The 129,960-nt window shown below is 38.2% G+C and overlaps 2 protein-coding genes and 1 long non-coding RNA gene across 3 annotated transcripts; 2 read left to right on the forward strand and 1 right to left on the reverse strand.

The window, feature by feature from the left end:
• The first annotated feature begins 33,409 nt into the window (after positions 1 to 33,409).
• Positions 33,410 to 48,641, forward strand: TTLL2 (tubulin tyrosine ligase like 2). Its single transcript, XM_020970415.1, is given in 3 exon segments — positions 33,410 to 33,673; positions 46,684 to 47,526; positions 47,529 to 48,641. Coding segments are annotated over 2 exon segments (1,719 nt in total). The 5' UTR covers positions 33,410 to 33,673; positions 46,684 to 46,700; the 3' UTR covers positions 48,422 to 48,641.
• A 9,699-nt stretch (positions 48,642 to 58,340) lies between these two features.
• LOC110196944 (uncharacterized) lies at positions 58,341 to 101,826 on the reverse strand. The gene is given in 15 exon segments (XM_078155042.1): positions 58,341 to 59,566; positions 60,961 to 61,087; positions 67,850 to 67,934; positions 70,547 to 70,687; positions 76,797 to 76,901; positions 82,512 to 82,615; positions 82,871 to 82,982; positions 85,310 to 85,468; positions 86,591 to 86,713; positions 87,522 to 87,737; positions 89,443 to 89,608; positions 93,244 to 93,367; positions 100,466 to 100,941; positions 100,943 to 101,237; positions 101,240 to 101,826. Coding segments are annotated over 15 exon segments (2,622 nt in total). The 5' UTR covers positions 101,439 to 101,826; the 3' UTR covers positions 58,341 to 59,376.
• Positions 101,827 to 112,973: 11,147 nt separating this feature from the next.
• Positions 112,974 to 120,646, forward strand: LOC110196934 (uncharacterized). Its single transcript, XR_002321357.2, has 4 exons — positions 112,974 to 113,139; positions 114,380 to 114,481; positions 117,070 to 117,147; positions 118,046 to 120,646. It is a non-coding gene; the product is annotated as an uncharacterized LOC110196934 (long non-coding RNA).
• Positions 120,647 to 129,960: the final 9,314 nt, after the last annotated feature.

Raw genomic sequence — 129,960 nt, forward strand, 5'->3', positions numbered from 1 at the left:
AATAGAGCGAGCTCTGGACTGTAACTGCCATGCAACGTATGTAGCCAGCTTGTGTGAGAAATTAAAATTTGGAAACACAACCTAATACATTTGTCTCTTTCTTAGAACAAAGTCTGTGAGAGGTTGACACAATATAACATAAAAATTTGATGCTTAGAATACATAGAGAACTGTTAAAAATGTACAAAGGTAACTCCTGATAAACAACAAATTAATTGCCAAAGAATGGCAAAGGGTAAACCACAAGTTATTGATTGATTGAAAAATGAAAATTAAAAGAACTATGAGTTATCTAAAATGTATCAAACTCATAGAAAGAACCAAAGGCAATGAAATTCAGTCTTTGTGGGGTGGTAGAGAAACAGGAACACTCATTAATTGCTGGTGAAATTGAGAACTTGCAGAACACTTTGTGGGGCAATATGACTTTTTTAAGCCAACAGGTCTATTGTTAGGTATATACCCTGAATGCATAATCAAAAACAAAAAAGACCCATTTTTTCATAGATTGTCATGGCAACATTATTTAAAAGCACAGGCATATACGCATAACCTAAATGCACAATAATAGGGAAATTATTAAATAAATTGGGGTTCATTGATAAAGCACATATATAATTAACATCAACAAAAAATTCTGATGGAGACTTAGAAGAAATGCCTGAAAAGTTGTACTTAATGTAGCAAAATTAATTAAAAGTAAAATACTTGAGTTACACTTAATACTGAACATTATTATAGATAATTGATTTGTATCTAACTACTCCAATGTTGAAGTAATGGAATAGTTAAAAGGAAGTTTAATTAGTTGTAATGATGCTTAATATCGTTTATAATAAATCATTTGCTCAACATTCATTTGTTCAAGAAACATTACTAAGCAGCTAATGTGGTTCAGTTGTTTTTCAGTCACATTCAATTCTCTGTGACCCCATGTGGGGGTTTTCTTGGCAGACGCTGGAGTTGTTTGCCATTTCCTTCTCCAGCTCATTTGACAGATGGAGAAACTGAGGCAACTAGGGTTAAGTGATTTGCTCAGGGTCACATAGCTACTAAGTGTCTGAGGCCAGATTTGAACTCAGGAAGATGAATGAGTCTTTGTGACTTCAGGCCTAGCATTCTATCCACTGCACCACCTAGCTGTTTAGCTAATGTGTACCATGTCACTTAATTATGGACACTGAGAAAGTCACTCAACCTTACTGTAAAATGTGAGTATATAATATTTTTATTACTAGCAATTTTAATTCCTCACAGATTGTGGATGATGTAACTTACAACCAGATAATATTACCAGAGCAATTTTAACAGGGTAGGCAATTGCTAAAGGTGGAATTTAATTACCTGATATCCCCTTCAAATCACTGGAGAATAAATTTGGAGCCAAAGATCTGGGATGAAATCTTAGATCTGACACTTAGTATTTGTAAGGCGTCAGGAGAGTCTCCAACCTCTCTAGTCTTCATTTACCTCGTTTGTAAAAAGAGGATTGAGCTAGATGATGTCTGAACAGATGATGTTTGATACGTTCTATCAATCCTGATTGAGTACAGCGAATCACTGATCTGGCTCACCAGTCAGTGTGTTTTCATTGTTTCTTATAGCTGTTTACACGAAATAAACAGGAGGCTTGTATGAGCCAGGATGGATAGTTCAAATTTAGGAAGCCTATGCCTCTAATTAGGGAGAAAACTCATGCTGTGAAGTCCTAAACCAAAAATCCTAAGGAGAGAAAGGATCCAGATGGTTTAACCTCTGGAAAGACTAGAAGCTTTAATCACCATCTAAGTGTCAGGGAGTATTTTAATTTGCTGTAGTTTTGCAGGGGAGAAAATAAATACCCCTGTAATGAATTGCTGCAGGGCTTTCATTAGCAGTAGGATACAATGGGATGAGTCTATTAGAAAATCTTCATGAATATACAAACAAGGCTTAAAGTCTGAACAAACTTTTTTTTGGGCTCTATTCAGAATGTCTAATGCAATAAATGAAGACTGGCAAAAGTTCCTAAAGAAAGGCAGGATGGATTGGGGCAGAGCCAAGATGGCAGAGTAAAAGCAGTGACTTGCTTGAGCTCTCCCACAAACCCCTCCAAATACCTGTGGAAAGGGCTCTAAATAAATTCTGGAGCAGCAGAACCCCCCAAAAAGAAAGAGTGAAACAAATTTCCAGCCCAAGACAACCTGGATGGTTGATGGAAAAGGTCTGTTGCGACAGTCTGGAAGAGGAGCACAGTTTGGCGTGAGCTGAGCAGGCAAAGACCAGGCCTCAGTGAACCTGATTCAGGCCTCAGGGGACTGAATCATTAGCAGTTGTGGTTTCCAGACTTCTCAACCCATAAAGGCCAAAGACAACTTAGAACGTCAGTAGGAAAGGTCTGTTGGATTAAGGTGAGAGAATAGCATGGTCTAGTCCCAGTCCTGGCAATGCCCAGGAAGAAGGGGGGGAGGGGAGCTGCTTCTGGAGCTCTTGGCCCACAGACAGTGTGGGGATCAAGTGGCTGATCAGAGGAGAGCTGGGGAAATTGCAGGGAAATCTTTGCTGGTACTTAGGCAGGATTCTCTTGCTTTGCCTTTGGATCTGGGTTGCAGTCCTTGGTAGTGGTCCTGGGAAGAGGAGGAGTGCTGATGTGGCAGAGCTTGTGGTGGCAGTGAAGAGAGAATCCTCCTCACACTTCCAAGGCAGAAAAGAGCACTTGTGGTCACTCATAGACCAGAGCCCAGGCCAGGAAAGGAGTAAACACTTCACCCTTGATCATACCACCTTGGGAGAACTGGAAGTAGAGCCCTAACTTAACAAAGAGTTTAAAAGTTGACTAATTGGCTGGGAACATGACCAAACAGCATTTAAAAAAAAAAAACCTTGGGCTATAGATATAGAATCTTACTTCAGTGAAAAAGAAGATCAAAACATACAACCAGAAGAAGACATCAAAATCAAAGCTCCTACATCCAAAGCCTCCAAGAAAAATATGAATTGGTCCCAGGCCATGAAAGAGTTCAAAAAGGATTTTGAAAAGCAAGTAAGAGTAGATGAAAAATTGAGAAGAGAAATGAGAGTGATACAAGAAAATAATGAAAAACAAGCCAACAGCTTGCCAAAGGAGACCTCTCCAAAAAAATACTGAAGAAAATAATACCTTAAAAAATAGACTATACCAAATGGCAAAAAAGTTCCAAGAAGCCAATGAGGAGAAGATGCCTTAAAAGCAGAATTGGCCAAATGGAAAAGGAAGTCCAAAATGTCACTGAAAAAAATGATTCCTTAAAAATTAGAATGAAGCAAATGGAAGCTAATGACTTTATGATAAATCAAGAAATTATAAAAACAAAACCAAAAGAATGGAAAAAATAAAGACATTGTGAAAAATCTCATTGGAAAAACAACTGACCTGGAAAAATTGTTGGACTACCTGCAAGCCATGGTCAAAAAAAGAGCCTAGACTTCATCTTTCAAGGAAAACTGCCCTGGTATTCTAGAACCAGAGGTAAAATAGAAATTGAAAAATCCACCTGATACCTCCTGAAAGAGATCTCCAAAGGAAAACTCCCAGGAATATTATAGCCAAATTCCAGAGTTCCCAGGTCAAGGAGAGAATATTGCAAGCAGCCAGAAAGAAACAATTCCAGTATTGTGGAAACACAAGATTTAGCAGCTTCTACATTAATGGATCAGAGGGTTTGGAATATGATATTCTGGCGGTCAAAAGAGCTAGAATTAAAACTAAGAATCACCTAGCCAGCAAAACTGAGTATAATCCATTGTGGGGGGAGGGAGGGGAAATGAAAATTCAATGAAATAAAGGACTTTCAAGCATTCTTGATGAAAAGACCTGAGCTGAATAGAAAATTTGACTTTCAAATCCAACACTCAAGAGAAGCATAAAAAGGTAAACAGGAAAGAGAAATTATATGAGACTTGTTAAAGTTGAACTGCTTGCATTCCTACATGGAGAGATGATATTTGTAACTTATGAGAACTTTCTCAGGATTAAGGTAGTCGGAGGGAGTATGTATAGAGAGAGGGCACAGAGTGAGTTAAATATGAAGGGATGATACCTGAAAAAGAAAATTAAGGGGTGAGAAAGGAACGAACAGGAAGAAGGAGAAAAGGGGGAGTAGAATAGGGTAAATTATCTCACATAAAAGAAGCAAGAAAATGCTGTTACAGTGGAGGGGAAGGGTGAGGTGAGAGTGAATCTTATTCTCATCAAATTAGACTTAAGGAGAGAATAACATACACACTCAGTTGGGTATGGAAAGCTATCTTATCCTACAGGAAAATATATCTAAGGGAATAAGAGAGGGGGGGATGATAGAAGGGAGGGCAGATTGGAGGAGGGGGTAATCAGAAGCAAACACTTTTGAGGAGGGACAGGGACAAAGGAGAGAATAGAATAAATGGGGAACAGGATAGGATGAAGGAAAATATAGTTAGTTTTTCACAACATGGCTATTATGGAAGTGTTTTGCATGACTACACATGTATAACCTATATCAAGTTGCTTGCCTTCTCAATGAGGGTGGGTGGGGAGGGAGGAAGGGAGAGAATTTGGAACCCAATGTTTTAAAAACAAATGTTAAAAAAAGTTTTTACATGCAACTGGGAAATAAGATATACAGGCAATGAGGTATAGAAATCTATTCTGGAAAATGGAAGGGGAAGTAGATAAGAGAAGGGGGGTGGTGATAGAAGGGAGGGCAGATTGGGGGAAGGGGTATTCAGAATGCATGCTGTCTTGGGGTGGGAGGAGGGGAGTCATGGGGAGAGAATTTGGAACTCAAAATCTTGTGGAGGTGAATATTGAAAATTAAAAATAATTAATTAATTAAAGAAAAAGAAGGGTAGGATGTTATACTGGGGAAAACTGCTGGATCTGAAGCCAAGAAGCACTTGTGCTTGAGTCTTACTGAGTGGCCTTAGGCAAGTCATTTCACTTTCTGAGCCTTGGTTTCCTTTCTGTAAAATAAGAATCAAAATACATTGCCCCACAGAGTTATAAGAAATGCTTTGCAAAACTTAAAACGTTTTGAAAATGCCAGTTGTTATTATTGATTTCTTCCATTGGTGATTCCAGTTAATCTATGGAAATGTACTCTCGACCATAGTTTAAATTAATCAACAGAGATAGATAGATATAGACATCTGTGGAAGGAATTAAATCAAATAATAGAGAGAAGTTGTTGGAAAAGTGCAAGGAAACCCCTCTGAAATGGCAGCATCTCAGAAATCAAGCCAGAATATAGTTTCAAGAAGAAAGGGGTGAACACATATGCAAATTTTATGCAGATTTCAGAATTCTATACATAACTGAAAAAAGTCTTGGAAATCTTTATGATTAATATGGTCAAATGAATGTGTGGTTAAAGTAGGCAAAGGGTACTTTAAGTGATATTTGTTATATAATCCTCTCCTCTTGGCATTGAATTTGCTCTAATTAAGCACTCCAGGAACAAACGATGTAGCCAGGACCAATAATTATTATAGCTGCTTCTAGGTGGCCAGGGTTGGCTTTGGGGCAAGTAATGTCAACCTATTTTGAAAACACATACCCTTTAGGAAAGCCCCAATGACTTTGCAGGCTTGACAAATCTCCTCCCTTATTCAAGCAACAGGGAGCTGAGGGTAGAGGGGTGGTATACAGTAGAGAGAGCACTGGACCTAGAGGGAGGAAGATATGGAATCCAAGAGAAATGGCAAAGTCTGTTAAGGAAGCCAGGTGGCACAATGTATGGAGCGCTGGACTGCGAGTCAGGAAAACAAATTCTTCCTAGCTACATGACTGTGGGGAAACCATTGAATTTCTTTCAGCCCCAATTTTCTCATTTCATCATAAAACGTGGAGAATAATAGCATTCATGCCCAGTGTTGCTGTGAGGATCAAATAAAGATATTTATAAAGCACTCTGCAAACTTAAAGCACTATGGAAATGCTAGTGATGATGATGATGATGATGATGATGATGCCATTCTATCAGGTCCAAGGCCACATATGTCTCTGTAGTTGTCTCTCAGACCTACACCCAGATACTGAAAAGCCACCATGAACATCTATGCCAATACTCTTGCTTAAAAGAAGCCTAAACATAAGGAAGCAAAAACCCCATATCTGTCTCATCATTTCAGTATTTCCCCCAAAAAAATAATACCACATAATGGTAAAACAGGATAAGAGACTAAGAACTGGCCAATGGGAGTTCTATCCTCAGAACCTGCTGTTTATGAGGAGGTCAGTGTTGTTGCTTCTCCAAGGATATGATGACCTATACTATAGGGTTTATAACTGTTTCTTGTCTGCTTGCCACATGGTAAAGTAAAAGACTTTTAATTAGCTGCTGGGCCAGAGCTGGGTGAACATTCAAAAGGCACTAAACTGGCAAAGTGAGGCAGTCCTTTCTTTTCTGCCTGGCTGCATTTAAGTGAGGAGGCAAGGATTTCTGTCACCCTTCAGGTGGAGAGAGACAGAGACAAGAGAAGAAAGAGAGGGAGAGGAAGAGGGAGGAGGAGGGGAGGAGAGTGAGAGGGACAGTGAGAGGGAGGGGGACAGGGGAGAGAGAAGGGAAGAAGGAGAGGAGAGGGAGTTGGAGAGGTAGCTAATGTGAAAGGCCAACACTCTCCACCCCAGATGAATGTGAGTCCATGAGCAAACATGAGTAAATAATACTTTTATTGCAAGTAACTTTAATTCTTAAGAGCCTGTGGGATTACATGATTTGAAACCCTAGGACATCACCGGGACAATTTTAACTTCTTACTATATTAAATATGTAGACAGTCTTTTTGAAGACAGCTGTGCTTGAGACATGGGCGTCAGAGTTTCTCCCTATGCATATTTTTCCTGCTGTAGTCATCTGTTTCAAACTGATTTCTAACACACCTAGATATAAAGGTATGTTCTGTGATTGTTTTCATATCTATTCCCTTTTCATGTCCATGTTGATAATTTACAGAATTATAGATTTAGAACTGAAAGGGGCTTTAGAGATTATCTAATTCAATTCTCACATTTTAATTTTTTTTAATTTTGCTTTTATTTTCAATTCTAAAATCTCTCCCTCCCAGGGGCAGCTAGGTGGTGCAGTGGATAGAGCACTGACCCTGGATTCAGGATGACCTGAGTTCAAATCCGGCCTCAGACACATAACACTTACTAGCTGTGTGGCCCTGGGCAAGTCACTTAACCCCATTGCCTAGCCAAAAAAAAAAATTGCATTAAAATCTCTCCTTCCCTCCACCCCAGTCCCCTATCCATTTTAAAGGCAATAAATATGGTTCCATTATGCATATGAAGTCATACAACACATATTTCCTCATTAGCTAAGTTATGAAAAAAAAAGCAAGAAAAATAAAGAGAAAAAATAAGTTTCAATATACACTCTGAGTCCATCACTTCTCTATCTGGAGGTGGATAGCCCAATTCTCATTTTAAAGAGAAGAAAGCAGAAGATGAGAAAATAAAGTAACTTTAGGTCACACAGGCAATAAGTACTCAAATAGGTATTTGAACCTAGTTCTACCAGTCATCCAATAAGCTTTTATTACACACTTACTGTGTGTTAGGTGCTTATGATGCCGACCAAAAAAAAAAAGAAAGAAATTGTTCCTGCCTTCAGAGAACTTACATTCTATGAGAAAAAATATCCCATTATAATTTTCATTATACCCTGTGAAGGTATATAACTGGTTTACATATGGAAGATTTATAACTGGTATTTCCCATTTATGTGGGAGGGTAATTTACATGGCCCAGGGTGGTTTTAAGAATCAAATGAGGCTTTTGCTCATTTGCACCCTTTTCTGAATCTCACTAATAACTATGAAGTCAATACAGACAAAGGAAATGAAGTTGGAACATTTTTAACACAACAAATTTGAAGATACAGAGTAGCTAGTTATTTCAGAAGATATACATTCTACAGAGTATGTGATAGGATGAGGTTGTCTTTAGGTTGGAAGGCTTACTGCTAGATTATCATTATTGTATTATATATTATATTACATTATATTATATTACATTACATTATATTATATTATATTATATTATATTATATTATATTATATTTATATATATATTATATTTATTATTTATATTATATTATATTATATTATGTTGTGTTGTGTTGTGTTGTGTTGTGTTGTGTTGTGTTGTGTTGTGTTATGTTATGTTATGTTATGTTATATTATATTATATTATATTATATTATATTATATTATATTATATTATATTATATTATATTATATTATATTATATTATATTATTTATATCATATAATATCATATCATATTAAGTATATTACATCACATCACATCACATCACACCATATCGGATCGGATCGGATCGGATCATATTATATAGCATTATCATATTATTATATGTAATGGCAACGGATTGCTACCAGATGTCATAGCAACAACACGAAAACTCTTAGCAAAGAGGGCAGTGAACTCACATTAGTTTAGCTATTAGTTTAGGTCAGCCTAATTTCCTTTTTTGAGTGATAGCTTCCACTTTATGAAGCAGCTGGTCCAGCAAGCCTATCTATACCTGGCCATATGAATAAATTTCAGCCTGAAATTTACTTATAAAGTCTGCTAAGCTCCTGATGCCCTGGAACAGGGCAATCTTCTTTATGCCTTCTCGCCACCAAGACAAGATTCCAAAAGTTGTAGAGTTGGCTCCTGGACTTGGCTTTCTCATAAATGAACTCTCTCATAATCCTGTCCTCCATCTTGTATATTAATATTGATTAGCTCATTAGAACATAGTTTTAGTTAATATTGATTAGCTCATTTAAATACAAGTCATAACATTGCTAGGGTTTCTTTCATTTTAAAGGAAAGCACTTAAAAACCACAATGCTTTTCATATTTGAAAAGAGAAAACTTTAGAGGTAAAATAACACTTAAGGCATCGCTGTTAGCTATAAGATCTAGACCCAGAAAAGAACTTTGAGGTGACAGGATCCTAAATCTATAGCTCAAAGAATCCTCAAAGGTCATCTAGTCCAACCCCTCATCTTATGGATGGGGAAACGGAGGCCCAGAGAAGTTACATGACTGGTTCAAGTTCAATAAAGACAAGATTTAAATTCAGATCTTCTGACTCCAGGTTTAGCCCCCTGAACTCCTCCTTTAGGTTTCTGGGGATAAGAATGGGGATGAAAATGGGGCAGTACTTAGGTGAAGATGAGGCAGATTTGCTTCAGGTTTTTCCTGACCCTCACAGGGATCAGATCTGTTACATTCATCCTTCCCTTTATTCATAAGAGTGCTATTCCAACTCCCACTCACTCAGGAGAGAGTTTGAATTAATAGTTGATATTTAGACATGCTGATTAAGACTAACACACGTTATTTCATGTAATTCTCATAACAATCCCATAAAATGGGAACTAAAAGTATTACTATACTCACTTAACACCTTAGGAAACTAAGATTCTTACAAAGCTGAAGTGACTTGTCTACACAGCTAATAAATATCTGAGGTATATTTGAACACAAAACAGTTGACTACAAGTTCAACCCTTTCTTTGCTGTATATACCACATTACTTGTTCCTGAACACTTGAGACATGAATATGTGATTTTCTCAAAATGATCTCTTCAATTTACTTGAATCTTATTTCTGTAGATATAAAAAGCAAAAATATTCATCCCTAGATTAAAAAAAAACACTCACATTTATTCCTCAGGAAGGTAGTTAATGAGACATCTACAAGGAGAAGCAAGGTGGAAAGTGTGCTAAACTTAGCATAATGAGACCTGAGTTCAAAAGCTACTGATGTTAACTTTGGACCAGTGACTTAATCTTTCTAGATTTCTATTTCCTCATCATAAAATGAGGGGATTGGACTAGATGACCTTTGAGTATTCTTCTAGTTCTAAATCAGTTGCCCTTTCCCCTCAGAGTTCCCTTTTTAAATCCTATGACTATTCAAGTCATTCTCCAATTGATGAATGGTCAAAGGATATGAACAGGCAGTTTTCAGATGAAGAAATTAAAGCCATCTACAGTCATATGAAAAAACTGCTCTAAATCACTATTGATTAGAGAAATGCAAATCAAAACAACTCTGAGGTACCACATCACACCTATCAGATTGGTCTACATGACAAAACAGGAAAATGATAAATGTTGGAGAAGATGTGGGAAAATTAGAACATTAATGCATTGTTGGTGGAGTTGTGAACTGATCCAACCATTTTGTAGAGCAATTTGGAACTGCCCAAAGGGCTATAAAAATGCACATATCCTTTGACCCAGCAATACCCCTTCTAGGGCTATATTCCAAAGATATCAGAAAATAGGAAAAGGACCTACATGTACAAAAAACTATTTATAGCAGCTCTTTCAATGGTGGCAAAGAATTGGAAATTGAGGGAATGTCCATCAATTGGGAAATGGCTGAACAACTTGTGGTATATGAATGCAACAGAATACTATTGTGCTACAAGAAATGATGAACAGGCAGACTTCGGAAAAACCTGGAAAGACTTGTATGGACTGATGCTGAGTGAAGTGAGCAGAACGAGGAGAATGTTGTACACAGTAACAACCACATTGTGCAGTGACTAACTTTGACAGACTTAGCTCTTCTCAGAAATGCAAGGATCTAAGACATCTCCAAAAGTCTCATAATGCAAAATGCTATCCACATCCAGAGAAAGAACTATGGAGTTTGAATGCAGATTGAAGCATAGTATTTGCTCTATTTTTTTTCTTTCTTCTGTTTTGTTTTGTTTCTTCTTTCTTGTGTTTCCTCCTATTGGTTCTGATTCTTCCTCACAACATGACTAATGTGAAAATATGTTTAATAGGAATGCATATGTAGAGCTTATATCAGATTGCATGCTGTCTTGAGGAGGGAGGTGGGAAAGGAGGAAAAGAAAATTTAAAACTCAAAAACTTATGGAAGTGAATGTTGAAAACTAAAAATAAAGTAATTAATTTTAAAAAAGAAGCAATTGATACGAGTTGAAAGAACAGAAAATAAATAAATAAGTAAAACCTTGGGCTAATAACTCTGAGTCTCACTTAGCTTATCTCAATTCCCTCTTTTTCAAAGTCAAGAGAGTTTTAAATTCTATTCAGCTTAGTATGCAAGTCTGAAATTACCAATAGCCCATCAGACCACCACTAAGTGATTACCACCATGATTCCCTGCATACACTATCCAGAGATTGCCCTTGATTTCGTTCCATTAGCAAGAGTATCATATGAGAGAGAGATGAGGCTGAAATGAGAATCAAGGAGATGGAATCAGCACCAGTTTATGAGAACAGTTTTTCGTAATCCAGTCAATTTATTCTGGCAAGAAGCACTTCTGTATCTCTCATTTGCTATTGGTATTTCCTAATTTTTGTCACTGCATTTCATGAACCCTATCAATAATCAAGCCTATAGAGAATGATTGGCCCCATCAATCATCATATAATTCAGTCTTTGCAAAATATATATATGTGTGTGTGTGTGTGTGTATGTGTGTGTGTGTGTATATATATATAATACACATATATGTGTACATATAGACATACATACATACACATACACACACTCCCTGTTTTTTCACAGAAAGAAAATTGGGGTGAAAATTGTGAGTAAATCTTAAATTCAGCACATTTTTCTTTATGTCCAAAAGATTCCATGTGCAAAGATTAGCATTGTCCCTAGAATTCTGGGAGCTGAAAGCTGAAACAAAATCTCAGACTAAATTAACATACCAGTAATCAAATGGCAGAATGAGCTTTGGCATAATTTAGACATCCTCATCAAAATTTTAAATCTTCAAACTGCCATTTTTTTTTCAGATTTCAGTCCTGAAGGGAAGATTATCATTGATATAGACATACATTTGCCATTCGTCTCTTTTCCCTTTAGACATATGTCACCTGTGTCTTGAGGATAAAATGTGTTGGAAGAAAAGTTGCCTTTGGAAAACTAGTTTTATTAGGTAAGGCAGCCAACCAACAAAGATTTATTAAGTTTTTTACTGTGTGTCAGACATTATGCTAAGTGTTAGGGATATAAAGAAAGGCAAAAATAGTCTCTGCCTTAAGGAGCTGATATTCAAATGAGGGAAGTAACATGTAAATAACAAGAATCATACAAGATATATGCAGGGTAGATAGAAGGTAATCTCAGAGGGGAAGAAATTAGCAGCTTTGCTCACTGGGAAAGGCCTCCTGAAGAAAAACAGCATTTGAGCTGAGACTTGAAGGAAGCCAGGAAAACTAAGGAAGAGATAAGCAAGAGGAGCATTCCAGACAGGGGAGGTCATTAGTATAAAGGCATAGAGATAGGAGATAGAACATCATTTGTGAGGAACTGAAAATACAGCCGAATCATAAAGTACAAAGAGGATTGGGGTGTAGGAAAACTGAAAAGGCGGGAAGGAGCCAGGTTGTGAAGAGCCAAACGGAGGAATTCATATTTGATCCTAAAGGTAAGAGGGAGTTATGGAGTTTATTGAGAAGAGGAGGGGGGAACATGGTAAAAAAAAAATTTCACTTTGTAGCTGATTGAAGATGGCCAGGACTGGAGAGAAACTTGAACTGGAGAGGCTAACCAGAAGGCTATTGCAATAGTCTAGGCATGAGGTTATGAGGACCTGAACTACGGTGATAACTATGCAAGCAGAGAAAAAGGGAAGTATGTGAGAGATGAGGGGGTAGGAAATGATAAAATTTTGCAATGGATTAGATATATGGGGTGAATACAAGCAAAGAGTTGATGATGACAACAAGTCTGGGAATCTGAGTGACTGGGAGGATGGTGGTGCCCTTGATAGAAACAGGGAAGTTTGGAAGAAGGGAGAATTTTGGAAGAGAAAGGTCCTGAGTTTTGTTTTGGACATGAATTTGTGAGGCTTAAAAGGTATCCAATTTGAGATGTTCGAAAGACAGTTGGTAATATGGGACTGGAGCTAAAGAAAGAGACTAGGGCTAGATACAGAGATCTGGGAATCATCTGTTTAGAGATGGTGATTGAACCCATGGGAGCTTATGAGATCACCACGTGATATTGTATAGAGCAAAAGGAGAAGGCCAAGGACCAAGAGTCTCAAAGGACACCAGTGGTTAGTGGGAGTGGCATAGAGGAACAGCAAAGGAAACTGAGAAAGAACAGGTAGGAGAACCACAAGACCGAAGTGCTGTGAAAACCCAGAGATAAGAGACTATCCAGGTAGAGAGATGATCAACAGTTTTGAATGCTATAGATAGGTCAAGAAGGAAGAGGATTTAGAAAAGACATTCAATTTGTCATAAGAGATCATATATAACTTTGGAGAGAACAGTTTCAATTGAAATCATGAGGTCAGAAGCCAGATTGCCAAGAGTTTATAAGAGAATGAGAAGAAATAGAAATTCAAAGTATGAAAGGCTTTCTCAAGGAGTTCAACAGGAAAGAGGAGAAAAGATATAGGACAGTAGGTCAAAAATTATTTTCTCTGAGTCTCCCTTTTTCTGTATTTATAAAATCTGAGATTTTCTCCATGCGTTTGGTTACTTCCTTTCATATAAGGAATATGAAGTGCACTTGTAATATTAATGTCACTCACTTCGCTGCATCAGTTCACATAAGTCTTTCCATGTTTTGTCAAAATCATCATTTTCCTCATTTCTTACAGCACAAAAATACTCCATCATATTTTCTAGATCAGCTCCAGACAGCCTTGGTTTCACTGGCTCTTAAAGGACAAAGTTGAAAATGTAGAACATAGTAGAACGTTAGGACTGAGACAGTCAGTGGGTTACTAAGGGTGAGACCCAACAAAAGAATGTCTTTATCCATTGGTATATGAAGTGCACTTCACACATCTTGGGAATAAATCCCTCAATGCTTTCAAAATTGCGTTGCTTCAAGTTTAACTCTCTTATTTTATTTCATCAGCCTTATTAGTGGTCAAGCCTATAGAGAATGAATTGGCCCCATCAATCATCATGTAATACAATTCCTATGGAAAAATAGACTATATATTCACAGAAGGAAAACTGGAGTAGAAGTTGTGAATGGACACTTCATATACCTTGGGAATAAATCCCTCGATGTCCTCAAAATTGTGCTGATTCAAGCTTATTCTTTTATGTATATAAATGCTTTTATGTATATAAATTCTCGTTAATGCCTTTTCTTCCTCTAAAAGTACTTCTGTGTCTAATGTTCAAACAGCTAAATGCCATAGCTCCATTGTCCTTGATGATAAAAATATTTGTTATAAAAAAGCTTCATAAATATTTTCCACTTTTATCTCTTTATTGTCCTTCAAGTTTCCTCCTTAGAAACCTTTAGGATGACTGCGCTACTACAGATTTATTTTCAGTTCTAAATTCTCTTCCTTCCCCCACCCATTGAGAAGGTAAGAAAAACAAGCCCATTGCAATGATATATAGTCATACAAAACAAATTCCTGTGTTAGCCACCCACTCCCCCCCCCAAAGAAGAAAAAAGAAAGAGAATGAAATGTTTCAATCTGTGCTCAGAGTGCATCGGCTCTTTATCCAGATGTGGAGAGCATGTTTTAAATTGTTTTTCTTCCTCTGTTGCTTCTCATTAGTTTAAAAGATGACAGTGCTCATCATTTTCCACCATCTTTCTCTAAATGGTTTTACAAACAAGTTTATATTCTAAATCTGTGTTGAACTGAGCTGTCATGTCTTTCTACTTGACTCACTTTTAATGTTACTATTAAAATGATAATTGTTAAGTTTTATTCACTGTATGAGCAGTTGGTTGGCTTCATGTGGAGGCAGCTAGGTATCACAGTGGATAGAGCACTGGGCTTGGAGTCAGGAAGACTTGAATTCAAATCCAGCCTCAGACACTAACTTATGGAACCCTGGGCAAGTCATTTAATATCCATTTCCTGATCTATAAAATGTGGATAATAATAGTATCTTCTTCCCAGGGTTATTATGAAGATCAGATAAAATGACATTTGTAAAGCAATTAGTAAAGTTCCTGGCCCATGGTAGGCTCCTAATAAATGCTTCTTTCCTTCATTTTAAGCAAGATCCTGTCATGCTTTATAGATGCTTTAATTGATCATTTAAGCTTAAAATTTCATAGACTTCATCTTAGCCCATAAATAGTGTGTTGTCTTGGAATATGAATGATGATAAGCAAGGACTTTAACTTTGGGGTTGGAAATAGGCATCCACTGATGTCTGAAAGAGATAAGATGAATAAGGGAATTCAAAAGTAAGATATACAGGTATTGTTACATTTTATAGAGAACTGGAAAGCATAAGTTTCTTTCACCAGCACAGATTCTGCCTTCTTAATATAACCCATTAAATGAATATTGAAGGGGGTGAACATGGTTTTAAAGTATATTTTTATTTCATTAAATATTTCTCAATTACATGGAAATAAAATTTAACATCATTTTTTTAAAAAATGAGTTCCAAATTCTCTCTCACTATCCCACCTCTCCCCCCACCTTGAGAAGGCAAGCAAGTTGGTATTGATTATACATACGAAGTAATGTAAAATGTATTTCCATATTAGCCACGTTGCAAAAGAAAACAGACAAAAAGCCCCAGGTAAAATAGTTTTAAAAGTATGCTTCATTGTGCATTCAGCGTTCATAAGTTCTCTCTCTGGAGGTGGATAGCTTTTTTCATCATGGGTCCTTTGAAATTGTGTTGGATTATTGTCTTGATCAGAGTAGCTAAGTCTTTTGCAGTTGATCATTCTTACAATATTGTTGTTACTGTATACAATGTTTTCCTGGTTCTGCTGCTTCAATTCATATCAGTTCATATACATCTTCACAGGTTTTTCTGAAATCATCCTGTTCATTTTTAATAACACAATAATATTCCGTCACAATCACATACCACCATTTGTTCAGCCATTCACCAACTGATGGGCATCCCCTTGACTTCTAGTTGTTTTCCACCACCAAAAAGCTACTATAAATATTTTTGTATAAATAGGTCCTTTTCCCTTTTATTTGATCTCTTTGGGATACAGACCAAGTAGTGGTATTGCTGGGTCAAAGGGTGTGTATGGTTTTTATAGCTCTTTGGGCACAATTCCAAATTGTCCTCCAGAATAGTTGGACTAGTTCCCAACTCCGCCAACAGTGCGTTAGTGTCCCAATTTTTCCACATCCCCTCCAGCATTTGTTATTTTCTTTTTCTGTTGTGTCTAATAGATGTGTGAGGTGGTATCTCAGAGTTGTTTTAATTTGCATTTCTCTAATTAATAGTGATTTGGAGCATTTTTGTGTGACTATTGATAGCTTTGATTTCTTCTTCTGAAAACTGCCATTTCATAACCTTTGACCATTTGTCAACTGGAGAATCGCTCTTATTTTTATAATTTTGGCTTAGCTCCCTATATATCTGAGAAATTATCAGAGAAACTTGCTATAAATTTTTCCCAATTTTTAATTTTCCTTCTAATTTTAGCTGCATTAGTTTTGTTTGTGCAAAAGCTTTTAATTTCAAGTAACCAAAATTATTTTATTTCCTGTTGTTTTTTTCTGTCTCTTATTTGGTCATAAACTCTTCCCTATCCATAGATCTGACAGATACAGTTTTCCATGCTCCCCTATTTTACTTATGATATACTTTATGCCTAAATCATTTATCAATTTTTAATTTATTTTGGTATATGATGTGAGATTTTGGTCTATACCTAGTTTCTTTCAAACTACTTTCTAATTTTCCCAGCAATTTTTGTCACATGGTGAGTTCTTACCCCCCAAGTTTGGATGTTTGGGTTTATCAGATACTAGATTACTATGGTTATTTACAAATATAAGATTTTTTAAAATCAACTTTGAAAGCTTAGAGCTAGATCAGCAGATTTTACCTTTAGACTATGAAGCTTGTAGAGATTTCCAGGAGGGAGAGCACAGTTGATAAAAATGATCTTACAATCCAGATGCCATAATACTGAAATTATGATGTTAAGGCCACAGCTATCACAAATACTGAGATGAAGTATGATGCAGTGAAAGGAGGGCTAGATTTGGAGCAGACCACTTAGGTCTGAATCCTTACTCTGCCATTTACCATATGTATGAGCTTAGATGGGGGCACTTCACCTTCATGGGCCTTAGTTTCCTTTATTTGTAAATAATACAATAGAACTAGATCATTGATGAAATTTCTTTTAACTATGAATTAATGTTGGAATTAATGTGGGGCTGCAAATGCCATAACCATCTCCACCTGACTTATGTCTCTGCTTTCTTCAACCTATATAGAACCTGCTTATTATTTAATATTAATATTAATTATTTAATAGATTAACCAGCATATATTTTGGTCACCAGATGGTACAACCCTTGGGCCTCCAGCCTATTGACTATGACAGATGACATTCAGTGTACATACACATGATTTCACAATGGCTGATTGTGAGTGACAAAGCTAGCCCTAGATTTTATAAAGATCCAGAGATATGACCTGGAAGATGTTTTTAAAAATTCTTGAAGTAGAAAAAATGTCTCATTTCCACTCTGAGCCCCTACTTTGCCTTAGGGAAAACTCCTGTAACCAAATGACTCAATCATTAGACTTAGGCAATTGACTTTTTAATGACTATGTGATTTCATGGAAGAAAAAAAAAGGTAATTGTTAACAAGACAGTGTCCTTTCTGAGCCACCTTTATGTCCCATGGCATAGGGAAAAATATAAGATAAGAGATTGCATGTTAAAAATTCATCAAGTCAGCTAGCACTTGGATAAAATGGGGGGAAACCCAGAGGTTAGGCCACCTTCCTCCCCTGGTCTCACCACAGCTGACTGGTCTCGTGGCAGCAGCTAGTTCTGTCAGTCTTCCCTGGTTCAGTTATGGCTTGCTCTGCCTATTCTTGTCCTGCAGATCCTGCTCTTTCTGTAGATACCCACCTCTGGATTGTAACTATTGTAACCACTACTCTTTAGGAATGGCCCCAGATATTTCTTTGCTCCATTTGTTGAGGTTGCAGAGAGAGCATAAAAGGGATGAGATGTAATGTCTGTTCTGTGCTCTATTCTCTGCACCCAGCCGCAAGAATGAAAAAATCTGGAATGGCAGTCCCAGAGACGGAATGAGAGGTATCATAAGCTGAAATTCCTTCCCAAAGGCAAGGACAGGAAGAAGTGAAAAAAAGAGGGGAGAAGGGACTGGTTTGTGTTCTCACATCCGAATTTTCCACTTACTTCCCCCTCACCCCCCACAATATCCTTCATATCTTTTGAGCTTGGGCACCTCCACTGCTACCCTGAGCTTGCACCCTGGCAATGGATCACATCACATTAACACAGCTACCACAGCCCAGATGTTCTCTCAGCATTCCTCCACCCATTGCCATGTTTTCACATCACTTCGGAAAGTCTTTCTGGTTCCCTGTTTGTCATTATGCCCTTTCTCGCTCATTTGCCTTACCACTACAAGACTGCCCTAAGTATTAAAACTGAAGCCTACACAAGGGATACGGAGTTCTCGTTTTCAGTTCGATCAATAGTAACCTACTGACTGTCTCAGTCCCGGGCATCCCCACATTGACCTTTTCAGCTTCGTCCTTTGAGAGCCAGTGACCCCAAGGCAACTAGAAGCTGGTCTAGAGAATGGGAAGGCTTGTTACTGAGCTGCAAACAATGATTTGGAAAAGACAGAGAGAGATTTATATGGCTTGATGTCGAGACGAGGGAGCAGAGCCAGGAGAACAATTCATACTAGTATATCAACATTATAAAAATGAGTAATTAAAAGACTTTTATAAACTGATAAAGGCCAGAACAACTTTTACGATAACAACACTGAAAAAACAAATAACCTTGAATGTTGTCTGATCAATACAATGGCCTTTCATAATTCCAGAGTATCAATGATGAAACATGCTATCCGCTACAGAGAGATGATGGATTCAGGGTGCAGAATGAAACACACACACAGAGATGTATGTACTCTGTGTGTATGTATATATATATATATATGTGTGTGTGTGTGTGTGTGTGTGTGTGTGCGTGCATGTACATATCTATATGTATACATTTATGTGTGTGCATCTATATATTTACATGTATACATTTGTGTGTGTGTGTGTGCATCTATATATTTATATGTATACATTTGTGTGGGTGGGTGGGTGGGTGGATGGATGGATGGGTGTGGGTGTGGGTGTGTCTAGCCATGGAGGGAATTTCTTTTGTTTGACTATGTGTATTTATTTCAAGAAATGTTTTTATTTTCTTTATTTTTCAATAAGGTAGAAGGTAGGAGGGAGAGAAAGTATATTTCTTAATTTTTAAAAAATAGAGATGGAAGGGCTACAAATATGAAATATTGCATGCACTTTCAGATGAGTTCACTTAGAGAGTGCAGTTATAAATTATCATAGCCCTTCACATCAGGTGTCTACAAAAAGAAATTAGATTAGGTACCCAATCTTGTTAAGGTCACCATTTGAGCCTCACAATACCCTTGGGTCACTGTTTTATTAGTTTTACTTAACTGTTTTATTTTGTTATAAGTGACCTCTTACAGAGTGGGAGTAATGTATAACTATTTGTGATGTAAAAACAAAACACATCAATAAAACTTTCTTTTTAAAAAAGAAACTGTAGGGCAGTCCTGTATTGATCAGCATTTATGCTGTTTAGAGCAGGCTTATAAAAGAACAAGTACTGATTTAGATACAGTGACATGTATACCTCAACCTGCATATTTTTGCAGAAAAATTGGACGGTGAAAACCATTTTAAGGATATGGTGTACAAGTCAATAAAGTCAAAGGATTAATTCCAACTTGTGCTCTTTCCCAGGTTTATGACGGTTGTTTATCTTCCTTTTTTCTCTCTCCAAACTCACAGGTGCAATGACCCATTACGTCTGTGTAATGGTCCTTTTGCTGTGGGAACTCAGTGTAATCAGTCAATCGTGTTCTTCATGTTTCTTGCTCTTCGCTACATGACAGACACCATTTGGCAAATGCAAACAAACAAGTCCCTTTGTACAGTACAGAATTCACTTTCTCAAGTTTGTGTAACAAACAAGACCATTTGAAAGAGTAGGTCTGCAGTGGATGATAGATAGATAGATAGATAGATAGATAGATAGATAGATAGATAGATAGATAGATGGATAAATAAATGGATAGATAGAATGAGTGGGCATTTATTAAAGGCTTACTTTGAGCTTGGATATACAAATACAAGCAAGGAAGACAGTCCCTGCCCTCAAGGAGCTCACGTTCTAATAGAGGAAGATAGTACACAAAGAGGAGCTTAAAGGGGCAGGGGGGAAATGGGGTTGGGGGATGGAGTAAAGCAGGAGCAGCCATGGTGTGGAGATATATGTGGAAACCTGGTTTCTAGCAAAATAAGATGAGAGCTAAACTACCAGAGCCAGCGGACCCTAAGGCAGAGTCCAAGGTCAATGGGGTGGGACTGATACTGATGAGGATGCTGGCCAGAACATAGGCAGCATGGTGTGCAGATGGCTGGATAATGACAAATAGGAGATTTTTTAAAAAATCAAACTGGAAAATTTAGAGGTAGATGAATAGATTTGTATCTTCATACCACAAAGCTTATAGATCTCTAGAAGTGAGAAAACAGTTCAGAAGGGAGGAAGATGGATGGAACTTCAGCTTTTGTATCACGTGGGTTTAATTTGTATTCTTTGTGCATTTAAGCTTCATATGAAAGCAGATAAAAAAGAAGAAAAAAAAGAAATGAGTGTTGGTTATAGCTTCTCTCTGGGGAAGTTTTTGCCACTTGGTGTATTTATCTGGGTCCTACCTAAGATGAGATTTATCTCTAAGTGATAAAGTTTCATTTTTGAGTAATGGAAGTTGCCTCATATCATTGAGATGCAAGGTTTGAAGTGAACATACTCTCTTTAACGTAGTGCTGGTTAAACCTACAATGTAAGAGCAACCTAAGAAAATTAATATTAATTAGGAATTGAGAAATATCAGATAGGTTGGCATCGTTGGGTGAAAATGATCTTTCACATTTCCAGAGCTTTTCCAAATTGCTACAGCTTCCACATTAAGCCTGTGCCATCAGCTGGCTGAGCTTTGGGGCTTAAAAGGAAATCTCTTTTTTGGACTTTATTTAGTCAAGTGAGATGACTTCCTTTGAAAGGAGGATTCTAAGAATACGCCACAGTGTGACCAGCAACTATTTAGTTTAACCACTTATCAAAACATTTTGTTCTTTTTTTATTATTAGCATCTGAACGAGTGAACTTTTCAGTGAAATTATAGAAAAGTGAGTCAAATTCACACCTGGTTAAATGCCATCATTCAGGATCAAGAGAGCTAACTTTAAAAAATAAAACATTAGAGAAACTTCTTGTGGTGCTTTTTTTTGTTTGATTTTCACAATATTGCTAAACTGAACCACTATATAAGTTTAGTCAAGGAGAAATAGAGACACCTTTGATTATTTTTGACATCACAGAATTATGTACTAGGAGACTGTCATGTGTAGCAATCCTAGACACACATTATAATAGCTACTGGACTGATACTTTTCCTTTCTCTAACTAGCTGTATGACCCCAGGCAAATCATTTAACCACTTTGGACCTCAGTTTCTCTCCTGCAATGTTTCATGGACTCAATTATCACCTCTTTGAAAATTATTTTCAGATCTATTTATCTAATCCTTGCCTCTCTCTTGAACTCCAGTCTTGCATCACCAATTGCCTATTGCTCACATGTCAAATTGGATATTCCATAGTCATTTCAAATTTAACATTACCAAAACATTACCTTCCTCTCAAGCCTTCCGCTTTGTCCCACTTCCCATTTACTATGAAGGGCACCAGCATCCTCTGCGTCACCCAGGCTTGCCATATTGGGGTTATCATCCATTTCTCACTTGGACTCACCTGACATATTGAACATGTTGCCGAGTCTTATCATTTCTACCTACACAATAACTTTCATATATACCGTACGACTGGACTATTGCAATAGCTTTTTGGTCAGACTCCTTTTCCAGGTGTTTCTCCATTCCAATCCATCCTCCACTCAGCTGCCAAAGTGATTTTCCAAAAGTGCTATCCCTAGGGGCAGCTAGGTGGTGCAGTGGATAGAGCACTGGCCCTGAAGTCAGGAGGACCCGAGTTCAAATCCAACCTCAGACTAAACACTTGACACTTACCAGTTGTGTGACTCTGGGCAAGTCACTTAACCCCAGTTGCCAAAAAAAAAAAAGAGGGTTATCACTTCCCCTACACGATAAACTCCAGTGGTTCCCTATTGCCACCAGTATCAAATAAAATTATTTCTAGCTTTTAAAATCCTTTACAACCTGGCCCTTTCCTTTTTTTTTTTACATTCTCACACTTTATTCCCCTTCAGTACTCTAAGATCCAGTGACACTACTGTCCTTGCTGTTTCTCTCACCTAACACTCCATCTCCTGACTCTATACCTTTTCGATGGTTTTTCCCATGCTCGTAACATTCTCCCTTTTGCCTCAACCACCTGACTTCATTGGCTTCTGTCATAACTCATTTAAACCCCACCTTCTGCAAGAGGTCCTTCTTGATGCCTTGAAGGCACTGCTAGTACCTTTCCTCTAAGATTATCTCTCGTTTACACTGTATATATCTTGTAAGTATATAGTTGTTTGCATGTTGTATTCTCCACTGGGGCAAGTAATTTTGCTTTTATGTATATCCCCAGCACTTAGCATAGTGTCTGCAATATAGTAAGCACTTAATGAATACTTGTTGATGGATTGACTGGAATCAATTACTTAGTATTACCCATGGTATTGAGAATTCCATTACCCCTCAGAACACTGGATCTATGACAACTTATATGTGTTCATTCACTCTAACAGTTAATGAAAGCTATATAAAATTTGTCATTTCAACTCTCACATGGTGATGTACAAGATGCCTTGTTCTAAAAAATATTCCTTTGTCCAACGAGTTCCTAAAAGGGATTTGTCAGGACTAGCTCCAAAAATCTGGCTTCTCTTAAATGTCCATCATATTTAGGACAGATACCCAAAGCTTACCCCCCCTAATGAACTTTTCTCAGTTTACTTTGCTGAGGGCAGGATCTGAAATCTTTCACACTTCAATTTCTTGTCCATTCAGGAGACTGAGAGACAAATTGGCTAGAGCATAATGCTATTTTAAGTACTTTCCTTCTCTTCCTATATTTCTGTCCTCCCTGCCCACAGTAACATTAACCATTGGCATTTTATTTCCATGGAAACAGCAGAATACATCAGCTGTTTTCTGGATGTTTATGTCCTAAGTGAACCAGATCTAAACTGTTTGTTAACCTAAGTATAATCCGTGCACTTATTCATTCTGTTAACATTATTGAGTTCCAGTGCATAAAATTAGACTTTCAAATAGCTGCTCACACACATTCTTAGCAGTGGGTGAATGGATTTTCTCATGGCTTTCCTCTTCCATATTTTCTTATAAATCAATGGTAGTTCCCTATTTCAGATGGAACTGGATTAGAGGCCCTCTTCTCTCTCATAAGAGAACAACCTCTTACCCAAGGGGAGGCAAGAGCCCTAGACAACATTTCTCTTCCTCTGCATGAGGAAGAAAAGGGTGCCTTTTTCTCCATTGCTAGTTGTTACACATTCTCCCATCCATACTAATTACTTTGGAGGTAAGTTCCACTTTCCTTTCTCTTAGCTAAATCTTGCATCTACAATGTCCAAGTCCTTCAAGTCTCAAGAGAGAATTTCCATTCTGTCACTTACCTTCCAATTTGTTTCCTCTTACTTTCTGGAATATGTGCCTTCATTTGAGTTTGGGGGTCCCAAGATGATTAACTCTTTAGCTCTCCCTCTCCTTCCAGAGGCCCTCCTGGGTCACTAATAGAATCCTAGAATTTTAGAGTTGTGAGGCATCTTGGAAATCAAGCCAAGGACCCTTCATTTCCCAGATAAGGAAATTGTATTTCTCAAAGATTAAGTGACTTGCCTAAGTTGTAAAGTTAGTTTTACTATACTACTTACTAAACTAACTATAACTAAAGTTAGCTTACTATAGCCACTATAAAGTGGCTATAAATAGCAAAGCCTAAACTAGAACCAAGGTCTCCTGGATGTATGTGCATGTGTGTGTGTGTGCGTGCGTGTGTATCTATGTATATGCTTTTCCCAGGACAAAGGACATCCTCTGGACGGCAGAGCACCTATGGTTTGGTGATCAGATCATGAAAGAGATAATCAGGGGAATGAGTTTCCTTGTCTTAGCCGAAGGGCTAGTTCACAAAATTTTAATTTTGGTTTAATTATGAAATCATTTTAGAAGACTAAAAAGCAAACTTTCCATAACATGTTGATAGGCACCAAGCTGAGTAGTGGTTGCATCTGGTTTGGGCTACTATAAACTACAAAGGGTAAAGAGTCCTTGAAAATAAGACCACTAAAATATGAACTAGAGATTCTTAGTGAAAATTTCCCTCCCCCTTTGTTCTTGTTCTTGGATTGAATTTTAAGGAGACAGAAATGAGAGTGCTTTAAAATGTTCCCAGAGATTTATCAAATCCTAGAACTGTGTCCTATTTGATTATTTTTACATTCTTCTCAATAGGTTTGGGCATTTATGACACCACATCGCACGGCTGCCAGATTAACAGCTACTAATAAGGTGTGTTGGCAAGTGTCCCAATGCCAGAAGCTTCTTATCCTTTGAGGAAAAACAAACCTTTTGTTCATTAAGGTATATCTGATAGTTAGAGATAGTTTCCATTCCCACTATTTCAGAACGGTAGATGTAAACAAATAAAAAGATCAAAGTTCGCTTATTTCAGCTCTTAGCCATTACTAAGAACAGATATGGGTTATACTCATTTATATAGTAACAACTTACACATTTTAAAAATTTTCTTGTGTTTTGTTTTTATATCACCTTATTTCTCAACATATTCCTCTCCACATCCTTCATCTAGGGAACTATCCCTTATAACAAAGAATAAAAAAGAAAAACAAACAAAAGCAGTGTAGCAAAACTAAATGATACATCAACGAAGCCTGAAAGTATATACAGCATTCTATCTATACTCATAGAATGCTCTCTCTAAAAAAGAAGCGAGCAAGGGAATTCTCATATCTTTTCGGGGCCAATCTGGGTCATTATAATTACACAAATTTCATTTTTAATTTTTTGTTATTGTTCTTTCCATTTATTGTCATGATCATATTGTTTTCGTTGTTATGCTTCTTCTACTTTGCATGAGCTTTTATGTCTTCATAAGATTATTGGTTATTTGTTTACCTGCTCTTCCTCTTCACTTCCTTTAATCCAAAGAAAATGGAAAGCTGACTCTATTGTACTTGAATGGAGAAGTCCTCCATCTTCCAGATGTGGAGCTGAAATACATGCGTATGTATATATACACACATACATATATGCATGTATATGTATGTGTGCGTGTATGTGTTTGTGTATATGAAGGTGCCTGCATGTATGTATATATCAACTATATAGCTCTAGTGTTGCAAACGCTCCCAAGAGACAGCTGTCTGGTCCATAATTCCATATTGTTTAAGAGAACTCCAGCCAACATGCATTCAAATGTCCTCTCTCAAAGCCCGTGGGAACTCCCAGACCTTCCATAAAGCATCTAAGAAATATGAGTGCCTTTGTTTTCAGCCATGGAAGTTGAGTTTTCCTTCCTGAATTTAATCCTTTCCCTTGGCTGCGTTACTAGTTGTTACCGACACCTAGTAGTGATACTATTGAATACCCCTGAGACACTCAAACAGTAGGTGAATTGCTGGATTTTTCAACTACCAAGAAACTTTTCCCAGGACAATGAGAGGACATTTTCATGCCAGGAGATAAGGAGCTCTAGGAACTTGGTTTCTCTGTCTCCCATTCATTTTCACTGCTAATTCTACCTTGATGATAACCTATGACCTCATCTTCACTACGGAAGCTGTTTTGTCTAATTGGAGTGGTATCATGTTGTGTTCTTATGGATTAACAAGCATTTATTGAATATCTAATGTTTCATAAAGCCCAGAATTTTAGGGCTAGAAGGGACCTCAAAAGCCCAAACCATCAATTTTACAGATGAAGAAGATGAGTATCAGGAAGGTAAAGGGACTTGCTAAAAGCCACAAGAAAATTAGTGACAGAATTATGACCAGAACCCAGGTTTCCTGATTTGCAATCCAGCATTCTTTCCACTATGCCATACTTCGTAGAACTTTGATGGGCATCATGGGAAACAAAAAAAGTGTAAGACCCAGTTCCCACCCACAAGGAAATAACAGTCTTTTCCCCCACTTTGTGGAAGAACGGTATTGTGAGAAAGTGGGTTTTGAACAATCCTAGATAGCCTCAAACATGCAAATATACTGTCCAAAGCTGGATGTGATATTAGGAATTAACCTTCAGCTTACTAGAGGAAAAGATCTTTTTAGTTATTGAAGTGTTCATTTCCCTCTTGATGTTGGCCCAATTTTCTCTTGCCAGACAAAAAATCAGGGTCTGAACCATCTGGCAAACACAGAAAGAGAACACAGACAACATAAATAAAGCTTGGTCTTTATGGGCAAGAGGAGATTAAAAACTTACCCAACCTTTCCTCCACTAACTGGGAATTAAGAGTCATAGCCTAAAGTTGATTGCTTCCAGCTGAGAGAGGAATCTTATACTTGTGAAGAGATATAATCCCTATGGGAAATCTCTACAAAGATTCTTTCTGTTGGGGGTTGGGAGTTGGGATAGATCAATATGCCAGAGCAAGAAATATCTTGATATCTAGTTTATCACACAGGCACATATGCAAGATTTAGCTCATTTTTCCCTGAGAATGAAAATCATTTTCACTATGATTGTTCTTCATTGTTAATATATTAAAGGTTATTAAAATTATAAATGTAATATGATATGAATGATAATGATAACAACAACAATTAACATTCATATAGTGTTATTATGTGCCAGGCACTGGGCTAAGAACTTTACAATTATTATCTCATTTGATCCTCACATCGACCCTGGGAAGTAGATACTATTTTTAATCCCCATTTTACAATTGAGGAAACTGAAGCAAACAGGGTTAAGTGACTTTCCCAGGGTCACGTAGTTAGTAAGTATCTGAAGTCAGATTTAAACTCTGGTTTTCCTAACTCCAGGCCAGGCACTTTATCCATTGAACCACCTGGCTAGAAATGAAATCTCTATAGGGCCTGCCTCCCTTTTTTGTTAAATTGATGCTTTTGTTTTTACATAATAGCTACTTCTTGATGACCCTCCACTCTCCCTTTGGTTTTGAATCCTCTCCTCCTATTGAAATATTTAAAAAATAATTAAGCAAGACCAGCTGATATTCTGTACCTGCAGTGCCCCACCACTTTACCGATAGGGAAATGTGTTTCATAATCTGTTCTCTGGGCCAAGATTGTTCCTTGAGGTTAGAGTTTAGCTGTCTTTCAATTTTTTCTTCATATTATTTTCATTGTAATGCCTGTTATTCTCCTTGTTCTACTTAACTGGATCAATTCCCACAATTCTTCCCATGCTCTTCTGAATTCCTCATATTCACCATTTCTTACGGCATAGTAATATTCTATTATTTTTGTATACCTCAGCTTGTCCATGCATTCTTCAACCAATAAGTATGCACGTTGTTTCAAGTTTTTGAAATTTGTTACCTTCAAAAGTGCCATTCTGAGTATTTTGTTACATATTAGAGTTCTTTTTTTTCCACAACAAAATATGAAGTTATAGTGATCTAACTTTTCATAGTACTTAGAGATAGAAGGGACTATTATGAAATAACCAAAACATGATTTGATGGTTAAGCTGAGAATCTGATGCAGGGCTTAAAGAGGTAAATGAGCGCTTTCACCAGTCCACTTCCCCAGCCCTGACCCTCATCCTCCCTTTCCCTGATATATCATCATTTTGAGTTTTGGAAAGAAAGAAAAGAGGAAGGAAAGGAGAAGAAAAAGAAGAAAAGAGAAAGGAGAGGGGCAAAGATGTTGAAGACAGAAAGGTTAGAGTTTCTACACATTCATGAGTCAGGTGCAAAATTAAAGTTTAGAGAAATTAGACACTCTTCCTGGATAATTATGGGATACTTTCAATAAAGGATTTTAAGAGCCTTGTTTCCCTTTATTTTTAAAAATAATTTTTGTTTTTCATTTTCCGAACTCAATAAATATCTATAATTATGAATAAAGAACAATAAAGGATTATCTGTAAAATTATGGATCTCTACATTGCATAGTTTGCTTTTTTATTTTAAAAAATCCACTTATCTAGCAAATTTAAAAAAGATCTATTTTGCTTGCAATATTCATATTTGGGCAGAAGGTGAGTCATCAAAATGCACCAACATTTATTTATTAAGGAAAGTGAATTGAATTTGGAAAATAAATTTAATATAATCAATTCATATGTTAATTTCAAAACCGTCCTATTACTCTGTCTTTCTCCAAATGTCCATCTCTTTTCTTATGTGCATTCTTAAATAAAGACTCCTTTCTATTTCTTCTTTTTTTATGGCATCACTATCACCTTCCTTTCTCCCCTTAAATTTCCCTCTCTCTAAAATTTCAAAAATTTTAGGGAAAAAAAGCACAGTCAAACAAAACAAATACTCCCATTGGTTACGATCAAAAATACGTATCTTATTCCATGCCTCAGGTCATCACTTCTCTGTCAACGTGCTTCTTTACTTGATTCCCCTGGGCTCGTAGATGGTCATTGAATTGATCAGAATTCTTGTTTTTCAAAATTAGAATCTTGCTTCTCTGTGATTGACTCCCTGTCATCCCTAATATTCACTTCAAAATTCATCCCCAAGTGATGGTGGTGGTGGTGGTGGTGGTGCTGCTGCTGCTGCCGCTGATGATGATGATGATGATGATAACAGCACCTGTGTTCCAGGAGAGAGGAAAAAGGGCCTGAGTTTAAAGCATCTCACCTCCATTCCAATTCAGCATGCTAATTCCATAATAAATGCAGGTATATTTTACTGATTCATCTTCTGACCAAATATGAATATTGTAAAAAACACTAAGATCCAAAAAAGTTATTTTCCTAGATAAGCAAATTGTACTATTAAAGTAATCTCAATTAAGGTACATTGAACAAGGGTATTAGTATATTTCATGCTGTGTTTGTGGAAAAAGTATTATGTTAGGAGTTAGAGACTAGAGGTAGAACCCATTTTCTAGCTATGTGACTCTGAACCTCAATTCTTTCCTCTATGGAATGGAGATAATAATACTTTCATCACCTATCTTATGGGGTTGTGGTGAGGCAAACACCTCTTTATATCATGGAAATAAGGTCTATATAGATTAATTATTATTAGAAAATAAATTTAAACTTAATCTCCCTTATTAACATTTTCTCTATCACTTCCTTAGAGTTTGACAATCAATAAAACAATAAATCTGGCCCTGATTTGAGGATTTCCAAAATATAAACACTCACACTGAAAATTTAACAATTGGCTTTCTTAAGCAGATGTGAGCTGGCTCCAGCACATTCTTACTTCCATCTAAAGCCCATCAGAGGCAGCCCAGTAACTCCTTGATTTTTTCTGAGGCTCGGAAAAACTCGTATATGTATACACTTCTCAGGATCTGGCACCTCAGCAAGATGGGAAGACCCTGACCCTATCACACACACACCAACTCCCCAGTGTAGCCATTAAGTTGGCAAGAAAGGGTCCACAGCCTCCAACCTGGAACCTCGTCACATGGACCATCATTCCTTTCATTTCAGGAAGCATGAACCCCTTGTATGTGAACAAAGAAGTGGCCTTAAATCTTGTATTTCACAAACATGCATGAAACTGAGAATTAGCCACTTTAAAAATATTTAACTTGATGTTAATGGGGCGTCAGAATTCTGATCTTCTGTATGGGCTCATTATTTACTACTGCTGTTGCTTGGCAAAACGTGCCAGACTGGCTTTGACACAAGTCAAGCCTCTCTAACAGTTAGGAGAGTTTCAAGTGATTCCCAATGCAGTTCACAGAGCCATCAACTGCAAAACAGTTGGCTTGGGCTGTGTTTGTGGTGTCTGAGAGATGGTGCTTTCCCTTCTCTTGGAAAGCCAGATAACTGTCAGGCACCATGGCACTTTCTGGAAAGGTGCCTGCAGAATCAATGCCTTCCCCCTCCCTTTTCTTTTTTAACTTTTTAATGAGGGGAATTTAATGGAGCGTGCCAAAGTACTCTGAACAGAGTCCTAGAGAGAGAAACCCTGAAAGCTTTTTCTCGCTGTTCTGTTAATAGCTCAAACTCATCCTTCAGAGTAGAGACCATCACTCAGTGGCAATACCTCAGAGCCCTTGGCCACTTCAGTACCGCCAGAGAGAGGCAGCAGGGGTCCTATGGGTCAAGCAATCATTTCAGAGCTTCAGGTTCTAATTTGGGTGCTTCTGATAGGTCAATAGGTGGCTCTCAGCAAACTTTCTTCTCTGTGTCTACCTCAAAATTCTCAGCTGTACAAATCGTAACACAAAAAAGCCAACTCCTCCTCACAAGCAGCAATGAGTACAAAGTATTATAAAGCACTTTGAGGACACATATGGCTATGCAAATTATGAGCAATCACAATAATGCTAATTTCCCAATTAAGCTAAGACCAAAATATTGTATCTGATGTAAATCACTAAACTACTGTGGCATTCTCACGAGGCCGGGCTAGATTGATCTCGTGAACCTTTCATTCTCAGTTTCTAGATAAATTATGATATGCACATGTATTAGCTGCCTAAAAAATAATTTAAGGCAAGGGAATTAGTCAATGAGGATAACATTTTTGTCCTCTCAGAATGATGTATTGGTGGCCTGGTTAATATTTTCAATTGGCATTATAGAACCAGAGGATTTAAGAATTAAACCCTAGAGACCACTATGGCCATATTATCAAAGCCATTCTAGGAAAAGACTCCCTATTATAACACATTCGGTGAGTGTTTCTTTGGCCTTTACTTAATGAGCTAGAATCCACTAACTATTTTGAGGCAGCCTACACTATTATTTTAAATTTTTAATTAATCATTCAATCAATTATTTAATTGATTGTAATTATGATTAACTTTTATTTATTTAATTAAATTATAAATCAATTATTCAATTATTAGGAAGTTTTTCTTGACATCGATCCTAAATTTGTTTCTTTGCTATTTATACCTGTTGCTTCTAATTGTGCCATTTGGTGGGGAAATTTTTCCTCCTGTGCAGTAACTTTTCAATTACCTGAAAACCACTTTTATATTCCCTGTGAGCCTTCTCTCCTCTGGGTTTCATATTCCCAATTCTTTCAATCAATCAATCAATCAATCAGCAAACACTTATTAAGCACCTACTATGCATGCCTCAGGCACTAGAGATTCAAAAAACGAAGATCATCTTCCGCCTACAGGAAACTGACTTTCTAATTGTAAAAAAAAAAAAAACCAGCATATTCGTATATAAGTATATCCAGCACACAGGCAGAACAGACTCAAGATAACTTTTACGGGGAGGACATTAGCAGCTGGGAAGACAAAAATTGGCCATATGCAGAAGATGGAACTTTAGATGAGGCTTGAAGCAGTACCTGAGGCAAGAAGACAGTCCATTCTGGACATGGGAGACAGCCTGTGCAAAGGGTACTAGACAGGAGATGGAGTGTCGCATAAGTGCACTGACAACAAACTCAAAAAGAAATAAGTCCCTGTGAGTCACATGTTGATTTAGAAAACTACAAATTAACATTATTTGTGGTATATTTTATTTTTATTTGTTTTGACCTACCACAAATTAACACTATCTATGGCATATTTTATTTTTATTTGTTTTGTCAAACTTTTCCCAATTACATCTTAATCTGGTTCCCGGCACTTGGGAGCTTTGTGGTTTGTGGCCTGCTCTCCAAGTTTGACACTCCTGATGAAGGAACAGCAAGAAGTCCAGACAGAGAGGAAGGAGGAGTTGTACATAGTAAGGTTGAACAAGTAGGATGGGACAAGATTTTAAAGGCTTGAAATGACAGCAGAATCTATATTTGATCCTAGATTTAACAGAGAACTATTGGCGTTGATTAAGTAGGAGGGTGATATAGTCAGACCCATACTTGAGGAATATCACTTTGGCAACTATATAGAGGATGCATCAGAATGAAGAGAGATGTGAGACAGAGAGATCAATTAGGAGAGTATTACAATAGTCCAGTCAAGAGATGATAAGAACCTGAATTAGGGTGGTAGCTATTCGAGGGAGAGAAGGATGCACCTAAGAAAGATGTTGTGGAAGTAGAAACAGTAAGATTTAGAAACAGTAACTGATTCGACATGTGAGTAAACTGATTAGATGACATAGTTTACAAACCTGGGTAATTGGAAGAATTATGGTACCCTCAACAAGAATAAAGAAGGTTGAGGGGAGACTATGATGAGTTCTGTTTGGGGCATATTGAGTTGGAGGTGTCTATGGGACATCCAGTTTGAAACATCCAATAGACATTAGTCACTAGAGGAGGGATTAGAACCTGGGAGAAAATTTAGGGATGGTTACTATATAGTTCTATCAAACATCAGCAGAGAGATCATAGTGAAACCCATGGGGGCTGATGACATCAAATGAGAGGGTATGAAGAGAAAAGAAGAGGGCCCCAGATAGAACCTTGAGGTACCGCCCAGGGAGGACAGAACATGAATCATTATCCAGCAAAGGAATAGAGGAGTGGTCAGAAAGAGGAGCATCAAAATAGAGTAGTATCATGAAGCCCAGAGAGGACAATACCCAGGAGGGGGTGGGAGCTTGTGGGTATGGTAGAGTCTTGTGAGCGTTCTTGTAAGGATAGGTAAGACTTTGGGCATGGTTGTAGGTAGCAAGGAAGGACCATTAGATAGGGAGAGGTTGAAGATTCAAGGAGGGAGGATGGTGGGTGCGAATGGGGGAAGGACAATAGGAGGAAGGGGAAAAGGGGGAAGGCAGCAGTGGAAGGGGATGGGAATCAAGGATACATAGAGAGGGGTAGTCTTGATGAGGAAGAGGGTCACTTCTACATCAGAGACTGTCTTAAAGGAGGAATTGGGGGGGTTAGTCAAAGGTATATGAGGTGAGGAGAAGAGGAGATGAGTGAAGGCAAGGATTGGTGTAGATTAATTAATTCATGATGTGGATTGGCTAGATTACTCTTCATATTACCACTCAATATGGAAACAGATTTTGTTTTATCATTTATATTAGTTAATTTTACTGGTCTTTATCAGCTCCAGATAGTTCCTACCAATCAAGTTCCTATGTGTGGAGGGGAGAAGGGATTTCCCCTATTACCTTCTGAATTAAGTTAGACTAGACCTAAACTAGACTCAGCCTCCAGTCTATTGCCTTCATCTCAGACATCTAAAACATTCTGGATATTCTAGCCAGAGATGTAACCAGGACAGGACAATTGGGTGCCAACATCATAGGAGCAAGCTTCTTCTCCAAGGGTACATTCTTCCCTCAAATCATCTGGGATCTGCCACCCACATGCATCATGCTTTTCCCTTCCTCACCAGCCTGTGTGACCTCACCTAGCCCCACCCCCAGGATAGCCTCTCTATGGCACCCTTCTACAATTCCCATTCTCTAGGGGAGCAAGCTGTTTCCTCTGCGCCTAGCTGAGCTGTTCTTTACACAATTGCCTTCTACTCACTTCCAAGAGAAGACTCCCCTGTGCTACTACTGCTGCTTCTCATCCCCTTCCTAACTATTCTGTGCCCCAGGTAAAAGTCTTTGTTGCTTTAATTACCACTCACTGGAAATTTAGATATAGGGAGAACAGAATAGACAAGCACAAGAAGAATTAGAAGGTTGTTAGAAGTTGATTAAGACTTCAGGGTAGCACCAATGAAGAAACCAGCTGACTGGTAATTTATTAGGGGATTGCTGGGGGAATATAATCGAAGTGAAACATGATTATCTATAAGGAATATGAACCATGTATTTGGAAAGGACCTTATCTTTCATTTGCCAGGTGAAGAAACCAAGGACTGGACTGACAAAATGACTAGAATTCACAATTATGGCTCTGATTACAGCATATCTGAACGTCTGGCTATTTTCTGATCCTCAGTGGGTTAGCTACATTGCTGCCTGGGGCTTTCTGCTTGTAGTAAATCAACAGGAAGGAAAGGAAGGACATGTCCAATGTCCACTATGTCCTTCTGACTCCTGTCACTGGCTGACTGTGCTCTCAATCAACATCAGGGCAGCCAACATGGATGTAACAAACAATTAAACCCATTCAGGCTGATGGGATTCTGCCTGACAACTCAGTCAGTCAGTGACATTAATACAATGAGGATTATGCAGTAAATTCCATTTGGGAGACAGTTGGCATAGGAGAAAACTGTTTTATTATGGACAAGTTTTTGACAACAATCTCTCAGTCACAAACAGAAATACCATGTGTATATACTTCACTATAAAATCTGTGACCTTATCTATGTAGGTACTCTTTCCAGTTGAGCAGAACACAATCCATCCTTTATCCCTCATCCTTTCAGTCAGAGACAATGAACATTAAGCATCTACCATGTACCAAGCATTATGCTAAGTGATAGAGGTACATAGATAGTCCCTGCACTTGAGGAGCTCACAATCTAATCAGAAAAGACAACACAGTTTTAAAAAAAAATTCTGAAAAAGAAGTAGGAGTATTCATCCCAGGCCATGATGAAGTTCTACAGGTGTGGAAAATGATCTAAGGAGGTGTAAATTCCAGAGCTGATTTCATCTTTCAGAAGACGAGTTTCTGAAGATTGTGAACTACAGTAGAGCAGCTGGGTGCAAAATTATAAAGTGAATGCCCTGGCCACCTTCCTTAAAAGGTAGAGGATCTGGGGAAGAGCTCTCCAATGTCCACCCTCCCTCTTCTCCAACCAGAGAGAGGGAGGGAGGGGCTTCAGAGGCAGGGAGTGCTGAGGAGGTGTGAGTTTCAGAGTTAATTTCTTCTTGCAGAATAAGTTTCCAGGGAACATAGAGTCCAGGAGAGTAGCCAAGTGGGAATTCTCGTTCATGTCCTTCCACAAATTTTCAACAGGGAGTACACCTGATATATTAAAGACCTTCAAAGAATCATAGACTTAGAATTGGGAGGGAACTCAGAAGCTACATAGTCACTTCCCCTCATTTACAGATGAATGAACAGAAGTTCAAGCAAGTTCAGTGACTTGTCCAAGGTCATGCAGGCAGCAAATATGAAAAACTAGGATTTGGACCCAGGCCAATTGTCTCCAGAGCCAGTACCATTCACCATAGTCCCTCCCATTTTCCAGTTCTTCTTGATGAGGATATCAATTATGTTTAGGGATGAATGTTATACCTTGATCTCAAGATGTGACCAATCAATCTCCTTTTCTATTCATTTGTTTCTTTGATAGTATGTCTTACTCTTGCAATTCATCATTGGTAATGTATGTTTCAGTCTATATGTGTTCACTATACACCTTTCTGTTATCCCTTAGGTAACTAAGAATTCTGATTCTTTTGACACTGGGGTATTCTGTGATTTAAAATTATGTGTAACATTATCTATAGTCCAAAATTTAATATGTAGTTGGAAGAACAACTCATTGAATGATCCAGCAGTAAATATATCCTGGACCCTATGGATGGACATTGAACCGGTCCCAGAATTGAGAAAAAATTAGTGGGGCTGGACTACATTTGGAAAATTGCACAGGACTATCAGTTATTCCCAAGCTTATCTATCCCTGAAACAAAAATTCATCTTTTTAACATTAGTAGTCTTCTGATGATGCCATGTGTCTATAAATTATGTAATATAATGTGCATATATCTTGATAATTATAAGAGATTTCAAACTTGCGTAAGAACTATGCCCATGCATTTTACATGCCCCATAACTTTTTCTGGGTCCCTATTAGTACGGTATTCCTGTATGCAACTCTGAAATAATACAGGGAGAATGAGAAGAATGGAGCACAAAAACATTTTATAGATGGTGTGATTATGATTTAGAGCACAATGATTTCTATAGAGTTTTTTGTTGGAATATTCTATCACCATTTTCTGATCTCTATACCTCCTAACATAGACACTTAAGGTACTATAGAACTTTTAGCTACTTTTAGAAGTAAATTAAAATGAATTTAATTTTGAGTATTTCCAGGATTGGGAATGACCCAGAAAGTTCAAGTCATACCTGGCATTGAAAGCCTACTGTCCCTGATGTACCACTTAACAGGTTTTTTTTTTAATTTTTTTCCTTTTTTTGTTACATAAGAGGGTTTTTAAAAATAAAATAATTGCAATAAAATGTAGCCAAAATTGCATAGCAATTTGTAAAGGACAGGAAGAAAATGGGGGCCAGAAGAGTTTTTAGGTCCAAGGAAAGCACCCAAGTTAAGACATGGCAAAAACCTTCAAATGTGCTTAAGACAACTTTTCTTCTCCCCTTTCATTCATTCCTCCCATGGAAAATTCAGTCCCATGGATTGTTCTCAGGAAGGGAGAAAGGAGAATCTAAGGGGAAAGAATGGGGAGGGGAGAGTTGGGGCTTTCCTTGGAATAGCAAGAGCAAAAAACACATGGTTTTGGAAGCAGCAAAAGACTTTTAACATGAATATCTTTTGCCCATTTTGGCTAACGGATTGTCAAAATAATGCTTCAGAGAAGTTGCAGCTGGGGGGGAAAATTAGATAAAACTCTAAGTAGGAAACTTTTTGCCTACAATAAGTACCATTAGCAGTATGTAGAGCAAATTGTTAAAAACAATTCCTCAGTTGATACGAGGGAGTAGGGTGGGTTTGGGACAAAAACGGTTTATTTTATGGTAGCTTTTGTCAGCCTAGAGGTGCCAAAATAACTTTGTGAGAGACACATCCTCCCCAGGAGTGGTCTAGTTACTATATAAATCCTCCCTTGCTCATATCTCACATTTACTCTTGAATTATGTTACAAGTGCTGTGCCTTATTTCCTTTTTCATGGTAGAACAATGAGTCTCTCAAATGCATTGATCTTCCTCCTCCTTTATAGTTTCAAACTATCATTTTCCCATTCTGCTCTTTTATTTTCTTTGCCCCTTAGTTGTTGCTTTTTTCCTAACTAGAGAATTATGCTTTTCTGCTGATTTCTGCCACTGATGGTTCTATATGGCAAGAAATCCAACTCAAGTGTGGAAGTGGTAGCAGTGACATGTCATAAGGGGAAATCCATTGGGGGACATCTTAATACCACCACTTCCTCCAGAAAGGGGGTCCATCAGTCAAAGTCTGAAACTGCCTAGTAGAAGACTGAGATGGCATGAAAGTCCAGTAGGATGGTGATACCATGAAAGCTTTTTTAACAGTTCTTAGATCATTGTGCCTACTCCATCTATGTCACTAGTTGGTTCATATCAAACAGATTCCTTTCTGTACAAGATATTTGCTACAAAAACCTTTAGGACTTGATTGGGAGCAAAACTAGAATAGCAAGAATATCTGAGTCTAGAATTATGGTGAAAATCCTTCATCTATTCTTAGAAGCTTTTAGTGTCACCAGAATTTTAGGTTTGAACTTCCAACTGTGTTCATTTTGGTTTGCCTCTTGAATAGTGTGGCTCAGGTAACAGCATAACGGAGCTATATTGGCGTGGAAAATGTATATTTCCAGATAGAACTAGAAGATGTACTGCGTTTTCTATATCATCAGTGGCATGATTCCAACTCTAATGGCGTATACTTCGGTCTGTACAGTTCACAAGGGAATTTGTCTTGGAGTGAGGAAGAAATAGGACTGGATATGGATAATGGGTATATTTCCATGGCCATAGCTCTCTAAGTGATGATAGATGCCAACCACACCTTACATTTTGCTCCTCATAGAAAAATGTGTCTATGTCATAAAGCCACAGGGCCAGTGGTGATTGAGTGGTTCTAAGTATCATCTTGGTATGATTTTTTTAAGAATATGGAAGTAAATAGCACCTTTCCTCCCTTATTCAGAAGCCATGGTAATAACATCCCCCTCAATGTCAGTAGAACCTGTTGTGAAATCCTGGGAAGTCCTATCAAGGAGACATAACATTAAATAAAAAACAAAGCATGCTGGTAATAGTGGGGGCAAATTATCGATCAATAAATAAGCATTTATTAAATGCCTACTAGTGGCAGGCATAGTATACTAGGTGCTTTGGATATAGAGAAAAAAATTAAAGACTCACTGTCCTCTAAAAGCATATATTCTATTGGTTCACTATGGTGATTATGCAACCAAGAATAAAAATTAGAGCCTCATTATAATGTTTCCTTTTGTCAACAATCTCTATGAACCCCACTAGCTTATTTTCCCTTTCTTAGCCAAATCTCAATAATAGAGAGCTAAAACACAAGCTAAGAAGGCTCATTTGAAAATCAAAAAGTGAAGGCAGAATTGCTCATTTGCCAGTAAATCTGAGGTATTTAAACAGCAAAACTGGACAGTTCAGTCCCAGAAGTATCAATATTGGTGTCTAGTTCACTGGTTCTGTCTACATCAATTGAATGAAAAAGGCAATTACCAAAACTGTATTTTGTTTCATGGTTCAGAGTGGAAAAACTTAATTACATATCACTTTACAAAATTTACCATCCCATATGGCTAGGGGATAACAATAAATAATTAACAGCAAAGGCAGATGTCAAACTGAAAAGAAAAAAATGCCTTCTGGGCTACATGTTATGAATTATTTTTATTCATGGCTTGCTAATTAGAAAATCTCTTAATGGTTCCCCTTCGCTTAGTGAGGCTCGGCCAAATTCTACTGCTGTTGCCCTGTGTGGTCTTTCTATAGTACACGAAGCAGATTGTTGCTCCTGGAAGGCTCTATAACATTGTTTATAATTAAATAGACAGCCATAAAACCATAAACATGAATCAACAGCCTTGAGAGCATACTGCAGCCTTGAGTAAGCTGAGTCTAAAGGTGAAGGGGTAAACTACTCATTCTTGGTAATAAACTACAGAAATAGTTTCCCTTGATTACTATAGTAATTTACCACAAGTTTCAACACAGCACTTAGCACATATTAAGCACTTAATAAATTCTTGTTGACTGACACAGTCAATATGTGAAATCAATCACATGAACATGGCAGGACAATGTTAGGTGGTAAGTACGGGCCAGTTTGGAGGTCTTGAGGTCAAGAAAAGAACAACAATCTTACTAAGAAGCATCCTGGACATTCTTCTAGTTGTTACACAGAAATGAAATGTTGAAAAAGCACAACAGGGAACATGAGAGGAAATTCCCAAGAAGATTAACAAGAGGAATTTGCTCCCTCATATAGTCTTTGAAAGGAGATTCACTTTAGTAACGATAGCTCACATTTATACAGTGCTTAAAAGGTTTGTAAAGAGCTTAACATGTTATCCCTTTTAGTATTCACAACAACCCGGTGATGTAGGTACCACAATGGTCCCCATTTAATAGACAAGGAAAATGAAGCCAAGTGACCTTGCCCAGAGGTCACAGAGCTCAGAAATAGCGGAGGAAGGATTTGAATCTAGGTTTTTGAGGCTCTGAGTCTAGTGCTTTTTTCCACTGTTCCGCCTATCTGTCCTAATGTACTTTGTCTTTTCTTTCTTCTCTATATAAAAATGTTTCCCAGGATATTAGCAGCCCGAGGAAAATATTTAACATAGATATGGGTATTTTTTTTAAAAGAAAAGACTTAAAAGGGACAATGGAGGGAAGGAGAAACATATTAAGGTTACAGAGGAAAGAAGATAAAAGGAGAACATTGGGATAATGGCTATGCACCTCACTGGTGATTAGTAAAGTTAAATTTAAATAGAATCTCCAAATATTCTTAGTCTACCACTCCGGGGCTATGGCCCTTGGACTTTGTTGTACAGAGGCACTCAGTATTAGGTATTGCTAAACAGTATCTTTTTTGTCTTCATAGCCTGACTCTTTTCTTTCCCAGCCTAAATATTTCATTTGGGTAGCTGACATGGTGGAACAGAGGAGTTTTCAAATCCCGTCCTTGGAAATGATGCATGACCCAAAGATATTTCTATCCATCCCTTTCTGCAGGGTCAAGTGGAAGCATGAGTGTACCTCACTGGAAGACCCATCAGGGGATCTGGAATGTGTACTGTGCTTGCACTGGTCACAATAATGATTGCCTTCATATGAGTTTCCCTGAAGGCACCTTACTATTCAGAGGGTACACTAGGATCTCATGAGGGTTCAGGGGTCCAGATCCTGTCTAACAGGAGATGTAAGAATACATTTTGATGAATGGATTCATGCCTTCCTTGTGAGGAATTCTGAGGTAATTATTTCATTCCTAGAAAGAATCCCTTGGATTTTGTGGAGAGAAGCAAGGGAAGTGGACCAGATCTATGTTTTAATTGGTTTAGGGAATTCCCAAGGAAGAAATTCCTATCGATTCATATTATTACTTGACCCAAAAGTTAAAGGACTTGCTCAGAGTCACATTGCCAGAACTTAAACCCAAGTCTTTCTGACTCCCAGGTTGGGTCTCTACTGCCCCAGACCACATCACCAGTAGGATGAATTCCCTATATGTGTACACAATTATGATTTCATCATGTAGAGAGCTCCTCTAAGAAGGAAAGAGGAAGAAGAAGCTCTCACTACCAAAGCAGATAGGCAACTGTTCTTCAACTTATATGGCCTTAGAGAGTGTCTTCGGACATTTGATCTGAGAGGTTCAGTGGCTTTGTGAGAGACACAGAAGCAGGACACGCAGAAACATGATCTGAAAGCAGACAGCCCTGATTTCAAAATTCCTTTCACATGGCTGCCTCTTAATTCTTTAAGTCAGGGAAATAATGTGCCACTCCATCCCAAACAACGTCTTCCAGGCTTAGGGGCTGAGTGATAGTAAGGAATCTAAGATTCAGGTAATCTTACTGCTGATTCATCCAGGAAAATATATGGACACTTATTAGAGGTAATAGATTTATAAAGCCCTGCACTTATAGTCTTCATTTTTCCAAGCTAAACCCTTTAAATCTGTAGGAGTTACTCACTTGTGAAACATCAAGGTGTTCAAAGAAAAAGGTAGAAAACCTCTGCTGACTCCTTCTCCATATGTCGCTGAATTAGTAGAGGTCAAGGGTCTCTGTCCCAAAATTCTCTTTTAAAATTCAAGTCATCTGGAGGTGCTTGGTACTTGAAATCCTCCCCAGCAGAATATGCACTTCTTGAGGATAGGGAACATTTCCAGTTTTTGTCTTTGAATCTCTCTCTCTAGGCACTAGGCTTCCACCAGCACTCCAGCAGGGATTTAATAAATGCCTGTCAAACTATGGTTGAATTGAAGTTTGGTATACTATTATATTTCTACTAGCTCATCCCTAGGGAGTCATACTCTGAGGTTTATTTAATCCTCATACAGTATCTTTAGAGTTCAAATGATGGTTCTGATCATCTGACATCCAGAATATTCTCGAAGTAATATGTTTGTACTTAATAAGGCAAGGCTTCCATTATTCAGCTTACTAGGGTTATACAATCTTATCATTGACATTTGGTGAAGAAATGGGGTGTGCTAGCTCAGACAACACCAATGCACAGTAAAGGAGGACGGGTTATGGCCAAGGAAATCAACAAATCAGTTAGCCCATTATCTAGTGCATCCTCCACCTTCCAGGCATGTCTGAAACCAAACCAGCCCCTGAGAGCTATCACTGCATGCCTACTGCATTCCTCCTGGGCTGCTTTAGAGAAGTATTAGAAACCCATAGCTAACATCTATGTAGTGCTTTGAATTTTACAAAGTGCTTTACATGTATTACCTCATTTGATCCTCACAACTCAGTCAGATGATTAATAACTAGCTTTTACATAGTACCTTAAGGTTTGTAAAGTGCTTTAATGGGTTATCCCATTTGTTCTTCACAACAGCCCTCCTAGATAGGTGTTATTACTATCACTGTTTTACAGATGAGGAAACTGAGGATGGGAGAGATTTTGTGACTTGCCCAGGGTTACACAACTAATGTCTGAGTCAGGATTCTAATTCAGGTCTTCCCTACTCAAGTTCAGTGTTCTATCTGCACCACCTCAATGCCTTAGAAATATAGATTTTTTTTTAGGGGCAGCTAGGTGGTGCAGTGGATAGAGCATTGGCCCTGGAGTCAAGAGGACCTGAGTTCAAATCCGGCCTCAGATGCATAATACTTCCTAGCTGTGTGACTCTGAGGTCAATTGCCTCCCAAATATATATGCATATGTATATACATAGATATATATTCCTATAATAACAACTGACAATAATTCATTCTTTCTTCCTCCTGTTTAATTTTGGGACTAACTCATTCTCCATTTGCCATAATACATAATAATATGGACTGATTAAATGATACAAATATACATATGCACAGCCTCTATGACAGCCATTTTAACGGTTCTATTTCATGACAAGTTGAAGTTCCAAGTGATTGTCATGTACTCAGAAGTCTGCTCCAGATAAATAGGCCATTATTATAAACAGGTAAGGGTCGTTTGAGCCAAGGGGTAAAGATTACAGGAATTTCGTCTCTCTGTTTCTCAACTCTCATTTGATGCTACCATCCCTGTTGGCCATTGTCGTATGTCTCTCCTCCCTTTTATATCTAAACTCCTTGAGAAAGCCATCTACAGTCTGTGTCTCCACTTACTCTTCTGTCATTTGATTCTAATCTTCTGCAATCTGGTTTTCATCATGGACTAAAGCCGCTCTTTTGTAAAGTTTCCAGTGATCTCTTAGTTGCCAAAGCTAATGGCCTTTCCTCAACCTGAATGCTTCTGTGAAGATGCAACTTTTGACACTGTTAATCGTCTTTTTCTACCTGATGCCCTGGCCTCTCTGGGTTTGTGTGGCGCTGTTCTCTCCTGATTCTTCTCCAACCCCTCTAACTGTTCCTTCTCAGTCTCTTTTAGCAGTCTCTTCTTTCGGATCATGCCCACTCATCATTAATGTCCCCAAAGGACCTATCCTTGGTTCCCTTTTCTTAAGCTCTACCTTTTCAACTACTTTCTCCTTTTCTTTTTCTTCAGTCTTTTACCTTGAAGTATTCTCTTCAGGTCATTACTTCTTAATCCTCCCTAATCTTCATCATATCTCCATGATCTTCCTTGATCTTGCTCCTCATCCTCCAATTTTATCTCACAGAACCCAGAAATAGAATCTGATTTTTGAGGTTTTTCTTGAAATTTTCCTTAATTTTCCCCAAATTTCTTCAAATTTATCCTTCCCAAGTTCAAACTCCAACCTTCTTGATGAGTCCAAACCCCTCTGAATCACCTAACATAATTTCCTTTTTCTTCTATTCATCCATCTTCCTTTTTTTGAGTCCTTTTCCCTTCTCCCACAACTTTCTCCTACAGAAGCCAGAAGCAGACACTTAGAACATAGGTTCCCAATTAGAAATGTCCTTAATATATTGTACATAAAATCAAAACATTGCCTTCTTACAAAGCAAGGTAGGGGTTGGGTAGCTAATAGGGACCATTTCCCAGTTGTTTTGTAAAATAATAGGTATTTGATATTACCTTAAGAATTCTAATATTACCTTAAGTCTGTAAGAATTAACAATTGTTCTTCAGCATTCTTCATATGAAGGCAGTGTGACAGAAGAAGAGAAAACTTTACTGAAAAGTAAACTTCCTCACCTCCCCCATCCCTAAGGTTCCCCACAGGTAGCTGTTGCTAGTTCCAGTGGAACTCCTTTCTCAACACCATCTCCCTGGCAACCAGTAAATGAATCACTCCTTCAACAACACTAGCCATAAGGCACAACCTATCTCTGAATCAACTACTAAGATGCTTTCCCACCTGCCTTCAATCTCATCTTCAAATTCAGAGATTTGGTTAGATTGGAAACAAGCCAAAAATATGGTAGCAAGGTAGTGTTGATGGTTTTAAAGACTGAAGTAGGCCTAGGAAATTCCTAGAGGAGGAGGTGGAAGATTTCAGGCTTGGGCAAATTGCATAGTATGTGGTCCCCACTCCCTCCTTCTCATTTTCATGTAGTTAAAAATCAAGTTAAGATGAATATCTGGGGCAGTCTTGAATGGGAAAGTAACAAAAGGAAGGGGACATTTTTATATGGAAAGGAGCATGGGACAGTCCCATCTCCAGTCTCATCTCTTTGCCTTGGAGATGGCAGTGGTAGTAGTGGTGGTGAGGGATATGTTAATAAATTGTATGTATATATACTCATATACATACATACACATATATGTGTGTGTATGTGTATCTATCTGTATATATAATATGCATATATGTGTGTGTATCTATCTATACACACACACACACACACACACACACATATATATATATAGATACATAAAAATTTTTTTTCACAACCGTTTGTGCAACTACTCCACCCCCTTCACTTCCAAGTTCTACCAGTCTCAGTCCACTGCAATATTACTCAGGGGCCTCAAAGCATACCTAGAACCTGAGCCAATGATTTCAATTAGTCATATCTTCTGGAGAGCCCTACTTAGAGCTTGAAGTCAGAATATATAATAACAACCAGAATTTATATAGCTCTTTAGATATATTACATAATGGCAAAATTGGAGGGGATCCCAGTGGCCATTTAGTACAACCAATACCTAAACAAATAGTCATCCACTGTTTGCTTAAATTTCTTCATTAAGGGAGGGCTCATTACTGGCCAAGGAAGCCCATTTCACTATAGGATAACTCTAAGGGTTAGGAAGTTTTTCCTTATATTAAGTCTAAATATACCTCTTTGCAATGTCTGTCCATTATTCCTTGTTATGCTCTCTAAGGTCAAACAGAAAAAAGATTAATCATCTTTCCACATGACAGTCCTTTGGATGCTTGAAGACTGTCATCATGGTCCCTGTGGGCCATTTCATCCCTAGTTCCTTCAACTTACTCTGGTATGTCATGACCTCAAAGTCTTTCACTACACTCCATCTTAACAGCCTTTCTAAAAACATGGTACCAATGATCAAACACAACTCTTCAGGTATGGTATCTGACAGGACAGATTGTAGTGTTGCTATCACTTCCCTGGTTCTGTCACTATGCCATGAAATCAACACAGATTAATATTACGTTAATATTCTTGGTCACTACATTACACCATTGATTCGTATTGAGCTTTTTTATTCCAATGAAATCACAAGTTCTTTCCACATCCCACCCATCGTAGGAGCTGCCATCTTTGATTTTTTGGATCCCAAATACAAGACTCTACATTTACCTCTATTAAATTTCATCTTATTAGATTCACCCTAATATTTCATTCTATCAAAATCTTTTTGAATTTTTAATTTAGTATCTAGTATACAAACCATTTCTTCTATTATTGTGTAATTTGCTCAGCATGCCATCCATATCTTTATCTAAGTGACTTTTTTCAGTGCCTCAGATGAAGGCCTGGATAGCAGTTGGTGACACAGTGGATAGAGCACCAGATCTGGAGTCAGGAAGACTCGAGTTCAAATCCAGCCTCAGCTACTTACTAGCTGTGTGACTAAACCAAGTCGTGTGTCCTTTGCCTCAGTTTCCTCAATTGTAAAGTGAGCCTGATGATAATACTGCTGCTTCTCAGGGCTGCTGTGAGGATTAAATGAGCTGATATTTGTAAAAGCACTTAGAGTACCTGGCTCTATATAAATCCTTATACCGTCTCCTTGCCCCTTAATTCATTTGCTTCTTGCAATAAATTGTGTAATAGATACTACAAGTATTATTATTCCCGTTTTACAGATAAGGAAACAGGCTGCAAGAGGTAAATAACTTGTCCATACATTTAGAAATATTCTTCTAAGAAGAGATCCATAGGCTTCAACTGACTGCTGTAGGGGTCCATGAAACAAAAAAAGGTTATTGACTCCCCAACAAGTGGTCAGTCAACTTTCACTATATCCATTGAAAAGGGACTTAATTTTTGGAAATATACAAAAGTATTTAGAATGATGTTTGGTTGAATAAAGTCATTGCATTATACTGTTCCAAGTCAAAAATCATCTCTGAATTGTAAAACTCTTACTACAAAGCAAAAGGAGGCCTCATACTAACTTCTTGAAGGTTGCTTCATTCCACTTTTGAATAATTTTATTAAGAATTTTTCCTGATAATGAGCCTTCTATTGAAAACAAATATATCTCTCACTTTTTCATAAATTTCTTCAGTCCTGTTGGTGGTTAGACAACTACTCATTGCATCATCTTGATCCTCTTCCCTACCTTTTTTATACCTTTTTTGCCAATTGAAAAAATGTTGCTCTTCTCATCTTGTCATCCTAAGCATCTTCTTTTTAACCACATCAGATGTCTCCCTTACTAGTTTATATCTAATCTCACATTGAATGCCATCTTAATTCTTTGCTCTGAATAATGGTCCCTCACTTTTACACCAAAGGGAAATAATATACATGGCTGGCCTTGAAAGTAACACTGCTGTAAGTCAAGAGCATGTCACCCCTCATGCCCAACAGCAAAGTTAGTCTGACCCTTTTAGCCATATTACTCATATATTCCCACTCATACCCAATAGCAAAGTTGGTCTAGCCTTTTTGGCAACTCATTTGAGTTCTAAGGAATGTTCAATTATAGGTGGACTTGTTTGGGTAAAAACTATAGAAATGGGCTCATTTGTTTCCTTTAATTTAGCTTGGAGTGGAGCAGGCATACAATATCAAAGTAAAATAGCTCAAATTACTATTATGCCTAGATATTCTGCTAGATTATGATAATGACATGCTGAATTCATTGTATTAATCCCTTTCTAATTATCCATCTTTTAGTAAAGAAAAATCATGTGATGACAGAAGATGAAAATTCAGAGATTGTGTTAAAGCCGTTAGTCTTTCGTGTAGATGAAAATACTCCTGAACTAGTAAAAAATGTTCTACTAGAACGTGGATGGAATAAATATAATGAAGATGTACAGGATGTAGCAGATTGGAACTTGTATTGGCGGACGTCAGCTTTCCGTATGATTGACCACAGCAATGTTAAGCCATGGCAACGACTTAATCATCACCCAGGGACCACCAGGCTTACCAGGAAGGACTACTTGGCAAGACATTTGAAGCACATGAAAGGGATTTATGGAGCATCTCTTTATGCATTCTCTCCACTAACATTTATCATGCCCAAAGACTATATTAAGTTTGTAGCTGAATATTCCAGGGAGAAAGAGGCCCTTGGCACCAAGCCAAGCTATTGGATATGCAAGCCAGCAGAACTGTCTCGTGGAAGGGGCATAATGATTTTCAGTGACCTTAAAGACTTGATCTTTGATTGTGCAACAATTGTACAGAAATATATCACCAACCCCTTCCTCATTGCTAGGTATAAATGTGATCTGCGTATTTATGTGTGTGTTGCTGGCTTCCAGCCCTTAACCATTTACCTCTATCAGGAAGGACTGGTACGGTTTGCCACTGAAAAGTTTGATCTCAATAACCTGAAGAACGATTGCTCCCACCTGACCAATAGCAGTGTCAATAAAACCGGGGCCTCCTACAAGAAGAATAAAGAAGGGGTTGGCCGAGGTTGTAAATGGACCCTGAGCAAGTTCTTCGCTTATCTGCGCAGCCAGGATGTGGATGACTTGCTTCTGTGGCAAAGAATCAACCACCTGGTCATCTCACAATTCTCTCCATTGCCCCCTCTGTCCCCTCAGCTTCCAATTGCTTTGAGCTCTTTGGATTTGACATTTTGATTGATGACAAGTTCAAACCATGGCTTTTAGAAGTGAACTTCAGTCCTGGCTTATCTTTAGACTGTTCCACTGATGTGTCAGTGAAGAGAAAGCTTATCCATGATATCATTGAATTAATGCATTTCAACCAAACTCGCCTGAGGAAAACCAAAAAGGAATCTCGTGAAGCTTCAGGCCACCAGCCTCACGTTTCCTGGACTGGAAGTGATAAAGATAGAGTCTGTGAAACTTCAAAGCATTGGTGTAAAATTTCCTGGGCAAAAGGTAAGAAAGATAGAGACCATGAAACTTCAGGGCAATGGATAAACATTTCTCAGTTTGGACAAAAAAGCACAGTTCATGGATCGTCTAGATACACATCTCATAACAAGGAGACTTGCATCTCTTCTAATATTTTCTCTTTATTCCAAGGAAAGGCCTATAGCAATGATTTAATTGCCTTACAGAAAAAAGTCAAAGATTTTCCTAAAGAAATATCTACTGAAAAACTAAGAGAAAAGAAGGCTTCAAAAGATTCTGTACCCCCAGCTTTTCCAAAGATAAGAAACAGACAGACTACATTCAAGTCATTCCATCTCTTCCCATCTTCTGAATCATGTAAGAAGAAGAAAAACATCACCCCATATTTCCTGTCAGACAAAGGTATGAGGCCATGCTCCCACGTAGGTGATTTTGCTCTCATTTTCCCTTTCAATGAAGCCACTCTTGAAGCTACCAAGAATGGATTGGATCTCAAAAAAGTCATCCATGAACTCCAGAAGCTTGTAAATAAAAAATCAACAACCGAGGCAGAGGATAAAACTAAGAAAACGTGACCAGGGATTTCAATGACTTAGGGACCAACTGAATGCAAATCCCTGAAATTTCCATTTATTACATGAATCATGACAATGCTAAGTTGTATTTGCTTTTTAGCTACTATCTAAAACTATCAAGATCAGATAAAAGGACAATCTCATTAGGAATGATAATGTTTAAATTTGTATGTCTTTAAATCACTTTTTATTGTCTAAGGTTTTCACTCTGGGAAAGTGGTGCCTACATGTCTTTGGACATGGCTTTCTGCAGTGAACCTATGTATTTTTTTTTTAAATAAAAATGATTGATTACTAATTAAGCTAACATGTTAAAGGATCTTAGAAGAGGGGAAGAAGACTGAAAGGTCAGGAGTAAACATTCTATACAAATCATATTTCAGCAGATCTTTTCATGGGAGTATATTAATGATCAATTTCTTCATAATAATGCTTCCTAATGAATACCCAATACTACTATTACATTGTGATGTTGGGTAAGTCATTTCTCCTTTTGTGCCCTCAATTTCCTCATCTAAAAAATGAGGGAACTGGATTCACTGACTTCAAAGGTTTCTTCCACCTCTAACATCCTATAACAGGTCAAAGTTTTTCTCTAAACAAATAATTAGTGTAAAATTAAGGAAAAGAGGACACCAAATGATTCTCTGTTGCCAGCCTTACCAAAGATAAGAAGCAGACAAATCATTTTCCATTCTATCCTATTACATCTCATTTAGGAACAAAAACCATTTATGCATTAACCTATTCAACCAATATTTATTTAAAATCTACCATTAGTAGCACTGTGCTGGGCCTTGTGGGGAAGACTAAAAGAGATAAGTCATGGCTTCTACCATTACAGAATGGACATTCTAATATGGGACATAAGACAAGCACAGAGCTATAATTCAGCAAGTTATACAAGTTGAAAATAAGAGATCATAGGATCAAGGATGATGGGTTTAGAGCTGGAAGGCACCTTGAAGATCACCTGGTTCAACCTTCTGATTTTACAAATGAAGAAATGGAAGGGGACATGGTTGACCCAAAGTCACACAAATAAATAGTAAAAGGCAGAATTTGAACCAGGGTTTTTACCAAACTATCAAGTGAATTCAAGAACACATAATCATCCTGGCCAGAAATGAAAGAAAGTGTTTGTGAAAGAGATAGCATTTGAACTGGGCCTTGAAGGATAAGCAAAAATTGAACAGGTGAAACTTCAGGATAGGAAAAGGGTTTCATGCATAGAACTGGGATGTCATGGGAAATGCTCAGGGACTAGAGAGTAGTTAGTTCGTCACAGAATTGGGTATGGGAAATGGAGAGGTGTGAAAGACTGGACATGTAAATCAAGGTGTATCTTAGAGGGTTGTGAACACCAAGCTTTGTTCAATAGGTAATGAAGAACCATTGAAAAGGATTTATGTAAGGGTGACATGGTTATAACTATTTTGTAGGAAGATAAATGAGGCAGCAGGAGGTGAAATGGATTTGTGATGACAGGCAATAAATGGCTGAAATAGAATGGTGGCACTTGGAATGGGAAGGATGAGGTGGTTGTTTTTCCTTCGTTCTTGAAAAGAACTGATGGCATGAGGAGGATATCTTGACTTGCAAGTGAATTGGATTTAAGTGAGGCAGGGCTGTGCAAAGTCATCAGCCTCACCCTGTCCTCCAGAGTCATCAGAATCCAGTAGCAAGACATAGGTTGGACAACTGGAAATGGCCCCAGACATAGTGGGAGACCTTGGCCTTTTTAAGATAAGGTCTTTCCCAGGTCTCTGTTTGTCTGAGGCAACACCCAATCAGTAATTGAAGGCTAGGTAACAATTGAAGCAAAAGGAGGCCTAGTTTGCCTTTACAAAAGAACCACTCTGGGAAGGGAAGACCCTCAGAGTTTCTGGCCAGATAGGCTGGAACAGGGAAGGAGGAGATAATTTTACTGAAGGCTAAAATGTCAGGATTGATAGGATTTAAGTGCAGGGTGAGAGAAAAGGAATGATCAAAAACAATTTGTTACCAATTAGGGCTTTATTTTTTGTTGATTGTCTAGACTTAAGAAAATCATGGGGAAAACATTAATAATGAAGATTAAGCTTAAAAGTCTATCTGTCCTGCACATATTTTGCTAGTGGTTAAATATTTACCAGAACATGCTTAATTGGGCCTAATAAAATTCAAGCATCATTAGTGGCTAAAACTTATGGATAAGCTATGATTTTTCTTCTATTCAAGTTTAGCCTCCCCTGGATATTATCACATGTTATAGGTATTTTCATACTTCATGAGATTATGAAGTTTCATGAAATATGGTATGCTTGCTTCTGGCCTAACATATAAATTTTCCACTTCTGTTGAGAGGATGGTGGATGTCAATGTATGTTATAAAATTGATCTAAATTTGATTTAACTATTATTTATGGGTCTCTCATATGAAAGGCATTATGCTAAGCACTGAGGGACTGCAAAGATGAATAAGACAAGGTCCCTCTCTTGAAAGGACTTATAGCCTATTAGGAGAGTTAGGACAGGATAGCTTCCACTAAGTCTCATTACAATGGCTCATCTCACCATCGAAATGCCATCTAGTATTTCTAATGCTTTTCCAGGGGAGGACAAACTTTCATAGTTCTACTACACTGGAAAGCCTTCACATATGGCCCTAGTGGCAGTCTGTATATGCTGTTGGTGGACCAATCTAGCCAAGTAACCAGAGGCTTATCACCAGCAAGTTAAATTGAAATATTGAAGGATTGCAATGTTAGTAACCAAACAACAAAAAAGGAATGAAATATAATAAATTATTTCTCTTGAATATACTGGTATTAGACAAAAACAAATTCAGTTGAAATAGGGTAAAGTGATAAATGACTACTTTTATGGAGACCAAAGAAGGGTTTTTTGAGCATTTGAGGGCTTTCAAAGTCTAGTTGTAGATCTAAGGTTTAGTTTCATTAAAATCAGGGCTTTTCTTTCTCTTGATATAGGCATAGCACTAAAACTATTTCATGTGTACCAGCCATGAATAAAATAATTTGGGGCCCAAAAATGGAACAAAATGGATGAGAGAGAAAAAGACCATGATGATGGACAGAAACAAGAACCTGGGGAAAAGGAGATTGTACTTACTTAAAAACACAATAATTTGAATCTCTCCAAATTCCAAGATGTGGTGAGGAAACTGTGCATGCAAAGCCTTGGAAGTCAAATGAGCAGCAATGGAAACAAAGGGCCCTCAAGACTTTTAGTGGCCAAACAATAGATAGTTTGACCCAAAAGGTTGTGAAGAAGCTGAAGGCAGCATCTTTTCAAGTCTGAGGTGATAGAAACTAGACATGTTGCAGAGTATATAAAAGAAAGAATATATAATTTTGTCAACTAATGCAGACCATAATTCCTCTGGAACTTAGCAGATGGTCTGTGACAGTTGCAGTGGTCAAAAACCAAAATGGTCTTGAAGTCACCCTGCTGATGGACCTCTCAAAATTTACCTGGATTTGTCCTCAGGCCATAGACATACAGTCTCTGCCTGGGCCCATATGCAAAATCTTTGCAGTCTACTGTAGGATTAGCCAGACTTTGCCTTTCCCTAGCGTAGCTTTCCAGACCCCTGGATCTCCTCCCTGGTGCAATGAGCCACAAGAGTAGAACTTGAATGGTGATCTGAATCGTGGCTGATACACATAGAGGAAAACTGAGGAGTGGAATTGGAACATCTGAGAAGGAAACATCTTTTCATTCTTTAAGGAATGGTGATCTGTATTCACAGGTGCCATCAGATGCGTGTGGGGGGGTGACAGAGAGATAGAGAAACAGAAAAGAGAGGGAGGGAGGGAGAGGAAGAGGAAGTGACAGAAATAGAGTAGGAGGGGAAGAGGGAAGGGAGAAAGGAGGAAAGAGAATGGGAAAAGGAGAGAGAAGAGACAGAGACAAAGAGAGGAAGAAAGGAGGAAGAATTGGAGAGAGAAGAGAGAGAGAGAGAGAGAGAGAGAGAGAGAGAGAGAGAGAGAGAGAGAGAGAGAGAGAGAGATTCTAATATATATCGCAGAGTTCTGGAGAGAAGACTTCAAAGGAGTCAAAGGCAGCCAGAATCATTCAGCAGCAGTAATCAGCCCAAGGGATACAAAACTTTTAAGAATTAAATTTCTACCCATCTCTCCCAAGACCACACTCCATTATCTTCAACTCCATTATCTAGCAATGATCATAAAGAACCAAGAGCTAGCCTCTCCTTTTTGGACAAGGTAAATCCAGTAGATGAAAGAAGGCTATAGCTAAGAGTCTCCATAGATTTCAGCAAAGCATTGAATAATTTGTCATGCTGTTCTTTTTAGATAGTAGAGGTATATTACAAAGAATATAAAGGAGATATTTATTACCAATTAGGAATTATAATGAGTTAGGGCTGTAGTGCAATTTGGAACTAGTTAACTAGGTGGACCCAAACAATAACCATTAATAGGGACTGGTACTACCCCAATAATCTGGGCTTGATTCTGTGTCATTTAATATGTTTTTCAATAATCTGGTAAAGACACAAATGGCCTCTACAAATTTATGAGTGACAAATAGCTGGGAGACATCGTGTATTGATGACAGGATCCAGAAAAATCTCAACAACCTCAGAAATTATGCTGAATCTAATAACACTAAATGATTGATAAATATAAAGCTTTACACTTGGATTAAAAGGAGAGCCTTTCCACCAGAACAATATGGGAGCTTTATGAATTGACAAAAATTTTCATGGAAGAAATCTGGTAATTGATTTTACTAAGCAAGTCACCTTTCAGTCAAAAGTGTGATATGGCATTCAAAAAGGTAAGAAAATGTTAGACTTGACAACAAAATACCAAGCATCCAGGACTTGTCAGAACATATAAGCATTATGCCTGGTAGGGTTCAGACATATGGGACAAGGATAGTGAAAGGCCTCAAATTCTTGCCATATATGAATCAAGTGAAAGAACAAGGGATATTCAACTTGGAGAAAACTTTGATGGGTCATAACAATCATTTTCAGGTTGGTGAAGGACTGTTAGATAAAAGAAGGGTTATATTTCTTGCATTTGGACCCAGGTAGCAGAATTAAGAACAACGGTGTGAAAACTGATTTTTCTTACTAATCATTATCTTGGAAACTCAGAGCTTCCCCATCCCCCTTTTTTTTCTACATTCAGTCGTTCTTCAGAAGGACATCAAAATGTAATCTAAATGGGTCTATTCCTGCTCATGATGTTGCCTAGACAGGTCTGGGAGAATGTGGATTCCTCCCAATTGTGAAGATAGGTGATATGGAAATTGATGTCTCTTTGACTAGGATTGAGTGAACTGGTCACATACTGAAAGACCCTCATTTTAATACAGTCCACCTCCCAGAGTTGATTGGCATCCCTTGGAAACATCTACTCTTCAAAGGGCATATAACCCATACCCCCCAAAATCCCAATTCGAGCCAGTTGTCAAGCCAGCTTGAGAGAAATTAAACCATGGACACATGCACCCCAGTTTCATTTGTCTCTTTCTTAGAGCTGATTCTGTTTCAAACTGGGATTCTGTGGGGTTCGACAACAGGTGGAGATTTCGAAGAGGCAAATTTAGGATTCAAGGAAACGCTTTTTAATTATCTGTGCTATTCAAAAGTGGAATAGGCTGCCTTAAAAGGAATTGGGGTTTTCCTTACTAGCAGTCTTCAAGTAAAGTCTAAATGACCACTTATTATATATTATTATATATCACTCCACTTTCCATACTATATATGGTCCAGCCAAACTATACTTCTTGCTGTTCCTTCTTCACAACTATCTATGTCCCCGCTCTGTGCCTTAGCCCAAGGTATCTCCAGGCCTGGAATGTTCCCCTCCTCACCTCAGACTCATTGAATCCCTTATTTCTTAGTTCCATTCAAAGCTGAGTTCAATCATTACTTGGTTGTAGTGGGTATGTTCTCCTTTGCATGAGATGTGAAAGTCAGTGGAAGAAGTATGAATGAATACGGAGTTTGAGAGCTACCATAATGTGTTTGGGTCTTGGTAAGTAAGTGGGAATGTAACTGAGTAGCTGTGATGCCTTTTGGTAGTGCCCTGAGTGGTGTGAGATGAGAAAGATTATGCATGGGAATACAGATGTGACCTGGCTGCTAAAACTCCATCCTTAGTATATATCTGTATGGAGTGAACAATGATTAAAGGCTAGAAAATTCGATTCCATTCTGCCCAATGCCTGTGAATCGTGATCACCTGAGCTCTCTTGGTTTCTATTTCAGAAGGAGAATTTGAGGAGGTGGGCAAATGAGTGGTGGTGCTTTAGACAGTGTGGTGCATATCTCTTATTCTAGTCTGAGTCTATTAACTGATGTAATTATTACAGAATACTCCACTCTTTTGGAATCTGGTGAAAGGGTCTTCAATGACTTGGAAATGTACTTTATCTTTGAAAAACTAGATATAATCTCCAAGAAAGGTTAAACTTGCTCACTTAAATAAGAAAAGCAAATACAAGCTTTTTTAAAACAATAAAATCTCACTATTGCATGGCATAATTTCAGCTTAAATTATTCCTCTCAGAGAGTTGTTTTATGGAACATTTAGACTTACCAATAAGAAGGACAGGGCTTTTAGGGTTATTTTAAAGGAAGCATATTACCACATGGGAATTAAGTTTTCTTTGATGTTAAATTCTTTTGAAGTTGATAGTTTTGAAGTAGAAGGTATATTGCCAGAGGAACCAGAAAGAATGGGAAACCTGTACTATGACTTTGGCTGAGAGGATTTCCCCTACTTTTTTGGGGGAGGGGAGGGTACTTATTAGAGGTGGCTGGTTTATCACATTCAATGCCTAATTATCCCTGTTCCTTAGGAGCTTTTCTTTAAACTGCTGTTCAAATATCTTAAGAACAATTCTCCTATGTGTACAGTATTCCAAGACCACCAGGCATGCACTATTCTTTTCAGGTTCACCCTGAAGAAAGTAATCATTGTTAATCTTCAATATGAAGATTAAATTCAACAAATATTTACAAAATGCCTATTTTATTTTTCATTGAGTCATTTAAATGTATTTTTATGCTCATATCAATTGGATTTCTTTATATTTGCTTATACTCTTCTGTCCAAGACAATATGGAAAGGGATTTTTAAGTGTCTAAACCATTTAAAAATGCCTAGAGCATACCTAACTATTTTTGTTATCAAAACTCAAAATGGTTACCCCTTGGAACTTACCATGAGAACTCCACTTAAAAGTATTCCAACATTGATATACGATATCATAGATTATAATGGGAAAGGGATGTAGAAAACATTAATTCTAGCCCCTCCTTTTTCAGATGAAAAAAATGAGGCACAGAAATGTTCAAGGAATTGCCCAGGGTCACACAGCTGAACCCAGTCTTAAACCAGGTCTTATGTTACCCTGGAAATTTCAGGAATTTTTTTAGGTAATAAATCTCATTACAAATATACTGGTAGGTAAATAAAAATGCCGGGAGACTGAGGCACATACCCCCTTTAGATGTCACGGGGCTGCTTTTGGGTAGGGGGACTAGCTGACTACCTGCTAATATGATTTCATGTATGGCAGGAGAATATCAATGCTACTTGATGTTTGAAAGTCCACCATTAGAACTTCTTTCATTTAACTTAATATTTCAACCTCAAAATGTCATTAATGTCAAGATCTGTTATCTGTTATTTATAATTTAATGGGAATGAAGACAATGATGGTTTTTGATTGTGGAACAAGAGAGTAGACAGCCAAGAAAGGGGAAGAGAATGTCATACAAGTTAGAGAGAAGGGTAGAGACTTCATCTGCTTCACAATTTTGCCTCAGGACAATCCTGGTTATCATAAATTATCTTTGACCTTATTCCTTCACTCACTCATTTGTTTATTCAAAAAACATTTGCTGAATCTGTTAATGTAATGTTGGGTGTGTGAAAGGCTACAAAGATGAAGGACAAAGTTGGTTCATACCTTCACAATGCCTATGGTCTGTGGAAAAGATAAGACTCGTGCTTAAATGCTATAATACAAATTAGAATGATTCAGTGACTAGGAAAGTCTTACTACTATATTAGAAATTCAACGAGTGGGGGAACCACTTTCACTTGATGGGGAGGGATTAAAGGAGGAGTGGGGTGAGAAAGGAGAACTTCATTGAGAGAGTAGCAATTAGACTGATTCTTGGAAAGGTTTGGGATTCTGCCAGGTGGAGGTTGGGGAAGGGGATTCCAGGCAAAGGAGAAAATATGTAAGAATCTTCAATGGATAGGAGTATAACCCTTTGACTGCACAATAGGCTTTTAAAGAGTAGTAGTGAAAAATAACACCAGAGGAAAAAAGGTTGGAACCAATTCGTGAGGAGATTGGAGATCTTCCATCTGAGGAAGGGAGAACATCTTTATCCTTCCTCTCAGTGTCACTGTCCTGGCTTCTGCACTGGATCTGAACTTACACTGCAAGAAAGTGCTAGAACTGGCAATCTAACTGTTCCCGATTTGTGACACTCCTCACTCTTTTTTTGTAGTGCAAACTACCCATACCTGGAATGTTCTCCTTCAGCTCCACATCTTGGAGGCTCTGGTTTTTTCTCAATTCAAGACTCACCTTGAGGACCACCTCTTACAAATACCTTCCCTGACTTTACTTATATTTTGCCTGCCCAAATACTTCATATTTATTTTGCTTATATATTTTGCTTTCGCTTATCTGTGTGTGCCCCTCCAATAGAATATAAGTTCCTTGAGGGCAGGGACTGTTTCAATTTTGTCTTTGCTTCCCCATAGCCAAGCACAGTGCCAAACACACACACACACACACACACGTGTGTGTGTGTATGTGTATATATGTGTATAGATATACACATATCTATACATATATACATGTATATGGTGCTTAATTAATGTTCATTGAATTGAACTGAATGAAAACAGGTGGCAAATCTGTTTGCAATGGAAGGTTGCTGCTCCTTGATATTGTATGGTCCCCAATACCCTCTTTACAGGCTACGTGGTAAGTTTTGCTTGAGTGAAGTGCCATGTCAAAGATATGGGCAAGGGGGAGCTACAAGTTTTGTTTGGTTTGGTTTTTTCATAGAAACCACTCTTAGGGTTGACTGCAGCTTTTTCATCCTTTCAGGACGAAATAAAATACATAACTAGATTACATGTGATGCCTTTTCTTCAAAAAGTGTTCACTAAGCTACCATTCATCCTCCCTTTATCCCTGTGGAACAGATATGATCTCAGTCTTTTAAAAACAGGGGAAGTGAAGTATAGAGCAGGTAAGAAATTTTCCCAAGATTGTACAGTTAGCTGGGTTTGGTCAAGATAAAACTTTTGCCAAGGTCTCCTCCAAGTCCATTGCTCCCTCCCCTAGGTTATCAATGTCTCTTTATTGGTGAATATGTAATTATTTCTCTCTCCAAACCAGGATAATTTTTGTCTGTAATTAATGTAATGGCTCTCTTCTGATGATTCAAAATCTCATAGTCTACAGTTGATCAGCATATATGCACAGAGACCCCTTCCAAGCTCATTTTTACATATGTGAGCTAAAACCAAGTATTCATCATGATACTAAAGAAATGGAAGCTTTTATAATTTTTTTTAAAGATTTTTAGCCAGCATATCACATTTGAAAACAGAACGCTTCTATTGGGCCGTTTTCATCTCCAGGAGAGGTTTTATACATTCTCCAGGGTGGTGGAGATCATATTTGATGAGCCCTGTCACTCAGGCAGATTCCATGAGGGTTGAATGTGGCTTTCTGATTAAACCACACTTGGATTTTCAACTCTTAGCATGCTGCAAGACAATTAGAAATCAGGTGATTCACGCAATTCCCTTGTGCCTTTCTGAAGGACAATTTGAAAAATGAACTGATTTCTGACTAATCAAAGTATTATCCCAGTCCAAATGCAAAAAGGTTTTTAGAATTATTTGTGCCTTTTATTTCTAACAAATGAACTCTCAGCATCCACCTACAAGAACATGGCAGTAACCTTGCACCAATAAAAAAAAATTCTATTTCTCATAACAAGACAGAACATTGATTTTTAGTTTCTTTAAACAATACGAGAGTATCTTAAAGAACACAGCAGTACGGGTACAATATACACCCAGGGCCAAGATAACTATCGGCATGAAAATACATTATCACATCTCGTTTCACATAAAAATATACAAGAGTGCATATTCAGCAACTCACGTCTGGCCACATCCTGTCATCGGTGATAACATTTACAAGAAGTTATTCATTTCCTACATTTTCTGGGCTCTAATTGTTTCAGAAAAAAAAGTAGCTTATTTCTTCATTCTATGGGTTGCTTAAAATGGAAACAAAATTGTAAGGTTAGTAAAAATCCTGCAATCATTTTCACACTTGGGATTAAGAATGAAGTTGCTAGGAGGGTAAGTGGCTGCCAGGGAATTGAAGGTGAAATGTGAGAGGTGGTTGAGTCTGGAGCTTCTGACAGGTGTTGCTACAAGACTGTTTTAAGCCCCTTCACTGTGTTCACCGTGTTTGGAGCCAAGTACAAAAATGTAGCTCTGGAAATAAGACAGGTATTGCTGTTTAGACATGAATGAACAAAGTGAAAAGAAGTGGTGAGTCCAAATAAAGCATGGCAGAAGAAGGGAGCTCAGCAGGGTGTTCCAACAGCAGGCACATCTGGTCACTAAAGAATAAATGACCTAGAGTGGACCAGGAGCGATTGCCTTGGGAACAAAAAATTGGCTCAAGAGTGTTATTACAACCACATTTTTTCCTTCCAAATTGAGAACTAAGGGAATAATTTTTCTTTTAAAAATTTCTACATAATTAATTGGGTTTGAGATCTCTCATGCCCCTCTTCTGGTAGGCCCTTATCTATGTCTCCTTTCTGGTCAGACGGCTAAAAAAAATCAAAGAAAATCTGAATAAAAAGTCATCTGAATTGCCTACATAATTTTACATGCAGAAGAGGCAAATCACTTCTTGTCAAGGATGGTCTTTCCCGTTTCATCTTTGATTCGAACCCTGCCCGAGATATACTTCGTTTCCTGATGGCCAGTGTTATATACAGTCTTGATGGTACCATCAGGGAATTCCCTCCTCTTGAATTGTGAAGTATGGATCTCCTTCTGCCCATTACTGAATATAATGGTTTTATCTCCATTCCTAATGGGAGAAAATTAGTCTTATAAAATGCTTGCTATAGTAGCCAATACTAAAGCTATATGGAAATAGGTGGGAGATATTCCTGCTACATAGACCTGTTTTCCTCATACAGTATCTTAGGTGTTCCTAGGAGCTCACAGAATCATGTGGTTTTAGAGGTTGCCACATTATCAAATTGAAAATGGTCAATTCTTTCACTGTATATTTTTTTTAATTAACCATATTTATTATAGGTATACAATCTATATAAATGGGGCAGCTAGATGGTACAGTGGATAGTGCTTAGCCTGGAGTCAGGAAGACTCATCTTCCTAAGTTCAAATGAGGCCTCAGATACTTACTAACTGTGTGACCTTGGGCAAGTTACTTCACCCTATTTGCTCAGTTTCCTCATCTGTAAAATAATCTAGAGAAAGAAATGGCAAACCACTCCAGTATCTTTGCCAAGAAAACCACAAATGGGGTCATGAAGAGTCAGACACAACTGAACAACAACTTAACAACAACAATACATTTATATAATTAATTATAGTTATTAATCACATTTAATGAATTTAACCAAAACTGATCAGAGATTTTCACAGACATGCTTCAGTAGATAATGGTTTAAAATCTGTCTTTACTTTTCATTTAAGAAACTTTAAACATGACAGTTGACAATGAAATAAATGTTAGGTAATATTTATTTAACACCCATTTTCTAAATGGATGTTGAGTGACCTAAACATGGTCTAGAACAGCCCATGAATGACAGAATAAAAGAAATCCTCCAGAATTCATGTTACTTTTTCTCTACCTTTGCTCTTAGCCAGGTAACAGGAACTGGTCAATGACAGCCTTGTCTTGATCCCCTGCACAATGGATAGTCCTGGTTACAGCCATGAAGAACGATCCTTTCTTCACCTGAAATGTTCGACTTCTTTACCTTGGCCCCTTAGTTTTCCTGGCTTCCTTCAAATCTCAGCTCAAATCTTGTCTTCTATAAGAGACTTTTCCCCAGTCCCCCCCCCACACACACACCCCGTTGGGAGACATTTTCACCTATTCCTGTCGTTGTTCAGTCACTCAGTCGTGTTCGACTCTTTGTGACCCCATGGACCAATTTGTCCAAGGAGTTTTCTTGGCAAGGATACTAGAGTGGCTTGCCATTTCCTTCTCCAGTATATATCTCATCCTTAGCAATTTACATTCTTTCTCCCTCATTAGAATGTATGCTACCTGAAGGCAGGGACTGTTAATCTGTTTTTGTATCCTCACCATATACAGTGCCTGGTACATAGTAAGCACTTGATAAATGCTTTTTGAATGCTTGATAATTTGAATTTTCCACCAATACCAAGAGTAGAAGGAAAACAGGGGGGAAGAAAAGATGCCTTAGGTTTCCATAAACTCGCAATGCTAACCTTTCTACTCTCACCAATGTGCCATCGGGGAACACAGTCTTCTCATGGCTGACACCAAGGTGTTTCACTGTCCCATCTGGAAACACAATCTCCTTAGTGCCATTGGGATGGTGTTTTTCTATAGGGAGCAGTTTTTTAAACAGTGTGAGTATATTATATTGAGTCTATTTAGAAACAATCTTTATTTTTTCTTGAGCAATTTCATGAATTGTGCTTTTTAGGACATTGTCAGGAACAGAGGGATTGATTTATGGTTTTATTGCCTCTAAGAAAAAGTTGAAGGGCATGTATCTTGAAAAGCACAAAATTTACCATTTTTAAAAACACTTTGGAATTAAAGAGCATGCTTGTACTGATGCAATGTAATTAGCCAGGAATTCCTGCATGTGACATATCCTAAATTTATACCCTTTTTTAATTTTTTTTATAAATATTCATTTTTAAAATTTTGAGTTCCACATTGTCTCTCTCTCTCCCCTATTGAGAAGGCAAGCAATGTGATGCCCGTTATACATAGTACATTTACACTCTTGAAGCCACTCCAACTTAAAAATCTCTAATCAATTCCAAATGCCTATATGATGCAGCCCAAATTCTTACATGTGGCTTTCAAATTCCTCCAAAATTCAGATCTAGCCTATTTTTTTTTAATTTTGGTCTCCACTCCCACTCTGCCTCTCCTTATCTCTATAGGCAACCTGCCAGTCCTGCCAAATTAAATACTTACCCACCTCAAATCACACCTCAAACTCTCCTGTATCATCAGAAGTCCACCTGAAGGATTATCCACTCCAACCTCCTCATGTGACAGGTGGGGAAACTGAAGTTCAAAAAAGCTAAATGACTTCTTTCAAATGATACAGGTGGCAAAGCTAGTCTTCCACTTTCAGATCCAACATCTTTCCATAACACCAGACCTTCTTCCTCTACTTATATTTTATACTCATCTGAAATGTCCTAACTTTTCTCCTGCTAAAATCCTATTTGTCCATTAGGTTCTGGTTCAATTCAACTTCTCTGTAACACCTTCATTGCCTACCCTGGTCAGTTTTCTCTCTCAGCCCCCATGCTACTTACCAGTGGTGTGGTTTGGGAGGTTGAGCACTGCACTAGAAGTGAGGAAACTGGAGGTTAAATCCTATCTCTGCCACTAACTAGTTGTGTGAGGTTGAACAAGTCATAAGCAGCCAACTTTTGCCTGGGCCTTCCCAAACCATGAAGTTCCTTCACCCCAGATATTTTCCAACCTGCCACTGGGCACAGACACTACTCCCTCCACCTCTTGCTCTGTGAACTGTAATCAAATCTACACTGGTATTGGTTCTGGAAACAACATGTCAATTGATTGCCACTATCCGCTTTGTTATCTCTCATGTCAGGAATTACCTAGGGCAAATGATCAAATTTATTTTTATTTTTATTTTTTATTTATATTTTTTTAGGCAATTGGGGTTAAGTGACTTGCCCAGGGTCACACAACTAGTAAGTGTCAAGTGTTTGGTCTGAGGCTGGATTTGAACTCAGGACCTCCTGACTTCAGGGCTGGTGCTCTATCCACTACACCACCTAGCTGCCCCCTCAAATTTAGTTTTGAAGAAGGCTTGAGAGAGATAAGGATAGGGAAGCAGCATAGTACAAGGTAAGGATGGCTGGATTTGGAGTTAAGCAATCTGTCTCTTACATCTTATGTGACAAGAGAGGCGTTGCTTGTTATCTCTGGATCCCAGTTTTCTTATCTGCAAAAATAAATTGGACTAGATGTCCTCTGAGGTCCCTCCTGATTCTAAATCCATGATCCTATGACCAACCTCAATCAGGGCAAGACATAGAGGCAGTGTGACACAGTGGTAGAAGACTGGTTTTAGAGTCAAGAAGACCTGCATTCAAGGTTTTCCTTTGACTCATAATGGAAATGTTGCCATGGTCAAATAATTTAATCTATTAGTGCCCCCTAGGTGATTCTCTAAGACTCTAAGTGAAAGACAAGTGCAGTTTACACACTGGGTTTTCCCTATGTCCATGCAATTCCAGGTATAAGCATGCTCTTCCACCTCAGCCATTTCCCAAACTGACTTTGAGCATGCATACCATTCCCTTTACCTCTTGCCCTGGGAGCTATAATCAAATCAGCATTACCATTGCTTCTAGAAAAGGCATGTCAACTGACTGCCCTGTTTTTCTATTCAGCATCCCCGTGACTTCCCCTTCTAAAATTCACCAAAGAACAATAATACCACTTACAATTCCTATGGAGCAATTCGATGACAGTTTAACAGCTGGATAAGCTAAGACTCAGACAGTTTAAAAGGTTCAGTGACAGAAAGAAAATCCGGGTATATTAAGCACTTTTCATTTTCAGAACTGAATTAACATTCATCAATCATCCTATGTGGCAGCTGTGAGCCAATAAGTCCAATCCTTCATTTTCAGTGAGTTGCTTAAGGTCACTGAAAGGAGTCCTTTGCCTTGGCTCTGATGGAGGCTGAGACGTTTTTTCATGCCTTCTTCTGAGTTTGGCCCGCTGAATAGGGGACATACTTCTAGAGTGAAAAGTTGAATCAGGCACAGAGCCACATAGGTTGAAAGTTAAGGAAAAGATGGAGAAAGAAATGACAGGAAGGGCAGAAACAAAGAAAACAAGTTCATGGTTCTTGTTTTGAAGAAGACAATGGGAATGGCTTCATTACTGGACTTGCCAATGTCAGAAAAAAAAAGTTTACATGCAAATTATTTACAGTGAGGATGACCTGAACAGCATATACAGTATAATGGCTAGAATGGATTTAGCATAAAATCTAGACCCACAGAGCTTTCTCTTACTGCTTTTTCTAGCAGTTATATGCAACAAGCAAGTCAACAGACACAGAATGGTCCTTTTTTAAAATAAATAAATAAACAGCCTTCAAAAACTTAGAAAAGCAGAGGGAGGAGTTAACAACAGGTTGTGATGGGCGACTCAAACACAAAGAGACGTGCTTGGGCCAAGAGCCGCTGAGATTCACACAATGGACGTGTCACACAAAGAAAGGGTTTCACTGTGTGAGTTTATCCAAGTCTTATACATTTTTTTTAACTTCCAGCATTTTAAGGATCTGTGATTTTGTTGGCACAGACACTCCTTCCACCAACATAGATCATAACCCCATGACGGTCCTAGCTGGACTTCCTTGGCTAAAAACAAAAACAAATCGCTCAGAAGCAAACCTGTCCAAACTTATCTAGGCTTAGACAACAGGCCTGCAGTTCGTGATGGGTCACCCACTGAAAATATTTCCAGTTTGGTGGGACCTGCCAGAGTTTGGAACCCCTAACAAAGGCTTCAAGACCCTGGAGGTCACCTCCATATCATAGGGAGGCGTTAGGATTTTCATGAAGAAGAAAAGTATCTGCTTAAATCTAAGTTTTCTCACTTGAAGAATGGGATGACCAAAACCAATACACCTCAGATGGGTAAATAACGATCAAACTGCAAAGCATATGGTGAACACAAAATTCTGTCTCCAAGGTGTGACTGGGAAGGAAGAAGATACATACTTGAGCAAACATAACAGAATTTACACATTCAAATGAATGCTAACTCGACGCTGGAAGGGGCCTGAGAGGTTATCCAGCCCTACTCAGGCTGAAACAGGAATCTCTTCTACAGGCCCTGGCAAGCATTTATTCAACCTCTGCAGGTACTAGCGAGTTGGGCCTAGAGTTTGGAGCCTCCAACATCTACAATGCAAGCTGTATAACCCTGAGCGAGTTACTCCACCTCTGCTTACTTCAGTGTCCTCATTTGTAAAATGGGGGTTATGATAGTATTTAGCTGCTAGGGCTGTTTTGAGGATACAATGAGATAATGCTAGGCAGTATTTAAATGTTAACTATGATTTTGATTGTGATTATGATTTTTACTTAAAGAAAATGGAAATTCAAGAGGCAGGATCTGCTCTTGTTTTCAGCAGTGTTTTCCTCAGAAATAACTTGTCACAGGCTTTTGGGACATCCTAAGGCCCTAAGCCAAGTTCTTCCCGTGTTCCTATTCTCATTAAAAACTGACACCTTCTGGGGCAGCTAGGTGGCACAGTTAATAGAGCTCTGGCCTTGGAGTTAGGAGGTTCTGGGTTCAAATCCAGCCTCAGACACTTAACACTTACTAGCTGTGTGACCCTGGGCAAGTCACTTAACCTCAAATGCCTCACCAAAAAGCAAAAATACAAACAAACAAATAAAAAAAAACCTGACACCTTCTGCTGCTGCTATTTGTCATTCCTTCACCTATGAAACAGAGATTAAAGTGACCTTTAGAACCACTCTCACAGTTGTTCTTAAAGATCCTTTGCAATAACTTATGGAAAGTGCCTTATGTACTTTAAAATGCCACATAAATGTCAGCCTTAATAATAATGGCGATTATTATTAGTGGCATTAAAGATTTTTTGTTTGTTTGTTTTAGTACTAGGAACTGAATACCAAAGCATCAAAGAAATGAAATCTCGTGTTCACACTAGTTAGCTGTACAGTATAGTTTTGTTTTTTAATTAGCCAACGTTTTAGCGCTAAAGTTACCATGAAGGAAAATGTACTTTTGTCATAGATGTAGTGAGAGAATAGATCAATTCCCCATCAGCCACAATTGCCCCATAGAGTTCCTATATTGGAAACACCCATTTTCTCCATAACACTGAAGTATGGCCCAGCCAGAGGAGGTTAACACATGATCCAGTGCTGACCTCACTCTGCATGCAGTAAGCCTTCCATGGACATGTTTAGACCAAGAAGAAATAGATGGCTTTTTCACTGTGGCCCCTGTGAACCAAACAGATGCTTTTTTAAAAATTGAAACTTCAGTGTAAGATTATGCCCTCATCAGATTCAATGTAATAAAAAGAATAGATACAAGCAGAATACAATGAAGAAGACCTCAAATGTATTTTTTTTTCTATTAATGTCCTTTAAAAAAATTCCTTAAATCAAATAGAGGTGCTAAACTACCAGTGGATGACTGACTGGTGATTATAATGAACTCTGGGCAAGTCACTGAAACCCTCTATGCCTAGGCCTTTGGGTGGACTGGTAGTTAAGAAGACCTAAGGTACAAATTCACCTCAGACATTAGCTGTGTGCCTCTGGAAAAGTCACTTAACCGCTGTTTGCCTCAGTTTCCTCAGCTGTGAAATGGGGATAATAATAGCACCTACCTCCCAGGATTGTTGAGAGGATCAAATGAGATAATATCAGTAAAGTGCCTGGCGCATAGTAGGCACTTAATAAGTACTTGCTCCCTTCCCTTGTTCTTCTTCCCTTCCTCTTCCCCCTGCTTCACTTTCCTTTTCTCTTCTTTTTTTTTGGCTAGGCAATGGGGTTAAGTGACTTGCCCAGGGTCACACAGCTAGTAAGTGTTATGTGTCCGAGGCCAGATTTGAACTCAGGTGCTCCTGAATCCAGGGCCGGTGCTCTATCCACTGCACCACCTAGCTGCCCTTTTCACTTTCCTCATATGTAAAAATGAGGGGTTTGGACTCCATGGTCTCCAGCCCAGTTTCCAGTCCAGTCCAGTTCTAAATCTATGATTCTGTGAAATGAATCAATGTCTAGATGGGAGAGCTGTACATTGGCATTGTTTAGAATGGTTGAGGGACTTAGTAACGCCCAGTGGGGCTTATGTAAGACCAGTGAGCTGCTTGGATATCAAGGATTCAAGTGAGTGGGTAGTTGGGAGAGAACATTCCAGCCAAACGTCCAAGAACAAATCCCTGGAGGAAGGGAGGATGGAGAAAAGGAACCCCAGACCTGACCTTCCGGTTGGCCTCAGTCTCCTGTCTCCCACCTTTGAACTTCAAGGACCAAAGCATTTGGACTCTTCATACCTTCTAAGCTTGAGCCTTATGCCTTGTACTTCATATGTACTAGTAGGAGAGAGTGCTTTAGTTTTGGGGTTTGGAGGGTGTGGGGGGAATGTTTTGTACCAGTTGTCCTTACTATACCACTTCAGTGAATACCCCTTTCTAAAAAGTAAGTAATTCTGCCAGATGACTGATGTCAAATAATAATCACAAGGTGGGAAACACACTGATGGGAGGGAGCTCATGAGTCTTTCTTAAGAAAACACATTCCCCTAATCCCTTAGGGCTACTCCTAGAACTCTGAGGTGAAAAGTAGCAACCATGCTCTGGGGGTTGGCCAGATGGCCAGTGCAAGTAGAGTTTGGAAGACTAAGCCCCAGGGCCTGTGCTACAGATGGCTTTGAATTTCTAAGAGGTAAAGAAAGATGGCTTTAAAGGTCACTGCTGCAAATGTACAGTGAATTATATTATTTGCAAATGCTGGCAGCAAGCACCATTTCCTTGGTGTGTTTTGCATCTGATGCCTCTAAATTGGGCCTATGGGCGAAGAGCCCGTGTACCGTGTCACATGAGAGTTAATGGCATGATGAGACCATCTCCTCAAGTATCTCTGTCATCTGTCTACCTCTGTGCATCCAAAGTAAAACAGAGGGCTAAGCAGTCATTTAAGAAATTTGAAATCAATTAGAATAACTGAGGACCTCAAACTTACTTTTTTCCCTTAATTGTCTCAGTTGATAAAGGTCAGATTTATTTCCGTCGTTACAATTTTGTAGACCTGGCCTAGATACCTCCATTTCTGCTGTCCATATGCTCAGCCAGCCCTATCATGCCCACATGTACTATTCATATATTTTTTACCCACTGCTTTTTTTTTTTTTGCTAAATGACTATTTTTTCCCATTACAAGAAAACACATGGCAATTCCTCCCCTTTTCTGTAAACATTCTATAAGGAATATTTTCAGGATAAGCCAACAGGGAAAAGAATCTAAGAAAAAAATATGTTAATAAAGTAACCTTGACCTCAAGGGTCAGTCTATCACTTACCAATCTGCTTATTAGGAAATTGTAGCACTTCCAGACCATCAGGATAAGTGGTGTGAGTTGTTTGAGCATCTGCATAATAATAAAGCTGAAAGTACAACACGTGTTACAAGAAGGTTTTGAGAATGTTTGTTTTAATTCTGGGCTTCATCCATTCAAAGGGACAAATGCTTTCCCTATGGGTTCCCATTATAATCTCCACGCAGGCAACCAGGTCTAACAAGAGGAAGCAGCATCCTCTAATAAACTGGAAGTCACAAGACTTGAGTGACAGTCCTGGCTCCTCCTGTAACCAGCTGTGTGACCATGGACAAGTTGCTGCAGCTTTGTCAATCTCAATTTCCTCATCTGTAAAATTTGAAGATAGGACTAGGTGATGTTTCGGCTGGCATGAGGATGAAAAACTGGACATGGAGTTCAGAAAGTGACAAGACTGAACCCTGCCTCAGATATTTACCAGCTGTTTGACCCTGCTCAGGTGACTTAAGCTCTGCCAGCCTCAGTTTCCTTATCTGTAAGGTGAATGAATTGGACTGAGTGGCTCCAAGGTTCCTTCCATCCCTCTATCCACGATCCTGGCTCCTCTAAGGTTTGACAACCATTCCCTAGAGATGTGCATGATAGGAAAGGAAGCCCCAAACATAGCCCTTAAGTGACTAATCCAGACCTTGCCAGTCAAGTTGATGAAGCTACAGAAATTCATGGTTCCTGAGCAACTCAAATCAAACTAGACCAAGGCAGGGCCTGACATTCTTTCAAAATGTGTCTGAACTTATGCACATCTCTCAGAACCAGGCTCCACTCTTCTGAAGGAAAGCACCAAGAGATAGAGCAAGATTCCTAAGGCCAGGAACCATCAGGTTAGACCAGGGGGTGGGGAACCCCTTGAGGCCACAGGAGGCCTTGTAGGTCCTTGGGTGTGGCTTTTTAACTGAATCCAAGTTTTATAGAACAAATCCTTTTATTGAGGGGATTTTTTATGAAGTTTGGATTCAGTCAAAGGACTGCACTTGAGGACCTAGAAGGCCACTTGTGGCCTCCAGGCTGCAGGTTCCCCACCCCTGTGTCTAGTACAATAAGAAATAAGAAGTACAAACACATAGCATCTCTTCCTGATTCACAAATGAAATGAAAATTAAATCCAGTTCAACCAGCCTACAAACTTCACTTGGAATAGGGAGAAATGATGGTTCTTCTTCCTATTAAGTCATTGCCAACAGGATTCTAATTGCATTGTAATTAGACAACACATGCCCAGGGATTGAAATGATCATTGTAGAGATACAAAGAGAATCTTTCATATTTGAATTTCTAACAAAGGTAGTTTATTTGATGATGATGATGATGATGATGAAATATGATGATTGTATGATGAAAAGTGCTATAACATGTCAGAGAGAAGTCATTAACACTAAATAATCTCACTGCAATGTCACTCATAGCCCCTTTTTCGGTCATTTCCAGTTTTGTTTTGTTTTTGCTAGCACTCACAAGTGACTTCAACTAATCACAAGATGTTTTCTTCAAAAAGATACCAAACGAAGAGGATAGCATGAATTGATCACATTAAAAAAGGAAAAGACAACAGGGAAGTAATCAGTCAACCACTGCAATTTCAAACTGGTACAGGCAAAGATATTGTTAAATCTGAAAGGGACCTTGGAGCCTTGGAGGTAATTTCATAGCCCAACCTCCACATTTTAAGATGAAGCAACTAAGGTAGAGAGAGAGGAAATGTCTTCTTCAAGATGCACAATAAACAAATAAATAAATGAGAGGGTGATTTTAAGCTCTCCCAAAATGAAATAGCGTTTTTGGCTCACGTCTCACTGGTCTAGGAAGAAACGCTCCGCTACATTTTCTGGTCCTGTGGCATGAAGGAAAGACCAAATAGCCAGAGCTTAGATTTCAGAAGCTATACAAGTAATCATAATAATCTAATGCTTCATGTTGACATCATACTTTCCGTGATTATTTCATTTGATCCTTATAATACCCTAGTAAGCTATGTAGTAAATGTAAGTTTTAATGACTCTTGTACAGAGAGGAAACTGGAACTCACAAAGGCGACCTGAGCAAGATTGCAAAGGTAGTAAATGGCAAGGTCAACATTTGCCACTAGCTCCAAATCCAGTATGTTGCCCTCCAACACAGTATGTATTCCCAAAGTCTTGCACCAGGTGAATCTTGCATTAACCTTTAGCCCTCCCTGCTAGAAAAGGGAAGAGATCAGCCAATCAGCTGAATGATAGAACAAGTAGAAATGAAAAAATCTGAGGGATTGGAAAACAGGGACATCCTTACTAGAAGAAAAAAGAAAGGTATATTCAAAAAGAGAGTTAGAAACCAAACCGAAGTTTGAGAAAAGGATTGGACTATGTATCTGTTGTTCAGTCATTTTCATTCATATGCAATTCTTTGTGACCCCATTTGGGGTTTTCTTAGCAAAGATAATGGAGTGGGTTTGCCACTTCCTTCTTCAGTTCATTTTACAGACGAGGAAACTGAGGCAAACAGGGTTAAGTGACTTGCCCAGGGTCACACAGCTAGTGTCTAAGGTTGAATTTGAACTCACGAAGATGAGTCTTCCTGACTTCAGGCCTGGCACTCTTATCTACTGTGTTACCTAGCTAGACTTATGTACAGGGTTTTTTTCCCCCAAGTTTTGAAAAGATTATTAAAAAAAAAACATTTGCATACCACTCTCTGATCAGGCATGAACTTCTGCACGTCTCCATTTGGAAACATCACCATAGTTGTTTTCTTATCAGCACTGATCTCCTTCTTGGTGCCATTGGGGAAAGTGATTGTTTTCCGTCCATCTGAAAATTTCCATTCCACCTTTGCAGGAAAAAAGAAAGCTGACACATGGAAACCAGTTTAGGAGGAGGCTTTTGTGATTTGACTCACTCATTTATTTATTCAGCAAACATTTACCAAGTGCCTACTACATGCATAGTACTGTCAGAACTAAGTAACTGTGTGTTAGCAGCATGAACATGTAACACCAAGGACATATTCATTAACTGCATTAATTCAAAACATGTATCACTAAATGTGGCTGATACACAATGAGAAAAGGTCAGTATGTCTGACTTATTTTTTATGGGGTTTTTCTTCCCCACAATATATTTATCTGCTCTGGTTTCTATGTAACCTACAAAATGCGTTATCATTGAATTCTGGTGAACCAATTCAAGCCAAATCAACACTTATTAAGTACCCTACTCAATGTTCAAGGCACTGTGCCCATCACTGGAGATACAAAGATGAAAAACTTAATTCCTTACTTAAAGGTGCTTATATGCTATTGGAGGGGGGGTGTTACGACAAATAATTTGATGTGATACAAAGGAGAATATGGTAAGGACAAAGGAGAGATACAAGTAAAGTACTTCAAGAAAAACTGGGTGAAGAGATAATTTCATGATAGGTGGAGATGGAGGATCAGGAGAAGCTTCATGGAGGAAGTGACTAAGCCTTGGAAGAAGAAGATTTCAGAAGAAAAAAAAAATAGAGGAATAGCTAACAGTCCAATATGGTAAGAACATACACGAGTGTTATATAGTGGGAAGTAGCATGAAATGAGGTAGGAAGAGCAGGCTGAAGCCAGACAGTGAGAAATCTTAAATAACAAATGGTGACTGTGTCTTTCTATAACTACATTATAGTTCATTTAGAATTATATGTGTGTGTATAGTTCATATAGAACTATAGGCAGGAAGACCAGTTAAACATTTAATTGTTTTTATAGTTTAGGCAAGAGATAATAAAGAATTGAAATCTGATGGTGGAAGTATGGGATGAAGCTGGTGATGCAGTGGATGGAATGTTGGGTCTAGAGTGAGGAGGACCTGAGTTCAAATGTGGCATCAAATATTAATTGTATGACCCTTGGCAAGTCACTTAAAACTTCTGATTGTTTGCCTCAATTTCCTCAAATGTAAAATGGCACTTACAATTACACCTATTTCACAGATTGAGAGGATCAACTGAAATAGTATTTGTGAAGCACGTGGCGCAGTGCCTGGCACAGAGCAGACACGATAAAAACGTTCATTTTCTCTTCCTTCCTTCCTTTTCCCATAGTATGAATGGAGAGAAAATGAGCAATTCAAGAGCTATTTCCAAGGAAGAATTAACAGGACTTGGCAACTAATGGCTGTTTTGTCCTTCATTCTTGAAGAGGACCATGACATCAGGAAGATGATGTCATGACTCACAAGTGAATTGGATTTAAGTATTTGGAAGTTTGGGAAGGAGGGGCTAGAGAGGGAGAGTCAAAGATAACTGAAGTTTCAAACCTGGGTGACTAGGAAACTGGTGCTACCATCAAGAGAAAGGGAGAAGTTGGGAAGAGGCGTAAGTTTTACAGGGAAAATAATAAGCTTAACTTTGGATCTATCAGCTTTAAGATAAACATATGTGTCTACATACATATGTGTTTGATATATGCATATGTATACGTGTGTATACACACGGAGATACACATACATGCCAAGGACCCATGATGTCCTTGGTGTGGGAACTCCCTTCTCTCACGCAGATTGTAATACATCTAGAACTTAATCGTCTCCTCTGGCTGAGGTAATTTAAACAATTCATAAAAGGTCACACAGGTAATAAATGTCAAAAATGGGATTTGAAACCAGGTCTTCCTAATTCCAAGTTTATCACTCTACTTATTATACAACACTGTCATATACAGATGTATAGATATGTGTGTATGTGTATGTGTATATATATATACATATATATATATATACATATATATAAAGAGATATACACATATACCTATCCTCTCAACGTGTGTGTGTGTATGTGTGTGTGTGTGTGTGTGTGTGTGTGTGTGTGTGTGTGTGTAGGTAGGTCCCCCCAAATTATATGGTTTCAGGGATAAGCCGATTGTCTGATGATCAGCCAAACCAATTTGGGGAGATTCACCGCCAGGTTGGCCACAGGGCGATGAATTTCCTGGGCACGGAAACTCTCGTCAACCCTTTATTGTTATAGTGAGGTTGTGATTTTTGTGGCAACAAAAAGAGTGCCCACGCTGATGATATCACCGGTCCTTGAAGTATTAAGGATGTGAATATGTGCATGTATGTGTGTGTACATTTGTATATACAGGTATGTGCATGTGTGTGAATATGTGTGTTTTTGAGTCATCTGAATTCCTACTGATGCCATTAGAGCAGACAAGGCTGCAAAGGTAGAGTATGGAGAGGGTAGAAGACAGAGTCCTGGGCATATCCGTGCCTTGTGGAAAGGAGAAGGAAGATGAGCCAGGGATAGATCTGGAAGAGGAATACTCAGATCAGAAGGAAGATACCAGGCAAAGGGAGTGTTGCATAAACAGAGTCAGGAAGGACGGAGCCTGCAGTGTCAAATATTTCAGCAAAATCACGGGAAAAAGAATTTAAACTTAGTTTGCTCATCTATAAAATTAGGGAGTTGGACTAGATGATCCTTCAAGGTCCCTTCCAGCTCTAAACCCTTTATCTACTGACTGAAAAAAGCTATTAGATTTGAAAATTAAGGAGTGACAGATAACCTTGGAGAAAGAAGCTTCACCAGCTCCTGTTCTCAGAGCCAGACAGCCAGGATTGGGAGGTGTTCGTCCAGAAATAAAGGCCCTGACTAAGTGAGGGCAGTGGGACTTACTGGAAAGAGCACTGAACATGGAGGCAGAGAACCTGGTTTAGCAGTGAAAAGGAGGAAAAACCTTGAACAATAACCCAAGGAAAAACAAATTCAAAGGAAGGTTTCTTAAGAATATGAGAGTCTATAGTAGGTGATGAGGAAGGAGTGAAGGAAAAGAAGGGAGAGAAAAGTAGGGGGAAAGAGAAGAGAGGAGAAAATGAGGGAAGGGGTAGAGAGAAAGAGAGAGAGAGGAGGGGAAGAGAGACAGAAAGACAGAGACAGATAGAGAGAGACAAAGAAAGACAAGGAAGGAAGGAAGGAAGAAAAGAAGGAAGAAAGGAAAGAAAAAAGAGAGAGAGAAACAGAAGACACAGAGAGAGAGAGAGAGAGAGAGAGAGAGAGAGAGAGAGAGAGAGAGAGAAGAGAGAGAGAGAGACAGAAAGGGAGACAGAATAAGAATGCGTGATAGAGGAATGTCCTGGAGGAAACTGAGGCAATAGTGTCAAGGGAAGAGATTAGAATTGGCAAGAGGGGTAGGGTGCGTTAAGGTAGAGACATGTGAAAGATAAAGTGGGAAGAAAGAATATGATAGAAAGATCAGAAACTGATAGAATGATTCTACAAGGTTTCAGGCCTCCAAAAGTACTTGTCAGCTTGGAAGTCAGAGGCAGGATTTGAACTCAGGTCTTCCTGATTCCAACGTCAGCATTCCAGCAACTATACCATGTCACTGTACAAGGACACAAAATGACAATCAGAAAGGGGAATTTCGGGGTTCAAGATCTTAGAGCTGTAGCAGTTTCCAATTGAACAGATGTTTAAGAGGTGATCAATAATTCTAGCAGGTCACTGATGTAGAATCAAAATGGAAGTCAAAGGAGAATGATAAACTGGGAAGTTAAGGCGTTGGAAGGTCCACCACCATATATTGCCCTGAACATCTTTTCTTTCTGTTTCTGTATTTTTCTTTTGCTACTGGGTCATTTTCAGTGATCACTTTTTTTTGTTCCAAAATTAAACTAATCACAATAAACAAATACAAGCATTGCTCTGGGCCTTCAACTGCAGTTAGAGTTACACTAGGAATTTACACTGGACGATAGTCACAAAGTTTGATCCAGCAATCACAACAAATTCCCTACTGTAGGATTTTGCTTAAGGGTAACTTTGCACATCAAGAAAAAATTTAGACAGTAAGAAAAGAATGTTATAGTCACTAGAACTAATGCACAAGTTCAAGTCCCCTCAAATTTTAGGAATATAATAATAAGTCACACCAATATATTATTGGAAGTCCAACAAAATGTTTTCTCTGTAACAGCTCAGCAGGGGTAGGTAATACGAAGTACTAGCATTCCTATTTTACATATGAGGACACTGAGACTCGTGGAGGTTAGGTCATTTGCCCAACCAAGGTCACACAGACCATTAGTTTGACTCAGACTAGGGTCCACCCAGAGTTAATGCCAATCATGCTACACGGGCCCATGATGACCAACTCAGAGATGAGACATGTCCATGGTAATTAAATTCCGCTGTATAGCATGTGATTCCCTAAGTTGCAATTTAGAAGTTAATTCTGGTATAAACTGAGAAAATGTACAGGGAGTCAAAAAAATGAAAAATAATAAAATAAAAATCTCGCGGGTTGCTCCACAAGTCAGCCACCTGTCTTGGAACAAAACTTGCCCACTTGTGCCACCTGCTGGCCAACCCAATGGTTTCACAACCCAAACCAATCCTTCCTCCCCTCGTCTGTCCCCGCCGCAACTGAATGCCAAATACATTAAGCAACATTTAGTTTAGTGCTGTTCGAGAGGAATTGTTCTTTAATTATCAGTCTTCATCTCTGTCAAAGATGAATGGGCTCAACCACTGTTGATTCTGAGCAGGCGTTAATAACTTCTCCCTTACGGCACACGACGGCAGCATAAAATCCTTAAGGGTAGTGACCCATTTCTCAGATTCTCTGAAACAAGTAAACAGCTTAATCCATCTTCTACGGAATGATGAGGAAGTGAGGGCAGGGTTGAGGAGTAAAGGGAAATGATCTAGGAGATGTAAGGCAATGGGAAAGGGGGAGACCCACAGGCAGTAAGTTGTACCAGGTGAGGCGAAGAGCAGGTGAGGTGACTCAGGGGAACTGGGGAGAGTGGGTGGAGCAGGAACAGGAGACAGCATGGAAGGAGTGAGCTAGAGAAAACTTTCTTAACCGTTTTTATGTCCTTTTGGCAATCTAGTGATGTCTAAAGACTCCCTTCTCAGAATAGTATTTTAAAGCATAAAATGATCTCTGTGAGATTTTTAAAATTACATCGAATTACAGTTATCAGAATTTAAAAAAAAAATAAGTACATTAACCACAACCTAAGAACCTCTGCTTTATAGGGAAGCTTGGTACAGTGGAAAGACTAGTTTTGGAGTCAGAAGACCTGAGTGCCACTGCCACCATTTTGTGACCTTGGACAAGTCATTTATCCTTCATGGACTTCAGCTTCTTCTTCTATAAAATGAGAAGGGAGAGGAGGGCAACATTTGTATTGAACCTTTAAGGTCCCTTCCAGTACTGGATCTGTGCCCTGTCGTAAGTTCAGACATGAGGCTAAAGATCAAGAATACTGAAAGAATGAACACTGGGCTAGACAATGTTAGCTACTACTTCCCCTCACAGGGCAGATGTGAAGAAGAAGAGTTATAGACTCCAAACAGCTAGCTATAGAAATGTGAGATATTATTATGCTAAGAGTGAGTTCCCTCACTGAAGTTGTCAGTGCATATGGAACAGTGTAGATACCCCTGCTCCTGCTGTATGAACTATCTGTCCCTTTGTCGGGAGAAAAAAATGAGATGGGTGGAGAGACAGAGAGAGAGAGAGACAGAGAGACAGAGAGACAGAGAGACAGAGAGACAGAGACAGACAGAGAGAGAGAGAGACAGAGACAGAGACAGAGACAGAGATTCCAGCATCCAAGAATATTAAATTGGACTGTATTTCAGGTACTGAATCCTCTTCTAAATGATCAGTAGAGAATGTGGGTGATTGTGGTGGAGAGGGCAGAATTAGAGACAAGTAATGCAGATTAAGGTAAATTGAAAAAGAAAAGAAAAATGTTTTCCTGTTGAAAAAAGAAACTGCCTGATTTTCTGGTAACAGACGGCAAGCAGGCAGGCAGTGATGCTGGAACCTTTTTTTCTGCTGGAAGACACTTGCTGGCTTGAATTTCTGTCCTCATGACAACCTGGATGAAGTAGAACGACAACACACACACACACACACACACAAGGAATGGTGGTTCCAGTTTCCTACCTTGCCATCTGGGTGCTTTGTTTCTTTTTGTATTTCCTCTTCATTTTTCTTATTTTTCATAGACAGCAATAGTTTTCTGGATGTTGCCCACTTGGAAGAATAACTCTGTAGAAACATTATAGCCATTTGCTATAGCTTGATGGGGCCTCGATGACAGCTACTATTACGTAATACAGTCAACCTCCCATCACCTTTTAATACTTGACAAACAAGTATCTCAACAGGCACAGAGAGTGATAACAGAGGCAAAAGCCATCATAGGGGTTTTTGCTGTTGTTGCTTTTTAGGGAAGGGAGAGGATTTGAGTGGCAACTAATATTCATTTATTGTTTAATGTATTGTAGAGCACCAATACCCTGAGGAAGTACATTAGCAGTGCTTTGGATTTAATTTTTTTTTGTTTTAAATTAGCATTTTATTTTTCCAATTATATGTAAAGCCAATTTTTAACACTCATTTTTACAGAATATTGAGTTCCAAATTTTTCTCCCTCCTTCCACCCCTTCCTCTAAAGTATATGAAGTTGGGGGCAAGGGGGAAAGCAGCTAGATGGAGCAGTGGATAGAGCACCCGCACTGGAGTCAGGAGGACCTGAGTTCAAATCCAGCCTCAGGAACTTACTAAGTGTGTGACCCTAGTCACAGATGCTTAGGAATCGGTGTATAATCTGAGGAACAGTTAGGTGCCTCAGTGGATAGAGCACCAGGCCTGGAGTCAGGAGGACCTGAGTTCAAGTGTGACCTCAGACACTTAGTAGCTGTGTGGCCCTGGGAAAGTCACTTAACCTTGTTAGCCTCAGCTTCTTCATCTTTAAAATGAGCTAGAGAAGGAAATGGCAAATCAGTCTACTATCTTTGCCAAAAACAAAACAAAAAACAAACAAATGAAAAAACACCGATATCCTTCCAATATAGTGCTTAAATAACTTTCAGGTGTTATCTCTGAGCTGTTGTTGGTAATCTTTGAATAATTTGAAGAGAAACATACTGGAAAAATAAAGATGGGTAGACACACGATGTCCCAATATTCAGAAGGAAAGGGGAAGGGAATTTTGTAAATTATATACAAGCAACCTTCATGTTAATGTCTGTGAAATTTTAGAATATGTTATGAAACTGCTGGTTCCACATATTAGTCATATCTTCTTAGAGCTGGAAGAAAGCTTGGAAATCACTTGATCAAAAGCCCTCGTTTCACTAATAATGAAACTAAGACCCAAAGGTAATGAGATTGGTCCAAAGTTACACAGCCAGTGAAAGGCAGAACCAGGAGAAAGCCTCCCATCTCCTAACCCTGACCCAATCAATCAGTGAACAAGAATTCAGTAAGTGCTGACTCTGTGGATCCACTCTTCTTCACCCACCACCCCACTTGTCTAAACTTTTTTCTTGTTTCATCACTTTATGTGATAAGAGAGAGACTGCTCAAGTTTTCTAAGAGGAAGATACTTCGCTATAGTAGGAAGCAGTAGATGCCCTGTGGTAGGAAAGAAATAAGTAAATGAAATCTTGAGATGCCTTTTTGGAGGGACTTAGAAAGGGTATTGGAGCACCAAGAGGAAGCAACCTATTCTGTTCACGAAGAAAAGGAAATGCTGGACTAATTTCATTTCCTTCTGTGATAGAACTATTAGAGAGGTGGTGTGGCAGAGGAAATAAAGGGCCAGCTTCAGCACCAGGAAGATGTGGGGTTAAAGTTCTGACTCTGACATATACTGGCTATGTGACCTCAGGCAAGTCACTTAACCTCTGGATGCTCTAGGCAACTTTCCAAGACTACAAGTTGCAGAGAAGGTGCCAACCTGCCTTTGGCAGAGAGAGTTTCCTCACCAGGGAATTCCCCATTCTCATGGAATCACAAGCCCAATGCCTTCCCTTATCAGATGGTAGATCAGGGGAAGCATTGTTTGTCAACACAGTCTTTCTGAAAAGAAAAAAAAACTACCCTTGTGAACAAAATGTAGAAAAGTGGAATCGGCTCCCTTGCACAATGAAAGGGATTCATATCTCCTTGAAAAACTATACAAATCGATGCTGACTTCTGGATTCCTGTCCATCTAGAGGAAGGGCCCTGCTGGCTTGCTGCAGGAAGCAGAGCTATCCAGCAGTTATTTTGATGTCGTTTTCTCTACTAAAGAAAACAGAAAATGGAATGGTAAGTTATAAATAAAAATGGTTCACAGGATCATAGATGCAGAACTAGAAGAGGCCTTATGGGCTATCCAGCCCAATCCCCTCACTTCACAGATGAGCAGCTGAGAGAGGTTAAGTAGCTGCCCAGAGTCACATAAGTAGCAACTGTCTGAGGAGCTTTATGAACTCGGGTTTTCCTGACTCCAGTCCCAGCACTCTGGCCGCTGAACCAGCTGAAAGCCAAGATAACCAGGACTATGGTAAGAGAGGACTTTATCAACTATTATTAATCTATCAACTTATTATCATAATTAATCTATTATTAATGGGGTTGAATTACCAGGCCTGGATAAACTACAGCCCAGAAAGGATTACTAAAACACTATGTCATTTTTTTAAAAGCAATCAAAATAGATACTTCAAGTCTGAAGATGAGCAAATGTTGTTCCAATTTTTAAAAACAGAGCAGGATTCCAGAAATTATGGCCTAGTGAGCTTGATTGCAATTGCTGGCAAAATGCTAGAACATATTAGTAAAGGGATGATTTGGAAACAGAAGCAGTGATTACACAGAGCCTCATCAAGAACACAATTCTAGATTAACCTTGTTCCTTTTTTCTTGACAAAATTATCAGACTGATATATCAGAGAAATGTCATAACTAAATGAACCCTTATTTTAATGAACTATTTGACAACGTTGCCCCTAGTACTTTGGGGTAGGATATGGAAAGATGTTGGCTAGGTGACAATATAGCATATATATAGATGGGTGAATTTGGAACAGGTTGAAGGACTGAAGCCAGAGCAGTAATAATGAGTCAGTGTCGGTTTGGAGAGAAGTCTCCAGGGGAGTGTCTCAGAGATCTGCCCAGGACCCTGTTCTGGTCATCATTTTTATCAGTGGCTTTTGTGAAAGCACAGATGGCATGATTATCAAATATGTAGATGGTACAAAGCCAAGAGAGAAAACTGAAATATCAGATGACAGGGGCAGGATAAAAAATTTCAATATGCTATAATAAGGGATGGAAGCTAATAAATGAAATTTAATAGAAATAAATGTCAAGTTCTATGTTTGGGCTCAAAAATACTTGCACAAATACAAGATGGGGGGCAACATAGATCATTAACAGTTGGTGTGAAGATCTGAAGGTTTTATGGGATTGCAAACTCAGTATGAACAAAACATGAGATCTTGGGATGGATTAATAAGAGCATGATATCCAGAACAAGAGAACTGCACTCCATCCCAGCCAGACCACATCTACAATACTATGGATTCTAGGTACAGCATGGTAGGAAGGACACAGACAAACTAGAGTGTATCTAGAGGAGGACCAACCAGAATTGCAAGAGGGTTAGAACCTATGCTATATAAGGATAAGCTGAAGGAACTATGAATATTTCTCCTGGAGAAGGGAAGACTTATTTGAAAAGTTATACAGTCAGTTGATGGAGATTAGAAGTAGAAGCAAGAGGTGGGAGTTGCAGAAAACCAAATTTTAGCTCCATATAAGGAAAATCTTCCTAATGGTTAGAGCTATTGAAAAATGGAAAGGGCTGCCTCAAGTATTAGTGGATTGCCTATCCCTGGACATCTGTAAGTCATGGACAGGTGACCACTTCTCAGGGATGTTTTAGTGGAGATTTCTGTTTGGGTACAAGTTAGACTCAATCAACTCTGAAGTTCTTTCCCCAAGCCTATGAGTCTGTGACTCTAACCTTGATCCCATCCTTCATAACATTTTTATTAATGACTTTAATAAATGCATAGAAAGCATGTTTATTAAATTTGTAGGTGACATAAAGTTGGAGGAATGGCAGAATTCATATGCAAAAGACCCCAATAGAATGAAATAATGGGCTGAATCTAAGAAGACAAAATTCCACATGGAAAGTAAAGAAAGTCCTTTGCCTGGGTTCAAAAACTCAACAAGCAAAAGACAGGAGAGGGCCCAACTTAACATAAATTGCCATGGGAGAAAAAAACACAGTCTGCCTTTGGAGTTGTTTTTAGACTATAAATCAAAGTGATACAACAGTGTGATATGGCTACCAAATATGCTAATGAAATTTCAGGATGTATTAACAGAAGCATGAAACAAGGGAAGCCATACAATCATTGAAAACTCTGTTAGATTGCAGCTAGACTGTTGCTCTGGATACCGAACCACCTGAAAACTGAATCCAGCCACATCACAGTGATCAGGATTGTGAAGAGTCCCCAAACTGTATAATAGGAAAAACAACTGAAAAATCTGAAGATGTACCCATTGTTCATTTCTCTATTCAGGACATTTTGGTTTTATTTTATTTTGTTTCACAACTGCATAAAATAGTATTATAAAAATCGTTGGAAAAAACTTTTTTTGTGTGTTGACAGCACTTTCAGGATATATTCCCACTGCATGAGTATATTAAATTTGACAGGGAAAGGGGCTCAACTTGTGATTTCAGTGGCATAGGGAAGTCCCAGATAAGGAACATCCCTCTACCAAGGCAGGTCGGTACTGTCTCTGTAATTGATCATCTTAACAAGGTGCCTAGAGCATTGAGAGGTTAAGTCACTTGTCTGGGTCACATAGCCACATGTGTCAGGTCTTCCTAGATCTAAGGCCAGCTCTCTTTCACTATGCTATGCTGCTTCTCAAGTTTATTTAAATATGAAGTTACTAAGCAGTGACAAGTATTTGCAATGATGTTTAATGTTGTTTCTAATAAAGCATGTAATTAAAAAGAAAAGATCTGAGGATGGGAGGTATGACCAGGCTTCAAATATTTGAAAGGCCATCATATTGAAGAACAATTAGATTTAACCTTCGTACTTTCAGAGCTCAGAGCTAGGTCTTAGTTATATGGAGATAGATTTCATTCAATATACAGAAATATTTTCTAATAATTAAAGTCTTCCAGAAATGAAATGTGCAGCCTCATGAAGAAGTGTATTCATGATCCCAAGAAGTGTGTGAGCAAATGCCAGCATCCGCTTGTCAGGCATGTCATTGACCCGTTTCCTTCACTGGATAGGACACTGGACTACATTATTTCTAAAGTTCCTTCCACCTCTCCGATTATATGACATACAGCTTGAAATAAGTGGATCAGTCTTGGGGACTTGGGAATCGTTCCGTTACACAGATTTCATTGTCAAATTTGACCTAAAATCATAAATTGAAAGTTTCATTCGTAGTACCTACTTCTTGAGGGGAAAGGTGAAAAATATCTTCGAATTTTAATATTTGTAAGTAGTCTGTTTTTTCAGCTCTTTCTTGATTGTCAAACAATTGAGAATTAGAAAATGACTAAGTTTACCTATTCCTGGAATATCTGACTGAGCCCCAAAGGTAATGGGAACATTTATTCAGTGGCCTATCGGTTAATTTGATTAGTTTGGTTTTTAGTTCTCCAAAGCATATGTAGAGGGTGGCATTCACCTCTCACCCCTAGAAAATCTACTGATCTTGGAAACATTTATTTAGAGCTTAAATCTTAGAGGTGTTCTAGCCCAAGAGCAAACCTCTGCATTGACATGATATAACTGTGCCTGCCTAGATTTATGGAGAGAGTCTGACCTTGCCCACCTGAGTGTCTCCATTCTGATGGAAGGCAGATGACCTGTGATCATTATTCCGAACCCGAAGGAAGAGTGTATCTTCATAATTCCCAGAGGTCCATGGAGACCTGTCTAGAAGGGAAATAAGTTTGAATACAAAAAGACAGTGAGATTTTCCCACATGATATCACAATCACAAAGTTATAACAAAGACCTTTTTTTAAAAAATGCTGGCTATTAAGGGAATATTTTCCCTAAGATGATCATGATAAATAATAGTCAAGATGACCATACACATGGGATAGATATGCCCCCCAAAACAAAAATAAAACACATTTTAGGGAGTTACTCAAACTAGACAGAAAGCATCCTTCTGACAGCTCTTACCATTTTCATAAGCTGCCAAGCTTTCTTCAGTATACATGACAAGTGGGGAAATTGGCACTGGTGATTTTCTCGAACTTGCTTTTTGCAGATTTCTTGGAAATCGATGGATGACCTGAAGGTGCAGCAATACCCAGTGAACTAGAAACTATTATGAGGAGGACAGCTTTAAAAGTTACATGTTGAATTTATAACATCCTTAACATAAGGAGATTATAAAGCAATGGATTTCATATACAATCCACTTTTCTGTTCCAATCTTGTAAGTGGAAATGCTTTTTTAACATGGTGTTTGTTAACTCTAGAATAAAAATTTATTTTAATTTGAAAAGAACTTGATAATATGGTTTACTATATGAGATATAGATATGTATCAGGCTTAAGGTGCCAATAGATAGACTTCTTTTAAAAATGACATTCACCAGCCAGTTAATCAACTAACATTTCTTAAGCTTCTACCATGTACCAGACACTACAGGGATATAAAATTATTGTTTTTTAATTCACCAAAAAGCTATCAGTTATTTATTGTTACAGTAATCCATAGTAGCTCATGAGTTACCATGACACAGGGCCTACACCAGCGGTGGGGAACCTGGGGCCTTAAAGCCATACGTGGCCTTTTAAGTCCTTGAGTGTGGCCTTTTGACTGAGTCCAAGTTTTACAGAACAAATCTTGTTATTGAGGGGATTCGTTCTGTGAAGTTTGGATTCAGCCAAAGGGCTGCCCTTGAGGACCTAGAGGGCCACATGTGGCCTTGAGGCCTAGGCCACAGGTTTCCCCATCGCTGGTACACTGTAATCAGTATTGTGACAGGTGCCATGGGGATAACATGGAAATGTGGCAATAATTAAAATACAAAAATAATATATTTTAAATATTTGTCCTAAGAGCTCAAGTAAAGACTGATCAATAAAACAATGGGCATTTATTAAATGTTTACAAAGAGAAACATGAAATAGTTACTGTCCTTGAGAAGCTTACATTCCATTAATGGAAACATGCACATATCTAAAGGCATATAAAATGTATGCAAATTAAATACAAAGTATTTTGGAGGAGAAGGAGGAGGGGGAGCAGCTGAAAGATCAAGAAAGACCTCATGTAGGAGATGGTACTTGAGCTAAGCTTTGAGGGGAGCTAGATAATATAAGAAGTGTTCATGAGAAGAGAGTCTATTCCAGGCATGGCAGAGAATCTGCACAAAGGCAAAGAGATAGTAGGTTAAATACACACACCAAGGAGGCCAATTTGTTTGGACCATGGGTGGGTGGGTGGGGGGTGCAGTTACTATGTGCAGTTACTGTACAGTTACTATGACTGGAAAGGGGAAATGGGGTCAGATTGTGAAGGGCTGTAAGTGCTAGAGGAGTTTATATTTAATCCTAGAGGTAATAGGGAGCCATAGAAGTTGATTGAGTGCGAGGGTGAGTGGAATGTCATAGAGTAAAATCTGCACTTCAGGAAAATCTCTATTGTGGCTGTATAGAAGATGAACAGGAGTAAAAATAATAATAATAATAATGAAGCACTTCAAGGTTTAAAAAACACTCTTCAAGTGTTATCTCATTTTTTCCTCACAACAACCTTGGAAGGTAGGTTATGTTGTAATTCTTGCTTTGTAGTATGTCTTAGGCTGAGTTTGAACTCAGATCTTCCTGACTTCAGGTTCAGCACTAGAGAATGGGAGACCAATTAGGAGACTATTCCAATAATCCAGGCTGATGAGAGGTTGGAGAGGAGAAAAGAAGAGGACCTAATTCAGAGCTTTGGGGTATGCCCCAAATTAGGCGGCAGGTCAGGGACCACAAAGGAGACTGAGAAAGAGCAAAAAAAAGAGAGGATCCAAGAAGAAAGGGTATTCAACGGTGGTAAATGCTGTAGAGAAGGCAAGAAGAATCAGGACTAGAAACAGGTTACTGGGCAATGAGGAGGTCATCGGTAACCCACCAGCTAATACATATTTCTGAGTGTCTACTCTGTAATCAGCACTATGCCAGGTGCTGAGGTGGGGGTTGGGGGAGATGGATAATGTGAAAATGCGGTAATATATATATATATATATATATATACATACACACACACACACATATACACATATATATGTATGTATGTATGTATGAATGAGTTGACCACAACAGAGTACATTAAAACAAGAAATGAAAAATGTCACATGTAATTAGTTCATTGTTTAGCACTTAAAAGTTGGATCAAGACTAAAACTGAACCATAGATAGGAACATAGAAAATGGATTGTTATGAGTGAACTGTGGTACTTCTCCAAAACAGTAAATTAACAGTGATCTTGTTAGACCTCAGTATAATTTTTGTTCAATATGAAACTTAAAATGTTACTAGAATAGTCTGTGATTCTAAGTGCCTGTTTTTGTTTTTGTTTCTGTTCTTGCTTGTTTTTTGTTTGTTTGTTTGTTTGTTTTTACCATTTCTGGATCAGATGGTGGGATTCTTCTTTCCAGATCATATCTCTTTCCAATAGGTGGAGGACTTCTGACCCGAAGATTTCTGGAAACAGTCTTTCCTCTCTGGTCTCTTGATGTTGCTTTCTTAGATTCCATTCTTTCCATTTTATTGCTTTCTGGCTAAAAACAAATAATCATGTATTTCTGTATTAACAATAACCATGTATTTCTTCCTCCTCCTCTCATAATATTGATAAGTGAATTGTGCTAGTGACCGTGACAACTAGAATAATACAACTCTTTCTTTGGACCCCTGGCCCCAGTGTAAATCTTCTTCTCTCTAAAACTGAAAAAAAGAAAACAACACAGTATAATCTTTGAAATTAGGGATTCTGATATCTACTTTGAGGAAAAGCTCACCATTCAGTCAATAAGCATTTATCAAGTGATTATTACTTGCCAGGCACTATGTTTAAGCCCTAGGAATACAAAGAAAAGCAAAAAACAGCCTTTATCTTCAAGGAGCTCATAATCTAATTGGGGGAGACAACATGTAAATAACTGGAGTCATACAAGATTTATAGTGAAGCAGGATTTGATTCTCGGTCTTCCTGATTCCATGTCCTGGCCTTTACAAGAGTCCTGGGGTGGGGGTAGGGGGGCAGCTAGGTGGATAGAGCACTGACCCTGAAGTCAAGAGTACCTGAGTTCAAATCCAGCCTCAGAACAAACACTTGACACTTACTAGCTGTGTGACCCTGGGCAAGTCACTTAACCCCAATTGCCTAAAAATAAAAATTTTTTTAAAAATAAGAGTCTTACGTTCAAAACCTGCCTCTGCCAAAACTGAAAAACTTAACTTCTCAGTGTGCCAGGCAACTTTTTGAGACTACAAGTTACACATCATTTGCCCATCTGCAATGGTAGATAGAGTCTCCTCATTGAGAATTCCCTATAACTATGAAATTACAGGTCTGGTCCAGAAAAAAAAAATACATTCCAATGATAATATACTTTGTAACCCAAATCTTTAGAGAGGGTGGGCCAATGCTAATTAAATATCAAGATTTGGGGGGTTTTCTGGGGGGGTTTTGTATATATGGGTGATTTGGTTGGGTGGGGGTAGGTATTTACGTGAGTATGTTTTAAGAGAGTATTGCTTCAGTAAAGAGTTAAGGAAGGATGTTTAGTTGACACACAGAAGAAGTGACAGACTAAAAAAAATCTACAAACAAAAAAAATACATGTTTCTATATTTGTCACATGAATTTCCTTTTCAAGAGCATAAACATTAGCAATTACCTCTAGAGAAATACATTTTTCAGACGACAACCTCAGGCCTAAGCAACTCTTTGGACTAGAGTGCATTGGTGTTCCCTCATTCTTTGACAGGCTTGAAGATCCTCTAAGAATCGGTTCTGATGCCTAAGGAATGGTTAATCAAAAACAAAATGTCAAGGCAAAGATTTCAGATGGTCACAAGCACAGTAACAGGTAAATTCCTTTTTTTCATCTATACGGCCACGATTGGAATTTTCCATGTAAAATGCAAAGCATTCCTTTACCACCACCCCACCCCACCCCACCACCTCTCCTTTTTCAATCTATGCTTAACAAGATGTAGGAGAGCAGATTCCCCTAGAGGTTAAGCCCATTTGGAAATTGCATGAATTAACTCAAAGGGTCACTTGCGTTTGCTGTACTGACTGTGTATTTGTTATATAATTGACTTAATAGAATAGCCAATCCTAGAAATAGTGGCCATATTTTTTTCATCCTCTTTTCGTGTATACTTATTTGAATATACACCAGCATACATGGAGATACATAATGGCTGAAGTATTTTAAGAGGATGGTTTACTTAAAACCATGAATGATTACTGTCCCAAATTAAAATGACATCCTACTGCCAATTTGATTTATAACAAAATAGTTTATATTTAATTTACATGTGGTCTTTCCATAGATTATGTCAAATAACAAATGGAAAGAGTTGTAAGCCAGTAGATAGATTATGCTTTTTGACAAGAGGCTACTTGGGAGATCCTAACCTTCACACTTCTGTGGATAACGTGGAGTTGATTTCAACAAGGTGAGTCCTCTTGCTATGTTTTAAAGGTGTCCCTGATAGGATAAGAGTGAGGAGATGCCATAGACACTGAGGAAAAAGAGTCATCCCCTTGATGAATAATGCTCATTTATTATGAATAACAAAAATGTGATCTTTAGGTACCAGAGATTCTGATTTCCTTCTTGCAGAGTGTAAAGCCACTGATTTCTTGGCAATTTCCAGCCACTGATGCTCTGAAGCTCGAAGTTCATCTTGGAGCTCCAGGTTCTGTTTCATTAGGACTTCTATCTGGTTCTGGAGTTTGACATGAGCCATGGACCACCGGGATTCATTTATCTTGAACTGTTCTTGTAGCCTATTGATTTGCTTCTTTAAGATCTGTTTGTTATTCAGGGAAGAAACAGCAAATCACCTTTCCGCCATCCCAGGCACTACATGCCACAGCTTGGCACAGCTGAAGGATGAGTGTACTAGGAACCGTGACACCCAGGTTCAATTCCTGGTGTGCCATTTGACCTTGAAGGGGGAAGTAGGCCCTCTGATTTCACATTTATTTAATGATGGAGCAGAAATAATGTCCCCTTTGGCTCTGATCCTACATGCTCCTCAGCGCCTTATTTTTAAGGTCCCTTTCTAAAGGAGGAGGAAAGAAGACATTGACTTTGGCATGTAGTGAAATGAATTGAGTATGTAAGCAGCACACTAAATACACTTATGAAGCACTTAAATTTCCATTGTGGTACATTTCTTACGGTTGCCTGAGAATTAAAATAGCCAGTTGACACTAACAAACTTTGTTATGGGAAGAGTCAAAGACCCTATTATAGGAAAAATCATTAATTATCTTGATGTCCCAGTGCTTCCATCTGGTCACAAGACACAGATCAAAGATGTCAGGGGGATTAATTTGGTTTTGTGATCTCTAAATCACTATCCTCATACTCAAAACAAAATAAAATAAAAAGTGGATATTCAAGTGATCAAGTGACATACAGACCCCAAAAGTCTAGGAAATGGTAAAAGTGGACCTGTCAAAGCAAAATATGATGTGCTTAAATGTGGAGGATGGTACTAGGAATTGCATGTGTATCTTTCCCTGGAGACTTCCCTGAGGACATTTCCATCCTGGTGGGGCTGTGGGGGAAAGGCTGGAATATATATATATATATATATATATATATATATATATACACACACTGATTGAATGTTTTACTCCCCCACCCACTCCCCTGTAATTAATAGAAGTATGTGAAAGACTCATGCTTCAGAAAGCAAGCCTATCCATCACCAATTAAATTCACCTATTGGTGAATAGACAGCAAGTAGTGAGCAAAAAGGCAGAGAGACCAGTCTCAGAAGCAGAAGGTATTAGATAGATGCTTGAGTTTTCTCCTCTGTCTGTCACGGTGACTGTAAGGTCTCTGGACTGATTCATGGTAGAATGCTGGGGTTGCTCCAGGTCAGGAAGAGTTGATCAATAAGCTATATGTCAGAAGCAGCCCAGAGAGTTTCTTGCCTGACTATACCAACTGAGCTCACTCCTTCTTCTCATGCTCAACTGGTGTTGGAATGAGGAAAAGCCAGAAAATAAGTAGAAAAGATAGAAAATAAGTCAGCAATGGTAGTAATGAAATATGGGGAATGGGGAAATGAAAAGATAAAAATAAAACTAAGTGTTACAAAGTACACACAAAATTTTAACAAAATAAAATTACCAAACAGGCTCATGTTTATATCTATTCAATCTGTTATACCACTCTAAGGAGGCCAGATACAGTAAATTTAAGTAAGAGCTAACTAAAGAACTTATCCATCATTGTATCAAAGGAGTAAATAAATCAAACATTGAAATCCAGGGTTGAAATGTCACTAAGGTATTTTCCAATATGAGAAATACTGGAGAAAGCAAAGATGGAGTCAGACTTAATTCAGGAGGATCATGGTAATAATACACAATGAGACAAAGTTTGAAAAAAAAAAGAGTAGAAATTGTGCCAATACTGTGCATGGATGGTAAGTGAAGGTTGTAATAGAGATAATTCTGTTTGTTGCTTTTCCCCATCCATCATGGAGCCCAACTCACCAACATCTCCTTTGAGTCATCATCCTTTTTAGAGATTCTAGATGTCTTTATCCATCTTTCCAGGTTTGCCTTTGTAAGCTGTGTTAGGGAATTTTCTTCTTTGTAATGTTCATCTGAAAAGCTCACCTGTTTGGTCTTTTCTGCCTTGAAGTGATTTATGTGTGCTCTAGTCAAGAGGAAAGTTCAGGATCACAACCATCATAGGTTTATTTGCTTCATGACACATATTTATATCTACATCTATGTCTATATCTATCGCCATGTCTATATGAATATGTCTATCCATATACCTTATGATTGTAAGAAGACCCTGAATAGCCAAGGACAAAGTTCTCTACTCTCTCCAACCATTGTTATGCAAGGAAGGATAGACAAGTTCTCAAGTTACCTGTCGTCTAAAATTACTTTATTTGGAAACCACTGAATGGAAAATAGATAGAATAGATCCACATATGCCATCATCTCATTTTCAACAGATCTTGGATATTTCAATTATCCAGAAAATTATTGTAGTAAAAAATCACCAGGATGCAGTAGAGTGAAGAGACTACTAGATTTGGAGTCATCCGAGACCTGAGTTCAAACCCAGTGCTTGACACTAAACTGCACATTCTTCGGTAAATCACTTGACCTCTCAAAGATTTTTTCCCTTGTCTAAAAAATGAAAATAATAATGTAGTAACTGTCTCAGAGTATTGTCATAAGACACCAACAATGTAGGTAAAGTACTTCGCAAAAGTTAAAGCATTATATTGCTGAATCAGTGGTCCTTCTGACATCATTGAGCTGTTTCTTTTTCTTTCTTTTCTCAAAAGTTTTTAAGGAATTTATAGTCTGTTGTCTAATCAGCATGATTAAAAAAGACCCTAGGGTTCTTTTTTTAATATAAAAGTTCCCTAGAGTTAATCAATTAACACTGAATTAAACGGCTCTTGTAAACACTTACTCAGAAAATTACAGAATCTTAGAGCTTGAAGGGACACCAAGAAATCATCTGATCCATTTTGCAGGTGAGGAAACTGAGACCTTGAAGAAATTATGACTTGCTCAAGGTCACATGGTTATCAGATATCAGAAAAGAATATCAGGTTTCCCTCTTCTTTGTCCAGAGTTATTACTCACTCAATTTCCTCTGACTGAACTTTTCCACTTACTGACTCAACCTCACTCCAGGGACAAAATTTCGCTTCTCAATGCCATTCCATCAAACCAACAGGGAAAGTGACCTCTGAGGTCACATGCTATTAGGCTGGGTGATAAGAAAGATGCATCTGAATGGGCTCCAGATACGTCACTGACCAGCTGGAAAGGAAGACTAAAACAACTCTGAAAATGTGAATGGCGTTTTCTTGTTGGCCACATACAAAAGTGTTCTTACCTAAGAATATTTTAATTCATTCCCAGACAGATTTTCAAGACTCAGAAAGAAATCACCTTTTCAGAGGAATATCAATCTACGCAATACTAGGCACATTTCTGTCAATCTACAGAAATATGAGGACACAAAAATGCTGACGGAAACAATCTCATTTTTATAGTTGTGAGGGGGTTGGTTGATATTTCTAAACCAGATAAACTGAGAAAGTATTACAAGCTTCCATCCCAATACTGCCACCCAGTGGTCACAACTACCGCAGGCTCGAGGCCAGTCAAGGACAGGAGAGCTGCAGTAGAGAAAACCTGAATTCATGGGTAATAATTCTCATAATTCAGATTTCCTGATAGCATTTAATCAAAGACAGGATTCTATTCATTTATTCTTAAGCCTAATTTTTAGTAAGCTTTAAAAAAACAGATCTGTGATTTCATCAGTTTTAATAGCTCCCAAGAGGGAACTTCTTGCACCAGTAAAGATCTGTGCCTTCTTGGGCAACTTGTCATTTTAGAGAGTTACCTGGGCCACTGAGAAGACTTGCCCAGTATCTGAAAGCCAATCAGCGTCAGAAATGGGACTTGAACCCAGTTCTTTCTCCCTCTGAGGCCAAATCTTTATCTGGTACACCATGTTGCTTATCCTCAAGAAAGCCATTTGTAATGAGCTTCGAATTACGTATATTAATAAGAATTCATAAATGATCTGATTAAGAAATCCTAAAGAGATAATTTTTAGTATGAAATAATCAAATAGACCTAAACATATTAAAGTCTTATTTTATGATCCTATAATTTTCTTTGCTTTGGTTATATCAGTTTCCTTCAGAATAAATCTAAACCCCTCATTCCTCATGACTCTATTTGCCTTTTCCCAGTCCCTTTTTCTAATACACTGATTATGCTCACTCCATCTCTGTGTGTCCCCAAAAGTAACCAGGGTAGTGTTTCCTATACTTGTACTAACGTTTCTGGCATTTTCTTCACAGCCCGTCTTGCCACTATCTCTTCCAACAGTTTCTTCCAGCTTCCTGAGTGGCTGGTCCTATCAGAGGGAGATGGACAGACAATCTCTAAGGACCCTTCCAGCTTTAACATTCTGTAATTGAGAAAATGGAGCCAAGTTCTAGAGCCAAGTTCTAAACCGACTCTTTGTTTAAAGGGCCACACCTCTCCGCTTTCTTTACCTGCTTTAGAGAAATTACAGAATAGTAAGCCTATCAAATGGAAATCCTTAAAGAGGGTCAAAAAGATGCAATTTGATTATTTTGTAAGATCACGGTAAACAGCCTTATAGAAAGAAAAAGCAGAATCAATTGTATATAGCTGCCTACACTGGCAATACAGAAAAAAGGAGAGTGTAGACCCACAAACAAGAAAGGGATTTATATTAAATTTAAAATAAATGGTTTGCTTTTACAATATAACTCATTTCTCCTAATACTTGGGTCACAACTGCCCTTGCTGACTAGGGAGGGCAAGTAAGTTAATTGTGACTTAGCTGACCATAATCAGTGAAGATCCAATCAGAATGCCTCTTGGAGATTAGGCAATCTGGCTACATGGAGGATCTGAGGACCAGAGTCCACTCTCTGACCCCAACACTCAGAAAATGGGGCCATGGCTACTAGGAAGGAGGTGGCAATCTATTTTCCTATGATTGGCAAATTCTCTCCTTTTCTCAGAATCTGGAATTCAGAGTCAAAGGCTGCACAGCTGAAAAGTCCCTTCCCTTTCAAGCGCCACCCATCTCCATGTTTCCAATCCCCCTAGTCCTACTACTCCCATTTGCCAGGGCATTTCCCTTTTATTGCACTCTTTGGAACTCTGTCCTATTGTTAACCAACAGCCCTTCATATTACAGTTCTCACACTCCTCCCATCTTCCTGAACCCAGGTAAACATGCCTCACCCCAGAAGATACTGCATCTTTGGATGTTCTCTCTAGTACTGTATACATCTCTCATACTTATCATATTTGTTTACGAGGAGAGAAGGAGGATGAACACTCTTTACTTCTCACTATGCCACACACTCCCAGACCTTGTCCCTGCCTCTGTCACTCAGCAACCTTTCCTCCTTGGAGAATATATTCCCCTGTCCAGTTCCCAGGGATAAAATTCCCTCATCCCAGAGCTCCCCATACCAATAAATCACATGTCAATCCCTCTGCTATGCCCAATATCATAAAACTCCAATGTCCTTAAAATGATACCACAAGGGCAAACCCCCAGGTTTTTATGTTCCACATTAAAGAAGCTATCCAAGAGAGGTACACAGAAAACTGTACCTAAGGATACACAGCTTTTCCTCTGATGGCAGTGATCAGCAGAGATAGAGAGAGCTGCAGTAAATGAGAGGTACATGAAACTTGGGCATCTAGTATCTGAGCTTTCTGAGCTTTCAGTGTTCAAAGGGAAAATTAATTTACCTGAGAAATTGCATTACTTTCTCTTGCTCTGTTTTCACCTGGGAAAGCAGAGGGTTTTCTCCATGGAGCTCATCAATCTCTTCTTCAAGTTCCTGTAATTTCCCTGTGGATCTTTTTTGAGCTTCTATTAAAAAGAAAAGTTCACATTAATAAAAACTTAATTTCAATTATGGCAAACATTAAAGAATACCAAATAGTCTTAATAGGTGAACTTCCATTCTACCTCTTTCCTCCTTTAGGCTTGGCTGGGGATCTTAACCTTTTTTATGCCATGGATCTTTTTGTCAGTCTGGTGACGTGTGCCCCTTCTTAGGATAATGTTTTTAAATACATAAAATAAAATACATAGTATCACAAAGGAGTCCAATTATGTTAAAATATCAATTATCAATTTTTTAAAGTTCATGGTCCCTAGGTTAAGAATTCCTGTTTTAAGCTGAAATATCAATAGCCCAAAAATCTTATGAGTTCCTCAGTTAAATCAATTAGCATTAAGGAATAGAATGCAGATGAGTAAAACCAACTTATTTCTGCTCAGCTGTCTCAATTTCAGCCCCAAATAAACCTAGCCTTTTCTGATAGTTTTCCAAAGCAAATTTTAAAATGAACATGTACAATGTGACCTGGAAAGAGACAGTGCCCACATGGTAGGGTCTTGTTTGAAAGTAAATAGTGCTGGGTAAACTCAGAGATACCAGGAGTCACAAAGTGACTGCTATTTGCAACACAATCCACCTGTAAATGAAGAGACTGTATTTCAATTCATTTGCATTTACTTATCTGTGTATAGTCTGGTATAATATGGTAAAATATAATTTCCTAAAGGAAAAGGGACTGTTTGGGTTTTTTCTGTATATGCTTGGTACCTGGCTACATCACAGGCACTTGATCAATGCTTATTCATTAACTCTCAGTACTTTGCCAGGCCATTACTCCTGCTCTGGTTACAATGTCTCCCTTTCTCAAGATTGCCCTTTTGGTTAACTAGTTCAATTGTACTCTATCCTCTACTTTTAAATCCTTTGTTCCCTTGTCTTATCACCAATCATATCTTGACAAACCCCATCATGGGATTATTCCCACCATCTGTCTCCTTTGCTTCATGGGCTACTTAACAAAGTAGAAATAAATCATAAAATCATGAATAAATCCACTACAAATTTATACTTTCCCATTTCAATTGGGACTTCAGTGCAACAAGGCAATCCTTCTACTCTTCTCTAATCAATTATCTACCCAACTCATCACCAGTCAGTTATTCTACACCACCTTTTCGGTTCTACTCAGCCCTTGCACTCCAATCCCTACCTTCTCAGTTGATGACCTTACCTTATACTTCACTGAAAAAAAATGAGACTATTTGTCTCCAGACCCATCTTATCTCATTTCACCTTCTTTCTAACATCATTTCCCACTATCTCTGCTTTTATTCCAGTCTCTGATGAAGACATGGTCTTTCTCTTTGCCAAGTTCCATCTTCTTGTCAACCACCTCCTATGTACCTTCCTTCCATCCTACCTCCTCCCATCTTCTCCAGAAGATGGCCTCCATTACCATACCTTCTCTCCTCGTAATCTTCAATCTTTCCCTATCTACTGGTTCTTCCCAACCTACCAACATATTCAAAATACTCCCACCCTTAAAAAAAACCCCACTACCCCACAAAATCCCCACCCATTGTATGTCTCCCCTCCTGCTCAACGAAATTCCTTGAAAAAGCTTTCTACACTTGGTGTCATTACTTCCTCATCTCTCTCTGCAAACTCTCTACAATCTGATTTCTGGTCTTATCGTTCAACTGAAAATGCTCTCTCCAAAGATCTTTTAATTGCCAAATCTAATGGTCTTTTCATAGTTTGCATCCTTCTTGCCTTTTCTGTAGCATTTGGTACTATTACCTACCCTACATTTCTTCTCATTCCCCTTTATCGGATCTTTATTTATGTCGTGCTTACTAAGTGGTAACCCTCAAGGCTCTCAGCTGGGTCCTCTTCTCTTTTCTCTCTGCACTCATCTATTTGGTGATCTCAGCAGATCCAACCTGTTTAATTATCATCTCTCTTCAGATGGCACTGGGAGCTATGCATCCAGCCCCAGGCTCTAGTTTGAGCTTTTATCCTACATCAACAACTGACTATTTGACATTTCAAACTGGATGCCCCACATGCATGAGAAACTCGACACATAAAAATAGCTCTTTATCATTCCATCCAAACTTATTCCCTCTTACAAGCTTCCCAATCTCTGTCAAGGTGCTACCATCCAACTAGTTACTCAGATTGCAAACTCAGTGTCATTCTTGCCCCGTCACTCACTTACCCCACATAGTCAGTCAAATCTTGCCAAATCCCATTGTTTGTATTTCGACGATATCTTTTGCATACTTCCCTTCTTTCCATTCTTTCACACAAACTATTTCAGATCCACATCTATTGCAACAGCCTAATATGTTTCCCTCTTTCGATTTTTTTTTCTACTCCAATCCATCTTCCCTATAGCCATCAAAGTAATTTTCCTAAAAATAAGGTCTGACCATGTCATACCTCCCCCCTTCCATTCTCAATAAACTTCAGTGATTCCCTGTTCCCTCTAGCATAAAATGTAAAATTCTTTCTTTGGTATTACAACTCTTTACAACCTAGTTCTTGCCTCATTCTATATTTTCGGTCTTCTCTCACTTTACTCCTCTCCACACATTCTACAATCTAGCTAGCCATACTAATCATTCCTCACATGTACTGCTCTATCTCTATGCCTTTGCACTGTCTATAGCACTTAGAAAGTCTCAGTCTCTCTCTCTCTCTCTCTCTCTCTCTCTCTCTCTCTCTCTCTCTCTCTCTCTCTTTCTCTCTCTCTTTCTCTCTCCTCTCCCCTCTCCCCTCTCCCTTTTCTCTTCTCCACTCTCCCTTCTCCTTTCTCTCTTCTCCCCTCTCCCCTCTCCCTTTCTCTCTCTTAGAATCCTTGGCTTCCTTCAAATACCACTATTTCCGCTAAAGGTCTTTCCTGGTCCCCCTAACTACTTTGCCTTCTAAGGTCACCCTTTACCTGCTCTGTATATATTTTGTACAGATATCCACCTATTTATTTATTGTATATAAAGCTATTCGTGTACATGTTATCTACCTTCCTTAAAATGTAAGCTCCTTGAGGGCAAGAAAGTTTTTTTTCTCTTTTTTTTATATTCCCAGTGCTTAGCAGAATGCCTGGCATCTATTAAACACTTAATAAATGATTGTTATTGGTTCCTTGATTGTTGATAGATGCTTATTGAATTAAATCCAGCCCTCTAAATGGATTCCTGCTACTACTCTAAAAAAATTTCTATGACATTTTCTTAGCAATTCCAGATAGCATTAGAGGACATAGAAAGTACTGAATGATCAGCAGCATGACATTCTACTTTTTAAATGACTTTAATTAGTAGAAATAACCATTCTTAACCTTTGTAGTTCAGAGAACACTAAAACCACCTTCTACTTCTAAGGAATAGCAAGAATATTATTTTTTGGAACAATATCATAGCATCCCAGAGAGAAATCTAAAAGACAATGTATTTTATGTATGACAAAAGTGGGAAATTGAATGGATTGTTCAACCCTCGCACTTAAAAAGCTTTCAGTGGAGCTAATCCTTCAAATTTCTTCTCTACTAAGAAGGGGTTTCTTCCTCTTAGATACAGCCCCATCACTAGCCTTGGGGCAGTCTGCCTTTCTTTGCTGGCCATACCTTTGAAAGGGACACTCCATTAACATTGCTTCAAGAAGAAGGGTTGTGGAGGCAAGTAGGTTCCACCATAATTGAAATCAGTATAAGATAGGTTAGGGGAGTTGTAAGACAGGTGAGGAGGATAAGAAGACATATGCAAGTCAGGACTGGGAAAAGCAGAGGTTAAGAAGAGGTGACTCTTCCATTAATTTCTCCCAGGACTAAAATTGTCTTGCCTAAATATGACTAATTTTTGAGAGTATGTTCCAATCCTATAATAATGTTTCTAACGTGGATGAAGAATGGTGTATTCTGGTTAATCAGATGTTGTTTGTCCTTCATTCTCAAAGAGGATTGTGGCATGAAGAAGGTGAAGCCATGGCTTGCAAGTGAATTAGATTTAAGTGAGGCAGTGCTGTGCAAAGTCACCAGCCTCGCTTTCTCTCTGGAGCCATCTGGATCCAGTGGCAAGATTAAGATCAGGATGACTAGAGATGTCCCCAGTTGCAGTGGGAGACCTTGGACTTTTTAAGCTAAAGTCTTTCCCAGGTCTCAGTTTGTCTGAGACAATGACCATTCAGTGATTAAGGCTAGGTAAAGAATGAGGCAAAGAATGTCTTCTTTTACCTAGTCAAAAACAGTCAATCTGGGAGGGGGGTTACCATATAGGCCATACATAGATCATCAATTTCCAATGTATAAGAGTTCCCTGGGAGAAATTTCTTCAACTGGTGCAAGTCCACACCTTCTCTATAACATAGTCTTGGTGAGTTGCCTGGGACACTGAGAAGTTATATAACTTGCCCAGGGTCACACAGCTAGTTGTACTGGTGACAAGATGAACCCAGGTCTTCTTTCTGTCTCCAAGGCCAGCTCTCTATCCAAAAAGAAAGGCATTTAGAAGCTTTTTCATACACACACACACAAAATCTGCTTTCTGACCAATCTTCCTAACCCAAGACGAAAATGAGATCAATCGGGCAGAGAAACCTGACAATCGGAAGCAGCAAGGAACCCTGTGGGAAAGGCAAGAAAAGGCATGTGCCAAATAGGTCAAACCACACTATCACCTTGATCACCACCTCTTCTTACACCGCCATGTAGACATGACATTATCCTATACCCAAGACCTTCAGAAAAAGCAGCATGCATGCTTGCCTATGCACGCCCATACACACACACACACACACACACACACACACACACACACACACACACCCCGAACATTAGCCCAAATTCAGCCTGATCCCCCATTGTCATTGTTGAGTGGGATAACCCCTGCGAAGAAGAGTCTACATTCACCACCAACAACAACACTAACCACTGATAAATTGTCACTAATGAGTAGATAGGTCAAAGAGCCCTAGGAATATAGCAGCACCCATCCTAGACTACCGGCCCTCGTTATGGCTTGGTCCTCTCAGGAATTGTCCGTGGAAACAACCTTTGGGGACATGTGACCTAGCAATTGCCTCTACAGCCACAGATACTGAAGACCCAGTGAGGAAAATATTCTCACCTCCAAAGTCTTTGTCACTATCAAATGGCTCAGCACCAGAAATAGATGTGGTTTCATTCATGAAAAATACATTTAGGAACATGCAATAACATCTGCTTTGTTGTGGCATCCTAAGGACTACAGATTGTTTCCATCTGACCTGCAACTAAAACCTCTTATATGTGTCTTCCCACATTAGAATGTGAGCTCCTCCAGAAAAGAGGCTATCTTACTCTCCTCTCACTCTTCTTAAATCTCTTCGGTCTGACTTACGACCTCATCTTTCAACTTAAACTATTCTCTCCAAATTTATCATTGATCTCTTAATTGCCAAACTGAATGACCTTTACTCATCCTTCTTGGCCTTTGATTTATTATCACCTTCTTGATACTCTCTTCTCTTCTTCTCTCTAGGTTTTCATGACATTGTTCTCTCTTTATTTTCCTCTTATCTTTCTGGCTGTTCCTTCTCAGTCTCATAGCCTGAATCTTCCATCCAGGTCATGCTCATTAACTGTGGGGGTCCCATAGTGTTCTGTCCTGATCTCTCTTCTCTTCTCACTCTATCCTATCTCCCTTGGTGAGCTCATCAATTCTCATGAATCAAGTTACCTTCTCTATGTGGCTAATTCTCAGATTTTCCCAGCTATAACCTCTCTCCTGATCTCATATCTTCAAATGTCTATTAGACAACTCAAACTAGAAGTCACTTAGTCATCTTTAATTCAGCAGGTCCAAAGCTGAACTCATCTTTTCCTCCAAAACATTCTCTTCTTCCTAACTCCCCTATCACTATCAAGGGTACCAGTATCCTCCCAGTCACCCAGGCTTACAACTAGATGTCATCCTTAACTCCTCCCTCTTCTCTCACACCCCATATCTAAACAGTTCTCCCAGACTGTCAATTTTACCTTCTTAACACATCTCATATACATCTACTTCTTTCCTCTGACACTTGATGCAAGCCCTTGTTACCTCACGACAAAATCATTGCAATAGCCTGTTAATTTCCCTGCCTCAAGTCTCTCCCTGCTCCAGTTCATCCTCCACTTAGGTGTTAAACTGACTTCTAATCAATACTTTCTGGTTTCACTGGCTTCTTTCAAGTCTCAGCTTAAGTCCCTTAATCTGAGTGCTTTCCCTCTGTTGATTATCTACAATTTATCCTGTATATATCTTGTCTGAACATAGTTGTTTTCATGTTGCCTCCCCTTTTAGACTGTCATCTCCTTGAGAACAGGGACTGTTTTTAGCCTTTCTTCATATTCCCATTGCTTAGCACAGTCCCTGGCACAGAGAAGGTGTTTAATAAATGCTAGCTGATATGATTGACTTAGCTCTTTTCAGCAGTACAATGATCTACGAAAATTCTAAAACACTCATGATGGAAAATTCTATCCACATCCAGAGAAAGAACTGATGGAATCTGAATGCAGAGTAAAGCATGCTATTTTTACTTAATGTTTTCATAGGATTTTTTCCCCCTTTTGTTCTGTTTCTTATTTCACAACATGATTAATATGGAAATATGTTTGACATGATTGTACATATATAACCTATATCAGATTGCTTACAGTTTTAGGGAGGAGGGAAGGGAAAGAAGTTAGGAGAAAAATGTGGAATTAAAAATATTTTTAAAATGAATGTTAAAAATTGTCTTTATGTGTAATTGGAAAAAAATAAAATACTATTTAAAAAAATAAATGCTAGTTAACTTAAGTGCTTTTTTATTCATTCACTCATGTGTTCAGTCATTCATTCATTGGAAAAGATTAATCCAACACTCCAATTTTAAAGATTAAAAAAAAAGATCCAGAGATCCAGAGAACTGAAGTGATTTGCCTAAAGCCATTCAGGTAGCAAGAAGCAGAATCTAGACTTCTAATTCTATAGCCAGCACCATTTTCCACTCTATCACCTTATTTCCCTACTGAAAATTCATTGATGAAATGCAATAAAACCACATCTGCAAAATCCAATATATATGCAATGACCACATTGACACTCTACCTAATGTACCTTCATGGAAGATTTCATATGGTTCTTGCTCAGGTGAGTTTACTTTGTCCTTCAAAACAGGGAATAAACTGGTTACAAGATCACAAGCTGGTGGCTGCACGTCTGGAATCTGGATGCTCCTGGTGGTACTTTTGGGCTTCGGCTCTTTCTTGGGCCTTGTTGGCCCAATGTGGTGGTCATGAGATGTCTGAAAAGAGGACAGAGTCCAGCGTCCTCTTAGTTCAATAATTTCAGTACTTGATTCACTGCTAATGACCCTGGAGGAGTCATCTTTCAGTCCTAACAGCTTCTGAGACCTCCTTTTCTCGACAAAGAATTTGCTAGATCTTCTCAAGGCCACCTCCTCTGATCCACTAGGCTCATCACTAGCATAGTCAGGTTCAGAAAGGTCCAGATTTTGGTTAGCATGGTGTATATTTGGAAGATCCTCACATAAACGGTGACAAGGTATGGAGCCAGAAAATGAGCTTCTCTTTAGATGGCGACTCATCATTCCCCAAGCTGACTATCCCTCTTTTGTCTTGCTGCTTTCTTTTGTGAGAGTCCAGCATATACTCTTTTTCTTTTCCCATGCCCTTATTCAGCTGATGGACATTCTTCACTATTCTGTCACTGACTTTCTTAAATTCAGGAGAGGCTCTTGTTCTATGCCCTGGGGTAGCTCTAGAAGATACACGCTTTTCATTTGGGTGACAGGAAACAAAACGCACTTTTGCTGAATTGTAGCTCTCATTGGTCCTATCTACTTGTTTCTCCTGGTTCTGTACAACCTCTGGATACTGGAATTCTCAGGAGTTATTGGAGTCTTTTCCACCGTTGGAAGTGGACTCAGCATGTCAAAGTGTTGCTGAATTTGATTATATGTGGGTTCTTCTCTATTTTCTAAACCATTTTGACAGTCAAGAAACTGAGGCTCATTCTTCTCATCTGTCTGGGACTTTGACTCACTTTCTTGGCCATGATACTGTTGCATGAGATCAGGCCAATTCACCCCTGGTGTAAGAGTGGTCTCTATCTTTACATGTCCACCATTTCTTTCCTGTAGCCATTGATTATTCTCTTCAGATTTGGAACTCTTTTACTTCTTCCTGAGAAGGGATGCAGCTGTCTCTTTCTCTTTACTCAAGGTAACCATGTGGGTGTTCGCTTGCCATTCTAGAGAAGGATGGTTTTCTTGCTTTTTTTCACCCGGTCCTGCAAGTGAGGCAAACTGAAATGAGGCTGGCAGCCCAAGCTAATCTGCCTGGTCATTTAATTGCTGGGTTGTTTGGGGTTCTTTCTGAAAAGGTTCTTATTATTCTGTTCATGTCTTGCAATGCCTTCCCCACATTTCAGAAATGGCTTTCTCAAAGATGTCCTTGACTGGCATGAGTTCTGCAGGTGAAAACAAAGCAAACGCATAATTACTTTCATTATAATCTCTGAAACTGACAGATAATTGTATATTGTTCTTTTGAAAGTGACAGCAAAGAATTTTCCCTCTTCAGGTTTAGTAATTTTAGATTCTCTTTTAAAAAGAACACTTCCAAAATGATGTGTATGCTGGACAAAACAAATACTCTGTTTCTAACTATTCGCAACTCTTTATTTTATCCATATGGATAATACAACTTGTTTGTTACCTATATTAACCCTAGGTTAATCTCCCCAAGTATTACCCTGCCCTACTAAACAATTCACCTTTGCAAAAATAAGGGGAATGATGACATTCAAACAACTAAATAATCACAGCCTAAAGGATTTACCCAAAGCTGCAAAGGATTATGGAAATCAGAAATTAGAAAAGAAAGATCCAGGACAGCTTTTCAATTTCTAGAAGCTTGGTGGGTAAGAAAATATAAAAAGTAAAAATTCTTAGAGAAGATTAAGATCGAAGCAAGCAGAGACTTGGAGCAAATAGCATTTAGAATTACATTATGTCTAAGTATTCTATTTCTTTTGTATCTTACTGTAGAGATCTTTTTCTTTGTTTCATGGATAATTAACCTAATTAAATGTATTCCCATCAAAATATACTCTCATAAATTCATTAAATTAATGAATGTAATTATTCTGTCTAAATATTTCAAAAGATTCAAGATTTCATTTCATTACATCCTCTTTATGGCCAACTGGTAAATAATGTTCTATTAATGATCTCTGCTTTTGGATAAAAAAAAAAAAAAAACCATCTCAGATGTATAAACAAAGGCTTTTCAGTGTAGTAAGACCAGACCAGAACTTACTCTCCACTGGCATAGTACATGAGATCACCAAGATGAGGCACTTGGTTAGGATTTAGTGGAGGATTCACATCCTACAGTGTACAGTCTTTTATCTTTATTAGTAATATGATGATGAGTTTATTTTCTGGGATTAGCCCAATTATGTGTCTGGATCCTTTGTTTAATCATATTTCACTTATCAGAATTTGGAATGAAGATAATCAGATCACCCTTATGAGAGGCCTTCGAGCAAAGGCTAGATGACCTCTTATCAGGTATGTTATAGTAAAGATTCTTTGGAGTATGGGTTAGCTGCTAAGATCCCTTCAAACTCTAAAATTCTGTGATTCTTTGGTACCTGAATCATTAATGTCCAGAGGAGAGACCCATCATTCAGTTTGTACTCTCGAACCCAAGGCACAATTGCTACCTAGTCAATGACAATAAAAATTACAAGCACAGAGATTAAACTAAAAAACCCTAGAAGATGTACTTTCAAGTCCGACCTATTTTAATGACATAAAATGTCACATTTTTATGCACCTAATTTTTAAAAGAGCACAGAGTATCCCTTTTCCAACCTTATTGAGTCACACAGTTAAGTAGTTAATAAAGTAATGATTTAAGAAGCATGAGGAAGTAGGAAAAAACCCCTCAATTTGGGCACCATGAGCAGTGATGAGCAGAGCCCTGGATGAACAACATTAGCTTTATAACTAAAGGTTATTTGGGTAGTTTTCTGGGTTGGGGGAGGGAACTTAAATATTTTATTAACTACAGATGAATCTCATTTGTTAATTCCTTTGGATTAGGATCAGAGGGATATTTCACTAAGGGAAGAACTAAACTGAATTTACAATCAGTTCATCCATTTGACAAAAGATTTTCTACTCTAAAGCAATATTAACATGAATATTAATGCAAAATTTGTGCCAATTTTTTCATAATAAAGATAATTAGGCAGCAATTTTTCAGTGAATATTTATGGCAAAAACAGCATAAAATGAATAAAAATTATTGTATGTTCTAGGAACCAAGGAATTCAGAGTTAGAGCTGAAATGGAAAAATATACTTTTTAGATTCTTGACTATGGAGTAGATAACATCTAAAATGTTAAATTAATAGAGGGTTTAAAATTTTTAATCTTACAGCAATGAGAACAAAAGAGAACCAGAAGCATAAAAGGCTAATCTACTTTGGATGTGATGAAGAAAACTGGAAAAGCAGTTCAGCATAAAGAACACTGTATATTTTCATGGAGTCTATTAAATTTCATTACTTCCCTCTGAGGCTTTAAATCCATAGAAGCTTTTTATTGAATTCAATTATTCCCCCGTGTGATTGCTAAACAAGGACACCTTCTGTAGATAGCCGCCCTGCACAAGTACCGCGGCCAACAGAGACATGGTGGGTCTGTTTACATTATCTTGGAAGGCATCGGATTAAATCACATGACTGTGTCCCCACATTAAAATTTCACATATTAGCCTTTTTGGACAAAACTTGTAATTGTGCAATGATAAAACCAGAATTTAGGTTGTATCATGACATTGAAAGTGCTCTGAACTTGGCAAAATTAAACATGAAAATTAAATCAAAAAATGTTTATTCCAACATTTCTCAGGAACTTAGATATCTCATCTATGGGGGAAGAAAAGGGGTGAAATAGATTATCTCTCTCTAAAATCCCCTTCAACTAAAAAAATTTTATAGTTTTATGGGAAGTAATTTATAGAACAGAGCTGAGATTTACTATGTATCTGTGTGTTCTAATGGCCTGTGAACCCATGCCTCTATATACATAAGTATGCTTCTAACCCTGAATGAGTGAATCAGTCTGAATTTTACCTCTAAATTTCTTAATTTGGAAGCTCTCAGATAGCATATGAAATCTGATTGTACCATTAAATGAGTCCAGTAACACTGGAGGTTTGGAGATGCCTATGACAGATTTTTTCAGTGAGAATTGCTTACTAGCTTGACTAACAGTATATCTGTAAGTTATAACACTTTACTATATTTTCATGTAGACATATATAGCAGGGGCATAATCACACCAAATATGTTCAGGAACATTATCTTATTTGGTATGGTATCTGGGCCTCCCCTGGATGATTTTTTCTCCTCACTCTCCAAATTATTTACATTTTAATCACTCCATAATTATTTCCAGGACTCTTTAGCACAAAATTTCTACATATAGCCTTTCCTAGTAGACTCTCAGTTATATGTCACTCTATTCACTGGAGTTCTTAAATTCACCAGTCTTTTCTTCATATTTGCAGTGTAGTAAGGATTGATATTTATAGCAACAATCCTGAAAGGTTGCTCAATTCTGTGCCTTAGGACTCATCAGGGAAAGATTGTATTATATTCAACACGATTGTGGTGTTGTACATTTTACTGACATCGTAATTCTTTGGGAATCAATTAATCTACTAATTATTTATTAATTTATCTACCGTTATAGATCCAGCCCTTGTCTTCACTACTTTGTGAAAGACAAAGAAATATAAGACATAGTCTCTGCTCTCAAGAAACAGTTAGCTCATGAATGTGACCTAATCAGATAACATCTAAGTATTAAGCTAGGAGTCAAGACAGTTATGTGCAAAAAGAATTTTTATAAGGGAGAAATCACATTTTTCCTAGTTATATATGGCCTTGGTCACCAAATCAAAATTTTTGTAATTCTCTAATGTACTAATCACGTGCATTCAAGACATCTGTATTCATTTCTCACACTTGTTCTTGACTACAGATTCCTTGAAGGCAGAGGCCACATCTTATCTAAACTTTCCATCTTCCTCAAAGCATGGCACAAAGCTCTCAAACAAATGGGTCTGGTTATTGGCAAAAACGGAGACCAATTTAGGGAGAAAATAATGAGTTAGGCTGTGGGCATAGTGATTTTGAGATAACAACAATATTGAAAGTAGAGATTCCCTTTCCGTTGTTGGAGGTACTGGAATAGATGTCAAGTGACCAGGGAAGGAGATAGAAAATGAAAGCCATGAGAATAGATTAGCTCCTTGAGGGACTGAGTGTAAAGAGATATGAGACAATAATTGAGGATAAAGTGTTGGGATCCATCCACAATCTAAGAGGCAGAAAGATCAGGCAGTAAAAAGAAAAGAGACATGATACAGGCAAATAAATTTTCATTAAAATTGAAACCATACCCTGCATCAATGTCAGTGTCCCTCTGTCCAGAAACCTGGCCCCAGAAGACTTAAGCTTTTCATGCCTAGAACTCTTGACCTGGACTCCTGGACCCTCCCATTTCCCCTTCCCCAAGTGGGAATTGCCTTAGTTACCTACTGCATCTACACCTGGCCCCAGCCATGCTGCATTTTACTACTAGATTTCTGCTATATCTGCTTTCACCCCCAACCCTTTTCCCAGCTCTGGAACCAACATCACATCACTTCTATCAGTGCTTCTGGAAAGGGTGTGTCAATCTACTCCCCTCTGTCTCCACTCACCATTTTGGTAGCTCTCCAGATACATATTCCTCCCTGGTCATCACTCCTTTATATATGTTATATCCCCTATTAGACTATATAAGTTCCCTGAGGGTAGGGACCATCTTGGCATTTGTATTTGTATCTCCAGTGCTTAGAACAGTGTTTATAACTCTGTCAGTTGTTCCCTAATGCTGGCCTCTTTGTGATGCCAGGTGAGGTTTTCTTGGCAAACATCCTAGAGTGGTTTATCACTTCCTCCTCTACTGGATTAGGCAAACTGAGGTTAAGTGACTTGTCCAGGGTCATACAGCTAGTGAGTATCTGAAGCTGATTTTGAACCCAGGTCTTCATGACTTCGGGCCCAGCACTCTATCCATTAAGCCACCTAGCTATAAGCACTTAATAAATGCTTCTGCATTCATTCATTTATAGTTTATTCCCACTCTTTCACATCCATTTCCCATTATGAATAAGAACAATAGAACTGATAAGAAATTTACCATCTATTTTTAAAATGTATCCAGTTAATACACTAAATAAAAAACCACATCAGCAGAGTGTGTACAATATACCATACCAGTTGCTTACATTGCTGGAGGTGGTTTTCTGCTCTTTGAGGATCGGTTTCAAGCTGTTCCTCAACAAATTCTTCAAAAGTCTTCTGCCTTATCCCACTTCTGGCCTGATAGGCCTTGAAAAAAATATAAGAAGGGTTTTAATTTTTTTAAGCTTAATTTTAAGCCTTTGTGTTCAATTTTAGATATTAAAGATGTAGAGTTGGGAGGGGATGAAATAGATTGAGAATGATCAGAGTACAGCACGGCCACTACTGTGCTCCCAACTCTGCATTTTCATTGGCTGTCCCCCACACCCAGAATGCTCTTTGTCCTCCTCTCTACCTCTAGTTTCCCTGGCTTCCTTCAAGTCTCAACCAAAATTCCACCTTCCACAAGAAACTCTTCCCAATCCCCTTTCATGCCAGTGCCTTCTCTTTGTTGATTATCTCAAATTATCACATAGATAGATAGATAGATAGATAGATAGATAGATAGATAGATAGATAGATATGCACATATATGTATTGGTATGTCTGTGTGTATGTGTATATATATGTTTGCATGTGTAAATATATGATAAATTAGAGATATTCAACAAAGAGAAGGCACTGACATGAAGAGGGGTTGAAATGGGCTTCTTGTAGAAAGTGAGATTTTAGGTGGGACTTGAAGGAGACAAGATATAAACAGTCATGTGCCAAATGCATACTTACTTACATAGCACATATAGACATACACACATATGTGTATACATGTATACATGTATTTATGTATGTATTTGGCACATGGTTATTTATATCTCGTGTCCCTCATTGGACTGTAATCTCCTCAAGAGCAGGAGATTTTTTTTAAACTTTCAAATATCCCCAGTACTTAACACAATGCTTGTTACATAGTAGATGTAGTAGATAAAGTAGATAAATACTTGTTGACTGACTGGCACTATGCCCACTAATTCTAGTCCTTGTTTCTATACTAAGAAGGGAAAAACATTTATTCCTAAATTGACCAGAAGTTGATACCACCTATCACTCAATAAACATTTATTAAGCACCTACTTGGTGCCAGGCATAAGGAGCTCACAGTCTAATAAGACAGCATGCAAACAAGTATGTACAAACAAGTTACATTCAGTACAAATAGAAAATAAGAGAGGGAAGGCAATAGAACTGGAAGGGGTTGGGAAAGACATCCTGCAGAAGATGGGATTATAGCTGAGACTTAACGGAGGTCAGTCAGTGGAGGTGAGGAAGACAAACATTCCAAGAATGAGGGACAACCAGAAAAAAATGCAAGAGTCAAGATATGAGTGTCTTGTTCATGGAACAACCAGGAGGCCAGAGTCACTGGATTGAATAGTAAGGTATAAACAGTAAGGATTAAAGTGTAAGGCCCCAACTACACTGCAGTTAGGCCCTCCCTAAGGATGTAGATTTCGCTGAGAGATATGTCAATGTATAAAAATGCCTTACTTTTTTTAAGGTAACCTCTATTCTAATTTTTTTCAATTAACAAGCATTTATTTCCTTGCCTTCCCACGTTCTACACACACCACACACACACACACACACACACACACACACATCTTTTACTGGTGGGTGGGGGAAACACCTTGTAATAAATCTGCAGTCAAATAAAACAAATTCCTGCATTGGCCATTTATAAAAATACACATCTCACGATACAGCTTGATTCCATCACCTTTTTGTCAAGAGGTAGGCAGCATGCAGACTTCATCACTGATCTTCTAAAATGCTGGTTGATCATCACGCTGATTAGAGGAACTACTTCTTTCAAAGCCGTCTTTATAATGTTGTTATGGAAAAAAATTGTTCTTATGCCCAAAGGGCTACAAAAATGTGCATACCCTTTGACCCAGCAATAGCACTTCTAGGGCTATATCCCAAAGAGATCAAACAAATGGGAAAAGGACCCACATGTACAAAAATATTCATAGCAGCTCTTTTTGTGTTGGCAAAGAATTGGAAATTGAGAGGATGCCCATCAACTAGGGAATGGCTGAGCAAGTTGTGGTACATGAATGTAATGGAATACTATTGTGCTATAAGAAATGATGAACAGGCTGACTTCAGAAAAACCTGGAAAGACTTATATGGTCTGATGCTGAGTGAAGTGAGCAGAACCAAGAGAACTTTGTACACAATAACAGCCACGTTATGCAATGACTAAGAATGTTAAACTGAACCCTTCTCAGCATTATGAGGATCTAAGACACCTCCAGAGGCCTCGGGATGGAAAATGCTTTCCACATCCAAAGAAAGAACTATGGAAGTCCAATCGCTATCACTTATTTTTACCTTCTGTTGAGTTTTGTTTCATCTTTCTGATGATTCCTCCTATTGGTTTTAATTTTTACTTACAACTTCACTAATGTGAAAATATGTTTAATGGGTATGTAAATGTAAAGCCTATGTTAGATTGTGTGCCGTCTTGGGGAGGGTGGGGGGGAGGAAAAGGGAGAAAAATTTTCAACTCAAAAGCATATGAAAAAAATTAAAAATAAAGTATTAAAAGTAAAAAAAAAATTGTTCCATTCTTTCCATTCTTCATCACTTTCCTTATTTCTTACAACACTACAGAATTCCATTACATTACTATACTCTAATTTGTTCAGTCTTTCTCTAATTGATAAGACACTTCCCTTTTCAGTTTTCCCAACAATGTCTAGTCCTTTGAGAGAGAGAGAGAGAAAGAGAGCTACTATAGACATTTTTGTACCTATGGACCCTTTTCTTCTTTCTTTGATGTATTTAGGATATAGACCTAAGGGTTAGTATTGCCAGATCTTAGGGTATGGGAGGTTTTATGACTCCAAATTGCTTTCCAGAATGGCTAAATGAATTCACAGCTCCAACAACTGTGCCTGTATTTCCTCAGTTCATCAAACATTTACCATTTTCTTTTGACATCTTTGCCAATCTAACGGGCATGAGGTAGAAACTCAGAGTTGCTTTAGTTTGCATTTCTCCAATTATTTGTGACTTGAAGCATTTTTTTTTCTTTCATGTGGCCACTGACACTTTGGATTTCTTCCTTTGAAAACTGCCTATTCATATTCTTTGACCACTTATCAATTGAGGAATAGCTATTATTTATTCCTATAAATTTAAATCAATTCCTTATATGTTCTAGATTGAGATCTTTATCAGAGAAACGCTGCAAAACGTTTTTTTTTTCCTGGCTCTTTGCCTTTTAATTTTAGCTGTACTGGTTTTATTTGTGCAAAACCTTTTCAATTTTATGTAATCAAAATTATCTATTTTATCTTCTGAGATCCTCCCTCTACCTTATTTGGTCATGAACTATTCCCCTATCTGTATCTGAAAGGTAATTTCTTCCATGCTCCTCCAAATTGTTTATGACATGAATTTTTATATCTAATCATATATTCATTTGGAACTTATAGTGGTATATGGCATGAGTTGTTTTTCTAAACTTATTTTCTGCCAGACTGCTTTCCAATATTCCCGTAAGTTTTTGTCAGATAGTGAATCCTTATCCCAGTAGATGGAATCTTGGGGCTATTAGTTTGGAAAATCCTAGTAGCAAAGGAAGGCCACAAGCAAGCATTATCTTGTGGATAGAAGTCCACAGACTATTACAAAAGGACGTTTCCTAAATGAAGAGTTCCCTTTGCCTGGCCATATGGGGCCTTTGTGGCACCGTTCCTTTTCCTATGAGACATTTCTGTTTCATTTCCTTCCCTTAATTTTCATATTGTACAAACCACATTTTCCCATATGTATTTCCTTTCTATTTATATTGTAACATCTTCAAAGATAGGGCTTGGGTTCTTGATGTTACTTACAGGCTGAACCTGAGAATACTCATAAAGCAAACTGGTCAAATAACCATGGTGTTAGTTCACTAACAGGTCACAATTACTTCGTCCTTAACCCTTGTACAAGTATCTACTTGTCCCCTGGTGTAGCGTGCTGACTAGCTTGACAATGACTCTCCTACCCAATAAAATTGAAGGAATCAGTCTGACAGTCAGTCAAAGTAACTGTGGCAAATGCTAGGATTACAAAGAAAGGCAAAAATGCAATCCCTGCCCTCTAGAAGCTCCCATTGTAACTGGGAAATTACATATACATATATAAACAAGTATTCATATAAGAGAGCTAGGTGGCACCATAGGAAAAACACTGGGCCTGAAGTCAGGAAGACTCATCTTCCTGAATTCAAATCTGACCTCAGATACTTTTTAGTTGTGTGACCTGGGCAAGTCACTGAACTCTATTTGCCTCAGTTTCCTCATCTTTAAAATGAGCTGGAGAAGGAAATGGCAAACCATTCTAATACCTTTGACAAGAAAACTCCAAATGGGGTCACCAAGAGTTAGACAAAACTGAAACAACTAAACAAAATACATATGAGAGATACAAAAAGTAGAAGGAAAATGACCTCAGAAGAGATTAGGGACAATTAGGGGTAACAATAACAATTAGGGATGGGGTTAGGAGGAACCACAAGCATTTACTGAGTACCTTCTATGTGTCTGTCACTGTGCTAAGAAAAGTGTGGGGGCTGCAGGTGCTGTTGAGGGAAGAAAGATCGGGCAAGGACACAGTCACAAGTCATGATACTGAACTTAGGCCAATGACAGAAAAAGGCCAGGATAGATCACACTTTGTTTCCTTCTGATCTGCTCTTTCTTTCTATCAATCAATCATTAACCAACATATATATGCATGTATGTATGTGTATATGTATACATATGTGTATATACACATTTACACATACATACATATATATACATATATATAAATATTTCCCATTGCTTGCCAGGTATTATGCTAAATGCTGGCAAATGCAAATAGAAAAAAGTAAGACAATCCCTACTCTCAAAGGGCTTATCTTCCATCAGTCCTTCTCACCCTCCTATCTCTCTCAAGTTCTGACTTCTCCCTCAGAAGGCTTATCTTCTACTCTTTCTGGAAGCTCCAACTTAGGATGACAACCCAAAGGCTGCCCACTCTACCATGACTCTGAAAAAACCCCCAAAAGCTTATAACAGCAATGGCCCGTTCTCAATGCTCGTTCAAGGATTCCTTGATCCTGAAGTTCAGTAATAGGTTAAAAAGACATATGTCGGGATAAGGAGGAGTATTGAGAGGGAAAATACTATAGGAAGGAGAAGATACTGTGGCAGGTGAAAGATGAAATGACTGAGTGAACAAAGGTTTGCTCTTCCAAGCATATAAATTTATTAAGCAATGCAAGCTAATTGCCCAAATTGGCACCAGGTCCCTTCCTCAGCTTAAGCCTAGACTCCAAATACGAAGGGAGACAGACTTTTATGCATTAAAAAGTTTTAATCAATAAAGTCAATTAATTAAAAGGAAACAACATAATACTAGGTAATTTTATTTCTAATTGGATGAAAATTAGGGACTTTCCAAGTTGGGAGGGGCAGAGTGAACAGGCGCAATTCCTTGAATTCAGAAGAATAGGTGTCCCACTCACCCCAGGTTTCTGTAAACAATCAAAGCAGCATGGAAACAATAACTGATTGGTCAGTATGAGGGCCAGTTTTCAGATAAGTCACATGAGTTGCTTGAGATATATAACAGCTAGAAAACTCCTAATGAATGGGGGAAAAAAAGAAAACTCCTTTCATCCATCTTGGAATCTGACTGGGTTTCTGGTCAGCATAACCTAGGTCCTTTGTTAAGGGTCTCCAAGCAGCATGGAGGAGTGGTCCAGTTTCCCAGGTACAGAGGGCTAGGTTCAAACAATGTAATAAGGTTTTCTCCCACAATTGAATGAAGTTTTCTCGCAAGACAGAATTTGGACCAGACTCAAAACTGAATAGAAAGGGAACTGAGCTAACTTCAGAATCAAGTCACAAGATGGAGTGAGTGTGGTTCACTCATTTCCCACACTTGACCACTTGAGGTTCCTAATCCCCTCAATTCCCTCAATACTGTGGAGGGATCAAAGCTAGAGTATGTGATACGAAACACTCTAACCCACTTAATTTACTTATAAATGAAATAATGTTGGCAACATGACTGGGCCTTCCCATGCTCATCCATAGTGGGCAAGCTGGCCAAGGACTCCTAGTATCAAGAGCAACAGCAAGATGTGAAGTTTCTGAGTTAACAGGCTTTGAGAGTGTTAAACATTTTCAATGAAAATGAAATTCATTGCCAGTAAAACTTGGTTATGTCAGAAAAGAGGAAGTAAAACCTCTACGTAAAACAACTGAAATTCTTGCTCTTCCTGTGTGGGCACAATCAGTTTTGCTAACTCAGCAGAAGCAGAGACAGCATATGGGTTAAAACAGAATTATTGGGGAAAGAGTTCATGAGGGAAGATGGCTTCTTCTATGTTACACTTGTCTTACTGGGTGATTCTAAAAGTGAAAGATGAAGAATTAACAATTACAATAATAGCATGACTAGTGAAGACAACTAAGGTAAAGAAATATGTTACTTTTCTACTAAACAGGAAATAGTAATGAAAGATTCATCAGTGCAATAAGGAAGAAATTAGATTTGCCATGTTAGGGTGCTTACAATGTCAAAAATACTAGATGCAGCAAATGGCAAAATTGGTCTTTCCTGCTCTTCCACTCTCATCCTTTGCCTCTGCCTCATAGATATTCTCTACACATTTTGTTTCCTCTCCAGCTACCCTCTGGATGTCCAGACCCTCCTCCCACACAGGCAGCCCTGCATGCTAGACCCTTCCTACCTCTTCCCTTTCATCAGTGTTTCCCTGAATATTAATCTATTGGCAGATAGAGCCAGGCAACATAGGGCCTAAAAAGGAAAAATGGAAACAAGCATTTATTAAGCACCTACTTTTGCTAGGTACCACGCTGAGTATTGGAGATACAAAAACAAAAACGAAATGATTCCTGCTCTCAAGAATTTACATTCTATCACAAGAATCAACTGGCAACCTATTAGCCTCTCAGCTAGGTAATGCACACAGAACCACAGATTTAGACTGGGAAGAAGTCTCCAAAGGCATCTAGTTCAGCCTTTCTCATTTTACAGATGTGAAAACTGAGACCCAGAGAGATTAAGTGTTTTACCCACAATCACACAGATAAGAACATGCCAACCACTGTGCTAAGCACTTTACAAATACTATTTCATTTGATCCTCACCACAACTTTGGGAGGGAGTTGGTATTATCATTCCCATTTTATAGTTAAGGAAAATGAGGCTGACAGAAGTCATGATTTGCCTAAGATCACACAGCTAATGGGAAGTGTCTGAAGCCACATGTCAGAGACCAGATTTGAATTTAGGTCCTCTGACTAGAGATAGTGTTCTTTCCCAGTTGGTTTTCCCGATAGAATGTAAATTCTTGAGATCAGGAATCTTTTCATTTTTGTTTTTGTATCTCCAATACTCAGCATGGTACCTAGCAATAGTAGGTGCTTAATAAATGCTTGTTTCTGCCCTTGCCAAAGTCTAGTGGGGTTTTTTTTCCTTCTGTTCTTCAGTGTATTACGGCAAAGCTTACATGGTCTCTGTTCACTCTCCCTTGATCTGAAAAGTAGAATGTTGTACATTGTGGGCTGTTTATGTTTATTTTGTTCTGAAATTAAAGTATTAAGAAGAAAAAAATATATGGTTACTAGAATTCAAAATGTTAACCCCACATAATATTCCTCCCTTCACTGATATTCTTTATGATTGCAGGCATAGGAGCTACAGATCCAGAGAGTTAGAAAAGAAAAGGATTTCAAAGCAGAATCTCGAGTTTTCCACAGAAGCTACCCAAATCCCATAGTGGGAAGCTAAGTAATTTATTTCTTACTAACACAGCTTCAATAATTCTTTAATACTAATATGACTGTGTAATCTATGATTTTGTCTCAATTTAAATTAGGAAGCACATAGGGAGATGAGTGAGAAAAGGTATCCAAAGATTCTGCCAAAATCTAAATAATCATTGTGGAGAGAGAGGGGATAGGACAAAAAGTCACAGAAAAAAGGCCGCCTTTTCTGTGCATAAGTAGATTAAGGATTTGACTTCAGCTTTTAAATCGCAGTCCCAGTAGAGAATGTGGTTTAATAGTTCTGTGTTGTTAGTTTTTATTTTTCAAAAAACTGAAACAGAGAAGATAATTCATCGTTAAAAAAAATCCTGTGGCCTGTCTTAAAGGTTTAAGACTATGGGGGATGGGAAGAGGAGAGGAAGAATTTCTACCTCAGTCACAGTGTGCAATTTGTCAAGTAACCTCCAGATATCCACCTTCTAATTTAATTCTCAAATCTAAATTGTTTCACCTAATTCAGAATCTAATTTCTACTGGGCTAGGAACTCTATATAATACTTAGGTTGTTCAATAACATAATAAAGAACTGTAGTTATTATTGTAATATGTCACAGCACATGCTAGAGTAGCTGGCAGTACTATAATTGTGTGTAATTGTATAAATAAATGATGTCGAGGCTGGTGCCATGATGCAGAATGCTAAACACCAAGAAAAGAGCCCACAGGACAGAATCCCTCTGCATTGCAGAAGGCAGCTCACTGCATTTATCCTGAAAGAACCTTTGAATGATCAATGCATTCTAACAAAGAAAAGGATATTGTTTGAGGCAAAGTAATACAATTTATAGAGACTACATTTTGTCTGTGTTTTTTCAAAGACTAAGATAAAGAAATTTATCTTATAAAGTCTCTCATGTTTTATGAACTCGAATTATTACTTAGCACTACTACACATTTACCATCCTTTGGTTAATCAACCAAGCAAATATTTCTTAATACTAGAATGAACAGTTATCTCAAGAGATGCAAAAATTTTATTATAATTTTACTTTAAAATAAAAATTGTCATCCTATCTCTGTTTTCTTTGATTTATGAATAAAAAAAAATATGTTGCATCAATTGATATGGCATGGTCCTTTGAGGCATTCTTAAATTTTAACCCTTTTGTGAAATTCCTACAATGTGGAACACTGTGGGGGATACAGATGATGGACAAAGCATGACCACTGCCCTCAAGGAAGTTACCTACAACCTAGCTGGGGAAACTAATACACATGAATCAATTACAGACAATACAAAACAATGCAGAATTAAGTGCTAAATTATGTGACAGATTATGAATTACAGGAGCTCAGAAAAGAGGAAGATCCTTAGGGCTATAATGGAAGGTTTCATGAGGGAGCTGGGATTGGGGCTCCATCTTAAAGGGTAGAGAAGATTTTCAAAGTAAAGAGGAGAGGAAAAGGTATCCCAAACAAAGGGAACAACTTGAACCAAGGTACAGAGATGAGAAGGGGGAAAAAGCGTGAGGTATTTGTCAGAAAAGAGGTATTCTTTAAAGAATACTGAAAAATGAAATGGAAAAGGGTGCAGCCAGAAAATGATGCAGTGATTTAAGCATGAACCAGAGAAGTAATGAAGTAATAAAATGGAAAGTAATAAAGAAAAATAGAATGAAGAGGAAAGGATAAGAATGAAAAATATTTGAAAGAAAAAATCAACATGATTTCATAAATGACTGAATATAAAGAGAGTGAGAATTCAGAGGTGATTACAAAGTTTCATGAATATGTAAATGTTAGTACCATTGAGTGGCAAGGAATTTGAGAAACAGTTTATTTTATAGTTAGCCTTCATTTACATAGCACTTTAAGGAGTGCAAAATATTTTACATGTGTTATTCTGTATAATGAGTTCAGTTTTGGACACATTGAATTTGGACTAATAATAAAACATGCAAGTGGAATATTCAGTAACCAGTTTGGAAATATGAGGCCAAAGTTCAAAAAAAAATTTAGATTTGGGAGACATCTGCATAAACTTGAAGGCATTAGACTAATTAGGTTTCCAAATGAAAGAATGAAAGGACAAGTGGTTCAAGGATTGAGATCTGGGGAATTTCCATAAGGAGGGGCAAAGAGGAAAGAGAGGAACCTGTGGAAAAAAAAGTAAATCAAAAGTATTAGGAAAACCAGAATTCTGTCATATCACAAAAGCCAGCATGTAAAAAAAAAAGGAATTGTTTTAAATGGAAGAGGAGAGACATCAGAACCAAATGATGCAGAGACTTCAAAACAAATGAAGACAGAGTCAAGGATTATTTTGATGATAATGGCAATGGCGCTTTCCAAAAGAAGGTGCTAGGTACGGCACCCAGATTCTTAAAGAATCAAAGAAAGGAGTGAATGGCAAGAAATCAACTAATAACAAAGAGAGTTAGATTTGGGTTCAGGGGATCTGAATTTGACTCCAAGTTCTGTTACTTTGGGTAAGACTTGATTCCTCTGGGCCTCAGTTTCCTCATCTGTAAATTTAGAGGAATGGACTAGATTACCTGTAAGGCTCCAACTCTAAATCTACTATCTTAATGTAAATTCTTCATTTGAAAGGTTTGGAAGTGAAAGGAAGGAGAAAAATATGACACTAGCTGGAGGAAACGGAGAAGAATTACCAAGAAAAGTTTAAAGGTAATTGTAAAGAGAATAGAAATGGAAAGATCGCAAAATCTTTTAATGCTTTCTGAATGATCAAAAAGATGAAATATTTTAGTTTAATGTTAAGGGCATTCTGTGAAAATTAATAAAGAATACAGGTACGTAATATGTATTAACTGGAATACTTGATAGACTTGATAAACAACACATTCCACAATCATGACTAATTACAGTTCAGCGCATTGTGTTTTCATTTTCTATTTGTGAATCAATAATATATCATGGTTACTAATAAGTTTCCAATAATTTATTTGCCTACCTTTCTTTTATGATTCTAGTTCTTGAATGTATCCTTACTCCAAAAGGAGAAAGAGGAATTTGGCTATCAGTTTGCTCACCCTTATCTTCTTTAATAGGAGACAACATTTTCTGGTGCATTTCTTCCTCTCCTGAGTTATCATCTAATAACAAATACAGAAGCAGTAAGTTTAGTTACCCTATCAATAAGTATTTATTGAGCACCTAATGTATACTCAGAAGTATTTAAATTAAAGTAACTTTATCCCATGGGAATTTGAGGATGAAATTCGAAGAATAATAGATTAGAAATGGAAACGATCACAAAATTGTGCTTTTATTTTATAACAAACTCTTTTCACCAAGATGGTAAAAGCTACCACATTTGAATTGTAACATAACTCCCTATGTGCTACATGAGGAGATGGAAATGGCATTAAAGAAAACAGAGACGAGAAAAGAAGCTGGACTATATTGAGTATATGGACTAGATCAAGTATACATAAAGGAGGTCTACACTGGGAACACACAAAATTTTGAGGGTGCTGAGGAACTGATTCTTTTTTGTGTATTTCTTAATTTTTTAACATTGATTTTTAAATATTTTAACTTCCAAATTCTCTCCTTCCTACAGCTTTTCCCCCATTCATTAAGAAGGCAAGCAAGATGATACCCATTACACATGTGAAGTCATGCAAAATGTTTCCATATTGACTATGTTACAAAACAAAACCTCCCAAAAGTAGGAAAAACAAAGGGAAGAACAATTATGTTTCAATCTGCACTAAGAGTTCATCAGTTCTCTCTCTGGAGGTGGATAATATTTTTCATCATGAGTTCTTTGGAATTGTCTCATATCATTGTATTGATCAGTGTAGCTGTTTTTCACAGTTGATCATCATTACAATATTGCTGTCATGATGTACAATGCTCTCTTGGTTCTGCTCCCTTCATTTTGCATCAATCAGTTCATATAAGTCTTCCCAGGTTTTTCTGAAACCATCCCCCTTGCCATTTCTTGTAGCAAAATAGCATTCCACCACAATCATATACCACAACTTGTACAGCCATGGGCATCTCCTCAATTTTCAATTCTCTGCCATCGCAAAAAGAGCTGCTAAAAATATTTTTGTATATTTAGGTCCTTTTCATTTTTTCATTGCTCTTTTGGGATACAGACCTATTAGTGGTATTGCTAGGTCAAGGGGTATGCATAATTTTATAAACCTTTGGGTATAGTTTAAGATTGTTCTTAAGAATGGTTAGACCAGCTTACAACTCCACAAATAGTGCATTAATGTACTTGTTTTTCCACATCCTGAGGGATTGGTTCTTAAGGTGTCTGAAAGAGAAGATACCAAAAAGGGAAAAGAAAATATATTATAAGCTGGTTGTTTGTTTGTTTGTTTTACCACCACAAAATGGCAATCAAAAGAATAACTACTAACTCATATTCCACCTTTTTCATCACTACAAAAAAATTTATGAGAATCTATACCCACACTGGGGGTTTCCTTCGTGAAAATATGAGAAAAGTCAGATTTTTCACAAATGATATTTGACAATAGACTACATCTTCACAAACAGTTATTTGAAGTATATGGTAAAACAATCAACCAGCAAGCATTATTAAACTCTTATTATGTGCCAGGCATTGAGCTAGGCACTGAGAATATTAAGGCAAAAATGTAACAATCCCTGCCCTCAAGGAATTTCTATTCTATTGGGGAGACATGCATCTAAACATGCTTATATAAAATAAATGTAAAGTGATCTTTTTAGGTGGAGTGGGGACACTAACAGGAGAGAGAGGAGATCAGGAAATACTTTGGATAAGAGATATTTCTTGATCAGAATTCTGAAGGAAACAGATTATATGAAGTAGAGGTAAGGTGGAAGTGTCTTCCAAGCATGGGGGTCACCTAGTACAAGGGCACGGAGATAGGCAATGGAGTGTCTTGTGTAAGACCCTTCAATTAGGCAAATTTAGTTGCTAGAGCTTGGAAAAGGGAATAATGCAAAATTAAATTAGAAAAGTAAAATGGGAATAGGTTGTTAAGGACTTTCAAAACTAACCAGCAGAACTTATATTTTATATTAGAGGCAGTCAGGAACTATTAGAGTTTATTGAGTAGGGGAATGACATGATTAGATCCATACTTCAGGAAAATCACTTTTGCAGCTGTGTGGAGAATGGATTGGAGAAAGCAATTTCAGTTAGGGAGACTACTTAGGAGTCTATCATACTACAAGAATACAAAATCTCACAGGGTTTACTGTTTGTTGACTATAACTGAGGACTTGATTTGGTAGGGAAAAACACCAGAACTTTCTTTCAGGGCGTCTCTCAAGTATAGCTCAACATCACGCAAGATTCTTTGAAAGAAATACCAGAGATACCTTTTTTGACAAACCCTTGATTATTAGTATCAAGTAAGGAGTAAAACACAGAAATATATGCTCATCAAAGGGGTCATCACCATCATGGAGGATAATATTACAAAATCCAAATGGAAGAGTGATTCTCTGTCAAATGGTATGGCTCTCCAGATGTTCCTATTTGTGGATGGCATTATATGATTGTATCAAGCCCCAGGGATATTGTAGAGTTTTCCAAATAAGATAAAAATCATTCTAACATGTTTAGTCTAATTCTTCACACAATGAATGAAAAATTTCTATTATACAGACTATGATAGTCTAAGTTTTTCTATCAGTATATAGATGCATGTGTATGTGTATGTGTGTGTATATATATATGTGTGTGTATACATACATATATACATATATATATATATATATATATATATATATATATATATAACATACACACGCATACATACACATGCATATGTACATATATCTTGGATAGACAATGTAAGTAGACAATGAGCTGAGCCCAGAATTGAAAAGAAAGAAGAGAGAAGACTAAACTGCCTTTGGGAAATTGTGCTATTTTCAAAAGTAACCCCAAGTTTCTCCCTGAAACAAAGTCCCATTTTTAAAAATATACTTTTTTCTCCCCCCCCTTAATTACATGTTAAAACAATTTTATAGCATTTGTTTTTTTTTCAAGTTTTGAGTTCCCAATTCTCTCTCTCTCCTCTCCCCCTCCCTGAGACTCTAAGCAATCAGATATAGTTTATATATATGTAATCATGTAAAACATTTCCATATTAGTTATTTTGTACAAGAAGACATGAATAAAAGAAAAAAATGAAAGAAATAAAGTGAAAAATAGCATGCTTCAATCTGTTTTCAAACAATGTCAGTTCTTTCTCTGGAGGCAGCTAGTGTGCTTCATCATTAATCCTTTGGAATTTTCTTGGATCATTGTGTCACTGAAAATAACTAAGTTATTCACAGTTCTTCATCGAGCAATATTGCTGTTACTGTGTATAAAGCTCTCCTGGTTCTATTCACTTCACTTTGCATCAGTTCATGTAAGTCTTTCCAAGTTTTTCTGAAATCATCCTGCTTGTAATTTCTTATAGCATGATAATAGTCCATTACAATCATATACTACAACTTGTTTAGCTATTCCCCAATTGATGGATATCTTTTTTTTGGGGGGGGGGTTGGCTAGGTAATGGGGTTAAGTGACTTGCCCAGGGTCACACAGTTAGTAAGTGTTATGTGTCTGAGGCCAGATTTGAACTCAGGTCCTTCTGAATTCAGATGGATATCTTTTTGATTTCCAATTCTTAGCCACCACAAAAAGAGCTGCTATAAATATTTTTGTACAAATTGGTCCTCCCCCCCCTTTTTTATGTCTTTGGAATATAGACTTGGTAGTGGTATTACAGGGTATGCACAGTTTTATAGCTCTTTTGGCGTAGTTCCAAATTGCTCTCCAGAATGGTTGGACCAGTTTACAACTCCACAAACAGTACATTAGTGTCCCTTGCTCAGGGTCAAGTAGCTAGTAAATGTCTGAGGCTGGATTTGAACTCAGGTCTTCCTAACTCCAGGCCCAGTGTTGCAGCCACTTCACCATCTAGCGATGGTCACTCAAAGGGCAATGGAAAGATAGATGATGAGTGTGAGCAGACTGCAACACATTACAAAGAAGGAATTGCCAGAGAAGTGGCATAAAGGAATGATAATCAGGTAGCAGGAGGAAGTGATCCTTATTGAAAGCTTCATATGCCCTGAAATTTCAAATTGACTGGGGAGCTCATTACATTGGAATTCATTGGCTTTACACTTGTATTGTGATGAATGAGAACACATTTAATATAGAGCAACCATATGTTATGGGGTATATCAATATGAAGATGAAGATACTGAGGCTGAGAAAGGTTTTTCAATGACTTACTCAAGTGTTTCTTCAGGAACAGATGGGACAGAATGGGAATCACTTGTGCATGTAGAGGGTTTTGCCTTAACAGGGAAAAGGACCGTGTCTTCAGGCAGCTAGGTGGCACAGTAGATATAATTCTGGGCCTAGAGTTAGGAAGATCTAAATTCAAATCTGGTCTCAGAGACTTACTAGCTATGTGACTCTGGGCTAGTAACTTAACCTCTGTGTGCCTGTTTCTTCAACTATAAAAAAAAAAGGGAATAATAATATCATCTGTCTCCCAGAGGTGATATGAAGATATGATGAGATAGCTGTAAAGCCACCAGTGCCTAGCACATAGTAGGTGCTTTATAAATACTTGTTTCCTTCCTTCATTTGGGGCAGGGGTGAAAGAGGAAGGAGACAGTTATCAGAAGGCTTCTGTAAGATGAGCAGCAGGGGAGAAGAAACAGCTCTTGATGAATAACTTTTTTTTTTTCGGTGAAATATGGGACAAGGCTCACAGCTAAGAGGGTGGAGGGAGGGGGATCCATGGGAGGTTTTAGGAGGCATGAAAAAGTTTGGAAAAGCCACTGTGGTGAGTCGAATAGTGAATTAGGAAGATGTACAAAAATTTTCTATTCATAGCGAAAGCCCTGTTGAGATTATGTAACATAAATTTGTAGTGGACTTGGTCAAAACAGTCTTGTGATTTTCTTGAGCCTTATTCAGTAGCAGGTGAATGGGAAGAAAGTCAGCAAATGGTGGGAATAATCCAAGGTTGAAGTTTTACAGGGTGAAATCTCCAATAATATAAGAGGCAGGGAATGGAGGGAAGAAGACAGTGTATACTTGATCAGTTTCATCAAAGGATCAAGATGGGCGCATAGGTAATGTCAGTGCATAGGTAATGCTTAGAAAAGAAATGGGAAGCGAGACATTGGAGGCAACAATTAGAATCGATTTCAACTGATGGAATGGATGTAACAATGGAGAACAGGGTTTGGAGTTGCAAGGCGAAGAGGTAGAATGACAATAGAATCTGATCAAATGAAAGGATTTCGGAGATCACGAACATGGAAGTGGAATCCTTGTGGGTGACGGCAAAACCAATGGTGAGCATCTCTGTGTTTAGTTGACGTGGGTATGAGGAATAGTCATGAGAAATGAATAAGTTGAGGAACTAGGAGGTTGACTGGGTTATCAATATACAGATTGTATTAGCATAAGCACTGGAAAATGGATGTACTGATAGCATCTACCTCCTGGGATTGTTGTGAGGATCAAATGAAGTTAAGTTTGTAAAGATTCCTGTAAACCTTGAAGCACAATATAAATGCTAGCTATAATTATTGTTATTGACATAATACAAAGTACTTTAACTTGACAAAGTGCTTTACATACACTGAGGCAGCTAAATTGTATAGCTTGAAGTCAGGAAGATTCATCTTCCTGTGTTCAGCCTCAGACACTTACTATCTATAGGACAAGTCACTTAACCCTGTTTGCCTCAGTTTCCTCATCTTTAAAATGAACTGGAGAAGAAAATGGCAAACCACTCCAGTATATTTGCCAAGAAACTCCTAAAAGGGGTTGTGAAGAATCAGGCCCAACTGAACGACGACAAATTATAGACATTATCTCGTTCAAGTTCCACAACAGCACTGTGAGGCTTGCACTACAGATACTCTGATGTGTGTTCACTGCCACATAGCCATGAACCTCTGAGTATGCTTATAATTACAATAACATTTGTAACTGAAAAGTTTCCACTAGACAGTGGAAGTCAGAATTGAATTGACATTGAATGAATGACTGAAGCATTCATTAAGTCTAGCTATGTGCAAAACATTATGCTGATAGCTGGGGAGACAAATTGTTGTTGTCGGGTTGTTTTTCAGTCCTGTCCAACTCTTCATGACTCTATTTGGGATTTTCTTGGCAAAGGTACTAGAATGATTTGCCATTCCTTCTCCAGTTCATTTTAAAGATGAGGAAACTGAGGCAAACAGGGTTAAGTGACTTGCCCAGGGTCACACAGCTAGTAAGTGTCCCAGATCAGATTTGAACTCAGGAAGATGAGTTTTCCTGATGCCAAGCTCAGTGCTCTATCTACTGCACCACCTAGCTGTCAGGGAGACAGATAGATAAGTAAAAGAGGCCCCACTCTCAAGAAGCTCACATTCTGAAAGCACTTAACTTCAAGGGGAAAGAAATAGCACAGAATACATTTGTCTTGGAAAACCAATATGTTGCTGGTTTCTCATTAGCATCAATTATGCTTCCAGGTGTCCTTTAGGGTAAATGATTTTGTGCACGTCTACCAAAACATGTAACCAATCTTTGTTTCTGTTTTTGGATTCTTCTTGAATATCTTCTCTGTGAGATACACTTAGGGATTCTCCCTCACATTGGATTTGAAACTCTAATTCTGTATTGAAAGAAATAGCTAGTTTACCAGAAGGTATATTGCATATTTTAATACCATTTAGAGTTTCACTTCCAACATTTACCTTTCATTTTCTATTACAAGTGCTAGTTCCTGTAAGACAACAGAAAAATCGGTTCAATAATTTCCAGTTGATGGAATTCAGTATTATTTTTAGTAAATAAATCTTTTTTTAAAAAATCTGTGTTGCAGAAAAAGTCAGATGCTGCTGAACTGGTTTCTCTCTTACCCAAATGAGGAAATTCAAGACAGTACTATCATGAGATTCTTTGTCATGCTTACTTATTTCTGTAGGCCTTGAGAATTACCTAGTTCCCTTTTTTTTTTTTGGCTAGACAATCAGGGTTAAGTGACTTGCCCAAGGTCACACGACTAATGAAGTGTCAAGTGTCTGAGGTCAGATTTGAACTCAGGTCCTCCTGACTCCAAGGTTGGAGCTCTATCCACTGCACCACCTAACTGCCCCACTAGTTCCCTTTTTAGAAAAAGACTTTAGTAACCGTATCTCATTCCTTCTTAAACTCAGTAGATAGAAGCAAGAGGTGACTAGCATTTGGATTGAGGAACTCATCAAGAGTAGCACAGATACATGAAGGTGGCATAGAGGAGAAAGTGTTGGGACTTGAAATCTGGAAAACCTGGGTTGGAATCTCACCTCAGATGTTTATTGCTTGTGTGATCCAGTCCTGCCACTCATCCTCTCTGATCCTCAGTTTTCTCATCTGTTAAATGGATGATAATAATAGCTCCTCCATCAAAGGATGGCTATGAGGCTCAAATGAAATAATGTATGAAAAGTACTTTGCAAACCTTGAAATTCTATAGAAACGTGAGCTATGAGTAGGAGGAGGAAAAATTATAAAATTTGGCAATGGCCCAGATATTGAAATCCGAATGGGAGGAGGGATCAAAGCGGATTATATTCTTAAACTTAAAAAAGGGACTATCTTAGGATCACTAAGCACGAATGAGAAGGGAAAAGACAGGAAGTGCATTGAGCTCCGATCCTCCCGACTCCAGGCCCAGCACTCTGTGCTACCTAACTGCCTCACGGCAGTCACTCACAATGAGGAAACCCTGTCTACCAGTGCAGATGTGTTAGTCTTAGTTTCCTGGGACACTGAGAGAATAAATGACGGCCACACAGTGCATGAGTCAAAGATGGCACATGAAGCAGTCTTCCTTTCTCCAAAGCCATCTCTCTATTCACTGTGCCATGGCTACCTCTCTGTGTAAACACTATAAATATATTGACCAGGTGAAGAAAGATAGGGATATTTTAATGACTTTGTTTGTATAATTCCCAACTGCTTTCCAGAATGGCTATACCAATTCACAGCTCCACTAACAATTTATTCCTCTGTCTGTCTTTCCACTGTCCCGCCCACATTGACTTTTCCTGTCTTTTGTCATCTGTCCAATTTGTTAGGCGTGAGGTGAAGCTTCAGGGTTGTTTTGATTTGCATTTCTCTTAGTATTAATGAGTTGGAGCATTTTCTTCATGTAGCTATTATTAATTCGTAATTCTTTTGAGAACAGTTGTTCATATTCTTGATCACTTATAGATTGGGAAATTACTTTTGGTCTTGCATATTTCTATTAGCTATTTATAATCTTGTATATCATCCTTTATCAGAGATATCTAATACTAAGATTTTTTTTCAGTCAACTACTTTCCTTCTCAGACTAGATTCTTTGATTTTGTGCAAAAGCTTTCCAATTTCATGCAATCAAAATTGTCTATTTTTATCTTTTGAAATTGCCCTATAATTTGGAAGAATTCATCCCTTATCCATACTGTCTATGATTGCTTCTTATAATATTTTTTCTCAGCAATGAGGGACAAGGTAATCCCCGTGGCATTACACACCTGAAAATTAAGGCTCTATTCCTTCTTCTGGATTTCCTGAGGACCTATTGGATGATAAATATAATGTTGGCAAATTCACCATTAAAGGAGGTTGGCTTATTATTTTGGGATTATTTCCATGACTTGGGACTTGTGAAGAACTCTCCAATTCTGTCCTTACAAGAGATGAAGCAACACTTGGTGACACAGGCTATAAATGGGTAAGCATTCCAGTAGAAAATGGAAAGCCTAACAAAATGAAAAGTACAAAGGAAAAGATTCAAATGCTAAGGAAAGAGACTTAAAATATTTTCTATATAAGACAGACAGGATTGAGACTTTCTAAAAAAAAAAGAAGTCTTAAAATGAAGTTGTTTCACAAACAAAATCAATGCAAACAGAATCAGAAGCTTTCAAGGGGTGGGGAAAAGGAAGGAAATATCTTCATATCAAACATATCTGATAAAAGTCTGACATGCAAGGTATATAGAAAGTAGACACAAATATGTAAATGCAAAATCCTTTTCCCATTAGGGAAATGGGCAAAGGATATGAGCAAGTTTTCAACAGAATTGTAAACTATCAAGAAACTACACAGAAAAAAAAAGTTCCAACTCACTAGTGAGGAAAATACAAATTAAAAGAAATCTGAGGTTCCAACTCATATCTACTGAGTTGGCAAGATGATAAAAGACAAATTATCAGTGCTGGAGGGGCTGTGGGAAATCAGGTACAGTAATATACTATTGGGAAAGTTATGAATTGATCCAATTGTTCTCTCAGTTATGTCCCCTATTATAAGGCAGCTAGGAGGTGCAGTAGATAGGAGTACAGGCTTGGAATCAGGAAGACTCAACTTCCTGAGTTCAAATATGGCCTCAGATACTTACTTACCTACTTACTTACTCGGATACTTTAAAAGTCAAGCTGTGTGACCCTGGGCAAGTCTCTTAATCCTGTTTGCCTCAGTTTCCTCATCTTTAAAATGAACTGGAGAAGGAAATGGCAAATCATTCCAGTATCTTTGCCAAGAAAACCTCAAACTGGGTCACTCAGACTCAATTAAAAAACAACTGAATGACAACAATGCGCCCAGCACTTTGCTAAGTGCTAGGAGTACAAAGAAAAGCAAAAAACAAACAAAAAAACCAGTCTCTGCTCTCAAGGAGTTCACAGTCTAATGAGGGAGACAATATGCAAACAACTAGGTATACACAAAATATATTACAGTACTAACGGGAGGCAAGGTCAGAGGAAAGGCAGTAGGAATCCAGTTCTGTCTCTTGCAGAAGGTAGGATTTAAATTGAGTTTTGAAGGGAACTACGGAATTCGGGAGGCAGAAGTAAGGAGAGACTATTCCATGCATGGGTAACAGCCAGGGGAAAAGCACAGAGACCAAAATGGAGCATAGTATTCAAGGAACTGCAAGAAAGCCAGTGTCACTGGATTTTAAAGAAAGTCAAGTGGAGTGAAAGGTAAGAAGACCGGAAAGCTAGGAAGAGCCAGGTAAAGGGCTTTAAAAGTCAAGCAGAATATCTTCTACTTGATCCTAGAGGTTAGAGGGAGCCATCAGAGTTAATTTAGTAGGGGAGAGTGGTGTGACATGGTCAGATCTGCATTTTAGAAAGATCTGTTTGGCAACTGAGTAGAAAATGTACTAGAGTGGAGAGAGATTTGAAGCAAGGAGACCAACCATCAGGCTGTCACAATAGTCTGCACTGGAAAACAATTTGGAATTATGCAAGAAAACTATTTTTATCCATTGACCCAGTAATTTCACTGGTAGACATGTACCTGAAAGATGCCGAAGAGAGAAAGAGACTTTTCATACACACCAAACTATTCACAGCAGCATTTTCTGTGGTAGCAAAAACGAATACAAAAAACCTAGAATATAAGTGGGTTCCAATCAATTGAGGGCAGCTACGAAGTGCAGTGGATACATTGCCAGATCTGGAGTTAGGAAGACCTGAGTTCAAATCCAACCTCAGACACTAGCTGTGTGACCCTGGGCAAGCCACTTAACCCTATTTGCCTCATTTCCTCATCTGTAAAATGAACTAGAGAAGGAAATGGCAAACCACTACAATGTGGGGTCACAAAGCATTGGACACAACTGAAATGACTGAACAACAATAAGGTAATCAATTGATGAATGGCTTACTAAATTGTGGCATGTGAATTTAACTAAATATTGTCATGCCATAAGAAATCATGTATATGAGAAATTCAGAGACAAGTTGGAAGAATTATTTGAAATGATATATAGAGAAGAAAGTATGGCTAAGAAACTGATGTACATAATGACTACAATAATGTGAATAAAAATAACACAAAAAGATTGCTGAGTTCTGATTAAATGCAATCATCAATCATGATTCCAGAGTATAGATGATGAAACACACTTTCTTCCTTTTTGTAGAGGATAGGAGGGTTCTATGGAAACAGAAACCTCCTCACACAAACGTGTGGGGGTTGTGGAATTTGCTTTTATTTGATTATTCTTAATAGTTATAATGGAGGATTGGTGCTGGCAGAGTTGAGGAATTAGGGCAAAATATGGAAGTAAGAGGTATTAAAGATTTTTTTAAAAGCATTATATTACTTATAAAACTAATATTTTAAGATAGTAAAACTCTAAGAAGTAGTGTCATCAGAATCAGGGACAATCCAAACTCTAATTTGGTGTGCAAACAAGCTACCTAACTATTATAGGTCATTCTGGAGTTTCATGGATACTCATCCAAATGGAGATCAGAAGAAAAATTGAGATGAGTTTAAGTCAAGTCAAATCAGGTCAACCAGCCTTTATGCAGTGCTTCCTTATGTTTGCCACGTACGGTGTTAAACACTGGGAAACACTGAAAGACAAAAAACAGTCCCTGCCCTCAAGGAGCTCACAGTCTAATGGAGGGGTCAACATGCAAACAACTACCTACAAACAAGATATATACAGGATAAATTGGGGTAGTCTCGGAGAGAAGACTCTAAAATGAAGGAAGATTGGGAAAGGCTACTTATAAAAGGTATTCCTTTGGCTGAGACTTGAAGGAAGCCAAGGAGACCAAGAAGTAGAGATGAGGAGAAAGAAATATTCCAGTTACAAATGATGGAGTGTCACATTCAAGAAATAGCAAGGATGCCAATGTCACTGGATTGGACAGTATGTGGAGGTCAGTGAAGTGTAACAAGACTAGAAAAGTAGAGAAAAGAGGCAAGAAGAATAAGAAATGGGACAAGGAACAGGCTGGATTAGATGTAGAGAGAGTCTAAAGACAAAGGGTTCTCTGACTAATCAGAGGATTACATTTCACATACTTACACATCACAAACACATACACATTAGGTCTTATGGTTATTAATCAAATATTAACATATTCCTAAGCCCCACATCAGTTTTGTTCTTCAGCCAACAGTCCTTGTGATATGGACAGTAAGTTGGTAAACATTCATAGAGGAAGTTAAAAGTCTGATAAAAGGAGCCAAAATAAACTGAGAAATTACTGGGTGTGATATTTGGCACCTTTGTTTCTTTTTCTTACTAAGCCAGAGTCCAATGTGTACATTATTATCTTTAGACACTATTTAGCATGCTACCACTAGCCAAAAAAAAGGGCTCAAGTACCAGCAAGTTGTTAAAGTACAAGACTTAAAGTCAAAAGACCTAGATTTGAAATCTGATTATGCTTCTCACTTCCTAGCAAGGGACCCTGGGAAAACTCACATCACTTCTCCCTACCTCAGCTTCCTGATCTGTAAAATGAGGTGATTAGATTAGATGACATCGAAGGTCTCTTTTAACCCTAAGGTTCTATGATTCCACAACATGTTTTTGGTAATACAGGCAATAGAGTGGAGACACATGTGGGGCTCACCTCTGGGACCCCCTTAAACATCACAGTACAATGGCACCACTGGTAAGCCCAATAACAAATTTCAGTATGGCAAAAGAACACTCTATTTTTATG

The sequence above is a fragment of the Phascolarctos cinereus genome, unplaced genomic scaffold (assembly GCF_003287225.1).
Source record: "Phascolarctos cinereus isolate Bilbo 61053 unplaced genomic scaffold, phaCin_HiC Scaffold_5;HRSCAF=322, whole genome shotgun sequence".
NCBI lineage: Eukaryota > Metazoa > Chordata > Mammalia > Diprotodontia > Phascolarctidae > Phascolarctos > Phascolarctos cinereus.